General features: G+C 38.1%; 3 protein-coding genes across 3 annotated transcripts; all 3 read right to left on the bottom strand.

Annotated features, from left to right (window-relative positions):
- Nucleotides 1–20,858: 20,858 nt before the first annotated feature.
- LOC124162870 (transient receptor potential protein-like) lies at nt 20,859–65,817 on the bottom strand. The gene is made up of 17 exons (XM_046539560.1): nt 65,265–65,817; nt 48,165–48,606; nt 47,211–47,355; nt 45,558–45,653; nt 44,036–44,178; nt 42,174–42,375; nt 40,056–40,226; nt 38,213–38,447; nt 35,603–35,755; nt 35,073–35,218; nt 33,893–33,999; nt 32,633–32,766; nt 32,317–32,440; nt 28,795–28,990; nt 26,310–26,462; nt 24,273–24,495; nt 20,859–22,065 (listed from the first exon to the last, which is right to left on the bottom strand). The coding sequence occupies exons 2-17, from the start codon at nt 48,350–48,352 to the stop codon at nt 20,939–20,941; spliced, it is 3,543 nt and encodes a 1,180-aa protein (XP_046395516.1). The 5' UTR covers nt 48,353–48,606; nt 65,265–65,817; the 3' UTR covers nt 20,859–20,938.
- On the bottom strand, nt 65,345–86,939 carry LOC124162556 (vegetative cell wall protein gp1-like). Its single transcript, XM_046539133.1, has 3 exons — nt 86,849–86,939; nt 69,312–70,159; nt 65,345–65,797 (listed from the first exon to the last, which is right to left on the bottom strand). The coding sequence occupies exons 1-3, from the start codon at nt 86,937–86,939 to the stop codon at nt 65,345–65,347; spliced, it is 1,392 nt and encodes a 463-aa protein (XP_046395089.1).
- Nucleotides 86,940–90,695: 3,756 nt separating this feature from the next.
- LOC124162554 (FMRF-amide neuropeptides-like) lies at nt 90,696–139,965 on the bottom strand. The gene is made up of 2 exons (XM_046539129.1): nt 139,766–139,965; nt 90,696–93,054 (listed from the first exon to the last, which is right to left on the bottom strand). Exon 2 carries the CDS (start codon nt 93,041–93,043, stop codon nt 91,232–91,234), a length of 1,812 nt encoding a protein of 603 aa, XP_046395085.1. The 5' UTR covers nt 93,044–93,054; nt 139,766–139,965; the 3' UTR covers nt 90,696–91,231.
- Between the last annotated feature and the right edge of the window lie 1,637 nt (nt 139,966–141,602).

Genomic DNA, 141,602 nt, shown 5'->3' with positions numbered 1-141,602 from the left:
TTAAATGAGCGGACAAAGATGCATATAATAAATGATCCCGCCATACGCGAGGACCTATGGATTGGGACCAGAAATTTGTTTCCTCCACGTCGCGTGTTCCACGTGTGGATATCGTTGAGCAGAGCCATACTGTTGTGGATGAAGGATGGAACACGGTGCTTCCAGATTTTCCACCCATTGTGAAATGTGGAGAAAAATTGTCACAAAATTTTGACCTTGTATCGCTGATGTGAGCCAAAACTGAAAGTAATAATGATGTTTAGATCGAAAACGCACCATTTTTAATCTACGGAAACTACGCCGATTGATCACTAGTTTTCCCTGCCGCCGGATGCCTTAGATACATAGCCATCTCAGGCAGGCAAAAAATTCGAAGTAATGAGCTGTCTAGAGTATCCGACAATGGAATAACTATCGGTCAATCGGAGCGCTTGGCTCAAAGTATTTAGAAACTCTTAGGAAATGCGATACGATTCGGAGGTTGCTCTGACTCTTATCTCCATGAAATTCTCCTTTCGGATAATAATTCACATTTGCATAATTCTCCTGTTTTACCGTCATCACATGCTCCATATATATCTTATTTTAAGCCGTTTTTTTCCTAAGCGCTTGTAAATGTCCATGGATATGAATCAGGTTTGACGACGAGACTTTGGATTATGACCGAAAATCCCATAGAAACATCTCCAAGCCGTCCTGAGATGAATGAAGTTGTAATGTCGTCATGATAATTCGTTCACCAGTGTTTGTGTACATTTCACGCTTAATGATTCTAGGTCACGATTGAGAACATTTATCTACCTCTCTCTTCGATGAGGACAACGAATGGAAGGAAATAACGATATACCCCAAAATTTGATTTTGCTTTCATTTGACACAACTTTTGGGGGTCAAAAGATCAAAATTGATAAAATTTGCTCACGCTCAAAAAAGCCTAAGATCTTTTCTTACGCCTGTGCGAAATTATATGAAAATCGAGTTAGATATAGCTTTTAAAATAATATTAATAATAATAATGATACGCGATTAATGGGACAATACGTGTGTAATTCTTAGTGAGAACATTCGCGAGTGTTCTTCATAATGCTTAAAAACTTTTGGGATGTATCTCATTGCAACTGTTGTGGTGGCCTCATAATTTCCCAACTGATGTTAATCGCTTTATGGAAGGAATTATTTGAAAAATGTGTTTTAAAAGTCCCTTGTCATCTTCCTTTCCACCTGTCCATCTACGATTGTTTTCAAGAGGCCATCATGTCTCATAGTGTGGCTAACTAAGTTGTCCCGTCTTCTCCTTAAGGTTTTTAGAAGATTTCTCTTTTATCTCACTCATCTTAGCACTTCTTCATCACTTGCTCGGTCAATTCATTTTATCTTAATCATTCTTCGGTAGCGCCACATTTTCAATAGCACCACGCTTGACTTCTCTGTTGATCCCAACGTGCAAGTCTCGCTCCCACGAGGAAACATGCTCCATGTGTAGAAGCTGATGAATTGTTTCCTTACTTATATGCTTGTGTTCTCCGATGCATGCAGATCCGATAAATAGATTATTCTTATAATTTTGGAATGCCCTCTTCGCCTGTGGTATTCTAATTACTTACTGTCCTATTAATAGTTTTCCATTTCTATCTATAATTTTCAGCACTTAAATTCGCACGTTTTTGATGAAATATGGCAGAAAGTTAATGAAATTTGGAGCGATTTAAATTTTCTAACGAATTTTTGTTGACCCTAAACGTTATATTGCGGAGATCGGGTTGCATTGGTGGATAAAGTGCCGGATTCCCACCTTGACGACCCGGGTTCAAATCCCGACGATGGCGGAAAATAATCATAGGCTGTCCATGCTTGAGTGAACCTTGTGGAGGGCATTTGGAGTGCAGTACTCTGTCCGTCGGATGGGACGTTAAACCTTGTTCCCTTGGGCGTCTTTCGGTGAGAAATGGCCAATGTCGGTGCCGGGTTTCTCTCCTCCCTTTCTTCCCCAACCTTCCTTCATGGTGTCATGGCGCGAATGGTCTCGGCTGTCGGTAGCCTCCTCCAAATGCTATACCGTACGTAATTTTACAATGGCCGTTTTCCAATCCACGTAGTATTCACTCATTCCCTCGTTCCCTTTCTTCCTTGCACCCTGCTCCCTTACTAATGCTCAGCTGGCGCCATAAAGTGTAAACGGAAATAATGCGAACTATTGACAGTAACGAAATATGAAGCGCAGAGTAGTGTTAGGACATCTGGTAGTTGATTTAAGAATCAATTTCACCCTGCTTCTCGGTTTGTTTATTTGTAATTTAGACTGCTTAGTATTTTTTGACTTTTCTGGCACCGATTGGACGCTCTCTCTGCGTATGATAAACAAAAAATTACTTGCAACTCCAGTTCAAGATTTCTGAGTTTTCCATTGCCGCCATTTTCACGTCCACTTCCTACGAGGGCACGTTAACGAGGGACCATCCGCGCGTTCCCTTGTCCACTTACCCTTCGTTCCCTTGCGCCCTCGCCGATTGGATCCACCCTTGCTGTCGTCACATCCGTAAGTTGACGATTGAAAAGTGCACGAATGGTGAATAATTGCGAATTGGAAAACGGCCAATGTTGACCTTTTGACCCCTTAATGTGGGTCGAGCAGCAAAATCAAAAATTTCCATATGGGGTATATTTTTGAGTAGGTTTTCTCGTTGATGCTCATAATGAATGAATATAAGATTACGGGTTCTCCTGCTGCGTTCGTTGTTAGCAAGAGACAACAGTTTCAGAAGTCATCCTACTTTCGTAACTGCCGTCACTTATAAATAACAAACGCGACCGGAAAACCCGGAATCTTATATTAATCACGGGCATATCTACAATATAATTCTGATATGGCTTATTTTTTATCGCTTGCCGCATTTTCGATTTCAACCGCTTAAAGAAACTTCAAAGAACAAATGGAATTAAAAAACGGGAAAGGGTGGCTTATAAGATAAATGGAGATGATGTAGGGTGGAAAACAGAAGAATCATTTGCGTGATAAAAGATTAGCCAGCCGGAGGATTCAAAGAAGAGTTGCGTCAAACCAATCTTCGGATTTCTGGCTATTGATTATTATAATCGGGGATAACAGTTGTTATTCTAAAAGAAGAATCAATTTAATGGTTTCATATTTCGCAGTATGAACTTGGGGTTACTCGCATCTTGTTCTTAAAATAAAGTAGAGATTTTCTCTCTCTTGCTAGATAAAAAGTATTTGCAGTCACTCTTGGTTGAAGGACCATCAGATTTTTCGTCTTGAAAGCCTGAAAAGCCGTGTAAAAATATGGCGAATAGCACCAAACACCATGATACTAATCTTCAAGTCGCCTCAATAAGAAATGGGGGAAATTCCGTATTTGAGGTTGTTTTCGAATATAATTATGTATTTATATCTATCTCATTAGTGCTGTAAATTTTTGAAGTATAATGCTTTGAAATAATACTGGCCTAACTTCTGCGCAGTGAGTTTGCATGTGTCTCATCGTTATCAAATGGAGGCGGGGAACCATTAAAATACTTCATCTTGCGAAAAAATAAGATGAATTGAAAATCCTAACAGTGTGTCAACGAGTTTTCAGTGGGTATATGAATTGATTGACTATTAATAAAATTTAATGTATGTTGGAGAGCAGCTCATCCTCTGCGCACTACTAGTATGTTTTTCGATATTACGACATCAGGTCGTATTGAGCCAGTATCATTTTAAACTTATATTTGAAAAATGGGAGCTTCATTTGAAGAGCTTCGGGGGTGGGGAGGGAGAATTGGGTTGGTAGGGGTACGTTTAAGGCCATATCGTACAAATATTTGGCCACGGTTGAATCCCCAGCACCCCACCCACATTTGTTACGGCCTTAATCTCCGGATCCTTTGCAAGTTTGAGCTGATATGAACAAATATAGCACAAAATTGTCAATGTCAGATATGGAAAATAGAACATACTACTCTTCTTACCATGCTCTTCACTTTATATTACATTATATAGCAATCACTGTTCCAAAAATCAAGGGACTGTTAAAATAAACAAAACAATATCGATTAGTATATACGTACTTTACACGATTGTGGACCGCGCGACGTCACAAAAAAGGCTCTCCACTCTTCTCTTCCTCTGCCCACTTCCTTCATCTCGGACTTCCATTCGTCTCAAATCTTCTTTTAGTATTTTATCCATCCATCTTTTCTTCAGTCTTCCTCTTGGCCATATTCTCAACGTGACTATATAATTTGCTTATTTAGTGTATCTTTCGTTTTTCATCCGTTCCACGTATCCTATCCAATCCTATATCTTGCTCCCATTTAGTCGTTCGATAAGCATTTATTGCTTATTAATTTTATTCTTAGTGTTTAAAACTTGGAGTGAGCGAGTAAGTTAATAAGTTAGATCTTGTCACGTATGATATGAAATTTTTCTTCAATGTTTTGACTATCTAAAAAAACCTCAGAGACACTAGAATTCGATGCTAAATCAACCTATGGCTGGAAAAATCTTTCAAAATTAGAAAGCCGCTTGTCTTTACTATTTTATTTTCACTAGGTTATAATTTTTGCATGGCATAGCTTCAGGATATGCGGTGTAGAGGGGAGGGTTCGGCTTTGCATGAGAAAAGATGTCCAATAGCCATCATTACAGAGCGCATAACGTATGCTCGACCGGTCGTATTTTGTCTTTTTTCGTGTCGTATCACTTGCACCATCATCTACAAATTTTATGGTCCATAGGGTAGAACTTATTCAACATTTTCCTCTGTAACGAATACAGTACATTCAGGTTAATATACAGTATCTTCCTCCTCAACATCTTGATTTATATATCCATTAAAATATCGAGTCTAGGCCCTCAGTTTGGGCGACTAAAATTTCATAATACTTTGCCAACGCCTCGAAATTCAATGAATACCAACTTCAGGGCTATTTAGGAATGCTCATATGAGGGCCGATACAATCGTTACTGTTTTAAGAGGGATAATTACCTTTAAATAGTTATTACCTTTACTTATCTATATTACAATTTATGAGATAATTAATACTCTTAAAATTGTATCGGCTTCGTTAAATTAGCTATGAGATGTAGGTGCTGTGCCCTCATATGATTCTTTCTAGGTAACCCTGAAGATGGAATACATATAAAATTGCAAAACGTTGACAAGGAATGATTTTTAATATTCCAAAATGACGATGTATATTCGATATATTTTAGGCACACGCACTGGTTAATCAGGACCAATTGGATGGGCGCATTTCGCTCGAACTGACCGGGTAACCCATTAGTCCGGAACATTCCTTTGCATGCCTGGGCATTGAAACGTAAGAAATAAGCCAATTTTGTACTTTTTCAGCCCCAAATATTATTCATAATATTTCTCAAGTTCTAGCGATCATATAGGACCTCAAAGAAATTAAGTATTTAGACGATATGTCATGCCTTCGTTGAAGTAGGTTCCGTAAGAAAAAGTGATCAGCAACGTCCGCGAAACTAACCGAAAAAAAATATAACCAACAGATAGGCTATGCCGGATATAAAATAATCAGACACTTTTTTAAAGCAGTATATTTATCTCTGCTCACTCCTCTGGGCGGATTTTCCATCGCACTTAACTGAATATAAAGGAGGGGATACGTTAAGAAGAAGAGGCCATTCTTGTAAGAAGATGCTAATGATAAGGATGAGGGACAAGACCCGGTGCCCATGAGCCTGGTGCGGTATTATCGTTAATTTTGCCCAAGATCTATCTAATGATAATGTTCAAACCTTAAATAAGTCCAGTTTTTAATCGATTGGTGATACTGGATATAAAATAATTTACCGGATTTTTAAACAGGTGTAGTGAGGATAGGACAGTAACTCATTTCTCATAGGAGGCTTCAGTTAAGTTTCCGGAGAAGCTGAGTGTCATGCGCAAATTTGAAATGGACGCTCTTGTAGGGCGGTTAACCGCCACGTTTTTCATCAAAGTCCTCAATATCATCAAATTTATCGCAGTAAAACGTTTCAAAGACGTAGTTGACCGTACTATTTTTGGGAATACGATGCATGCATTCGTTTTTTGTTGCATTCCGTGGTAGCAAAATTTAAAATTGCAGTCAGAGCGGTAGGTTCTCGAGATGGAGCCCCCGGGGGGCTCTGAAGCATGCGAACATGGCGGGCGACCGTGGGTGAGGGGGAGGGGATGGCAGGGGGACGGCCTCAGCCGTTTGTTGCGCCGCGTCACGCGAGCCGCATCGGTTAGCGCCACTCTTGGCGCCAGGCTGCGCGGACCGCAAGCCTAAATGGTGAAAGATATGCAAAAACCGATGAAAATTTCATCCTACGGGTCATAACTTACCCTGATGAACCTCATTTTGTTAGTTTTCGCGAAATCGTATGACAAATTAAGGGTGTTGGCATTTAGGCGCCTCTCGCTAAATAATTATTTGAAAACTTTCGAAAATTGTTTTTGCCTATCCTTGTATACCCGAGGGTCACGCCGCTACAAGGGCCATTTTGGCATTTTAGGGTAGTGGTTACATTACTAGGAAATGAATGCTTGGAAGTGCTTGGAGGTGAGCCATTGACAAAGCTACACTTTTGCTTATTTTGAATAAGCATAAATATACTAATAACACTGTAAATGTATTTCAAACGTGACATTGACGAAGACAAACTCATGCTGATTTTAAACACGCATAAACGGTTATAAGCTATTAAAATCTATTTAGCATTTAATCATTTAGACAGTCTAAAACTTGGATAAAATATGATGGGGATCAGAAACTGATTAATTCCACGATTAATCAAATTTTTAAACTACCAGAGGCGTGAACACAGACAATATGCACCTTTTATTTGCTATTTGCGTAACATTCCTTATTTCATTTTGTAACTGTGCGCTTTCTTCGCTGTGCGGTGTTTTGGCTGTGCATCTTTTTTGCGACACCGAGACAAGCGAGGGTAAGCGACTCCAGCAAAGAGTTTAGCGATTAGCAAAGATTAGTGATCCTTCCGAGGGTGGGTTACACCCAGATCGGGACTACCTGAGACATTGTCCCAAATATTGCATCTTGCACCAGAAAAAATATCACTCCTCGCTGTTAATCTACAATTGCACTTAACCGAAAGCAAAGGAGGAGAGTAATTTAAGAAGAAGATGAAGCTGTTCTTGTGAGGAGATGGTGATGATAAGGTTGAGAACCGCTCGCTTACTACTTGTCCTTTTTTCTTTTACCTATGAACCTTATCCTCCGAGAAAACGGACAAATTCAATTTCAGGACTTTAAGAGGTGGGGGAGGAATTGAGTGGAGAGATGTGTTTTATGTGTGGGCTTAGAGGCGCGTGTCGGGTGGAGAAAACTGCCTCGAAAGAAGAAAGCGACAGTTCGTAATGCATCTGAGCTTCAAGTGACGCGGGAGGGAGGGAGTAAAGGGCATCTAATTGAGTTTTCTCTAACGAAAGAAAATACTCTGACGTGTCCTCGGGATGAGGGAAAACGTGACGATGTTTGCAGCCTCTTCCCGCGATAGCTACAAGGGCAGTACAGGTCGTAAGTTTACAGTGAGAATTTTCGTGTCATTAGCGCATAGTTATCGTTGAAGCACATCTCTTTTTGTTACACATATATTAAGAATGAATGCAATGAGCCATATGAGTGAGAAATTTCTCCATTTCTGGAAAATTTTCTCCATAGCTGTGCCAGAAAATCAGGATTATTACATGTGCACGAAAATGTTTGAATGAATAAGTGAATAAATTATTGAAGAGGGAATTAAAGCCGAGGAAAATGGAGAAAGATTTACCAAACAAGGGATACAGCCATTATAAATGAAAGGCGTTTGTTATTTAAGTTGAATATTATTTTCAAAGAAATTGAGCTAATGAAATGTCACCGAGTTCGACTGCCGCTTTCACCGAACCACTTGCACCGTCTCTCTAATCCTCCGAAATAAATTTTTTTAACCCAATTTTTGGCCACCCCTAGGTCATTTCTAGATAAAAACAAAATGAGAGTTTTGGCCAGTTTATTTTTTTTTAATTGCGGAAATTAAATTTTAATACTAAAACTGAATAAAGAGAAATATTAAAAATCAAAAGAAATATTTGCTTCAGAACTCCTGGGCGTTTATAAATCCAATAAACGCGTACTGGTCGCCTTCTGAAAATTAACAGCTGAACCCGGCACACTTAATTGAGTTTTTCCTCATCTGCCTTGTCCAGAGCATATTTTTTTATAATACTTATCATCATCATTAATTAACAATCCTATGACTGGTTAGAAGCAGCTCTCCATTTCACTCTCCTATCCGCTAGCCTTTTCATAGCGACGTATTTATTCTCTTTTACATCCTTTATAACCTGTCCCATTTAACTCAATCGTTCCTTGCCCTCCTTCCCTTCCACTTGTCCTTCTACGATCGTTTTCAACAGACCATCATGTCTCAAAAAATGGCCAACTAAGTTTTCCCGTCTGCTCCTTAAAGATTTTAGAGTACATAGTTCTCTTTCCTCCCACTCTTCTTAGCACTTCCTTGTTACGTACACGGTCGATCCATTTCATCACCACCATTCTTCGGTAGCACCACGTGTCGAATGCTTCCACTCTTGACTTCTCTGCTGCTGTCGACGTCCAATAATATCAAATTTATTATTAATCTCTATGCCTTTTTCCATAATTCACGGTTTGAGTTTATAACTTTGTGAAGGAAGATACTGCACTTTATAAGCACCGAAATAAATTGATGAAAAATTAGCGTAAGATTTGACCTGTGCTTAATTAGCGTGGCATTTTAAATTGAAAAATTTCATGGAATTAATATGAAATCATTCAAACGTTATCTCATTTTCCGTCAATTTACTCGCATTAATGCTGGTTTTTCTGTGAACTCTACCTTCTATCCGTAATCACCCTGTATAGGCACGGCGCAGTAAACTAGAATTGTTGAAACACGTTAAAAAAACACTGAAAAAACATGTTAAGTGCTTTATTTTGTAATATTCTCGATATTTTTTCTGAAGCCCGGACGTGGTATATCTGGATTGGGGTATAAAAATTTGGTGTTCCTGATGTTTCTTCGAGAGTGTCTTTTCGAACACTGTCCCTGGAAGACATTCCGATAAAGATCGTGTCAAACTCTGCGTCGTGATCATGTTGATACCACCGCCGTAAACCTATTATTCCAAATCCCTGTCCTTCTGTTGATCAGATTTCTCTGGAATCTTGCGGCACATGATTGCCTTTTTTCCTATATTGATTCCAACGCCGGGAGGAATCCATTTCTGTGGCTTCCATGTGCTGCTGAGTTACTCTCGTAAACCAATCACATTCCTTTTGCCCATCACTCAGTATTTTGTTTCTTATTGCTAAGATCGTTGTTATTGAAGGTCAATATCGCTAGTAGTAATTCATGGAATTTCTAGTTTAAATTTTTAGGCTCCTTATCTCTTATTTACCTTCTCCATTACTTCAGACGACACATATGACTATATATTATCATAAATATGAGGAAAATAAACCTTTATTTTTTTATTTCGTAAGCGATTTCTGTATTCAGAAAGAGAGAAACACAAAAGGGAAGGCGAGCTACCGTAATATTGCTAACAATGTCCGCTGTATCAAGTCAATGGTAAGTTGTGGGCCTCATTTGGAATTCTTAAAAATGTTCTAATTTTTACTTGAGTATCTGCGAATGCTTATCTTGATTTACTTATTAAGATTAACATTATGTAAAAGTTGTTTTCTTTACATGGGGTAGAAGTTATTTCATTTACTGCCCGCTAAAATCAGAAAAAAAATTAAATCACCAAATTAAATGTTAAAACTTGCCAAAGACTGGCTTTTCTCACAAGAAATAATTGCAGATTTCCTTTGATGTTATTTCTTTAAAACACTTATGTATTATTTACTGCTTTATTATTTTGTTTTATTGGCAAACATTTTTGTTACTTGATGGTGGCTCTATTCTAGTGTTATGACCTTGGAGACACCTTAAGCTTCTTCTCTTTATTATCTTGTATTAAGCAGTAAAATCAAAACTTAGGAGTAAATAAATTATTATTTTCATAATTATTATTAATTATCCCGAAAGTACGAATAATGTATGGTAATTATAAAATTGGAAAACATGTGATACGGCACATTGTAAGCTAAATGGTAAGAAAAATGGTATGCAGCGTTTACCTACATCTTTGTATGTCAGATATGCTTGTGAAAGTCTCCTGTACCTACCTTGAATAGTATCTCCTACCACCTAAATAAGAGGGTACTATTTCTCTTTTAGTTTAATTGTATGTACCTATTTTGCCATTATTACCAGTATTGGTTGGATATAGCCATTCACTTTCATATTTCTCCATTTTATTTATACCAGTGATGTTATTTCATGCGGTGTGTAATTTTGGAGCTAAGCTTGCTAATTCATTAACTATAAAATAATTTATTTTCATTGTGAATACAGGATTCATTCATGGAAAACTATTCTCTATATTACTTCATTGATTTCAACTTAATGTAATTGAAAAATTTATTGGTATTTTCAGTTGTTGACTACAATTCACAAAGTGACAAATCTTCTTCCAAAAACATGTGAACGACATATAGCATTTCAATGCAGAATGGCGGGTAAAAATGCCTGTAAATCTTCTCTAGGGAAAGAACTAGAATATTACTTCCAACTATTTTCTTCTTCATTGAGTTTGACAGGAGTTACTGTGTCTACAGATTAAATGGAAGAGAAATTTACTTTCTTTATATCACATTAAATACTACCAGAAAGTTAAAAGGACTCTGAGTAAACTTTAAATCAATTCGTCCAATGACTGAATCCTGAATAGCACCATCATTTTCCTTATTCAAGTTCAGGATTGGAGGTATTGACAGCTCAAATGATGACTCTCGGACGTCATCTTTTTCAGGGATGGCAGCAACGATAGAAATTACCGCCCCGTCGCATTTTCCATAGCTGAACACGTACGTTAAATACGGCAGTATCCAACAGGACCAAACGAAACGCATATTGGGGCGACGCCAGTGTGATAAAGAGCTCAGTAAACGTCAAAGAGTCCTCAAATTAGCGTAGGACATAGAAAATGATGACTTTCACTGTCATCGAGATGCATAGCAGAAAGGATCACTGGCTTTCCTCTGTGGATTTTGGAAATTCAATGCCATTTCGGATGACTCTGTATCTGTATGCCGATGGATGGTCTACGATTACGTTCGTGAATAATGAATTAATGTTGTATCGACATGAACCCTTAATTGGTCGCACCCCGAAACTTACGCAACTGGTTGCGTCGTTTCATTGAGACCCGAGTTGAGTTTATTGCGATTTACAAACATTTTCATCAACATATTGGTGTCATTTTATTGCTACTCTATACGTAAGTTGTTCGAGTAAGGTTTCTACATTTTTATTGTTAAACTTGCAATAAAATACACGATAAACATTGCATAAACTATGGAAGATACATATAAACGGTATTAATAATTATGCAGGGAACATATATATTGTAGAAACATGAATTTAATAAAAAGAGGGAAATATATTGAGCTTTACGAAATTTGAAGAAATCAGTCTGGTATATAAAACAAGTTAATATAAGACTAAAACAGATTAAATCGCCTGGTCAAAGGCGGAAAAAATCTGATAAGCTCACGGTCGCGTCGGGTCAAAACATAGGCTGCAGCGAAACAAAGAAATATTTTGAAAATCTAACTCCACTAAGCGCGAGAATTACAAGAAATAATACACAAGAAAAAAATTCCAATTTCGAGAAACGTTATTTTAAAAATCACAAAAGAAAATCCAGTCGTGTCAATATGACCCGACGCGACCAATTAAGGATTAAAGTAGCATCATTGACGACATATCGCAACAAAGATCGTAACATAACAGTTCAAGATATTTGCCTAGGTTTTTATGGTAGATACGATAAATAAGAGAGATATTTTACTGAACGGATGGGTATGGGAATTCGTTTTTCCCCCTAACCATAAATGACTTGAATGAATGTTGGGCGGAGCTTCGTAAATGCATATCCTTTTTTTAACGACTGATGTCCTAACACCGTCCGCAACACGCCTATTGAGACAGCTTGCGGGGTATTTGGATGTATAATTGTACATGAAAAATGAGCGTATGATTCAGGATTTGCACCCGATTGCGAGGAAGTGGAGTTTTTTTCATTCCAATATCGCTGATCACCAATCAATGGAGTGGTTAACTTTCTTTCAAGTAACCAAACCTAATATTACCTATTTAAATACATAAAAGATCGAAGCACTTTTCCGCATGAATTTTTAATGCGTACAACGCGTTTCGGCTCACTGAGCCATCATCTGGTACAAGACACTTCAAAACATTTGAAAATCCCTTTTATACCCTTGAGAAAGGAGGGGGATAGGGAAGGATTTGACATCTTTGAGGAAGGGGGTGGGAACGGATGTACAGAGTAGAGAGATTGCGAAAAGATAAAACTACGGGATGTGGAGAACCCACGTTGCTACGATCTTTTATTTATTTAAATATGTCTAACTTCCACCAATTGAAGCCTGAATCTGTTGAACTAATATTACCTCATGTGATTCGATTCTTCTTTTATTGGTAACATTTTCTCTAGAAATGTTACGTCTAACCTTAGCGTGAGAGCAAATAGAAAACACATGGCCCTGGGCTTTCATACTTGCAGCATTATTTTGTATTAGGGCTCGTTGGAGCAAAATGTAGTTAGTGTATACAGTGAAACCCCGCTTTGCCGCAGTTGGATGAAACGGAAACCGGTTTAATCGGAACGTACGAAGGGATATTAAAAATTAATAGTTTTACAAAATACACCGTCGGACGTTTTACCAACGACGCACCTAGTTCAACACGGACGGCCGGCCGTCAAGGAATGATGTTATTCTGACATGATGGGACAACGCTTCCCACAACCGTGGTGAAGGAAAAGTATTAATTGAAGGAATATTTTTCTGTTTTCTCAGTGGGTGTGGCTTTGGGTAATTGCTCCCAATGTTTCGACGGCTATGAGTTTGCCATCGTCTTCATAAATATACGAGTATCTGAAGCCAAATTCTTCACAAAGTATAAATGTAGTATCGTCGAAAAATATATTACCGATGGTGTTGAATATTGGCTTATAGTCTCAGCTAGAATTATTCAAAGCTTATTATTGAGCTCTAATAAGGTACTTATGTACATTAAGGCATTAAATCGTTTATTTTTAAGGCATGGTTTTTCCCATATCTAAACATCTGCCTCAAGCAGTGTCTTCATTATTTGAAGCGGAATTCATTTTACTTTTCGTAAATAAAACTCACTTTGAAAATATGACGCTTAAGCCAATTCATCAACTAGTCTGTCTCGGTTTCATCGAGGTAGTTCACTAATTCTGAAAATTTCTCATACTATGTAAATGTTGAAGATTGTACGAGGACAGGAAAATAGGAATGCCAATCGAAGTTTGAATATTGTATCTCCGATTTCGATTTTTTGATCAAAGCTTTCGTCTTATGCGGGGAGGAAAATTGGTGTAACGTACCAAGGTCTAGGCTAGTATTGCATTAGGGCCGCTTAATCAGCCACTCATAGCAGCTTAATGTCTCCTCCTTTCGTTGGTCATTATTTCTCTCTCCGTTGATAGTTGCCAAGGCAATCGAAAAATCTGTTTCCGACACATTTTTTACCTATTTTAATTAGCATTCAGATTTTCCTATATTCCTATATATTCTCTAAAGCCAGTTAGTAGTTCAATTTAATGCTTCTAAAATTGGAGAAGTTGCTACAGTACAGTATTCTGATTTTATTCCCACAAGTTATCAATTTTTTTATACCAGGAGTAAATTATTTATCAAAAAGTAAAAGTAAAAATTCAAATATATGAGTTTTGTATGAGCTATAGAGTTGTAGTAAAGTTTTTTTAGTCAGATAAAGATTCCTCGCGCGGTTATCACGGTGCGCTATTGTTAATTATTTTTCTAGTACACCGCGGAAATACTAGGATCTTGTTTTACGGTAGTATCTAGCGGCAACTTTTGGATGAAGAAAACTGACACAGCAGTGACAGAAATGTTCGAAAGCTTGAGCCAGGGTTAAAAAATGATGTTAATTTCTCGTTACTTGGAGCGAATCACCGAGAGAAACATATTTTATTGCATATTAACGCTTTAATAGCTGTTGGTTAGTAAAGAGAAAATGATTCGTTAACTCTTATGGCCTTAATGAGGGGTTCGTTGATCTTTGCATAGGTAATTGTCTTCACGAGGCATTTTTCTCCGCTAATGAGTCCGCCCCTCCGTGATAACCACCCTCTGTGTTGATCCCTCCTTAATCCTCAAACGATTATATCGCCTCTCATTTAATCCTTACCATTCACACCGTGGATCCACCGTGGAAGTTTCTTTCCCATCCAACGAACGACCTCTTTCCATCCCTATCGCTGTACAGGCCTTTATCTTTCGGGAAAATGCGCTTCTGATTTATCTTTTGAAGTGAGTATGGCGAGCTATAATTATTATCTGTCATTATAACCTGCCCTCGGGCGCTGGACTTGGTTTTACCTGTTGAGTCGCTACCATAATTCCGCAATCTCCCTTTGGCCAGTCAACGGCGCGATCTTTCCTTTATAATATTAAGTCCTGTCATTCCATTCAATCCTTTGATCTGTTCCCTTGCTTTATGCCGAGGTCTCCTTCAACGTGTGCGTGGCGTTTATCTGGTAGCGCGCCTCTATCATTTTGGACTCATATGCTTTCCTAAAATTCAAGTTACCGTGTAATATTAACGATCATATTTATTGGAAGAGCAACGGCCAGCGATTTGAAAATTACAGGCGAGAAGAGAGCGTGACAAAATGTTTATATTAATTTGGCTGTATACCTTTACAGACTTAGCCATCGTGCTTGGCTTGGATTGCTTAAAATTTAGAGCGATACAGATTTTTACAGAAGTACCTTCGTTGTGGTTCCAGGTCTCACAGAAATGATAAATGGGAGAGATATTTTTCCGAACTGATAGATGTAGAAAGTTGTATGTCTCCGAAAAAATGTAAGACCAAAGTGAATGCGAGGTTAACCTTATTGTCAAGCAGACTAATTAGTTAAATGCGTACCTTTTTTCTTTTCCTTTTCATTGACAACGGCTGGTATCCACACCCCACCAGTACAGGGGAGTGTATTCATTTAGATACAGTTCGGCTAGATTCTCATCCCCAGTTAATTTTAATCATAGGGAAAAAAGCATGCCTTGAATGAGGTACATACCTACCCGGATTAAAATAATATAACAAAAACTTTAAAATTTCCACTATTTCACTAGACCTAGACTGGTTTTTACAGCTTAGCGTCATTATAAAGTCACACGTCTTTCCGCTTTAGATTGACCTGTAAGGCAATTAATGTAGAAATTTCGCTTACAGCTGTAAGCAGTTTTTCTGAGGGGTGATAAAACTTGGTACGTAGTCCTCTTTCATTTTTCGGGAAAAAATCCCATCCTAATTATTAAACGAATGTGACATTGTAAAAAACTCAGTGCTCATAGCGTGTGTGAAAGGAGGTAGGGAAAAGACCCTAAGTGCACGATGAAATATGAAATGTACTTGAAAAATACTAACGTAATTCACTTGATAAATTTCGAGAATGGATATCTAGGATTGATATGTCTTTCGAAATGTGAGTGTATTGGACGGCCGAGCTAAGTTGTGCTAAAAAATGAAAATTATTTAACCCGTCCCTATATAAAAATTATTCAATCAGCCGCAACATTATCTAGCCCACTCCAAAATAATTCTCCCCTTTCCAGCTTTTTGTTCCAAAATGAGTCAAGCTACTCAATTATAATCTAACCCGAGACAAGACAGAGGATCAACTCGACCCTATATTTGAAATACATGACTGAAGTATGAGGTGATATGAAAGTTTATCCCTAAAGCGAACGGGAATTATATTTCTATCTATACCCGTAGAATTTGAGTCGGTGACTATCAAAAGTAGTTAATAATCGGGCTGCCTATTTTCAATGCTCCTCGAATGATTTTAAACATGGACTAGTTTCGCGGTCTATTCAATCAATGTTGTTTCGGCAGATAATCGTTTCCACGTTTCTCGCCAGGTGTCTCCGTTGCACTGCTCCCTTTTCGGACGTCTTTGAAGTCTTCGAGGAAAGGTTTATTCATAGTAATTAATATTTTAGGTTCGTAAAATAGGCACATTTCTGGATCCCTCACTTCCTCTGTATTTTCCATGCACAGTGAGGCCCAAAAGACAGTTTTTTGTTCGTCACGTGGAAAAATTGTTCGTCAAAGTTGACGATAGGAATTCGTTTTTGTTTTATTTTATTTTTTATGATTTCTTCATGGTCAGTGTTTTGTTCTTGAAATGAAAAGCGTCCAAGGATAGGTAAAAATTACGGGTTTGAGACCATCAAAAGAAATTCATCGGTGGAATTTTAATCAATGTAGATAGTGTTATAATACAGTTTGGAAAGAGTGCAAAAAAAATCATCGGGTTATATTAATGCGGATAACTTTAGACAAGATTTGAGATAAATATAAATATTAATAACCCAAGCAATGCATTTTTGCATGTAAAATACAACTGTATAAGTTTATAAGGGGCTCTGGAATCGTAAATTAATTTCACCTTAGATCAATAATAATTATTTTTCTCCGCTATCATCTCATGGGTTTAAATGTAATACAAATTCAAAATGCATATTACACGGCCTTATTAATGACTTGCGAAAATAGTCTTTAGCAGAAGAGGAATTTATTTGCCGGAAGTTTGCTAATATTGTTAGACCTTTTATCTTTAGAAAGCCGTGAAGGCAGGGAATTAGCTTTATTTATAATGCTCATACTTAAATAAAAACTAATATATTAATCTTATGTCAACGAATAAGTATAATAACAAAGTTTTATACCCCCATTTATGTTAGAACTGTTCGCAAATAGAGTATTATCCTCATTGATAGCAAAGAATATCGATTTTGGCGCCTGCATAAGGCGTTGTTGCCTGTTGGCCATATAGATTTCACTTTATTTTAATTTGCGTGAAGCCTTTTTCCTCTGGATCATTCATTTGTAATGTTGAGTGGCCCTAATATTGTTCTATTAATGCTAGCTTTATAAACTAGTATTTTAGCGTATTAAATCATGAGTCAACTGCTAGAAGTACATTTCATCACGAATTTGAACCCCAAGTTTTTATATGACACACTTTTTTTCTTGATCTCGATCAGTTTCAATGCTAAGCAGGAAAGACGTGCCACTTCAAAATGGTGCGAAGCTTATAAAATCGTTTCAGGCTTGATTTTGTGGAATAATGCTATATCCATGATTAAAGCACAAATGGTAATATCCACACTATTTTATTTATCACTTAACGGACCACGGTTTCGACACTTGGTGTAATTTTCTTGGTGTCCTTGAAAATGACACCAAGTGTCGAAACCATGGTCGGTTTAGTGATAAATAAAATAGTGTGGATACTACCATTTGTGCTTTAATCATGGTGCAAAGCTGTAAACTTCTGTCTAGGTTAGGTGAAAAAAGTGAAAAATTCAAAGTTTTTGTTGTATTAATAGGTATTGTATACAAATATTCCATAAATATTTTATGTATTATTTTTATGTAGCATGGTGTTTTTTCATGCATACTATAAAAATTCCACATTTTTTGCTTGTGGAATTCTTAAATGATATGTGCAATTGCGGGTGGCACCAGTAAGGAACGCGGTTGGTCGGTTTGTGGTTAATTGTATTGAATAATAGCATTAAAGTGGCTATGCAATAGTGTTAGTCCATACAATATGTGTGGATTAAGTAGTTAGCTTTTGATATCGCCGTCTTTTTCAACGATTCGAAGTTCCAACACCATGGAAAATTCACTTGGTAATCTTACTTCAGTGTTATTGCTTAATTTCCTTATCTCTCCTACACTCTGGCGTTTATACCTTAAACAGTTGCGTACCGGGGTTTTTACTGCCTTTTTAACCAACTGTTCCGGCGGCTTTTTAATCATCCGTCATCGAACAAACCTTTCATCAGAATAAAATGCCATAACTGTGTGTATGTGTGCCAAAATGTCCCAGTTTAGGCGAAATACCTTTGATTTGAACATAGTTAAAAAGGTAATGTTTGCAATATAGCATTATCTTATCAGACATTACGATACGTCCATGGATTATATGTTACTAACAACAAATAAAAACGTAGGTACTACCAAATACCTACTGTATGATTTAAAATTGCTTAATTTGTCGCACCTAAATGACGAGTAGGTACATCCAGAAAGAAATTACAGGAATCTCGCCATAACCCTCATAGCGATTGGTCATTTGTGGTCACTGATAAATCGCTTAAAAGTTATACTGTCATCTTGAAATTTTCAGAGCTTATGAAGTGGACTGTTGGCAACAAATTTCCGTATCTAGAATGTGAATATTTTACCTTTTACGTTGAAATTATGTTCTCAGGTATAATTTTTTAATATTTGAAATGCAGAAAAATATTGGCGGCCTACTCCGCTTGCCCAAGATATTTTAGGATTGAATCTTACTTGAGTTATCCTTCACCAAATAAGTCCGATCCAGGGGCAGTTTACCTCTCTCGTAAAGTAACGCTTGGTCTCCATTTAGCTCCCTGAAAAGTCTATCCATTGAAATGTTCAATCTGAAAATGTGTAGTATGGAAATGTTTAATTATTATACCATTTTCAATTAGGAATATGAAAAATTACGTCTGAGATTTCACAATTTCTTATTACCTTGAATAATGAATGCTAATGGAGAATGAATGCACGAGTGGCCCTAATTTAAATTTGGGCTACCTAAATGTTTTATTCATCTCTGGCTCTTAATAGCCTCTTATCAAGGTGTTTAATGTGAGCTAGACCAGAGACTCTATGTTTACATTAAGCGGGAGATAATGCCGACTGCAAATGTTCCGCGGGAACTACTTAGCCGCGTAAAGGAAAGATTTATATGTCGTTTGTCGTTAGTAACGGAATGAAAATGAAATGAACTCTGTAAAAAAGATTAACCTCTAAAAAAAGAAAGTATTTAGTACGAGAATGATCTATCTTCATTAAGGGGTTACAAAACTCGTACCTTCGCCAGAATTTTCGTCAGAAGCATCGCATAGAATTGAAGGGCGCCTATTTTATCATATTGAACACTATTTAAGGGTGTATCGTTTCCTCATATCCTACGTGTTTATGAATGAACGTTCCGAAGAATTATAAGAGCAGCAACATTACACTATTTATTTTAAAAAATAAGTTACAATAAAAATTGAAGTGAAATCTTTCCATAATTAAAGTGGCTGATACGTAGGAAGTCAGCATTGATTTTTCCGCTGTAAGGCTTCACGTTGTCATATCATTTACCTGCCTCAGGACGTCTGAAACAGACACCGGAAAGAAGGATGAATGGAAAATTTCAGTTTTACTTTATTTTTAGAATAATTTTCTTTATTTTTATCTTTCAGGAACAGATATTTTTACAGATTTTTACAAAAGTATGGATAAAACTTTGACCTTCAATAAATGTCGTGGCCGTGGGCACGTTGTGTGGACCAATTACGTCCGATGATAACAGTTGTAATTTATAGAAATTCTGAAAATTATTAATTCCATTTTCTTGCACCCTTTTACTTGAAAATGAGGTTCGTAATGAATTCAATTTTACTCACAGTGAATTGTAATTAACATTTTATCTGGAAATAAGTCAACTTTAGGTGTTAGATAGAAGTGAAAAATTATATATACAAACAAGAATTAATAGCGAATAGCAATGATATAATTTCTTGTGGGCTGTTTTTTTAATTTCTCTTGAGAAAGGTATTTTTAATCTTAGGCATATGAGATAGGCTGATTAAATCTGTTTATTCTCCATATCCAGTATCTTTTTTAGCTTTTGGTCTTAGCCCGACGAAAATGTGCTCTTGGGGGAAAATATTTTATCACCACCTCTGGGATATTTTTTACACCTACACCATCATGGTACTAGCTTCTTTTTTGATCCCCTGATCAAAAGAATACAGATTATAAGTCATTTCACTCTCTTTAAACGTGTGTACGTGGACACATAAACGATGGCGATTCTTATTCACACCCGTATGTTCACGCGTGCAACTAAGCACTTCGAAGTACGGTTGAATATGCAGAACTTCGGATTTATCTATGCATGAGTTATCCAGACTGCGGTCTCACAGTAAATTTCCAAGATATTCTGTGCACTTAGTTTATGGATGGATTGGAAGGTGGCCATATCAAACTTTTATGCTCAAGGACAAGGATTTCAGCTTGTTTTCAAGTACCTCTCAGAGCAAGGGTTACAAACCTGTCGACCATATTTTATAGGTTCCTATGATGGTCTTTATCATTGTGGTCGATGATTTGTTAGTAGATCGTTGTACTTTCTTTCAAGTGGTATGCGAGGTAGGATTATGTACTCCAAATGAGCATTTATTCAGTAGATTATTTTGTACCTTCATTATCATTGTGTAACTTGTAGAGTAAGGGATTTCCCTTAATTTTACGTCTTATTCGTCCACTAGATACTATGAGTAAAGGTTCACAGCAATTAAGAAAGATGTTCACAACAGTAATTCTACAATGGGTGGCCTTTACCCTATTATTCCATAGGTTTTAGTTTGTTTAGTTATTTTTAGTTTGGTTTGGTTAGTCAATGGGTTTAGTTTCTTTGAATGGATTGCTGATTTCACTTTGAACCTTTTCGGTGGCACACCGTGGGGAAACAAAGAGAGAAAGGCTTGGAGCCTGTTAGATGACCTGCGGGTTGTGATTTTGACAGTGCACCTCTCAATAGTTATTAGCTCTTATGAATCAGGAGTTTACTGTATCGAATTTTGGCCTGTTCCGCATTTGTTAAACATGGTATCCAGCGGGCGACAGTTTGCCGCAATTGAGACGGTCTTCCTGCAGGTTCGAGTTTACAGCCAGCCTGACAGTACTTCTCCCGTGACCTTGGACTTCCCTGGTTTTATGGGCTCGGATTTCTTGACCGGTTCCGCGGTGTCACTGGCGGGTATTGTTGAACTCGCGCTCTGGCCCGATGAAGAACTCTTTGGGGTCCTATCGCCGGATGAGCCGGGACTCGCGTCTTTGGAGGCCTCCTTCTTCGCTGGCGGCTTGTCCTCCTTCTTTGGTGGCGGTGCCTTTTCATCCTTCTTGGGTGCTAGTGCTTTGTCTTCCTTCTTCGGTGCAGGTCCCTTCTCCTCCTTCGCCGGGGTCTGTGGTGGCTCCTCTGGTATCGGCGTCGGCGACCTCTTGACCTCTGGACCCTTGCCCTTTCCGCCTGGTTCCACTTCCAACCTCGCCCCTGCATCCTTCCTCTCCACTTTAGGTTCCTCCTTGGCCGGAGGGGGCGCTGGTCTCGGAGGCGGGGGTGGCGGCGCTCCCTTGCCTGGCTTCGGTTCAATGTCCACGACGACCGAGTCCGGCTTCTTGGCGGGGGCCTTCGAGGTCCCCGCGTCGGCTGGCTTCTGGCCCTCGTCAGGGACCCTTTTGCTCTGTGGCCTCGGTCTCGCTATGGCGCTGGCCACGGACGTTATGGATGCGTTGGCCGAGGTTCTGGGTTTGGGTGTACCCGCCTTTTCAGCGCCCTCCTTGAATACCTGGTCGTCTCCCACTTCGTCCTCTCCGGTGGCCTGGTACTCGTGTTTGATCACTGGCATCTTGAACTTGGCGTAGGCCACCCTGGCCGCGGGCGGCAGGACGTTCACCTTCGGGTTGTACTGTACCAGTTTGTCCTGGTCCATGGTCGAGAGGGCGGTGTTCTCGTTCTGGATGATGTGTCTCCTGAGGGACTGCTGGGATCTCCTCATGGTCATCTCGTTGGTGCTTCCGATCGGGTCCCTCCTGGACGTCCTCCTTCGCACCTCGGCGTTCCAGTCCTTACCGCTTCCCTTCTTCTTGGCGATCGCCTTGGCTATCCTGCTGAACACGTCCTTGGCCTCCTTGCCTGAGGTAATGGCCTCGCTGACCGCTCCTTCCACGAAGCCGATTTGGAAGTCCTTGAGTAGTCGCCGCTCCATGGTCCTTCCCTTCTTGCCGGCCACTGTGTTCGGAAGGAAAAGATGGAACGTTATACAAGTGGAAATGAGAATGTACGAGGTGTGTTCAGAAAAAATTAAATGTGTGTTTGGGAATTTTTACAGTTCATCTTACGGAATTAAATTAAAATTATCTCTTGAATAATTTTATTGAAGCGGCATATGGTTCTCTAGGAAATATTATGAGCTTAGCTGTTTTTTTTGCTGGTGAAAAACGGTGACGTTTACATGTGACGAAATATGTTAGCGGTATCGTTTACGTGGATTTAACGGAGCAATAACCTTCCTTAAGAAGCCAAAAATAGTTATTAACAAGTGTTCATTGCATAAAAATTAAAAATATGATCATTGATGAGTTTTTTGTACCAAAATGTTACAAGTATGAGTACCTAATGGATAACCATTCATTAGTTTTAACATGTGTATAATAAGGTGATGAAATACAAAATGCAAAATTTCGGTATAAGTTTTGAAATATGATCGTTTCATTTCATATTTATGTTTTTAGGCTGTAACACGATTCATTTTTTTGTAATCAAAACAGGAATGCGTCATAAGCATATTCGAATCTAATTGAGTTATTTTCCGTTTTATCGAGTGCCGTATTAGAGTAAAAATATATCTGTTTTAATAGTTGTTATGGAAAATTGAGGAAAGAGAGGAATGTGTGCCTAATATTCTATTTGATATAGCATTTTCACATATTTCCCGATGCATAATTATAACTGCTTTTTCAGTGTAATCCATTGAACCTCGTTAATCCTGTTAATGCAATTTTATTATATCGTCCACTACCAAATAGTATTAATTCCTAATAAACTTAATTTTCGTATCCATTAGGTAATAAAATGGGGCACTAAAAATAACCAGTTTCGCCTTTTTCTTCTAGGCTCCTACTCTATGGCTAGTTTGAATAGGCGAGGGATCATCTCACCCATGACTGACCCATAAGTGTATGACTTGTCAATGTAACTATTTCAATTTTATTTCAATACTAAAAAGTAGCTATTTCGATTTTTAGTCACCGTCGGGTATCAATGACCTTAACTACCAATGTGGCATATGGCATAATAGCCTTAAAACGATATCAGGAATTAAATCAATACAATACACAGTATTTATTTCATACTCTCTCTTCACTGAGTTTAAGACTCAATTTGGCATTTGAATATTTGAGAATTTCCTCGAGATAACCTACAATATTGAGAGTTAATAAGAGTGTTCGCTATTGTGATGTAAAATTTCGATAGTTTTGGACATCAAATATCTAGTTAATTATAGTATGTATAGATTTCAGTTGTGGATACAACTGTGTAGGAATAGTCTCCCCAGATTTTACTGGAGGGATGATTTACCCTGTAGGTTTAAATACCCTGGCATTCGTTAAAATACACTGGGGTTTACTTTATTGTAAAAACAACTATATTTATTTTAATCGCATAGACACTAAACCTTGGGGAATGAACAATTTTATTATTTTTTTCCTTTAATAGGCCTCTTAATCTATAAATTCATTGTGAATAGGGAGTATGGATCAATTTAGGTGATCAAAATGTCTTTCGCCTATGTTTCGGAATGAAATGTGATTCCATCATCTAGTCTACGAAAGGAGAAATACGTGATGTTGCAACAAACACTGTCAGAACTCATGGATAAATTTACTTATGTTCATCAACAAATGAATATTTGATGTTGATGCGTTGAATTAAATATACTAAGGTATTTGAAGGAGGCGACCGACAGTTGAGGTCATTTGCGCCATGAGGGAAGGGTAGGCAAGAAAGGGTGGAGAGAAACCCGGCGTCGGCATTAGCCTGCTCTTAACGAAAGTCGGCAAGGGTACAACGGCTTGACGTCCCATCCGACGGAAGGAGTGGTGTGCTTCAAATGACCTCCACAATTTATTTCAGCTGGTTTCGGAAAGTCTCTGAAAATTCTCCGCAATCGCCGGGATTCGAATCAGAGCTCATGGGGTGGTAAGCCAACACTCTAATCACAGCAACAACCCGATCCCCACTTAGCTATAAAAAGTGATTGTGTTTGTTTAGCCTCTCATATTTCTCCTATTTTGGACTTGATGGAATTTATAGTTTTATTCCGTTACGTTGGCAAATGATAATATTTTCAGTGAATTTAGCTATTATTATCTCTATGATTATTTGCGATTGTATTGTAAGATTGTAAATAAAAATGGAATTTTCGTTTGCATTACGTGTGGTTTCTTTGCCTCCCACGTCCGGCGTCTTCATTCCGTTCGACTTCAAGATGTCGATCAGTTCGTATCGGAGTGTGGAGATGTCCTGTCGGATCTCCATGACGTCATCCTCCGTGATTCCGAACTCGTCTCTCTTCCTCTGCTCGGCCGTGACGTAGCGCCTCACCAGCAACGTCATCACTCCGTCGTGGCGCTCGAGGGCGGCGTCACGTGACTTCCGCTAGAGAGGAACAGGGGCGGAAAATGAGTAATTATTTCATTTCGTTGCTAATCGCGCTTTTAAAATAGTATGGAAGATATTTTTGCTTTCCTTCGGGGAATGTTGTTGATGGACCGGCACGTTACCAGGGACGTTGCCATGAGGACTGGAGCACCCTTAGAAATTTCTTAAGTTTTCTCAAAATAATGAATGTAACATACTAAAAACAATGTTGGTTGGTGCACTATTTGTTTAAAAAATTATAAACTTTGTTCATTAATGAATTTATTTGCAATATTGCGTGAATGTCACCAGAAATAGTGTATTCACCAACGGATTTTCTCCGCTTTTGGCGTTCAAAAGGGACGGTCAATAGACAATTTTTTTATTTCACCCTTGTAAAATACATTTTTGTCATTTTTTAGGAATTTTAAAATGAATAAATAGTTCAAACGTTTGGCAGTATATGGAAGCACAGTTGTTATCTTCGTTGTGTGTTAACGCGTTTTATTTGTACGATCGTAATGACGATAATAGTGGGAACGTGGCATAACTCATTCTTCTCGGTCCACTCTAAGGAAGGACTTATCGTACAAGTTTTGGCACCAGGCCTAAAACACCGGTGGTTTGAGTATTTTATGAAGAAAATACGTGCGATAATGCACATGCGGCAATACAAAATTCCTTCCAAATCGTCACAACCCCTCCCCCATTTGCGGAGCTTACCGACAATGTCCGAGTACGTTCGAAGGGCATCCTCCCTTCCTTTCACAAGCCCCGCCCCCTTATCCACATTGATATCTGGAACCGAGTACAAGGTTCGCATGCGAAGAAGCTGAAAATATCTTTTGTTTACGTTTGCTCCAAGGAAAAAAACGTTGATTATTATTTTGTTACATAAAATTAAAATAATAAAATATATATATAAGAACCCTTTTTCAAAAAGGATAGCATTCACAAAAAAGTAAAAAAAATAAGCTTTTAATCTCTCGGAGAAAAAAACGTGGATGCTGATTAGGTTTATTAAATGTGAGTTTGGAAAAGCCTGCCGGGAAAGTAAGGTTTGGCACGCATTATTAATATTAATTTGCTTAGATAATGTATGGAATGAGATAGATCAGTGCAATTTTAAAGTCCTAGTTCAGTTCTTTCATTTATTATATTATTATGACAATTCAAATTTGTTTGCTCTACACGTGGATTTCTCTTGTAACCGCCAACAATTATACTCTAATATGTAGCTACACATCCAAAAATATCTATTGTAAAACGAGTTGGAAACCCCATAATGAAGTATTGAATCCATGGGAGTACCTATGTTCGTTCTATGTGTAATACTAAATAACGTAATCATATGAGGAATAAACATTATTTTTATTATACCTAAAACTAATCAGAACCCACGTTATTCTCCGAGTGATGAAAAGCTTATTTTTTTACTTTAATGCATTGTATACTCTTTCTGAGAATAGATTTTAAAAACTATATGTACTTTATTTTCGTACTTTTTAGTGGCTTATCATAAACCAGAGCTGGTAGAAAAATTTATGCCAAAAAATTATGACTAACAAGATCTATTGAGAAAATTTAAAACTATTTTTTCAAGTGGAAGTTTGAGTAATTTATTCGATCACATTGGAACAAAATTTCAAATGTCTTATTAATGAATATTATATTGTCATCAGAAGGGGAGCAAGTTTTCAAAATTTCAATCCGATCCACGATCGGAAGTGGCTTAAAATCAATTACAGGATTCAATCGATGAAATAGACTGACGAAGCAAGTAAGAGAAAGTGTGTGATAAGCAGGCAACATTATCGGTGTCTATTTCTTACCATGATGGATCCTCTGGGCTTCTTGGGTGCCCGGCATCCGAAGGTAGCAGGCCCTGGCATCAGGTTGAACGGGGGCGGCAGCTTGTCTCCTTCCTCGAAGTAGCTCATCCACAGCTTGCTGCGGGCGAACTTCCACTCGGTGTCGGATCGCTCCTGCGGAGGTTTGAAATGGTACATTGTGGACAGGGAGGCCGGTATTATCATCGTGTTGTCCCCACCCCGCGGCAGTTTCTCGTAGCCTTTCGTCGAGTCGTCGTCTTTCAAGCACGACGCCAACGTCTTGCCCTTTTGCTTAGAATCCGATGCCCCCATTTTGTCTTTTTTGTTGATTCAAATGCTTTCGATTGGCAAAGAAAGCTTTTTTTAACGAAAAGTAATTAATTATCATCCAGTAAGTAACTAAATCTCTGTAATATCCTCGATTACTGTTGATGACGTGAAATTTAAGTACATAAATGATGAGGCGTAGATTCTGTGAAGCTTGGTTGTCTTTTTTAGTTGGCAAGGAAAGCTTTTCTTTCACGAAAATGAATTTATTTACATCCAGCGTGTAAAGAAATCGATCGGATATTCTTGACGTTTAGGGAAAATTTGAAAGTGAAGTACCCAAACAATGAGACGTAATTTCTTGGAGGCTCGCAACCTCACTATTCTCTTTTATTTTGTTTTCCAACATTTCGAAGAACATATCCGCCATAAGCACCTTTGCTAGCCCAGATTTAACGCTCCTTGATCCTGAAACTAATGTGATTTTATTGTGAAAGTAAAGATCCTACGTATCCTTGGTTATCTAAAGTAGAAGTTTGCCTATGTGTTATACTAAATGTATTGGCTGACAAATCCACCAAGTTTTTTTGTAATTTTGTAATGTGGCTAAAAGCTACTGTTGTCAGTTATCTAATAGGGGAGCTCTTTATTCTCAATATTTATTAACTCTTGTGAACCAGTGGAGAAAAGATAGCATATGAAAACAGGAGACGAAGCTAAGACAGATTTATAACTTGAATTTTGTTTTTGCAAAAATGCTTTGAATTCGCTTGAGACCGGAAGAAAAGTCTTCCTCCACGTGATGGTCGAGGCTAGTGGTCGTTTTTCGCCTCCGCTGTTGGACTTTGGTTTAAGGAGGTGATTGCGTTAGGGAAAAGCTTTAGAAGACCTAAGAGTGAAGTGTATGGCTTGGGACCCGAGGGAGGAATGAAGGCAAGATGGCGGCCGAGTGGAATTATAAGGCTAGGGTGAAGGGACAGAGGGGAGGGGAGAATGAGGAGTGGGGGGTGAGATAAGCGTAAGGAAGGGGAATGGGGTGGGGAGTGGTCATCCAGAAATTAAGAGGATCGATTGCATTCCCTCGCGGATAAAGGTCTCTTTTTGCGCCGAATTAAGTTTACAGTTGCAATTCCTCACATGAGTTGTGAAAGGGATGTCATCGCTGCTTTTTGAAATGTCGCCAAAAAACTTGCTTTGAGGTGAAAAGAACCCCTCCAAAAAGGACACCAATTCTGCTAATTAGATCTTCAATGGCGTGCTCTTTGTCATATTCTTATGCGTATGAATAATAAATTTAATCAGTGGTTTGCGTGTTCACTTTGTGGAATGGTAACATGATAGCTTAATAAGTTAACTTTGATGTGTTGCCTAATTATTTATTAAAACACTGAGCTGGCACACCTTTTTATGGACTTAAATAAATACTGTGAGGAATAAAACAGCGTTTACTTTTTTATCGAGAACTTAAATGCTTTCACGTAGATGTTTCATGTAGAATTAGTCAAACATACTTTCCAAACATCTGGAACGGAACCGCATAAGCTCTTGGACGAAATAAGACTTTATTTTTTTGTTCTGATTTATCTTAATCACGTCCGTGACAAGATTTTCAGCTTAAGGTTAATTCCACCGTACATAAAAATAAGGCAACAGACTGAGTATTCGCCTTGACTACCTTGTATATAGTGACTGAGCTTCACGCTGTTTAAGGTTCAGAGATTAAAGATTATTTCTTACATCGCAAAGGACCATCATATTGTACTCACCTATCATAAAATCAGTCTCATAAGATATTCATAAACTTCATTTCATAATATTGTGCACCCAATATGTTCAATTTTAACTTAGGATAGTTAATGCAACACCGCCATTTATGCCAATATTAAAGTATCATGAGCGAATTAAATTATCCTTCTTATTGAATTTTACAATAAATTATTTGGAAGAAAACATCGGATATTGATAAAACCATAAGTAGGCAGTTAGAAATAAATATCCTAAACGATTTATTTTTTCAAAATTAGACTGTATTAAATCAATATATTGAGATTGGATCATGATATTTAAAAATTATTAATTGACTTGATTCTACTTAGTAGGTACGTAGGAAAAAATTTACCCCATACCAATTTTATGGCGATTGGAGATTCAGTTTCGAATCTATACGTGAATGCCATATTAAGTTTTGAAATGTATCCGTTTTTTTAATATTACTTACCGAAATGATCTGGTAGGAGTTGGACATCATAGCAATGAGCATGTTGAGGAGCACGATCACGTTAATCACAGAGTACGATCCGAACATGAGCAGAGCCCAGAATCGCGTGAAGCTCTTCACGCCCGTGAGCTCGAAGGCCGTCAGTTCAACAAGACCGAAACTAGCCCAGAAGAGGGACTGGGAGGTTTCAAACATACTGTAAAGAGGAAATTAATGATCAGTACCAACAGCAAAAATAATAGAAACCAAGACTTTTTTTTGAAACTACAGTAATTGAATTTTACCCTCCATATAAATGAAATTTCACTCATACGCGTGACGACGCACAGAATCTTATGCGGTACTTCGGAAACAATGTGTCGCTGAATAGCTGATTCTTCTCCAACACATCAGCTTATTTAGCACGACCGCCGTCTCCTGTGTTACAGGTTGGACTTGAGCACTGGTATAAATTCGCCTTTTTGAAATACAGTGTGTCCCAAAAGGAATGACCCGATTTTAAATATGATTATTTATTAGGAAGAAGGGCTTAAAATCAACATATTGTATACTAAATTACTCACAAAAGGCAAATGTTTATAAAAAAGCATCATAAATGTTCAATATGTCCTCTATTGGCTGCGCGGACAACAACTAGCCGATAGCTGAATTCATCCCAAACTGAGTGTAAGATGTCTTCTGCCACTGAAGCTACAGCAGCTGATATTCATGTTTTTTGTTCATCAATGTCACGAGGCTAGGGAGGAACGTAAACACGCTGTATAACATTTCCCAAAAGGAAAAAATCGCATGGTGCTATCAGGGGACCTAGGAGGTCAAGAGTGTAAAGCCTGGTCTCGCGGTCCTGTACGTCATCTTTAGCGAGACTGGCTGCACCTTATTGTTAGACATAATTGTTAGACCAATGGTCTAAGGGTTGCACGCTCCACATCAGCGCTCGTAGTGACATTCAGCGGATTTTTCTAAAACTCAAAACAATGCCGATCACATCTGGCGCTGTTTCGCTTGCCTAGTGACATTTGTTTCAATATTATTACGAGTTAAAATCGGGTCATTCTTTTTGGGACACACTGTATGTCTTGATAGTGTAACCAGTAGCATTCCTGTCCTGAAATTGGAGATTCAGGTTCGAATCCCGGCTAACACAAAGATTTTTTCTCGATGATTTTCACCCTATGTATAAATAAAGATAATTAAGCCTGAACGACATGACACTTAGTCTTGTGCAACTCCAAGGATTTTGGCGAGTGCAAGATTTTTTGGTCCAAATCTAAAATTCTCGATAACTTCCTGGCCTGAATCACATGATGATGGGACTTAGGCAAGGTTTGTTTGGGTCATTTTACCACGAAAAGTTTATTTTTCGTGGATTATAATGAAAATTTTCATCTAAAAAGATAATAAAAAAAAAGTAACGCAGTTGGTCCTGGAAACATTGTTATATTCCTATGATATTATAAGTTGACGATAGCAATGCAAACTTTGCGAGAGCCTGAATTACATGACACTTAACCTTCTAAAAGAACAAGTAATCTAGCTGGCACAGTATATTTGCGTCCATATATGCAATTCTAGATAACTTTTCTGCCTAAATCACACGATGATTGGATTTAGGCAAGCTATGTTTTGGTATATGAATGATGAAAATCAAATGGATCGACCGAGTTAGTAACGAAGAAGTCCTAAGAAGGGTAGGAGAGAAGAGAAGCCTCATGAAAACCTTAATAAGAAGACGGAACAACCTTATAGGCCACATCTTGAGACATGATGGCCTGATGAAGACAATCGTCGAAGGACAAGTGGAAGGCAAGAATGGAAAAGGAAGACCTCGAACAAAATATATGGAACAAGTAAAGAGAGATGTGAAAGAGAAGAAATACGTTGGTGTGAAAAGATTAGCTGATAGGAGAACTGAGTGGAGAGCTGCGTCAAACCAATCCTAGGATTGTTGTTGACCAGTGATGATGATGATGATGTTTTGGTATGTTATACCTAGGAGAAAACTTGATTGATGGATGGACGGCTTCTTAATCGTACACAAACCAAGAATTAAATGTGAATTACACGATACTTAGCCTTGAGCAGGTTCGAGAAAAATAATTAGTGAGTCATGAGACAATAATGAGTCAGCATGCTTGAAGTGCTTCATCGCTGGCATTGTAGCTAGGTAGTGTCATTTTTATCCTTGATGCATGTATAGTTACATTTTTTTAGGAGAACCTCGTAGTCATGGACCAATGAAGTTAGTTTTTTGTGACGTTTATTGTGGATCGTCGATAATTTATATAAAATTTTACATTCTCTTCTGCCGAAGGGGAAACTTCCCATTGTGGCAAAGAAACAATCCCCGGCAAGCCCTGAATGAAATCAAGTATTCTACGTTCGATGTTGAAAATTCTATCCTTCTCCTTATCCGCTAACTTTTGCCAGGTCAAGTATCATATGATATCATGGCTATGCAACTATCTTTGTATTAACTCCTGTCCATTTCTATGGGTACTAATTTATCGCTCTATTATCTACCAAATGCCATGTATCTTTTCTTTTACACTGTCGTACTGCCCTAATAGTTTAACTGTCCCGCTTGATCAATTTTAGCCACTTTTCTTTTGCATTAAGTCACAAGAACATGTTGAACATATAATCAATCACTTGGTTCTGAAACTGAAGAGAAGCACTCGGAACTTATTGCCGTTTGCAAACGAGATAATAAAGAAATAGAAATGTTATTTATGTTGCAGCATAGAGAAAACTTGATTGATCCATGACTTTTAATCCCGTTTTAGAATAAATTATGTTTTAAAAATAAATGGTGTTTTGTCATCCAAATTCTCTTTTAGTTTTAAATGAATTTCTACCGCAGACATTTATAATTTTGAACGAAATGATTTCACGGGTAATTAATTATTTTTAGTCTGTAAAATATTATAAATATTTCGAATTCTATTCTCTGTTTTATCTTTATTTCTCTTGCCTGTTTTTCTGCAATGGGTGATCTATTACAGAGTCGTTAACTTCATCAGTCCACGGTATTGATTTTTATTTTGACTTCAGGAAGTTTCTGTGTGATCAAATGACTGGAATTTTCTGAAAGCCATAGTCTAAAACTGTATTCTCCTCGGAATGTAAGAGCCAGAGACCGTGGATTTATATATTGTGAGTTTATTACTAGAAGTTATAGCATTGATATAATTATGTGGTATTCATATTATGATTGCAATTAATTGTACGTAGGTAATATTGTAGGTGTCATCTATGGCCCCTACCAGTGAAAAGCCTCTCCTCCGTAGCATAAGGTTTAATTATTGTCACAATCAACAATACACCCCATTGTTATGAGAACTAACACATTATTCACAGAAATTAATTTTAAATAAAATAAAATATATGTTGAAAATATAATGTCAATTAACTAACAGATCCAAGCATATTTGTCACTGCAGTATTTATTTAGCGGAGTTATGGTAACCAGATTGAAATATAGGTAGGGAAATCGCATATATTTAAAATTTTCTTACTCACTTGGCAAATCGTCTCCAAATGGCGCAAGCCAGTTCCTCATTGTCAAAGTCAGCCAGTCCGCTGGGTAAATGGTAGCAACGTTTTTTCTCCAGGTCGGCGTAGTACCAAAGAAGCTGGTTCATACCTAAATTAATAGGTTTGAGGTTAATGTAAATTGTTGAGATAAGGAAACATGTTTTAGAATTATAGCGGAGAGTATATTGACAATGTAAAAAATTCATTATTGTCTAAAGGCTATTTAAGTACGCAATTTTTCTTGGAACTTCCGTTCGGATAAAAGAATATGTGTTCTTATTGTACTACAACTGAGGCTCACCGCATCCGAAGGCAAACAGCACCAGCGTGTAGATGAAGAAGAACTTGAGGATGTCGATCACCATTCGTCCGAGGGATATCTGCAGCGGACCAAGATGTGGATTTACGCTGAATATGTGGACCAGTTTCAGGAAGCTGAAAATATCCACAAGAATTAGTCTTGAAACTACTTAATTTCACTAGAGTACTCATAGAAATAGCTCGTTTAGTATATTTTAAGGTACAAACATGTAAATATAAGTTTAAATATTAGCGCAGTGGTAATTCAATGGAATTTTGCCATTATAGCCCGGAGATGCGTTAGGGAAGGTAGCCAAATTCTGTTTTTCTGAAAGAAATGAACCGGGGTTTAGCGAGCGTCGTTAAAATACGGGTTGGCCTCCAAGAGCATGCAATGTGCGAACATTTCACGTGGTTTAAATCCCGGGGGATACCGTTCAAGGCAAATGATATATCTTCTGGGCCAAATACCGTATACGGCACAAATCGTTTACAATACTCTTCAGGGTGCGTAGAAAATGTGATATTCGGACTTACTCGACACTCAAATATGTTCCCCGGTTCATTAGTTTTAAAAGAATTTAAAATATTTACGCAAATATGTTTTTATGGCGATGTTAAAAGTTGTTTATGGGGTCGCTTTTTCTCTTAATTTTCCAGACATATAATAAGTGAGAATTTTTTTATAGGTAACTATAATAACTAATTGGTGGATACTACAGTTAACTCAAAGAACAAACATGCTAAAGAAAGTTGTATATTTTGGTTATCAAGTGCAATTGATTGATTGACAATATCAAACGTCACATTACGACAATTAACGAATCCTTGTGTTTTCATTTTTTAAATTTATGACCGACTTAAAAATATGTTAAGGTGTTTTATTTTTACTACTCGTGGGGTAGTGCTGTGTAGAACTGCTACAGCATATGGCAAACACATAGTTGAAAAATTAGTCGATAAAAATTTGACAAATAAAAAAACTCATCTTGATGGATTATAATTGCATCAAACAAGCAGTTACGATAGATAGGGTTCAATGAGGTTTATTGAAACTAGGCTAAAATAAAGTGACTCCATTGTAATAATTGTTTAATTGAATTCCCTTTTATTACCAAAATTGTGTGTGGCGGACTACGCTTCCACAAAATAATCAATAGCTATCGCAAAAAATGAGGTGAAGTTAGAATTGTAGTGAAAGAGGAGACTTAATACTGTATTTAGAGAACCCATCCAATCAAAAACATGTCTAGTGTCTCACCTGAAGATCATGCCAGCTGCAAAGGCACCCTCTGAAAGTAACATTGGATCAAACGGATCCCATTCTTCTCTGGGATACCAAGGGTTAGTTCCACTCCAATATTCCCGCTACAAAGCAAAAAAAATGTAGCATATTATGCAAAAATGTGAACACTAATTCATTATTAAAAAAACAGGCCTTCATTGTCAAAAAACGAACTACGCGGAGATAATGATTTTATTGTGTTTTAAATATTCTCATACATGTTTTGAAAATTGGGGAGTAAAAAAAAAAACTTGATGCTGAATAAGTTCTGGACTCAAAAAGTATACTATAACTGATCAGTGGCCCAGCGAGGGGGGGTTTTGGGGAATAAATCCCCCCCCCAGAGCCCAAAGAAATTTTTAAGTTTAATCCATTTTACTTAATGGACTAGTAATACTTATAGAATAGTGTTAGGATTAATCAAATATCTCTCATAAAGCGGAAAAACTAGTCATTTTGAACGATTAATCTTAAAATTTTCTGGAGGAGGCCCCCCGCAACTCCTGCTTACCCTAGTGGGTATGCAATACCCCCACACCCCAAAGTATTAGTTGCGCCTAAAACCCCCCCTAGCCTTAATTCTTGGCTGCGCCCCTGTAACTGGTCATTATGCACCTATTTATCCATTGTGTTTCAACAAAATGTATAATTGTATTTTGAATGAATCGCAGCTTGTACGTGATCGAAAACAATCATGATAAAAACACGAATCACACTGAGATGATGAATTGGACTATTCAAAGCTCGGCATGTTTGTTTTGAACATCTTTGCGGAGAAGTTCCAAAATGGTGTTTAGTAAACGAACTGGATTCGAAAAAAAACCTAGACATCATACTACTAATATTCTAGTGTGTTGAATTCCTCTCATTTATGTTGCCGGGATATCTGTTATTTATCTTTAATTAAACAATTTCTTTTACAAATGAAGTTTTCTTCTGCAATACCTATATTCAAGTTAACCGATAAATGTTATGTTTTTGAAAATGCATTCCTCTGTTTTTTTAGGCTCTTCTAATCTAGATAGTTTATAATCAGATGCATACTTTACAGTTATTCATAGTTTACTTTTGTTACACTAAATAGCGCCGTTTACCAGTAATCATATCATACCCTTGCAATGAAAAGGACTTTTTATTTTATAGTCAATGTACTTACCAATGCTATAAACCAAGATACTGCCCGTAGCATGATCCATATAGTGTAAAATATATTCGTTATCCAATCGACTATATTCCAAAGGTCCGCTATATATTCCAGTAGTCCGTCTTCCCATAATGTGACCACTTCACTCCATATTAAACCTAAATATTAGAATAAATTGTAATTTATTATTAAAATTAAATGTTATATATATATTAGTATGCAATGCATTTGGCTGCTCATTAGCATCAATTTGATAAAACAAATCGTGTATGAATATCTTGACCGTAGGTTTTTATCATCCTATTTTTCATTTTAATTTTCGGTCTTCTTCATAATCATCTTGATGGATTATATTAGCATAAAATTATTTGAAATTAGATTAAATGAACTTAAATTTTAACCGATGGCGTTCACTCAGGTTATCAAAACTTTGAAAGCGAGGATGAATTCATTGTCACTATTATTTGATTTAATTCACTCTTATTGCCGAAGGTATGTGTTGCAGTTGGGTGCTGAAGGTGTGCTTGCACGCTTGAACTCACTGAAGACGTATGACATGACGGCCCATTCCACCAATCCGGGTAGAGATCCTCGCTCCCTGCGTTTCCAGTCCTCCAAAACAGTCTGCATCCAAGCCGTTCCAAACCATTCGATGACCAAATATTCAGCCCGTTGAGAAGCAAGACCTAGGAGCACTGAAATGGATCGATGGAAAAAAATAAGCTTTCTTCACGTGATGATAAAGGCAACGATAGCAGGTTAATCGCATAAGCTTCTTATTTTAATGTTAGTTCATGCTGATTCGAATCGATTCTATAGCTCTTAGGTTATATAGTTGTACCGTATGAGTACTGAGTCATTTTTTACCAATCGGTTTTTAACCCTTAAAAGACCGAACTAATTTACACGGAAAAAAAAGATTTGATTAAAACTATCGAACTGGTGTGATAGGGAGTATTTTTGTTAAATATACTTAAACTTTGATGCAAATTATTAAGCACTTGATTTATTTTACCAAACGCTAGCGTGAGCTCTTGATATATTTCATCAAACATTTTGGTATTGCATAATTTGGTCAATTGTACGGAAGAGTTTCGTAAAAATAACCGAATTAATTCAATACGATTCTGAGTTTGATAACTTTTATCGAAGTTATGAATAATTTTACGAAGGTGATTGCTTGTTTGGTAAAAATTATCAAACTCTACATTGCTATGCAAATTTGGTTTGATAGAATTGACCAAGTGTTTCGTAATCTATCGAACGGTCTATCGTTCCTCTTATGTTTATACCAATACACATTTGCAGTTGAAAGATTCTTAAACAGGCCTTACATAAAAGATAAGTTGGTAGAAATGATTTTGTTTTCATTATTTGTGATGGCGATAACGTTTTAATTTTGTTTACGTTCATTTTTCTGTTTTATTCCTGCTTTAAATTGCAATACTACCCGTTAGCTGGTGCATCAAAGACATTGATTGAATCGCATATTATCATAGATATTAAAGCTGTAAGATGTTTGTGTATTTCAACACATTAAAACTTTAATTAGAGGTATTCCTGAGGTATAATCATTCGCGATCATGTTTAATAACATGTGATAAAAGCCGTGATACTAGACCCAATCCATGCTAAGGACATCACCCAGCACGTTAAAGCCATCTCTATATCGATGTAATAAGCCTGCAAATAAAGTTTTCTTGCGCATCTGCACTAGATATTCATATGGAGTAACTACGTAATGCAATTGTGTGCATCAAGTATTCCTCTTAAGCATACAAAGAGAAACTGTAGTCACACCTTATTCACTTTTCTAAACAAAGGTTAAGTACTTATAATAATAATATATTACAGCGTTTAAGTTAGCAATTATTATGACAACCGATTTAGATTAGTTGTTAGAGTCCGTTACTAACATGCGGAGGGCTCACGTTCAATGCTTCATGCAGACTTGTTATTTTTCCACTTTTTTTTGTATTTTTTTGCAGAAACTTACGCCAAACTCCTAATTTTATTATTTTCAATCATAATAGTGTTTTCTGGGTTGAAAATCTTTCACATGAGCACGCTTCGTCGATTTTATTACCCTTTCGATTTTGATAGTTTTTATCGAACTGCTGTAGCCATTTCGGTAACAATTACCAAATCAGTTTGATAGAATTTATCGAACTGGTTTGGTAATAATTACTGAATTTTTCAATGTGCCATATGAACCCAAAAGTTTGATAAATTTCATCAGAATTTGATAGTTCTAACTAAACTTTTTTTCCGTGTACCATCTGATTTTTTATTTTTTTTTTGCATACCCTATTTATTTTACAACTAATTAAGAGGTATCATGAAAGAAAACCCGGACAAAAATTTTTCAATGCGTTTTCAAGCATGTTCCCAGATGGAAACACGCCAAAAAATTTGCTATTGCTCGAAAAATGAATGTAAGCTTGACCAAAAAACTAAGTTTAACTAAATATTGATATTTTTGAATGTATGAGCATTTGGTACTGGAGAGCGAGTGTAGAGAAAAATATCGAATTAAACGATAATCACTTCAGAGGTGATGAAAAGGACCAATTTTGAAAATGCATAATTCACATGCATTGTATACAGAAGTCATGCGATTTACTTAAAAAAATACTTCTATACTTTATTTACATATCAAAAGCTATAAAAGTAATCACAGATTCGAAATATAATTTTCATAAATTTTTATAAATATGCTCTCAAATAGATATTGGACTGTAAACAGTGTGAAAAGCTGAGAGCTATCGGCTATATTTGATTCAAAGTTAAGATTTAAGACTTATTTCAATTGCTACTCCCTGCTCTCATACCATATGCACTTGTGTAACATGTACAATTTCGCCTAAATAGTATTTTTTATTTCATCTGTGTATTATTATTAAACTAATTTTAATTTAAACACATCCACTTTAACAATAGTTTCCATGAAAAATAGTTTCTATTCGTACCATTAGCGGAAAATAGCATTAAAATAGTCATGGGGGTTCAAAAAAGTAAAATAATTTGGCTAAACCAGCTGTATTTTGAAATCAGTTGAACATTTACTTTTCACTATAGAAATTATGTAATATTGTGTTTAGGAAACTCAGGAGGACCTTACTGAACTATTTATTCATTAATCAGCTGCTCACTTAGAAAGAAGGCGTATGATGAAGAGTGTGAGATGAATTTGACGAAAGGCTTCTGCATGAACTTGGCTTTTTCTCCGTCTGGCGCCATCAGGGAGCACATACTGTTGACTGGAAAACTGGCTCCTAGCTTCCCAACCTCCACTAACTGTGCAAACATGCTCTTTCGCCGAAACCCAGGTAGACCATCGTACCAGATCTTTGCCAGTAGCTGTTGAACGTTTGGATGAGCGACGAACTGAAATGCGAAACAATTAAATATGATTATGGCGTACCAGAATGCTTATATGTATAGTATGACACATACGACTGTTGATGACGGCATTCCTTCATAGATTTTGCCATCATGAAGTACTTTTTACTCCACTAATAGAGTTGTTTGCTAAGTTTACTCTTTTTGTATACAAACGGCTACCCAAATCTCAGATAATTTAACAATTTTCAATGATACCGATAGTATTTCTGTATATAAGCCCAGAACTTCCACGGTTTAGCATTTTGGCTACATAAAAACACTGCAAACACTTACAAATGACGAAAGACAACAATTAGGTAGCTGTTTTTAAAAGTGACCTTCCCAGATACCCCTGGGTAAGCCAGCGTATTCACCTCACTTTTGAACATCAAAATTGGTGTTTTTTTGCCGTGACTGCAACGTTTATTGCAATGAATTGATTAACTAACCATTAAAATTAAATATATTTTCATAATTTTAAGTGAAAAATTTAACTGTAGATGGAATTTTACCATCACGTTCTTGAACATGCATTTTGTTTTCCAATTTACGCCTTCACATGTTTACATGCGGCCTATTAATTCCTCCATGCCAGGTGATTTTAAATTGATATAGCAATAAAAAATTCCTCATTGCAATGATTTTCCAATACATTTTCCAAGAGCTAAGACCTTTCTTTTTACCGCTACTCTTGGTTTGATTTATTTCTCGAGTGTTACCAAAGTCTCCTTGAATGGACTAGAGAAACGTTGAATTCAAACACCTAGTGTTTTGTAATTCTTATTTTCAAAGGATGCAATTGGTTAAAAAATTATCCTTCGTGCTTTTGTTTTATCACACATGCAACGAGCATTTGTGACGGGAAAATTTAATGGAACTCGGGGATTAACATTTTCATGCCCATGCATGTTATATTAGCACTCAATATATTTGTTTACTTTAAAATTTTTTAGTACCTTCTTAGGCATGAATTGAGTTAAATAATCCACCGATTAATCCAGAGATAAAATATAATTTTCAATTTTTAACTTTATGTATAAGCGAATCTGCTCATGAGTGAGAAAATCCGGATATAAGAAGGGTTTATTTATCTCCAATTCCCGCCACGTTTATTGGCTTTAGTAAACAACATTGGCGGCCTACCCAGAAGCAGCCTTCAAGTGGAAGTAACTACTCTAGCATAACCTGTTGCTCATTGTAGTCAACAAACTTTGCAGCAGTTTGAAATAAATTAATGATTTTCACCCCTCTATCACGTCACGAAGGCCTTTGTAGTAAGAAATTTGAAATAATCTTGCGAAACTACCGGCAATTAATGCAATAATCATATAAAAATTATGGCAATTAAAATAATTATTGGTGCTATACTTTACAAATCGCTCAACGCATTTGAGATGAAGCTTAAATGTAATTTCCTTAGCTGTTTGTCTAATTAGCATTAATTATATCCAAATCTGACGTATTGTGACATTTCCAGGAAAAATTTTGGCCTTTGAACTTCTCAAGTTCATGCATCTCAAGTTTTATCGTGTACTGTGTTGAGCTATAATTTGATATTACCATCACTATTAGGAGCAGTTTGGTTCTCTATTATATAATAGATAAACTCACTTGTTTCTGCTTATACTTGATGGCCATCTTTAGTCGTTCCAAGGTCTGTCTTTCTCCTGGTTCCCATGCATCACCGGTTGGGTTGTGGTTCAACATCGTTTCCAATTCAAAAGATGTTCTTGCGTGGTCCAAAAGTGAGGTTGCAAAGGTCTGAGTGGAAGTTCGCATCTCCTGTCAAGATAAAATGGTACAAAGGTTGCAAATTGGACGATCTAATTCGGGATGATGTGCATTAGTTACATTTTCTATAACAAACATTCAGGTAATGCGCATTTAGTGGATTTGAACTGAAAACACAGGTAGTTTTTAAGTACATATATTTTATCAGTGACTATAACGTGCGTAGATTTAATTTTATATTGATAATATGTCATTCGCAAAAGTATTCATCAAACATTTTCTATATTTCAAGGAAAGGAATGTATTTATTTTGATTTATAAAAACTGATGGACAAAATGAAACCTATAACCTCCAGGGCAGCCTAGTATGATTAAGCTCAAACAACTTCAAGTTAAAGACTTCAATAAATGACTGCGTTGCATAAGTAATTTATACTCGGGAACAAATTCTACTCAAGAGTCAACATTATTAAGTAGTATGAGCTATACCATTACATATTACCATTTTTAGTGCAATTTTGTCTTTAAAACATTCAGTTGCAAACTTTAATCGAAACCCAAGTGGTGGTACTTGTTTTCAAGTAGATTGATTTGAAGTAAAATACATTCCAAGTGTAAAAATAGTACAGCGGTACTTATGAATTTCAAGAAGTTTTTTGTCGGTTTCCAAAGTGGAATGGCTACCTTTGCAACGCTGAGATTTTACCAGCATTCTCTTCTCCCTCACATAACAATTGGTTCTCGCTGAAATATGATTTTGTGCTAGTAATATAATTGTAGGAACAAAGACTATGTTTTACTGGCATGGTTTAACGGGTAACGCGAGGTTTCAGGTACATTTTCGTAGTAATGACTTGCTGAATCCCTCATTTTTATAAGACAAATTACCATTTCCTTTCACCCGATTAGGCCACCAGGGTCTCAGACAGTTCGTGGTAATGCTACATAATTGCGTTACAATATAATACCTTTGTATTTAGGACAAAATAATGTTTTATCATTAATTCGTTACTACGGTTTTACCATCTAGCTGGAGGTATAATTTGCTTTATATTTGAGCTAAATTAAAGTAAATTTTACCCATTTTTTTGTCTCTAAACCTTTTCCTTTTCCAGCCAACGTTGATTTGTTTCTACAATAATCCGATAAAAATCATTGGCCTTTCTGGAATTCATGATAACCTTTAGTCTTTCCTCTTCCATTTTTGGAATCTATCACCTTTCACTTCAGTTTCCAAAGCTAGGTGTCACGGAATTTTTACAGTAAGCTTCTCCAAGCGAAAGATTGACGGAAGAATTGACGGAAATGGAACAAATTTGTCAAAAATATATTTTTACTTTTACCGTTATTTTCAATATACGTTTTTCAAGCCCCGACTCGTGAAATAATTCTTTCTACTGATAATTGTGATGGAATTCTCAGTTCCCAGTTCAGTTATTAATTAAGAAAGTTACATCAATAGCTTCATCGGCTAATTTTTCCGAAAACTAAACACGTCGTATCATTAATGGATGCTGTTATATTTAATTATGAAATGAAATAGCTACGGTGTTTCTTTGGGATTCCTCATTTTGAAAACTAGGTGCCGAGTGACTTTAGAAATTGCTAACCAGTTAAATATCTGTTTTTTTTACATGTACATTTATATTCATGCAGTGGTTAATTGTTTCCAGTGCTTGAAAAAGCAACGCAATAGGGATCTATTCAAAGTTTCAAGTTTGCGGTATTAATTTCCTTAAGATCAATCCAAGTGGAAGCCCAAATTTACTGATTGTGAATGGAGAAATTGCCATTATGAGAGAACATGATTGGGTTTTCGTGAAAACAATGTATGATTCATACTACATTATTGTGTATGTATAACATATTGACAGCAATAAAGGAATATTGATACCACATTAGTCTATGCAGCGGCCTGGAATGCCAAAAGGTCCGTGATTCGATTACCGGACCATGGGAGGTGTGATGTTTTAGGTGTCATCTGGTTGTTATACTTACGTTGTACTCGAGTCGAAATTCCGTTTCCATGCGGCTGAGTCTCCGGAGTTCCCAGGAGAGTTCGAATGCGGTGAGGAGCGGGTCCCTGGAGGAGAGGGAGATGAGCGAGGGGCTGGTGAGGGCGCGGTACGCGTTGATCCTCGACTGGGAGTGACGAAGGGAGTCCGTCTCGCTCGAAGACACGCACTCGTCACAGCCACACCTACAAGCGGAGACAAATGTGAGATTGTGTTCATACTTTCAAACATATTAGCTCTTACCTTGTGTGAAGTATCCTAATATACTGATGCATAGCATGCCACAGCAGAGCAACAGTCTGCCAGCCCTTAGGTTGCGGGTTCGAATCCCGCTTCGGTATGATTTTTACCATTTCGGGTATCCGTGTATTTTGTCCAACAAGTAAAATGTATGAAAAGGATAGTTCGAACCCAGTGTCGCAATTAAATAAATTCGAAATTATTATTATTATGAATATTATAATTTTCAATTAATTTTCTCCAGTTTTCACCGTTTCTCACCAAATTAATTATTCAATCTCGAGTTGAAGTGGGAAATATCATGGCTAACGGCTATGACCGGCAAGCAACAAGTTTAGTGGCTTGATGATGAACACTTATTAGGAAATCAGTCGGGTCAGGATGGGCATTGTTGCCAACGTTTCGATCGGGGCGTCAACGACATCAGGGTATTCGCCCTGACGAGAATGGCATAGATGGCCATCGAAACGTTGACAGCGATGTCCATCCTGACCCGGCTGATTACCCGAGAAGAGTTCATCAGCAAGATTGACTGGGGAAGCACCTAATGCTTCAAGTTTAGTAGCTATCCGCATCCTGGAGGTTATGCAATAAAACAATACGTATGTACGTTGCTTGTAACATGTATATCAGGATTTTAAAAAATGTTAGTAGAGCTTACTGAGAGCTAACCATGTTGAGTTTGATGGTGCACGTTTGTGTATGTATGGTACTAGCTGACCCGACGAACTACTTACCGCCTGATAATCAATGAACAGTTTAGTTTAACCAATTACAAATAAATAGCAGCTATACTGATTTACATAATTTTTGACTTATTATAATAAAATAAGAAAAATTTACTAAAACTGCAAAAAATAAGTATTCCACTGGTATAGAAAGACATTTCCTTTATTCAATACACAGAGAGTAGGCCGGGGCACGAATACGCGGATTTTTAAAATGAATTTCCTAATTTTTGTTTTACCTTAGGTAATGTTAGACATTGTAGTCTTATAAAGTAGTTGATAAAGTCCATATTTTTGCATTCAGTTGTTGGCCTATTTGTGATTTTAACCGACAAAAAAATGTTTTTAGGTCCAACTTTGTTGCGTAAACCAGCCCCACGATTGGGCAAGTTTAATGCATTTATATTAGGGATGGTCGGATCGAATACCTCGGATTCAAATATCCGCGGAAGACATCGGATCTAGATCCGAAATTTTAAATAATATCTTCAGTGAATGCAACACCCCATAAGGGTGAAAGAGTTCCGATTCTGTCTTCAAATGCGCCATCGCATGCGATTCTTGTCCTACTCATGAACTGTTTTATTTGAAAGCTCTCGCAGAGGTTATGTAGGAGAATTTCAGCCGTGGAAAATAAAAAAGGCAAAATACGACTGGTATATAGTGACTCTTCCCAAGAGATTGAACAATCATCGGGGGAATCTCAGCGTCAGGAATTGCAAGAGGAAAATGCATCTGGATCCGAAAATATCCGACCCGAAAGATCCGGCTCCGAAAATTAAGGATCCGATCCGAATCCGGATCCGAAAAAATCCTGGATCCGTCTATCCCTAATTTATATTATTGTGGAGTACCACATGCAGCTATAAAGCATTACCTGACGTCATGGGGGACGGGCAGCGTTGCTCCTCTGTCGAGGAGGATCTTGAGGATCTCGTAGTTGTTCATGTGTGCCGCCAGGATGAGCGGTGTTATGTCGGGAGTGAAGTTGGACGCGGAGCGATCCACCGCCTCCCAGCTCTGGAATTGTCCGCACCATTCAAATTGAAATTTGAAATAAATGTATGAAATAAGGAGTTAGAAAAAGTTATTTTAATCATTTATTATTATTATTGGCACACAAATTGCCCCTTTAATGTTTTATGTCGTCACTTGATCGAAAAAAATAATTATATTAGTTTGTTTGTGGGTGCTGAGCCTTATCAATATTATTGAGTTGAAAAACCATTATTTATCAGTTACTACGGCGGTGCATGTGAATAGAGATTTATTTTAAATGGTATAAAGGGAGATCACGAAAAAAGTAGACAAATTTTAGCAATGGGAGGATCATAAGGCCGAGCTAGAGCCTATTGCTAGTCATGAATAAAATTGCGGGGATAAGTTTGATTTACTTTTAGCGAGTTATCAAGTAGCATGCCCGTAATTACTTTTAAAACTGCATTTATCAGTCCTTGAAGAAAATATAAATCTATTCATACAGGCCATATGAAGAATATATCATCACACAGTTGTATTCCAAATAAATTATATGCTGCAACTGAGGTTTAGGTAATGTGACAGCTATTCCAAAGGTAGAAATGTCAATTTGAAGCAATAGAAACGGTGTTTTATCAATAGTAATTCAATGAAACATCACCATCTAAGGTCAATTCATTCTTGAGTGCTTTAATGAAAACCTACCGGAATTGTGCCCCTAAATTTTGCATTTAATATTTTTATGTACCCTTTTATCTGTTTTTTATCGTATCTTTTATCTCGTACATCTTTGAATTTTGCTTGTACTCTTTTTTGACTTTGAATGAGCGGGTCCTAACTCTTATTACTATTTAGCATAGAGTCTATAATAAAGATTTAAATATAGACATAATATAGATTCTATAACGTACAACAACCCTTATTTCTTTTTCAACATTGATTCTATATAATAAATTCTAAATGCATTCCCTCTTCAAAGTTTATTGACAGCCCGAGACCAATTATAAAATCGTTTCAGGCTTAATTTTGTGGAATATTGCTATATCTATGAATAAAACACAAATGGTAATTTCCACACTATTTAATGTAACACCCAACGACCGACCATGGTTTCGACACTTTGTGTCATTTTGCTTCGATTGATCCGCAATCATAATATATACACATTATATAATTTTGCATTTACAGGTGACATTGAAAGTGATATAAAGCGTCAAAACCATGGTCGGACGTTAAGTGTTAAAGTTAATAGTGTGGAAATTAGCAATTGGGTTTTAATCATGGATCGAGACCAATTACTTACAAGACTTCTAAAGGATATAAAATGAATCTTTGATCTTTTTTTTGAGTGGACAGCTGACATTAGGAATTCTTCATTTGTGCATTGATTTTCATGAAAATCTATCCAAAGAACAACTTACGTAAGGTGTTCCTGGCTGATGATTCTTCTCTTCCCATTCCAGCAGTATCTCCACGGCTTCCACGTACTCTTCTTTGATGGCATGGAGGAGAGCATCCTGAAATGAAGATTTCAATCAATTCCCTCTCCAAGGGCTACCACCTTATCGTGGTGGAGAGATTTGAGTGCCCCAATGACCCGGAGAGCTATGCTGACGGGAGCGTATGCTCCTGGTAGGGCCACCCAAGCCAGAGAGGTCGAAGGGGTAGGGGACTGACTAAGTGTATCCCTCTGGTCCTCCAGGTTGGGGGTTGTGCGACAGGCCCGTAACCTGCCCATGTAAAACCTTCTTTAACTCATAAGCTTCACATAGAGCCTCGGAATAGGTTAAGATTCAATAGACGACGACTAGGCAAAAGTAAGGACATGCATACTGGTATAACGGATATATTAAACATAGCCACATGGAATGTACAAGGCTAGGGTAATCACGAGTTATTCAATTTACAATTTAGCATTTCAGTGATGAACTCAAATGTTTGTCATGATTGCTTAATTTTCTGTTTTCGAGCTAAAAAAATATTTTTCATATTTTGAATGACGTTGTTTAGGCATGGGTATCGAAGATGGCAAAATTGACTTTTGGGTTGGTAGATTTTGTAGAAAACAAGAGCTTATTGAGGAAATTGCAAATATTCTTGCGATGGAAACTAAGACCTCCTTTAAAGCATTTGATTTTTATTTATATGAGTCAAATTATAGTTGTCTTTAGCTAGAATATTCGGTTCAATATTGGATTCCCCTCAAGATATATAAAGAGATGTGTATTAAATTTTTTTTTCCAAATTTGAAAATTTTCAGCATGTTTCATCTTGTAATGGTGTCTATTATTTCTGTATATTTACAAATATCTACTTTTAGTATGGCAATTCATGGTAATAGCATTACCATACTTATACACTATCTTAAATGACAAATTACTGTGTCATCTGATTAAGTGTAGAAAATTTCTCATCGTGGAATGCAGCCAAATAATTATAATGTTTATATCGTGGGTGAAGGAGCAAAGGTATTCATTATCATCATTTACGAGATGAGTTCATAAAATAACAGAAATTTTAGTTTTCTTTATTATTAATTAATTCATCTGAATCAATTTTGTTGCTTTCATAATAGTCCCCATAAGATATTCATTACATAAGATGTTTTTAACAATTTCTTAAACTTTCTCCACGTTTTCAATGTTGTTGTTGTTGATGTGCCGATTTGTAACCTTTTACGTCTTCACGACCATCTTAGAAGCCCTTACACCACTCGTAAATTCTTGTTTTACTCATATCAAACTCACCATAGGCCCTTTCTTTAACATTTCACACACTTTGTCTGCTGATAATTATTTGCTTTGTAATACTGTTTTGTACCATTTCGTTTAACAAACGAAAATCAGCAAGCTCATAAAAACATGTCCAACTTTAGCGGCTGCCACAGACAAAGTAAACAATGAACAATTTATCATACTTGAGGGGCATGTTTATCCTAATTTAATAATATTTTTTGGTAATCGGAGCCGCCAAACCCGCGAAATTAAAAAAATTTCCTTTTTTTATTTTGTGAACACACCTTTCAAGAAGTTTTTCAAATTCATCTGGAAGTAATGAGACAGGGTTATCCATACCTTAACTTTGATGCCGTAATCCAAGAGGATGTGAATGAGTTCTATATTTTCATTCTCAATGGCTGCGATCAGTGCAGAGCGGTTGAGAGGGTCCACGCAGTTGATGTCCAGCATTTCAGGGTTCTCTTTGGCTTCATCCAAAAGCCTGAGAATGTTAGAACATTAGAGTGTTTTAATAAATTTGTAATTCAATATATGGGTTCGACGTTGAATCGCGTTAGCAAACCACTAAAAAGCAAAACCCCATTACTAAGTTTACGTGACGAATATCAAGTCCAGCAGAAATTATGTTCCAATCTTTGCTAATTTCTGTGAAAAATTTGAGCATTAATGGAAGATTGGTATCAATTTAAGGATCAATTAACTAGGCGTTATATGAGTTAAAATATATAGAATTTGTTAAATACCGTCTTCACATTTAAAAATTTTTTGTCTAATGGGATTGCTTCATATGATAAAGAGAATATTAGAAAGAGAAAATAACCAATCCCATGTATCCATAAAGGTGCAAAGTAATTTCATCTCTATTTGCTTCCTTTTGCTTGTACTATCCTCCTTTTTGTGATGAATTTAATTACTTATTGAATTGACTTCTGCAAAGCGCATTAATTATTAACTTCATGTAATCAATCCCCTGACAATACTAAAAGTATGCCTGAGGATATAAAAACCTATACATATATACTTTTTATACTAAGGCGCCTGTGTACTTTAATTTTCAAAATCGCGAAAATTCCACAGGCCTTGACTGGATGCGAACCCGGATCCTCCATTTCCCCGTCGAGTGCTTTAGCCAGTTAAGCTATTCCCCTTTGTAGAAAATCTATCACCATTGCTAGTCCTAGTACGCTTAAATTCCTTTATTTGCCCTTGACTGTGGGTGTTGCCAGGGACTCTTTAAAGCGACTCTTTCGGGCCGCGAACTATTTAGTTCGGACAGTGGCCACCGCTCACCTGCGGACGGTGGCGCAGTCTCCCCTCTCGGCGAACAGCAGGAACCTCTTCTCCCGCTGCCTGGTAGCCATGTCCTTGGCATACTCCTCTTGGGTCATCTTGGGTGCCCCGGGCGCCCCCCCGGCGCCCCCCACGCTCCCACCCCCTCCCCCGATCAGGTTCTCCCTCGACTGACTCATGCCCGCCATCTTAGTCGCTCGTCAGTCTTGGTCCTCCGCTCTTCTATTCCTGCCTTCTAGTGTGTGTTGGGAGTGGTGGACCAAGGTGACGGTGGCCGCGAGGAAGATGCAGATGGCGGAGAGGGCGACCAGGATGATGGGCAGGGGGTGGGCGAAGAGGAGCAGGTATGCGAGCCTCCGGCGATAGAGCCCCAGGCGGCGCGCCGAGTGGCCCCAGCTGCTGATCGGCTGGCAGAACAGAACCACACGCGAAGCAATGGTACCTGCAACACGAGAGGAAAATTATTAAATACCAGAAGACATTGGTCTACGTGGCGAATAAACGGGATCCACTTTTTGGATTTAAAATAAAACACATTTAAAGAAGTTTTGGGAAAATCGTTAGCACTGTTATCGACAGTTAATTTGTCGTATCGATTCTTTAATAATATATGTGCAGTGCTAGATTAAAAAATGTATTATTTTATTAATACCCCAAAAGCATTGGCAGTTGTAGCCGAATTATAATTGTAAATGCCTCTTGTGTTATTTTCCAATTTTTTTTGGCTGCGTACACTGGAAGACAAAATAAAAGGAGAATGATGGGCATTACAATAGCCTATAATCTTGATTTATGACTGCTTGACCTAGAAATAGTATTGCATATTGTAAGAATTCGGCAAAAATCATTCGCAACTACGGCGCCACTGATTCTTTTTTTTTATTTTCGCAAAAAATATTCTTTCCGAGCTTTTTGGAGCCATTTGGAGCCGGACCCTTTTGGAGCCTTAAAAGTGGCATTGTAATTCATATATTTTTCTATAAAATAGGAAGTTCGTATATCTGTTCGTTCAATATCGATGGAGAAAGTTATAAATTTCAGAATAGGACTTCGTGATGAGGGTGGTGACCAGCTTTTAAGAAATTAGGATAGAAAAGAAGAAATCTGTATACATCGGAGTTCATAATAGGGAACTAAGATCTGCTGCTGAGAGCTCCCGGAACTCGATGAAGAACCGCGTATATCGTGAAAGCACTTGTTTGTGTTGGATTTGTATGGATACGCAAAATGGGGCTATATCCCATGGGGCTAAGGAAATATGATATGTTGATCTTGCATAAAAAAGAATACCGGAAACGTAAAAAAAATATGGGTTATAAGGTCTTATAAGTCTAAGTGCAGAGTTAAATGAAATAATGATGCTAAACAAAAATTATTTACAAATTACACTAAATTTATCTAATTTTCTTCAATTTTATTATAGAAATAAAGCGTGGCAGCTGGGCGTAAAAAATCATTCAAAAGCATTTTAAAAGTAATTTTATAAATTTAAACGATGTACGCCTGTAGTGTTTTATTTCATTAATTGAGGTTCGTAATATTTAATACCATTAATTAATCATGTGCCATTCTCTTATTAGGAATAAGTGCTTGAACCTTATACAGCAAATTGAACTTAGCAAATTAAATATAATCCTTGTACTATTGGCTGCAATACGATTTTTCTGTCTCGAGTATAGGAAAATTTGAATTTTTTTATGAGCTGGATGAAGAGCAAAACGACCAGCCAAGCGTGTTACCATCGAATAATTGGAAAAGTGCATCAGAATACATTTGACTTCTTGTTGGGGGACTGTGGCCCTTTTTTGGAGTTAAAACCTTGGACTAAGACATTTTTATAGCATTTCGGGTACGTTCAATTCAATGTGCGATGATTTATATCCCGAGCACTGTATTTTTTAATGTCTTTTGGTTTTATCGGAGGCTGGTCGCATTTATTACATCAATAATCAACAATCACATCTTATGCCAAAGTTCCGTTTTCATTGTCAACATATTTAATTTTTTTCCGATCTCATAATTCAAACTACTGGACCATCTTCTTAGATAACTAGAAATATGGGTGTCATATTTTTTATTAAATTAATTTGATTTTAAGTTCACAGGGATCACTCACGGTGTGAAATGAAGTAAATTCAGCGTTGTGATGAATAGGTGGAGAGACAAAGGGCATTTTGAAGTCATGGAAATGGTAACGTTAGAAGCCGAAAATTTGGGAAAATAAATAATTGCTAATTTGCGATTTTTGAAAAATATTAGTTTCCAAGGAAACCAGTGGACATTAAAGTTAACATTTGAGAAGAGGCTGTATTTTTGTAACACTTACTTTCTAAGTAACTTTGTTGCCGAGTATCGTAATAAATTTTTTACATTATTGAATGTTTAAGATCAATTTGAGTTCCAATATTAACTCGCATCTCTTACAGTGCTTTTTTGGTGCCCTTACTTTTTTTTAGCCTATCATCTTTTTCTATCGTCAGGACTTTTATGTACTACCCATGTAAAAATTTTTTACTCTTTTTAAGTTTTTAAATCTATCTTTGGCCTCTTTAATTGACTGAACAATTTAGATGCCCTTCCTGGCTAATTGGACATAATGGTCATAATTGACAAAGAGAAAATTTGCAACGAACAAAATTCACTAGTTTCTCGGATAATTTGTTAAAATCTCAGTGCGTCTGCGTGCAGGAATATGGGATAGAGAAACAAAACAGGTAAGGCTTTAGACATAAAATCTCTAATTAAGAGCTTTTTGGACGCTTTTCATGGCGGATGTTACCCGTGTTCGGTTATGTAGGTCAGGGCGCACCTAATTTTACCCGAAACCTTGCAACTTGTAATGTGATATATAAGTGTCAAGGAAGGGAATCTCTTTTTTTCCCATGTGCAGGATATAAAACAGCCGGAGATAAAACAGTCACATGGCGTATAATTCGGGTTTTATTTGGTCATCGCGAGTGTTTGTAACCTTGAAACTATGCGCACACGCGTATACCAAACCTCCGATGTCTACCAAGAATTTTGTTTAAAGGGACATTGCTGCCCCATAAATTCTGCAAGGGACGACTTTATATTCTTTTATAAGCATTTATATCACAGAACTTAAAATTTTCCATCATTTACCAGGCAAAACTGTTTATGTTTATCTCAGGCATGTGTAAACCGTCAACGAAAGTTGTCTGTAGCACACTTAAATGAGGTTTCTACCTGCAGTAATTAGTGGGAGTGTAAAATTATATACAAAGTCCGAAAAATAATATTAATTAGCAAATACTAGCAATACATCTCAAATATAGGTACAGTGAAATACTGGCTTTATACCACGTGAAATTTCCGAAAATAATCCGTCTCGTATTTTTTTCTTTTGCCATTATTGATTGTGATGAATAGATGAAGTGATGATACATAAAAGTTCATGATTAAGTAACATACAAAAACTTTACCCTAATAATAAGCGGGAACTAATAAAAAATTAGAATACCATTTACTTAATGTTTAAAAAATACAGAAATGTAGATTTTGTCCCTGAATTTCTCGTATTATATATAAGCACAGTGTAATACTTTGTCCCTCAGCAGTATGAATTTGACGATCCGTTAGATTCAAATTGGTATACTTTTGAAATATTTATTATATAGAGAAAAGAAAAATGTTCTTAGTTTGAAAAAAAGTGTGTACATTATGTCCCAAATGGGAGCCGTAAGAAGAGCAATATGTTATAAACGTATCGGTGAAAAAGGTAAATCAAGAGTAACTCAAACAGAGGCGTAATGATCTAGTACGGATATTTATGTGAAGAAAACCGTGAGAAATAGTGTAATAAATCGTCAAAAGTACTTTATATTAAAGATTCGTATAATTTTCAATGATTATTTGCTATTTAATGCCATGCTATGGCTAAAATTGTATGCTAATACATCACCCGCTGATAATTTAAAGCGAATTAGCCTTTACCAACAGTTTCAAGGTTAGTCCTCCTCAAATTAAGTGAGTGTTACGTCACCTGGTTGGGCTGAGTGATGCTAACCATATTGCATTGGAGTAATACGCTTTGTTCTGTTCCGTAGGCTTAGTGCTCATTTTAAGCTATCACCTCGTGTTGACGTGTTTATCGATGAAATTGATTGGGAGGAGCAATTAAGATAGCCGATCGATGCAAAGTGTGTCATTGCCATGAATAGTGGTGCTCAAAAGTTTTTTTAAATACCCATCACCCTTATTTTGCATCATCAGACTTATCTTAGGTTTCATAGGATGAAGCAGCGAATGTCGCCGGTCAATCGTCTGTTTTTCATTTGCTCACTTGTTTGGATATTTGGAATTGAAATACATGTCATTTTACTTTTCGCTTCCTAAGTTTACTTTGAGAGACTGCAGTACACTTAGGGTGTTTTAATTCCGTTGGTAAGAAAATTATAATCTACGAAAGTGCAATTTTATCTGTCTATTCGTAAAATGTAAAATTATAAGGCTGTGGGAGTTATTTTTGCCGGAAAATACCATAAATGACGCGATACTACGTACCTATCATGTTTTTACACATATTTGGGTTTGAATCAAGCTAAAATTTTATCGCGAAGAAGTGACACAGCACTCAAAAACGATAAAATGTAGATAAATATTGCAAAAAAAAAACGGACGGTACCAATGGAAAAAGGGAAAATGTGCAATAAGTCGTCTTAGCGAGAGGCGCGATCAGTTTTATGAATCGATAAACGTTATCTATGCCTGATAGTACGTGGTATTAAGGTACCTAATCTAAAATTTCACCGATCTGAGATCTAATACCTTTATTTTATTCTTGTGATCCCTTTCACCACAGTGGGACGGTAAACGAAAGATAAATTATCGTGAATGAAAAGAAAAACTTCGTTATATACTACTAGTTTTTTCAGGTACAACAAGTTTGACTCAGCAGCGTGATCTTCATTATATTACCTAGGTGCGTCATAGTATCATATTAATCTAGCTGCGTCATCTTCAGTACCTGAAATAAATTGGTGGAATATATCGAAGTTTTCTTTTCATTTACGGTAAAATGAACTTCCACGATAAGAAAATAATTAATTTTCTCATCGTCCGAGAAAAAACTCCTCTCTGAATTCACTTTGTAAATTTATCATGTATTGTCCTCTACACTCCAATAATTAAGATTTACTCCGGTTGTTCCGCTGTTATCCTAAAACCTCCCACCAAAATTGATGTTGATGTGGCATGCGGAGTTGTTTGCAAGTGTAGATGCTCTTGAAACTTTAAAAACACAGCATGAAAATAACCTTCTTACCATGAATCAATTTAAATGTGTTAATGTTGACGTCAAAAGGAAAGAAGAGGCCGTTATTAGATGGATTTACACGTGGGCAATACACATCGTACAATAATTTACACATCGGTGATATTTAGGGGAGTGCTTAGTAAAAAATTAGATTTATCCGTGGAAGAAAACACAGGTATGAATATTCCTCAGGCGGCTTTTCAAAGCCAGACAAAAACTTGATATTTTTTCTACGTTAGGTACGCGAACCTCGTTGCATGCGATACATTTTGAGTGGCACCAGCGAGGGTGGTTCTCCAACATGGATTTCCGGGCTTAACCCCTCTACACATTCCCTTATGGCTTCAATGCAGGCTTTGAACAAGTAGGTCATTGCTAACAATCTTGAAAGAGTTGAAAGCGCACTGTGTGCGCAATTGTCGCTCTCGTCTGGATCTTGTTTTCAATTTCAGCTACCGAAACCTTTTATAGTCTCATCCGATGTTTCTTTCACAGATTCGCCTAAAGAAACATTCAAAAATGTTTTTCCAAAAATCGCGTTTATTGATGCATTTCGGTGTTTAATAGCCTTTGAATTAACTTTTTTTGGAAGCTTGCATGCAGGAAAAAGCAAATTGTACTCTGTATGGCCGGCAAAAAATGTTTTTGCCTTACGTTTTCACGCAGGAAGTATAAAACTACATTTAGCAAGGCCCACTAATATGTTAATTTCTTTTTCATGTTTTTTTACAGTGAAAATTAATTTTACAGTAAAAAAATATGTAACAAAGCATTTCAGTAGATATATATTTTTAAAAAAAGTAGTAAGTAGAAACCACTTACAATATAGGCAAGATTGAAGATATTGACAGAAAATTCAAGAATCTCGTGCCACAAAACAGTATCATTGCTTTTTAAGTTTATAATAGTGTATTTTAGCATTAGAAATCTCATCGTAAGGACATGAATACGATAGTAGTAATTTATTTCTAGCCAACTAAATCTATTCAGAAATATATAGTTACTGTATTTCAACATATATTGAGCCTCTAGAAGAAAACTGGCTGGTAGATATTTCTCAGGATTTCAATGAAAATCCGGTTACCATGGAGAGAAACTGAAGTTCACGGTCATTTACGTGAAAATAATTTCTTTCTCGTGGCATGGGATCACTCCAGTGGCTCATGGTTTTGGATCGATAGATTGCTGCCGGTTATCGCGCGTCAACTGTCAGTTTGGAGGGCATATTGCGAGCACGTAGCGGTTTCAATGGGATTACCTTTTGCGCTTCCTCGAAAGATGAAGTTCATACTAGCCGAGAATAACCCTTGCCATGAAAGAGTACGTCAATTTTACGACTGCGGAAGGCTGAAGAGTCTACTACGAAATGTGCAAAAAGAAATTACTCATCCTATTTCAAGGCCATGCTTATAAGGCAAATGTAGCTAAGGCTAATCCAGCGCAGCCCTCAATTTGAACATTTACGTTTTATTCTTCCTAGAATTTTGAAATTTTCACTGATTCAATTACTTTGGAAACGAATGTGTGTAAAAATTTAAGGATGAAAAAGGTGTAGCTCTTTGAGTGGAAACTTCACCTTTGCCGTCAAGAAATGTGATCATTTATTACACTATTGTTAACGGTGAATTTAGTGTTGCTCAAAGATTTCTATCGAAAGTACCTCTCAATTCTTGTAGAAAGTACTATGGTGTGTTGAATTCGGTTGGAGTGAAGGTAAAATGCAATGCAGTTGTATTTGAATGGGAGCATTCCACTCGGTATGAAAGAAGCATTGGGGTCGTTCACAGTATCGAACAGGTGGTCGACCAAAAAAGAGAAAAATATAATTTACGAACTGTCTGAGAAGTCTGTCAATTTTAAATTTTATAATAGGGTAGTATCCTTCATCAAAGAAAACGAAGGGCATTGATTGCGATTCGTTACCCACCATAAGCATATTCATAATATACAAATTATTTTGTTTTAGAAATCCCAGTTCAGACGAATGTTTATGTTCAATTTTAACCTCATTTGAAAAAGGCCAGATTGGCGCCCATGCGATGCCACTCCACGTGACGTCACAGGGACCTAGATGCTATACGAGTAGATGGGAGTTTTACATCGTCTGAGATTACCAATGCATGCATGAGGCACAGAGTTCAGGGAAACATCTCTTAATAACCACCCATTTAAATTGCCTAAGTTCGGGAAGTTTCCTTCGTTTGATAGGGTAATAATAATCCTTATTTAATCCAGGCGCTACCTGCTAGCAGCCTGCGTCGTATCAGCACTCAAGCCTCGCCCCAAGGTCACCTCACTTAGCGGCAGCGGGTACCAGAAATACGTCACACGGGATTTTCCCATCATTCCTACTTAGCCGTCGCGTTTTCGCGTGCTTGAAAATTTTCACTTTTCGTTTAATCGCGAAAAATAGATATCGTCATTTCAAAATCTAAGAGCGTGAAATGCGTACACCAGGAGTAATAATCTTTTGATTTAGGCAATAAAAAAATAAAAGGAAACCACCCTATTACCTTATTTACGTAGTGCCTAAACATGTATCTTTCTTATGCCTCTCCAGTCGTTGAGAAAGATGGGCTGCGTCTCATCGGAAGTCAGAGTAGACTTTCCCCCGTAAGTGCCTTCTTTTCATTTTTTTGCCTTATGCTGCTTAAATATGATATCAACCTGTATTTTGCAGATGTCTATGAAGGTTAATTATTTTGACCAAAATAGTGAAATGAACAAAAGCAATCACGGATTATATGTTTGCTCGTACAATTGCTCAGCTAATTGCTTAGATATACTGGAAAAGCTAGGCTATCAGTCTCAATTAAAGCTCTTAGATGTATGCTTCCCTTTCCTTTCCATGGCGCGATCTTTTTATTCAGAGTTTATGAAATATTCAGAGTTTATGAAAAAAACAAAATTACCGACTACTTTTAGTTTAAACAATTAGTCTGACATGTTGTTTGCTGTAGTCTTGACGGTAAACCTGATAGCTCAACCAGACTTGGAGCAGTTCAATTGTTTGTCATTAATTGGCCATTCTTTAATGCTTAAAATAAGGGGTCTTTACGTGGGATAACTTTATTTTCGAGTTGTTGGTGTACATTTGCACCCTGAAGCTTTAATAAAGGTGTAAAATGCGAACAATAGTGGTAAATGATTTTTAAACATTGATTTGCTCGGTACTAGGTTGAGTTAATATAAATTCTACCCATTTATTTTATTATTATATTACAAATACTTTCATGTGACTAGGTGGTTATACAGTCTGGGCACACATATTTTCATTCCCGTGAAAAGAAATTTGCTTCCTGAATATTTTCATGGGATCCATATATCAAGCGATTACTTTGCAAGTGACGCTAGCCCTAATATTTTTAGGTGCGGCCCGGTGCGCTGCTCAACTCAGTTCAGTCACATTCATACAAGTGCATCAACGAAACAGGAAATTGATTTTTTCCAAGTATATTTATCTATAAGGAGTTACCATTGATACCAAATGTACACAAAATTTATCAGACTTTGGCGATATAGTGCGTGGATGTAATGTCTGCTTTTTTCCAGGCGAGCAATGGCAATGAAGAGTGCTCGGGTTTCACACCGGGTAAGGTCCTTCATAACTATATCATCATAGTTTGATATAGGTATTCTTCCAACGTTACGATGTGCAATTCGCACATCAACCTCAGGGGTTCAGGAATCCAATGATCCAGGAATTGGATTCCTGAATACCTGAGGGCGAATCGCATATAAAAATGTTGGAAGGATATATTAAGGATCTTACCTGGTGTGATACCCGAAAAATCCTATAAGACACGGTCTCAGGCGTTACTTTGTGGAACTGCTTCATCATAGAATAAAATAAAATTGCTTTGTTCTATTCCACACTTTATTTTAAATAGCACGACCCGGGTTTCAGCATCTCATGCTATTATCACCTGGGTCGTGCTATTTAAAATAAATTGTGGAATAGAACAAAGTAATTTTAATATATTCCATCCGAAAAATCCTCACTGTTAGTGTCAATAGTGTTGTCAATAATTAGAAATGGTAAGAGTCCTGCAAAAATTCTATTAATTAATACATTTTACAAGCATGATTTTTTGATGAAAAGAGTATGATAGTGGTATTTTAGTGTATGAAGAGTGGTTGGTATTGTGCGTAAATTCCACGGAGAACATCATTCGCCTTGACCGGTATTCGAACCCGGATCCCTCGATTTGCGGTCGAGTGCTTTAGCCAGTTAAGCTATCGATGCGTCGTTCCTCCTTGTGGAACTTTGTGGACTATACCGAATATTACAGCATGGGATGATGAGGCCTGCTGTGCATATTACACGATATGCTCAGCAGCCCACTCCATCTTGTCCGGTATAGTTCACAAATCATCCCAGAGGGGGGAATGACGCCTCGATAGCTTAACTGGTTAAAGCACTCGACCGGAATTAGAAAGATCGTGGATCGAACCCCGGTGTAGGCGAGTGTTATTTTCCCTGTGGAATCATCGTACAGTTTGTGGATTGTGAGTGACTCCATTGAGTTTTCACCGCGGCTAGTCCCGGTATACCTAAAAAAAGGTTGGAATGTAATTTTAACCAATTTCTGATTCCGATATTTTTTTCGTGAATTTAATTTGAACGTGAACAAAAATTTAAGCCTCAAACTTGAAGCAAGTGTCGTGCACATTCCAAAATAATAGTCCGAAAAAGAAATGGGCAAAATATCCTTGGAGGTCGCAGTGGAGTCTTCCTCGCCCGCTCTTGAGGTGGCGTGTCAGCATTTCTGAGTGGCTTGTTTTTTCTAAATGTCCGATCGGAGGAAACACGCGCTCCCCGACACACTCCATAGGGCCCTCAAAATCGTCCGATAGGGTTTCCCCGCAAAGGGGGGGGTCTAACGCGATTTGCATTCTCGCCAGCCGCCCTCTCCCCTCCCACTCCAGCGCCGCCCCCCGTGTAGACGGCCGAAAACGGAACGAATCGAGAGAGGCATGCCGCCAAATGTGCTGATACACGTGCCTTCTTGTCCGGAGTTAGGAAACGAATCAGGAATATATACGTTCATTCCAGGTGACATCGCCATATTTAGATGGATTTGGTAGGATTCAAAAGGGGAATACCATGCCGGTTGTAATTTAATTTGACATAACATCTATCAGCCTTGTAACTTACTTGTCCGTTAGCTGATAAATAAATGTTTACCAATGATTATCAAAATATTGCCGTCTTCATATTAGGATACAATATAAGTACGTCCGCTATAAACAAATGTTGCAGACAATCCATCTTAATATGGCGATAACTTAACTTATTATATTGTATCTCTTGTAATCTATGTAACATCTATCAATCGTTGTTGCACTATTTTTTTAAATATCCAATTTTGATCACCTGCATGGTTCAAAACCGATTAAATCTTAATATTTCATGGCTAGAAGGACTTACTGGTCCTTCACAAGACCACAGCGTATTATAAGAATGACAATTTGTAAGAGTATCGATAATTATAATCATTCGATAACTAACAGCGGTACAAGAATATGCAGAAAAAGCATTTGATAGAAACATCAGGTCCATTGTTTAACATTTAGAGGTTGCTCAAGAGCGCTGATTACAATTACAATTTATTACCTGCCAAAAGCATCTCTTGTAGGGGTAATATAAATTTCACAATGATATGGGCCAAAATTCGCTCCGTTAATGTCTAAGCAGCCGTTTACTAAGAACAAAATATTTAAGCGACGAATGCGGTCGCGTGCTCTGGGTGCTAGGAGGTATTTAGTCTCGGTCAGCTGATTGGTCCTGCGCCCTTCATTACCCTACGACTTCCCAGCAAGAGCCGAGTTAGTAATAATTCGTTGGCCTCCTAGGCTGAATGTGAAGTGTTAACACAATCTTACTGACGGAACAGCACGAATTAAGCCATATTGAATTCACGTTCTTTTATAAAGTTTCCACTTATGGGAAGCCTAAAAATTAGATAATTTTAACAGAAACAAAACAAAAAAATTATGGCTAAGTCATTAAAAAATTTCAACTCGGGAATAAAGATGTTTTTACATATGGCTACTATTATTTAGGAGTAAGTAAGTGAAGATTAAGTTGGTCTCCTACCAAATCGCCAATACTGTTTTCTCCTCCAAAAGAAGACGCCAACTAAAACCACTGAAATGCAGGAATGACACTGATTTTCACGATATTCACGATAGCTCTCAATATCAGTGCGCAGTTATCGAAAGATGAGCCCAAAATTGCGGATCTAATTTATGCATATCTATGGATAAGTTGAGACATTGAGATATACATTAGTGATTCATGTAATCCTGATCCTTTTTCCTCCCCTTTAGCACTTAATTTTATTGAAATGATATTGCCAAAAAAATAAGCCAAGAAAAACATTGATTTCAGGTTTTATCTCGTGGAATTATTCAATCATGATGATGAAAGAAAAAAAATAAGGTGTGGAAAATTAAAAAAAAAATTCTTTGCACTGCATGAAACAAGCAACTTTGTACGCCCTCTCGCGCACGGGTGCAAAGTATTACATGCCAATGGCGTTATTCACCATGAAAAAATATTTGGCCCAGTTGGGATTGGAACCTGGATCTCCCGATTGCCAGTCAGGTATACTACCAACTGGAAGAATTCATGCTCCGATTGTTGCTTAGTAAGCACGACTTTCATCTCCTGTGCCACAGTGCTGACTTGAGACGTCAGCACCTTTTTCGATAAAACTCAGGCTGAGATTCGCTTTGGAGGAAGATCGCTTGGTGGTTTAATTGGTAATATGCCTGACCGATAATTGGTAGATAAGGCTTCGAATCCGGGATAAGCCAAATATATTTTCATGGCAAATTTCATCCTTGGTCTATTTACTAAAGAATTTCCTCCAAAATGCACAACGTGAGAAGAGACGTTTTCCTCCTTGTCAACCAATCAGACCATTTATATCCGTCACGTGATGTCAGATGTTGCCATTTCAATCTTGATCTCACTCTATATCTACTTTGAGGACCAAATTGAGAATTTATTATTATCTTCCTGTGCGCTCCTACAATGGTGTTAAACTCATTTTTGCGAATTGCTTAGATCTGGTGTCATACCTTAACAGAAATGTTTGTTTATTTCAAACTTTTTTAACTTTGACGCGGTCATTTTTAGTCAGAAATGGTTGAAAATGGCTAAAACAAAATCGGAAATGGTACCATTGCAAGGAATATTTGTGATCTCTCGAATTCTACCAAATAATATTTAATGCAAGAAGTGTTTCCAAAGGTTGGTGACCTCCTCTGTATTTTGATCAATCCGAGAAGAGGAGCACAGTGGAATAAGATGTAATTTAAGAGCCAGCATTTTCTTCAAGTATTATTTCAACCAATGAAAAAAATTGTGCCAAATTTTCTATGTGACTCAACGCATTGGTGCGACGAAACTTGGGAACTTCGTAGGGCTACTACACTTTTGAAGCCGGGTCTGCAAAGTCGAGAATTTTTTTACGCTGCACTTCCACGGGGTGGTTGGACAGTGGAAGGAAAAGGAAAGAGGCTCCGATTGATTAATCAATTATTCGAAGTCACAACTTCCGAAAATCAGCATGAGCAACTTATGAAAGGAGTGTAGTACATATTTCATGCTATATTTGTTGATTGCGAACGTACATACATTGTTTTCTGATATGAAAGGGACAATATTTTGTTAAAAATTGGCAAACATTTATTTCCCTTCTAACCGTAGCTTTTTTCCGAAAGAAATATTTCTGCCAGTTTCAGTAAATAACTGGAGAAAAATTCGGTGGATACACTTTCGGTACAGATAATGTAATAAATGTAGTTTGTAGATTGATATTACTGCTGAATCTGAATGCTCCAGCCTACACCAGCCGTCCCTGAGAGCAGCAGTGATATCAACCGTAGTACATCGTGTAAAGGCCATAGCAGACACCGAGAGTCTTCCTAGTGAGTGGAGGTATTTGAAAAAAACATTCTGGGAAAACCTGATGGCATCTCTACGGACCCTAGCAACAATAGGGGCCACAAGATGAAATGGGATGGCGCGAAATTAAGCAGCCGTTCCTACAACTTATGGGGCACGCTTAGTTTGGAGGCAATTGATATCAGACTTAATAAAATGATTTAAATCGAAGCACGGGCTATAACCTTAGCAATACCTCAAATATTATTTTGAAGATATTTTTGCAAAAATGATGGAATTCCTTCTTTTTATCCTAATTACCGACATATTTCCGGCCGATCAGAAGAAGCCAGATTTTTGTAACTGTTTATAGTCATATCTCAACGTTTTTAGTCCAGTCAAACTTATTCATTCATCCTGATGACGATGGACGAGTCGTCCGCTGAAGCGTTGGTGATATGCAAGGAATTGAACCGGCGGAAATCCCGAGAAGAATTAATTAATCGCTGTTATTTATTCTATTATTCGCAATCAAGACCTTTTAAGGAGACATTTTTTATTACAAAAATATCATGTTCCATTCAACAGCAAAAAAGCTACGCGTAGTAACTCATGGATGGAAAAAATAATTTATCTCAGTCGCTTTCAGAGCCCCTGCATCAAAAGATATCATATGACTGATCGAAAAAGTAATTTTGAATAATATATATCTAATATTTTAACGGCAGATTTGGGATTTAGGTGGCGGATGGTATCCATAACAGGAATACTAATGCAATTTTCCTCCAAATGTATTTACTCCGTATTACGCTTTAACTCATAGAACCATTATTAAAATTTTTGGAAGAAAGCAGCGATTCTTCTGTGGCTTATATTTTTACATAAATTAACAAATCTTTGCAGAAGCTTCATTATATGTGTTCAAACTAATTGAGTGTATTATAATGGTTCAAATTTTTGCCATGAATCACATTAAATCATTTGTTGATTATAATGGTCATGCTGTAATGGGGTGGTTTTATTTTTTATTGCCTAAATCGAAAGATTATTATTCATGGAGTACGTATTTCACACTTTTAGATTTTTAAATGACGATATCTATCTTTGCGATTAAATGAAAAGCGAAAAATTTCAAGCGCGCGAAAACGCGACGGCTAAGTATGAATGCTGAGAAAATCCCGTTTGACCTCCTTCTATTTCCAGCTGCCGCCGTGTGAGGCCACCTTGGTGCGAGGCTATGAGCGCCGCTACGATGCAGGCTGCGAGCAGGTAGCGCTTGGATTAAATAAGGATTCTTAATACCCTATCAATCGAAGGAACTTTCCGACTAAAAGTAAATTTTAATAGGTGATTATTAAGAAATGTTTCCCTGAGCTCTGTGCCTCATGCATGCATTGGTAATCTCAGACGATGTAAAACTCCTGACTTCTCGTATAGCATCAGGGCTCCTGTGATGCCATGTGGAGTGGTAGCGCATCGCCGCCAATGTGGCCTTTTTCAAATTCGGTTAAATTTGACCATTAACATTCGTCTAAACTGGGATTTCTAAAAACAAATAATTTGTATATTATGTATACACTAATGGTGGTTAACGAATCGCAATCAATGCCTTTCGTTTTCTTCGAAACTACCCTATAATCGCTTTTAATGAGGTCAGTATGAATCGTCCTATTGACTATTCACGTTTTTTTTTTTTAAATTGAAAAGAAAAAAACCTTCTTGTCAGTTTTACTGTAATGACTCCAAGTCAGTGCGTGTCACGTGATCTTGTTAAGGGTGTAAGTAACTTCTCATTAATCACCGGGCTTCCACCGCTCGTCGATTTCGTAATCGCTTCACACCTGTAGCTGAGCGTGAAATGGCAGTTACAGAGCGAACCTTGGTCATCCTTCTCCAAGTGCTTGACGGCCTATCCTTCAGAGGATGTATCAATTTCTTTCGAACGTTCGCATTTTGTCTCCATTCGACACGTGTCACTCCAACATAACCAGCAAAGTTACGAAGAGAAAGTAATCGAATTATTGCTTACGATCACATCTTTGGTAATTTTTACTTGCAATGGATACATTTTGGAAAAAAGCGTTTTATAATCTCCTCCAAAACTCGTGCTGCTCAACGTTACATTTGAATTATCGTTACATTTTAGTGATTAAAATTGAAAATTTGAATTCATCGCGCGGTTTAAAGAAGGCAGTCCCAGCTCATTAATCCCGTCCTGTAAAACTGAAAACTTTTTATAGAGCACATTTATTTGTATAAGCCTGAGGTGTCCAATTCCTACATTTAAAATTTAAATTTCTGCAATGACATTAAATAATAATTCGAATACTGGTTTGAATGTTAGTACTCCGTGTTTGAGAAAGTATTGTATTGACAGCAATCGGAACATGCTCAGGAACAAAATTAAAAGCAATTGAAATCTTTTATGAACTCCAACTGATTCAATGAAATCCAGCTGAAAGATTTTTAGAGAGTAATTATTAACAAATTTGAGTCTGCTAGGTAATTCTAATTGGGCCCGATTACATTATTTAGATACTTTTTTATTTAATCAATGCGATTAATTGAAAGAGATTGTATCTCGAACAAATAAAACCTGTGGAGTAGATCTATTAGCCGGAAAGAACGGATTTGGAGCATTCCGTCGAGTTGAGATGACATTTGTCATTATTTGCCGTTTATACTTAAAAACGAAGCAAGTTCTGTGATAATTATGTCACTAAATTTTTATTCTCATAATGTTTTTCATGGTAGAGCTCATCTCATGCTTTTTCAAAATAAAAATCCTCACTTATACCGTAATGATGATGAAGAACTGAATTTTACTTCTCATAATTTTCGATACCTTCATGCTATATACCTGGTAAATTTTTGGGAGGTAACCAATTAATGATGAATTCAGCTTTTACTAATCCATATGCTTTGACTTCGGGATAAGTAATTATGAAGCCCGAGAGTCTTTTGCAAAGAAATACATGGAACGGCATGTAAAAATATTTTAAACCAGGATTTACGTAGTTGTGAACTAAAAAGTATAAAATAATATTAACATGACTCAGAAGATCACAGCGTGGGAGTTTAGCTTACTCAAAACCTTGTCAGCTACATATCTTCTGCAAGCGCATGCCTTTTAGGGGGAGCACAGTGAATTAATTTATAAGTTTGTTTTCTCTTGAATTTAATCGCTGTTTGTGGCAAGAATATTTGTTCATTTTGTCATCTTTTTCATTTATGAATGACACATTTTTATATACGTGGTGTGTTCAGAAAATTATGGGAATTTTTAAATTCCGCTATTTTGCAGAGCACGATCGTCAATTTTTATTATGAAAGTACACATGCCCCTGAAATATGATTACATTTTCAGTTGTATTCATTTATTACTTCGTCTTTGGCGGCCGCAAAGGTTAGACGTGTTTTTATGAGGTGGACGCTTTTCTTTTGTTAAAAGAAACGGATGAAAGAACAATCGCAAAGCTAACAATAATCAGCAAATACTGTCACTAAGTGTGTTAAATGTTAAAAAAAAGGCCTATTGTGTGCTGCTATGAGTAAAAAAAAGAGTTTTCGAACATTAAAATGGTTTCCTAGATGGCCATGAAGACGTGAAAGATAACGAACAAAATGAATTAGTTAAAATATACTTAAACTATACTTAACAAATATATTTGTGCATATTGCATCATATATTTTGTTTGTAAAAAACTGTAAAAGTTACGCCTCAGCACATCAACAAGCGATGAAAATATGGAAAAAGTGAAAGAAATAGTTCTGAAAAGCTAAGGTATTGAATATGTAATGGGAACGGTTTTGAAGGTGACAAAATTGATGTAGACGAATGAGTAAATATATTACTTTTTTAGATAAAAAACTCCCGTCATTTTCTGAACACAACTCATACTGCTAATAGAGAAACCAAACCACTCACCTCGAATATTCCTTCAACGTAACGGGACCAACTCTTCCTCCGCTCCTGGACTAGATCCCTGCCGCTCCCTTTTCTTCTTCCTATAGACTTCCCTCGCGGCCCTCGTCCACCAGGCAGCGGGGCGCCAACGCTTCACTCGAGCCCGCACCCGGGCTGGAGACACCCGTCGACGGATTGCCGCTGCACCACGGGGCACCCGCACCACGCCTCCCGACCTTCACAATCGCCGTCACCCTGTCGAGCCTTTCCCAACGCATTCCCCGCGCACGGACACCGTCCTCTCTGCCGCCGCGCTCAAGCGGGGACGTCCCACAAGGAAGCCGTCCGGGACACGTCCCCTTCCCGATCACTCGCTCCACTTGCCAAAGTCCACTCAAGACTGTTCGAGTGCTTGCAGTGTTCGCTATCAGGTCATGAGCATAGTTTTCCGGGTGGTTTGCTTGGTTTTGTAGGTGGGGAGGTGGTGGGGATGGATATGTTTTTAAGTTTTGAGGTGGGTGCGTGTTAGCTTGTGAGTGAGCCTTTGGAGAGTCCTGTGGTGGAAGTGGTTGAGGAATAGCCCAGTTGGGATACCTTATTGGCCTTCCGGGGGGATGAGGAGGGGGCTTGTAAGGGGCGGGGTGGTACGAGAAAGAGTTAGCGGGTGTAGGGGGACAAAGGGGGTGATGTGGCTGACGGTCGAGAAGGGAGTGGGGGGTTGTTGTGGCCCTCCTCTCTGCCTACGCTAAACCGCCCTGGAACTCACACAAATCCGCGCTGCTCGCCTCAAATCCTATTGTTTTCGCGGCGACTGCTGAGGCCTCCCTCCACTTCGCTTTCGACACTCCAATCTGGTGTCCCTCGGCAGGAATAACTCGTCCCGAAAAAAAAGATAATAAATGCCTGGCTTCGTCCGAAATCTCTCCTCTGTATTGTGTATCGACGACTTGGAAGCAGGTCATCTGTTGAGCGCAAGGTGATCACTGCTGTAGGTATAAGCATTCCAAGAGGAACAAATGACAGTGAAATTGGAAATGGGCGTTCTTTCATCTTTGAGAATTTTCATAAGAATAAGATTGAGCAATACATTAGTTGTTCATGAATCTAAAAGGGTCTAGATGTCCTGAAAGTTTACTCGAAAAAAATAGACTTTTTGGAATATTACAGAGACTACGAATTTCTCTGCATAGTTCTGAAAGTTATTTCGGGCTGAATCACGGATGTTATTGCTCGCTTGAAACAAAATAAATTACTAGTCTAAAACCTCTCTTTAATATTTTTGGCGAGGGAAATGGGTTATATGTTCAACGCGAGATGATTCTTTCCTTTAGTACAACAAAAAAATTCCTTCACTGACTGAGTCGTGAAAAAGAGATTCTTCCATCGTAAGTCATTGAAAGGTTTGAACAGAGGTCTCATTATTCTCTTTTTGTTATCATTCCGGTAAGTCCTAAAAAATCATCCAAGTTAGAGTCTTTGACCCAAAAAAGGCTGCGTGGCTATTTGCTTGTTTGCGGAGATCACACGACCTATTGGCATTCGAATTTTGAATTATTTTTTTTTACAAATTATCACTTATCAATTGATGTAAAAATAATGTGGAACGCTTCTATAAAAATTGGATCAAAGTAATTCTGAAATTTTCACGAAAAGAGAGGTATATACAATTTACGCATTGCCGTAGGGCATCTTTTTCCTTCTCAGAGATTCTTACAGCTCGAACTACCTGTGATAAAATGCGTGGATTACAGTTAATTTATTCCGCGTAGCAGTTCTTTTTATTTTCGTTTCCGCTGTGGAATTCCTCTCTCAGTAAAAATAAAGGCTGTGACGATAAAACTCTGAAGACAATAGGTTAGGATTTATTTACCTTCAGCTTCAGCTTCTTGAAGACATTTGAATTTCCTCTCATTAAAAAAATCAATCAACGTAATTAACACTATCAGCTCGGTAACTTTAACTTTTCTTGGAAAAGGTATATGATACAGATCAGCAAAAATATTTTGAAAATATTCATGATGACTGATTTCCTTTATCCACAAAAATTTGAATTAATCTGTGAAATTTGTTTTTTATAAAGTGGATTAAACTATTGGATAACCTAACATTTATATTTAAACGCAATATCGATCGAAATTGGATTGTAAAATATATGTGCTCATGTTTTTGTTGCTTGGCGAATAGTTTTTCATATTGATACGGAATATCTCAATAACGAAACAAGCAGTTTTGATCCCAAGAGAGTAGTAAAAAATTGTATAGTTAAGGCACTGCAGCTATAAAATTATTGTAATTGAATAATACTAAATATCATCGTAGGTTATAGTCATTAACTTCTCCTAACTAATGAAAATCTCACGAGTTAAGAACTACCAAAAAACTTAACCGTTAATATGATAAATAATGGAAATAGTTAAATCTAAATTATGCTGGCCTGATTGCTAAATTACTCAGCAGAATTCAATGCGAAGAAATATAAGATTTAAAAATTTATCAAATGAACATGGTAGTTACATAGCACTAATAAAATAACTTAGAAACTGCTTTAACTTGATAACCTTAAAAAATACCCATATTTGGATAATATTAGATATTTGCTAAAAACGTTTTAGTTAAAAATGCTACCACATTGCAACAGAATTTATTTTCAATATACATGCAGAAGAGTTTAATTACCATCTATTGTAAGGAAATAATCAGAAATGGCATATAAAAACAACTAAATCCTTCTTTTAATACAGTTGTGACGCCATGTAGTGGAAGACGTGTTGTATAATGAACTCTGAAAGTGACAAATATGGCCAGACCACGAAGGAACTCATCCTATCGCGGACCTGAGAAAAAAGGAAAGAATATGCAGGTAACCAGAGGAATCCCGGGATGATTGTTTACTCCGGTCAGAAACTGCGAATTGCGCATTTCTAGTCGGAAGGGAGAAGTGAAGAAGGAATTGAGCCAGCTCCCGAAAAGGCTAGAGGTAAAAGGCGGAGAGCTCAGAAGAAAAGGGAGGCGGAAAAAATATGAGATATAGGGAGGAAAAGAAGTTCTCAAACAAATAGGATTTTGAAAAGTGTCACGCATTAGGACGGCTGTGAAATATCTTTCGAGGCGAAGCAGAGGGAAAGGTTAGACGCGGTGAAGTGAGGGAAAAGGGTGGCGGGGGTGGGTGGTCTTTGGGAATCAGGTATTTGGGGGAGAGGAGGGATTGTTTCCTGGACGTGACCCTGGTTACCTCCACTAAAAAGCAGCAGAAGGATAAGGATATTTGCCGCGGGTGGGCACTGCGGCGTATATTGCTCGGCAGTTCGAGACAGTCTGTGGTAAATATATGCGCAAGAAAGTGGTTGGTTGAATGAGGGTGTGTGGTTGGGGTGAAAGGCTCGGAGCAGAACAGCTTGGTCAGTTTTATTGAGAGAAAGGCATGGGGAACAGTTGCACAAAGCCCACCAAGGATGTGAAATGGTCTCCACCTTGTCAGGAACGGAAAGTTCTTTACACAGTGCTCAATCTTTGAAGCAGAATCGACCTCCGCTGACAAGCGGCAGGGTGAGCTAAAAGATTAGGAAACATGAAATAGATGTGTCCGAGGGACGTGTAGACATCCGTGGGTGGAGACCGACGGAAAGTCTGTCGTCACTATACATGCAGAAACGTAGTTATTGAAGGAGCGAGTTCTCTTGGGGTGAAAGACCCTCTCCGAGGTAGCCGTTTGCAAAAATGGCGACACCCTGGTCAGGAAAGGAAATTTTCGCTCACAGGTCGCGGTCTTTCAAGCGGTATAAGTATACCTGCGCTAAAAAGTGGCAGAGTGTACGGGAGGGTAAGGACACGGATGAGTACCGCGTGGAAATTTCAGGGTAAAGGGTTTGGTGCCGGAAAATTAGGTGGCCAATAGCTTTCAGGGTAACGTATACCTTTCGTCAGTTGTGTGGAAAGGATGGTTATGGGTAAAATAGCTCAAGACCCTCAAAGGTAACTGTTAGCGATAATTGTAATTTCCTGAGCTGTAATTTCTACACAAAATCTTTTCAACAGGATCTACCTTCGCTGAAAAGCGGCAGGGTGTACGGAAGGATAAGGACACTTTATGCGGATGGGCACGGCGTGGGAAGTTGAGGGTAAGGGGTTCGGTGCCGGAAACTCCGGTGGCGGCGATCGGCTGACGGGGATCTTGGATCGAGCCAATGGGACGGCTGGAAGGCTTCCGGTTCGGATGTGGTGTGCTGGCCTCAGAGCTCTCGGCGGCACGTGGGACAAGTGCTTCATGGCGGGGTAAGTGGAGGAGGAGGGGGATACGGGGGGTAAGGGAGCTGGAATGCTGGGCGGGGGCGGTATGGGGCTGGAGGCGGAGAGGCGCGGGATTTGCGACGGTTTCTTGGGGACCGGAGGCGGCACAGGGCTCTTGCCCGGCCTGCTGGGTGTCACGGGCCTCAGCTGCGGGGTGGGGAACCTGGGGTTGATGGCCGGGAAGGTGGGGTTGAAGGGGGGAGGAGTCGGAGGCCTCGGGGGCGGTGTCGGGGGCCTGAAGGCCTGCTCGGCGGAGGAGGACGAGGCCCCCTTCGCGGCGCCTTCGGCTTTCTTGGACTCGGCCCGAGACTTTTTGCCCAATTTGAACTTACCCATTCGACGGCCCCTTTTGACCGGGCGACGGTGCTGTCCCCTCTCGCATTCCAAAACGGCGGCCTCACCTTGAAGGACGGCTCTCTCACTCAAGTGGATTTCCGTATCGATTCGTCGTCGTTCGCTCCTTTCGCCACATAAATACACACGCTCTCTGTCTGTCTGTATGGGCCTGCGTCCACGTGTCGGGCCGCAGGAGGAGAGTGTGAGATTCCCGCCGTTTGGAGACTGGCTTGCACGCCGGTATACGCCGCGAGGGTCGCATATGCGCCCTGCGGGAGACGCGTGGCACTTGGCTGGAAGAGAGCGCAGACTGGTCGTGTGGGTGAGATGGGGGACCGCCCGTCGACGTCCCCCCGCACACGAAGACAGAGGGAGACAGAGAGAAATACTAAAAGGGGAGAGAAGGTTTCAACCAGTCGGCGCAGCGGTGGAAAATGTGGCTGTTTCGAAAGGGCCATATCGTTCAACGGCCGAAGAGCAAATGCCAATCAAAGTTGACCATCCAAATGCATATTTTAGTTAAGAAAGGTAAATGATACATGAAAATGGATTTTCGGTTGACTTAGGCAATCATGAACAAGGATGAGAAGACGTGTTTTCCCCCGCTGAGGGCTCGGCTAAGAATCTTTTTTAGCTTTTTTCTGTTCTACTGTGCACTTATCGGATGAAAGAATTTGGGCCTAGGCCTAGTTGGGATAGCAAATCTTTTCTTCCCCTGTGACGATTGATTAAGTCAATCAAAAAACTGGTTTCTGAGATACTATTTTCAACCTTTAATTGGCATTTGGAATTCCTGTCTTCGGAAGTATTCACTGAAAGCAATTATTTCCTCAACTTAATTATTTCATATCGCTCCACTAATATATCAGGGTCGTCCCATGAAATTGTCTCTAGGCTGATAATAGCTGTGTAGCCCTTATCTTTGTGGTCTATAAATATTTGTTATTGGTTTCTCCGCAAAATTGACATTATTTTAACGACACTACGAAAATGTCGTACAGTACCATTCAAAATGATATATTCTTTTCCGAAAACTCGTAAAAGAACTTTCTGAATACCAATCAATGGAATTTTTGCTTTTATGTCGTCAAACAAATGTAAAATCCGTTTTGCGAATATTGAAAACGATTCCGAAGTATACTAATCAGCATGTACTAATCAAAATTTTTTTGAAAGCGTGTTTTGAATGATTGAATTCATTGAATGAACTGAACAGTTCGTCCATTTTGAGGATATTCGCTCAAAACAAATTTTCATGGCATCTAAGGACACTATTATATACGCAGAATTATCGGGATCTTTTTCAATTAGTATATTCCACGAAGAACATACCATACACCCTAATATTTTGGTGAAAATCAGCCAATGCCCCGCCAATATTTCTTCCACACTCAGGGGTAACTGTACATGGTAGAGGTATGTCTTGGTAGCGTCGATGAGTTACATAATCGAGTGCAGACATTACTCGATGCATGTTTATTGGGATGACGGTAGAAATTTTCGAGTGATATAAATGGAGGATTAAGATCGGGTGTGACAAAACATTTTTTATAAATTTGATGAAACGGAATGAACTCGAAAAATGGTGGATTTTATTTTATTTTTTTAATTACTTGAATTGTTCCTAGCATATAATGGAAATAAATTTACCGATGCACAAATTCAAATAAAACTTATCACTATCTAATGCGTCTCAGATCGTGTTACGTACTCTAAAAATCTCTTTTTTCTGTTTGAAATTTTATTTGCATATTGGATGTGTAGCATATTTTTTTTGAATAGTCGAAACGGGATTATAAATTAGCTCTACGCAATAAAATTGGTCAGAGACATTTATTTAAAAAATATTATTTAATTAGGTGTTCAAATTAAATATTATACCGAGTTTTACCGACAATATAAAACAAATACTTTTTCTAAATTCATTAATTTCCTTCTAATACCGCATTCAAACTCTAATTACTTAATTTGTTGGTTGCTTTATACCATATCATTCTCACAATTCGAAGAGAAAAGTCGCATGTACCGATGCAACGATTAATCGATATCACCTATAGCCGATATGATTTTTGTAATTTGCGAAACTAAGAATCAGCGCTGACTACCCTTCTCAGCTTACTCGAGAGGGGAGCACAAACGAAGCTTTTGGCACTTTCTAGGTTTCAGGCATTAGCAAGAATCAGTGTACACCGGATTTAATGTTGATTTAACTCTCCACCCGTTTAAACAATTAGGATATTCTCTTTTTCATATTTTATTCATTGTTGCATTTGGCTAGGTTATTGTTAACTTTGAAAATAGTATCGACATACGAGGCGTGTTTTTAAAGTAAGTACCGTTTTCACATAAAAAAAACAACAAGTAAATTTTTTTCAAAAATAATTTATTCACTTGAAAGGCCATACTTTACTTTTCTACATAATTCCCATTACTATTGAGGCATTTATCTTATCTTGGGACCAGCTTTTGTATGCCATCGTCAAAGAAGCTTGCCGCCTGATTAGACAACCACTGCTTCACGGTCGTTTTCACTTCGTCATCATCAGAATTGTCTAAAACGATTAATTTCAAAATAGGTGAGATTGGGCTGTCTTATTGTAGATACTAGCTCAAATATCTCGTTTAATTGGACTCAAAGATTGAGTCGGATAGAAAAAGAAAAAACGTTTTCATAGGAACTGCAGAGTGCATCCAAAAAAAGTTTGCGTTGCCAAGGCTCAGTAACTAAGGAGTTGCGACCACATATTTATGGACAAAAAAGCCTAAAATCGTCTCCCCTAGCGCCTCCTGCAGTATTGCATATTCCTACATATACACCCTGTATCGTGCGGTTCTAAGATAATGATTACCGTATCACTTTGTGAAATTATATGCTCTATTGCTCTAGTAGCGTTAGCCTAGCATGTAGCCTCCGAGTCTATACTTGATCCTGGCCTGAACCCCTGGAAATGCTGTGTTTCGCTCGCTTCCCACTCATGTCAGTTTTTGGCTGATCAAGCAGCTTTACCTACATATTTTATGTACTCTACATATTTATCTGTGTCTAAATCACGATCCATTTTCGGCTCTGAACTATTTACTCCGCTAATCTGCCAAATATTTTCCGCTAACCTTATACTCATTTGATTATACTATTTCCCGACGACAATTTTATTTGAGCACTGTATAAGGTATCCGGATTAACTTGCAGAACCACGATTACGGCAATAAAATTCACTGAGTGCCTGCCTCGAATAATCATCATTTTGTCAACAAAAAAAGGACAACTTTTATATTAAAAGGGCCCTTTAACAAGAGTAAGACGCATTTAAAATCGTTACAAGTTCATGAGAGCGAATATCTAGCCGATAAAATATCATTCACCTTGTTAATTTTAAAATTTTTACGGGCTTTAATTGTTTCCTAATGTTCTCGGACATCTCGGACAACTGTTTATTTTTTGTGCGTAGAATTTCACCTCGAAATAACGAATCGGCTTGCATTCCAGTAGGTGCATAGGGAACAGCCAGTTCGCCAGTTTGATCGTTTTGTTGCTAAGCACTATGAATATCCGATAGAAAACGTCCGTCCCGTTTGGAAAGTCTTAAATTATTGCGTTGGTGGCCCCAATGATTATTATATGGCGTTAATTAAATAAGAATGAGTATTTTCGTAGGTTTTCTGAGTTTATTGCTATGAGCCATCAAACGGGACGTCATTGAATTTCTTGAGATAAATTCAAATACAGAATAATTCCTAACGCTCCTTACTTTGGGTGAACTCTTCTCTTTGTTACGTACCGATATAAACCTTCAACTTTTCAACCACTCAGCATCTTTTAAAATGTAGGTATAAAAATTTGACCATCGGAAGAAAAATAATGAAAATTTTACCATAATGAAAAAAACGAAGGCGGAGGATTACGTAAGCGTGACACCCTAATATGGTTCAAAAAGCACAAGGCACAATTCTATCTGATACAGAGGGGAAATCCCAAATGTCGAGGAGAAAAATAGAAAGAAAGGGTCTAATTTGGATGAAGCGGTAAAAGTCATGAAGAATGTGGTAAGAGATTAAGTAACGAAACAGTTTAGAGAATACTGAGAGGTAAATATTTCGCCATCCGTATGGGAACTCAATCAAGTGAACTCTTTCAAGCACCGTAGAAAACAATAATCTCAAATCAGCAGTTGCAGAGCGTGCATAAAGGTCGCTATACACGGTGAATGATCATGCTTAATGATCACGTGATCATTCACAGCATCATGCGAGCAAAATAAACCTGTTCTAATTTTCACTGACTGATCATGCGCATGATGGTTCATTCGCGAATTTTTCCGTCATATACGGTGATTGATCATGCGCATGTTCATGCTGAATGATCATGCGAATGAAATCATTCGCCGTGTATAGCGGCCTTAACCATTTATAACCCAATGTTGCTTCTGAGCAAAACCAAAAATGTTTAAATTTTCTGCTCTATTTAGAAAATACCTAAACTGTGCATTATTTTGTGGTGCAAATTGTAATGACGATATATTTGGCTACCACGATAATAATGATTAGGTGCAAAATTTTCAAGTTTTCGAAATGAAAAATCATGAAATTTGATTCCTCCTAGAATCAGCTCTGGGTTACAAAGGGTTAAGAGATCAGTTGTAGGAATTAACAAGAAAAATAGGTATATTTTAAATACAAATATTCTGTGACTTTTCCCGCGCCTTTGCTTCGAGGATGTGCTCTTTAAAGTAATTAGCCGGCAATGCCTGCCCATGACCATTTGTGGCTCGTACCGGAAGTGTTTAAAGCAATGGTTTCCTCGTTCCCTCTCCTTCAACCACTTATTTTAACTCTTGCCCACTCACATCGGGTACAAGATCCTACGGGTGAGGCAGGGTTTGGACTTTGGAGGTCGTCTGGGAAACGCAAAATAGCTTGAAAGGGGAGGGTTTACCTCCGTTGGGGGGGAAACGGTATGGGATTATTGAAGGGGAGAGGAGTGGGTAGGTTAGAGGAGGTTAGGGGGGAGGGGAGGATATTTTTGTGGGGTGGGGACTGGTGGATCCCCCAAGGAAAGGCCCCCGTTATGAAGGGGAAAAAACTAGAGGTCGGTATTACGTAATTTGCCTTATTTTTGTTCGCCAAGGGAAAGGTCACGTCAAGGTCCAACTCGCCTTAATGGAAATTGGTATGGGTTAAGTTCGCTTTACTGCAAAGCATGTGGACTACCCCCTGTCGAGTTGGATCGATACTTATGTCTGCATTTTAGGAGCAAACTTTTTATGGAAATATTTCGCTTGCAAAAGGCATTTTAGTTAATGAATGAAAACGCACCCATCACTGTGCCCGCTAATATGCTGATTAAGACGATTTATATTGGAAAGGTAAAACCTCGTTTATGGCAGGAATAATTAGTAGAGCTACTAATTGGTTTAAAGGAGAATGCCTAAGCACGGATGTTACATTAGAGGATTCTCAACTCTGCCACTGGAACTGTTGTTCTCCGCGCGCATAAAAATCATATTTCGAAATCGCCACTCGCGGCGCTACCTGTTATCTATATCCACTTTGCACGTAAAAATACACGGCAGTAATTTTTAGCTGAACAAATAAATGATATTAATCACACATTTAACTCATGCGAGACGATTTTCAACTAAAAGAAACCACTTCCACTACGGTTAATGGCGAAGGGCACTCTGGACAAAATACCACTGCCAAGTGGCGCCGCTGAATTTAATACGCGAAACGGTAAAAGATGTAACGCTTAACCGCCATGTTCCTGGGCCTCGTTTAAGCCGTATCCCAACTCGTTAGCCATTAGGCAACATGTATTTAGGCAGTCAGATTCTAAGCAGCCAACCACAAGGGAGCATGAATTGGGACATCCTTACGTAGGTGCCATCTTCTGAGCACTAGGCCATGGGAAAACATGAGAAATTCAGAATTATTTGAACAAATGATGAACAATACCCACATTGTTAACATGTGGAAATGATTTTGAGTTTTAGATGTCGGAGAAGAGCATTTTATCATAATTTTAGTATCTTACACAACCGTTTTGTTTTAGTAACAGTCAAGTAGGGGTATACTTTAAAATTCGTAGATTTAGTTCAACATTGTTTCTTTAATGGGTAAGTTGTTTCAAAAGTTTAGCGTATATTCCTTTTCTTTGGTTCATAATATCTCAATCGTTCTCTCAACCAAGTAGGTACTTTTTAAATTTTCTTACATTTTAGCAATTTAATTTCTAGTTTTGTATTTTTAAGGTCGGGTTTATTTGATCTATTCAAACGGTCAGCGTCTGGCTTCGGAATTACTTTCTAAATCGTTTCATAATTTTCCATTTAGTTTTTCAGCCAATTTATATCAGCATATTATATTTTACGTACATTAATCGGGTTTCGGCACTTTAAAGATCCATTCTTATTGTCACTGTAGATTCTAATTTTTCTTACTTTTTCTAATTCCAATTTCGGCCTCTGCTCAATAACGCCGCCATCTCTTTTCTAGTTTTAAATAATATCTCCGTAATTCCTACACTTCTTTTCGCGCTATTTCATTATTATAAGCAAAACAAAAATAACCAAGTATTCGAATAAGTCTCGAAATATCATCACTGCTAACAAAAAAAAAATACTTCCCCTTGTTGACAGCCATGTTGCCCTTCCTCTTATTTCCTCCTGAAAACGCTTTCCACGCTTTGAATCATGGGAGAAGTGGGGAGAAGGATGCACTCGTTGATGCCTAAATCTGGCATTCGAGTTAGCTGCCCAAATTACCTTCCTTATGCTGGCTAAAGAGTTGGACATCCTTCCAAGATGGCGTTATGCCCAAATCCTGGAATTGGCATGGCCAAATGGTCAATTAGGACACGGCTTTAATGGAGTCCCCTTGGTCCAAAGAGAGGAAAACCAAATGTCTGTTAAATTTGGAAGGAAAATATCTTCTAAACCGACAACAATCAACGGCTGATAAGATTCGGAGATATTTTACTTCCAACTCTATTTAAATTTGGATTTTTTATCTTCAGACATGCACTCTTGAGGCAATTAGTAACTCAGATTAATGAGTTTAACAGGGGCGGAGTCAGGATTTCTTTCTGGGTGGCACAAGCAAGGCCATATCCAGGATTTTGTCCCGGGGGGCACAAGGATACCTCGTAATACAAAACGAGCGCAATGATAATGGGATCGTATTAAAAATCTTGCACATTTCTTAAGGGTTTGGGGGGGCACGTGCCCCAGTGCTTCCCCCCACCCCCTATATCCGCCTATGGAGTCTAACGATGATAATCCAGCCAAACACGCTTAGTGGGTACAGAGACTTGAATTAAAAGGCACAAACCCTTACAGCAGACCTACAATGTTTGATTATTTGCAAGCAACGTACCACCGACTCCGAGTTCATTCGTTTCAAATTCAATCGCTCTTACAAGGGAAGTGTTACAAAGCCTGGTCTCAGATTTCAATCAAACTTTGTAAAGTTGCAGTCAATCGAGAGCTGTTTACAAATCACAGCCAATATGCGGTTATATAACCAATAGTTTAAGCAAGAAACGCAGTTAAACATATACAGGTCTTTTATATTCCCTTAGAAATTAGCCCTTAATAAGTAGGAGCGGTAGCCTGGTGGTTATGATATTCTACTCCCATCTGTAGGCCTGAGGTTCCGTTCTTGGAGGCGGCACTTTTTTTCATAATTTTTCTACCTTTCATTTCACAAAAGCCTGCTCTTCATCATTATTTCCATGATTTTCAATGAAAATTTTATTTTTTGCGTGGAAATCTTTTTCCGTAATGCGGCAGCGTCAGCTGTTGTAAACACTGCAAAGTTAAATTGAAATCTGAGACCCACATTTGAGACATTTTTGACCCCTTGTTAGCGGCCGTGCGGTCTGATCGGCTTGAAGGCGGTGCCGGCGATGGCTTCAGCGGAGGAAAAAGGGAAGTGCCCAGTGATGGGAAAAGGGATGTGATTTCCATCCCTGAAGCATATGCGTAAAATGATTGCGTAAAACGGTTATTCTTGTCTTTCTTGTCCTTATCTTGCCGAGAGATTTGTCTGGAAGAAAAATATGCATACGATTTCAACCCGAAATCACCTCCTTGATATCCATATTCCCCGGGAAATTAAATAAAATGTCATTAAATCTTCCACGGTAGCTTGAATATGGAACTCCTCACCATCCCACATTAGGAAATTAAGAAAAAGGTTATAAAAGTGTTTACTTTGTTTTAGTAGCAAAATGTTTCATTCCATGCCATGATGAATGCTTTAAATAAACTAAAAAGTTGGTGAAATTGCATTTTTATTTTGGAATTTCCACCGGTATAAAATTTATTGCAACTTAGGTATCAAATTTACTACATCAAATTTCGATTTGGATCTGACGTTCCCGCGGCGTTTTTCCACATTAGTAACGGCTTTCGGGAGTTTCTCCGTGTACTGTTGTCTGAAGACGAGGTTCCCTTGCTGTAGGAAAAGAGGGGACCATCTGCCTAAGTCGAAATACAAGATCTATCGTTTACTACACGTGGGAATTTACAAACTCCAATTCTCCCGTGGAAAATCTTAGAAAGGGCCGACCGAGCGGTCAATTAAAACCAGGATAAGCGAACATGAACTCGCCAGGTAAAAGAAGTAGTTCCGCCTTTCCGCTTTGTCGGAACACCCGTGCTAAGGTCATCCGCAAAGTAAACCACTACTACCCTTGGGTCATCCGAGAGGCAACAGAAATAACAAACAGCCAGAAAACTACAGCATAGAAAACGGCTACACGTTCGTTAAAACTTGGAAAAGTATCTTCAGAATCTAGGGCCAATCAGAGCCCACCTGGGATTTAACCGACCAATCAGAGTCAACCTTTGACAGTGGGAACGAAACCCTTAGGACGGGCTCGCTGGATACACTCCTGGAGCAGGGACTATAAGCGATCAGCTTTTCTCCTCTGCCACCAGAAGGGGAAGGACGGGAAGGAACAGGAAAGGAGGCGCCGCCGCGATGGGAGCCCGACGACGCACAGTGGGCTGAAATCGAAAAAAGCTGGACAAAAGTCCAAAATGACGTTTTTTGAGATAGAGACTTCAAGCTTGGCGTAAATACTTATAAATGATTACCAACTATAGATGTATGTGCCATTTTACATCAATACGATCCGTTACTGAGATACAGTGGCCCAAACATGACCAACTTTTTAAAAACACGCGCGGTCTCGTTTTTCTTCAGAAACCTTTGAGTTTAAGCAGGTGGTGTTGCGTTGGCATGATTTTTATGGAATAAAAAACGCAATATTCCTTTGACTTGATGCTTTGCCTATACTTTCCATGAATTTTGAAGATTTTGGTTCCCGTTTGACTGGTTTTACAACGCAAAATGGCGGACCCGCTTTTCACGTGAAATTTGACATAAAGAAGACATCTTAGTGAATAACTCCGCAGTTCTCTGGCAGTAGTCCGAGAAATCTGTATAATTTAGAGTTATTCCACTTGATATTGCTCTCAGAATGATGGAAAAATGTTTGATTAGGTCAACATTGATGCCTGTACTTATGAAAAATTAATTTTCTTCCGATGGTACATTACACTTTCCTGTGAAAACATATAATTTAGATGAAGTATTTAACCATTTCATTTGCAAACATGCGTGAATGTTACACTTGCTTTACAGTACATGGGTTACAAACGCTATTGCAGTCTACATTTACTCAATTGCCCGTTAAATCAGCGGCCAAGTCTGGGGAATCGAAGAGACGTCTTGCGGTATTACCGTCATTCAAGTTCCCTGATACAGGCCTTGGAACATCAACAATAAACCCCATCCTTCCTCTAAAAGCATTCTGAAATCTAAATTTTCTCTCTATAAGGAGTGTTTTCAGGTATCCTCGGGCCTGTAAAGAATGTTAGCCGTAATTAGTAGGCATTTTCACCATTGAACTCGATTCCAGCTTTGTTGTATTCTTCCTTACCTACATTTTTTTAAATTCTATCCAGTACGATATGTGTAGCACACATTCAAAAAATCGGATGTAGCAATGTGAGGTTGATAATCCAAAACAATATTTGGTCACACCTACAAGTCGATTCTATATTGCCCTCAAATCATTCATCTCCATAGTTGTTGATCCGAATATGTAGCACTAAAATCTTTTATTGCTCCAGTAATATTGTCTCCACATTTTTTCGTAATTAGACCAGAATCTCAACTTAAGTAATTCACGGAGACCATCTAGAGCAGCCTCGTAGCTCTCAACATTTAATCTCAGCTACAAAAAATCCAACTAGTGTATTTTTTATCTTGATGCAATTCCCTTCGTTTCTAATAATTCATTATGAAACTCAAAACGAGTTTCATAATGGTTTGAATACATTTGTACGTCAAAAAGCACTCGAAACCCTGCGAGGTGAATCGAAAATTATAAATATATGTTAGAGAACACGTATCATAATTGCCATGGTTACTGAGAGGCAAAAATAGTCAAAATTCATAAGTAATTAAAAGATTTCATTGAAATTGTACTGAAACAAACGCATCTTTGAAATGAAAAGAATAAAAAAACTCACCTTACGAAATTCAAGCTGGTAAATCAATGCGCCGTCAAAACGAACTTGACAATCACACTACTGAACGACACGAAACTAGGAGAACTAGAACGGCACTTCTTCACCGATTTCAAAATAATACTGCAAGTTGAAACGTATTTTTGTAGAGAAAAGGGAAAAACCCTTGAAGCAGAATCTGTTAAATACCTTCAAAGGCTGTACGTCGTCATAAAACGCCTTTTTCCACGCGACCCACCTCGGCGAGGGTGGAAATGGAAAATGTTAACGGTAGTTGCAATTCGCGAAAACTTGACTCGCGATCGAAAAATCGCTCTCATTTCCTTCGTCGCAGACTTTTTTTCAAGATTTCTGCTTAGCATTCTTAAGAAATCTCTCCTTTACACCGTGATGTGAGTTTCCTGAGATATATATTTCGTAAACGAAAGATAATGTCTACTTTATGTCAAATTTCACGTGAAAAGCGGGTCCGCCATTTTGCGTTGTAAAACCAGTCAAACGGGAACCAAAATCTTCAAAATTCATGGAAAGTATAGGCAAAGCATCAAGTCAAAGGAATATTGCGTTTTTTATTCCATAAAAATCATGCCAACGCAACACCACCTGCTTAAACTCAAAGGTTTCTGAAGAAAAACGAGACCGCGCGTGTTTTTAAAAAGTTGGTCATGTTTGGGCCACTGTATCTCAGTAACGGATCGTATTGATGTAAAATGGCACATACATCTATAGTTGGTAATCATTTATAAGTATTTACGCCAAGTTTGAAGTCTCTATCTCAAAAAACGTCATTTTGGACTTTTGTCCAGCTTTTTTCGATTTCAACCCACTGTGCGACGCCTCCAGGGGAAGGACGGGGAAGAAAGGGAGGGGACGAGGAATCCTGCACCGTCACAAGGCGGGCAGGTCCTACCATCAGCGAAACCAAGCATACGCAATTAATATGCTACCAATTTTAGTAGATTTTCCTATGAGGAAGAAAAATCTATCAATCAAATCGGTAGATTGTCAACCTTTGACACACAATATCCTCTACAAGGTGGAAAATTAGATGCATCGATATTTCTAACCTGAAGACGTCAGCAGGATGGCTGGAGAAACAGTCGCCGTCTTTGGACAAATTCACGTGGAGACACGCCCGAAAGCCGTTATTAATGATACTACGTCATATTCAAGGTGAAGGCCTTTGAAGACCAATGGCCATGTGGATGATATAGTAACATTTTAACCTATGTCGTAAAATTCTATAATCGTGGAAAATTGCAAATAATTATTTCAATATGGAAAAATTCCTTTATATCATGCTTGAAGCTACGGATTTTAAGCTCTTCCATTTATTCAATACCCACAATCCAAGGTAATAATTTGATATTAATTACAAGAGTCAAGATGAAAACTCATTTTATGATACTTAAAATAAAATATTTACTAATTTTAAGTAACTTTTTCCTGAGGCCTTTCTTTTTTTCTTCTCCGCTGAAAATGTTTGTATGTTCACCAATAATGCTCGTATTGTTTATTTCCCTTATTGTTTCTTCGACAGAACTTACTTCTGTGTTAACTTATGACTGTATTTTTTTTAATTCTTAACTTTTTGATCATTTTAATTTAGAATGTTATATTTATAATTCCTCAAGGTTATAAAGGGAATCAAATTGTATTTTAAGAGTTCTGGAAAAGGCGTTTCGCGCATGGTTTAACGTGCGTAAGGATCGTACTTGCTTGCTTGTATCTATCCTCTATTTCGTTGCCATATCGAACCCCTTGAGGTAATGAGCTTAGGGAGAGCGATACATGAGCTCTTGGTATTCAGTCTCTGGCATATCTTTTTCGCTCACAAAAAAAGGCGGAAGTTGGGGTAAGTCATGTGATTATGGGAGGGGCAGTGCTTGGGAACGAATATATTGGACTAGAGAGGTATAGGGAGACTATAAGTTAGTTGAATTATGAGAATGGACGATGTGTTTCTTTTCTCGAGGGAAGTTTCAGCTGTACTTGAAAGATTCATAAGATGCAAAATTTTATGTATTTAAAAAAGTATGCAAAAGTTTCATCTACATCTACATACTACCCCACTAGCCGTCTCAATAGGCGAATGGCGAGGGGTGTTAGGACTCTAGCCGTTATTGAATAGAAAGAAAAGGCTCAAACGAGGTTTGGCCAAGCATTTATTAAAAGTCTTAAACGAAAAGTATTGTTTTGGATAAGAGGAAACTAAATGAGGCGCGGAAGGTTGGAGGTTGGTTTGTGTTGGAAGTTCCAGTCTGTGGCATTTTTAAGCATTTTTTTAATATGAGTCGCTTTGGCGGGGGTTAGGTGTTGGTGTGATGGTATAGCACCGGGACCGTTCTTGCACGAGGGCGTGGAGTGAGGGTAGTTTTAAGGGGAAAAGGGTGGGGTTGGTTCGGCGTGAAGACGAGCGGGGTGTGAAGCCATAGAAGGATCTTTGGGCGTCGTTGTCGACATCGGAGTTTTCGGTTGCGCTGCTCGCAACAAAGCTTCCCAGGAGTGCCAACCGTAAATCTCAAGAACTATCCCACGCGGCACGTAATATTTCCAAGATGTTCGTACTTTCGCGATCTTATGGTGAATGGAGATAATTGGTATTTTTCCCGAAATATTTAAACTGTCAACCGGTATTTGATGCATTTCTCATCATATTCATCTGCCCATGCATATACACACTGTGTGGCAATCCCAAGATTGATATATATACTGCAGACCCCCATTTCTCCCTATCTCTCGGATGCTAGATCTTTACATCCTGAGGCTCTTCTTCCCCATATCCCTCTTGATATGTTCTGCATCTACATCTACATAATATCCTAAGAGCCACATCTAGGGCGTTTGGCAGGGGGTGATCAGTCATCAGCATGCAGCAGGCAATTGGACTCCCACATGGACACCACACGGTCCAAAAACCGTTATACATACTAAAAAATTATACTACCACATGTTGTTTGAAATAATAATAAAATTCAGAAACATGAATTAAGGTATACATAAGTTAGTAGGCTACACTACGACCCATCTAATCTATTTGTGAGTTATAACGCTGCCTTTATAATCTCTTATCGATCGTGGAGAAAAAGTCATTCTGAATCTCTCTGTTCTACAGTCTATCTCTCTTATATTATTATATGATCTGATCTTCCGTAGTATGTTGGCGTCCGTAAGATATGACTAAGTTCGTTTCAAAAGACACTGCTCTTGAACTTATCTAAAAGATTTAGTCTAATTTTCAACCTACGATCTGACAGAGATTCACATCCTAGTGTTTCTTAAAGGTCAGTTATACTAACAATACTGTCGTAACGACTTTTCACGTACCTGACAGCTCTTCTTTGCACGCGTTCTAACTGTGTTATTAAGTCTTTTTTATGAGGGTTCCAAACACTGCCAGCGTATTCTATATGAGGCTTAACGAGGGAGAAGTAGATAATTTCTCTCACTTTGTCGTCGCACTTTCCCAATATTCTTTCAACAAAACCCATTTTACGATTAGTTGACCTGTTATTTCCCGAATATGTTTATTCCACGATCGATAATAATTGAGTCTAACTCCTAGATATATCATAGTTTCAAACTATCTTTAATTTGGTGCCCTGAATTATATACCTATGTTGTGGGGAGTTATTTTTTCCAGAATTTCATTACTACGCATTTTTTTCAAATTTAATTCTAACTGCCATTTGTCTCACCAGCTTGAATAGCAGCAAGGTCGTTGGTTAGTTCATCCCTATCTTTACTATAACGGATTTGCCCGTAAACTACAGCATCGTGTTCAAATAATCGTAGCTTACTGTGCACTATTTCACCAATGTCGTTTACATAAAGAAGGAATAGTAGTGGGCCTATGACACTACCCCGAGGGACTCCAGAAGTGACTCTAACCTCGTTGGAGACTGCACCGTCTAATACTACTGTTTGCACGCGGTCGCTCAAAAGATCTCTCATCCAGGAAATGACGTCTTCATCTAGGCCGTAAGGTTCTTGGCGCCTGTCCCTTGGTTTACAATTCTTGGGATATATCCATCAATTTTACTGCCATTATGCATCCCACGTAACTGCTATTTCTCATGGAGTGGTCAGTCCGCACCGTTGTGATTCATAGTGTCCTTTCTTCTCTTTTTCCTCTGCATACTTCGTTTCTCACCCCAGCCATCCATTTTTTGTCCAGCGTCTTCCTCGTGGACCACAGTTGAAAGGAATACAATCTTTTTGATCACTTTTTTCGCTAATCAAAGCATCTACACCTGTGTACCTCATTAATGGATAAATTAATTTGTGGAAAATGCCATTATTTTTCTGTAAAGAGTCTTTACTTAACCATATTTAGCCCCTAACACCTTAAAATTCTAGTCATATCATATCGTATTTAACTGACGTTTTGTCGGTCTTAATGACTATCTTCTTTCGTCCTCCAGACGTCGAACCAGGCACATAAGTCATATACGCCTAATGTAAGCAATAGATATAATTGAAAGCATATCTATTCACCTCAGTTTCTTGGAAGTTTATGTCATTCGTAATTAACGTTACTCAGTTCCAGGCCTCGCTAATTTACCGTAAGTGCGTCTAATACAAAGAGAATATCTCTGAATCTCCGTTCTAGTTCGGTCATTCATGCCCATCTTTTCCGTTTCTTTAGCCTTTTTCTTGATGTTCGAGTAATCGGCGGTGAAGAATCAAGGTTCTCAACGCATTCACAGGAATAGACATGTAAAGTTACTGACGTCAGTGGCCACTCGCGTGCAATGATCACGATGCACATATCTTCCCACTTTGTTAAGCGGTTAAATTGGAAGCAAAGCATACGATTTGACAACATCGCCACCTTTTAAGAGGATGGCTAAATCCGTACTTTTTTCAGTAAAAAATGTACATCCCAGCCATATCCCTGATTTGTGAATTGCTTCTGCTTTCCCAGTTTTGAAGAGTTCAAGTAAGTAAGACATGCTATCATTCATAGGTACCTTTCCCCTGGAGATTCGAGTGGATGACACTTCGGTTGAATTTCCCGAGAGAGCATATCTCCAATGGCTTCCGCTAGTTGGTGCGTATCTGTATGATCTATGTTGCAGTGACTTATCATGCCCTTCTGCTCTCTATTTCGTCGGCTTTTCCAAATCGCTCATCCACATATAGGATCGATTAATCTCATACAAATCAAGAGAATGCTTATTAATTCTCTTTAAGGAGGTCTCCATTCATCTGTTCGTAGTGGAGCAATTTTAAGATTGCTTTATTAAGAAAGCTGTTAGCAGGTCTCTCTTTCGGTGGAATACTGTCTTTGCTTGAGCTATTCTGCTGATAACTTCTTTCTTTCTTGCTTCTTCCGTAGCTAGTTATCCTGCTTCCCATATTACAAAATTCAACAACCTCTTCCAGTTATTTTTTCACTGTTTTCATTCACATTCTAGTATTGAGTCTCTATTCTGTTCAATACTAATATATTTATTTTATTTTACTTATATTCAGCTGCTTTCTACTCATTGCCCTACCAGTATCCACCATTAGCAACATTAACCAGAGCCTTCATTTATCCTTTCCTCCACTCTTCCATGTAAGATATTTTGCCTGCCTGAGACTCATCTTCCCCGTATCCTTCTTCATCTGTCCTACCCACATGTCTCTTAGTTCTTTTTAATTGTTGTTCCTCATTACGTGGCCAATGCAACATACTCTTCTTTGACGTTAATAGATCCGTAGTTTCCTTTCTCATGCTCATCACTGTTCAACAATCATCAGATTGGTTCTCTCCACTCAATTCTCCTATCAGCTAATCTTTTCACACCTTCGTATTTCTTTTCTTTCACATACTTCTCTACCTGTTTCATACCCCGTTCACATTACGACTGTCCGAGCGATCGCCCTAACGATAGTTGGCCAAACTAGCTGTGGGAATGCATGTCCTGGCAATAGTTCATGTAGTTCCGAACGTTGCCACTTTACGATGGTTAGGCGCTACGAGACCGGAAGAGGAAGCAACAAGAGAAAGACGAAAAGCTCGTGAAGCTCTCTTCACTCTATTTTTTTTCTTGGATTTGTCCAAGCAAGGAAGAATATGGGCGGAATAAAAATTATTTTGTAAATACACGTTGAACACAGTAATATTTTGTCCCTGCATACCCCAACAGCTTTGCTAACCGTCAATTTCTCGTTCACTTTAGATGTCAGCACTGGAGGGCAGCACAGGTTTTAACCATCGCCGTGTGAATGCACGATAGTTCCAACGATTGCTGGAACAATCATAATCTGAACGAGGGAATATTTTGTTCGAGGTCTTTCTTTTCCGTTCTTGGCTTCCACTTGTCTCTCGACGATTTTCTTCATCAGACCATCATGTCTGAAGATGTGGCCTTTAATGTTGTACCGTCTTCTTGTTAAGGTTTTCACGAGGCTCTTCTTCTCTCCAATTCTTCTTAGAATTTCTTCATTGCTTACTCGATCGATCAATTTGATCCTCATCATTCAGCTGTGCCACTTCCTCCCGAGACTCTCCTCCCTTGATTTTTCCGCTGCAGTCATTTACCATGTTTCATTTCCATATGGGAGCAATGCAAGCTCTGATAAATTGTTTCCTTACTTCGAATGTTTTCTTACTTGTGTTTAAATATCCCAATTTACGTAGATCTTTCTTTTGGCAGAATGCTCTCTTCGCTCGGGTTATGCTGCTTATGATTTCTTTCTTGCTTCTCCCATCGCTAGTCATCCTGATTCCCATGTCACAGAATTCAACCACCTCTACCAGTTATTGTTTCACTATTTTCATTCTAGTCTTGTCTCAGTCTTGATTCCTTCTCTTCTATTTAATACTTTTATCTTGATTTTATTTGTGCATATTTTTAGCTGATTTCTACTCATTGTCCTACCATTAACTCCATTAACCTGAGTCTTTATCAAATCCTTATCTATCTCTACTCTGGCAACTATGTCATCGACAAAGCACTGCATAATTACTTTTTCTCCATGTATATTCACTCCCGAGGCCTTTCATCTTGTTTAATAAATGAATTCCTCTTTGAAACTTTGAGACTTTGAAAATTACGGGTGGCAAAGCACAATCTTGTCTTATATGATTTTTTTTCTCTGTGGATTTGTCGTACATGCAATTTGTGCGTTGCGGATGACTCCGTATAAATATCACCGTGGCTAGTCCCGATATTCTTAAATTAGTCAAGAGCAACCGCCTGTTCTAAGTCCGGGCTTTGCTCGCCGACTTAGGCGCTGTGCCCACGATTTGAACTGCTTGTGGCATCATTTTATTTGAATGGATATCATAGATTCAATTCATTCGGTTCATGCCCTTGAATCGTTCATTTTGAACGATTCATTCATGGACTACACAGCTCTAATGGCAAAGCTCAACTCAGAGTTAGCCATGGACAATGTCCATGGCTAACTCTGAGTCTGGCTCTGGCTAACTCACATGTCCATTGGACATGCGAGTCTTACACGTTGTGGGTATGGAGGACAGTTCTTTTCCTGAAGTCACCTTTCTTTTCGAGGGTGTACTTGTTTTTTTATGAGTGTCCTTACTATTAGTTCTTAGGCTTAGTTTGGTATGTGTGTTTATTTGGTCCTTCGGAATTTTACCATCTTTCCTAATTAGTTGTTAAATACTTGCCACTAGAAAATTGGCCTACTAGCAATTTAAGCATTAAATGAAAATATAAAAAGTGTTCAGCGATGGGATTCGCCATGAAAAAAATCATTTTGCTAAGCGGAGAGTGAATAAATCGTGACTAAGCTGAGTGATTTCCAATGGCAAATTTCATCCTTCGTGTTAATTTTCACCTGTGTGCTTGACTGCGCACGAAGTTACTTGTTTCATGCAGTGCTTTGTAAAAATTCCTTCGCGAAATAGCGCCAAAGTGGGGTTTACTTTTTCGACAGAGGCTTAGTTAGCATGAAATTCGCCCCTGTGCAACAGCGTGGACAACAGATCTAAACATCTTGCTCGGTATACCCTTTTGGACTTTCACCTTGGAGAAGGATGGATGAAGGAAGGATGGGTATATTTTTGGGATGGGTAACTTTGCATCGAGCGCATGAATTTTTACAAAGTTATTTCTTTCATGCTGTGCTCTGTACAACATGCGAGGTCATTCTGAGGCACAACTCAAGAAAATTCTCACAAATTGTGCACGTATATTCTGAGAATCTTCTTGAATTCCACCTAAGAATAGCCTTTTAAGTATGAAACCGGTCGCGAATAAGTTTTATGTGAAATTATAAAGTTTTCACTTTCATTTATTTAAAATTCTTGGATAGTTGCTTCGATTTAAGGCTTATAGCAGAAGCCTGTGGTACTAGCATTTAATTTTCACATGAAAACCAAATGTGCTGACTTCAGTCATTGGTAACTGATATCCTTCAATATTAATTCTTTTAATAGCCGTAATAGGGTATTTCACCATCGAGATATTAGGTGAATACATTTTTTCAACTATAATAAAATTTAACTGATAACTTCAGGATTTACTTGGTGAAACCTCTCCATAATGGTAATAAAGTCACCTGACGATGTAACCAAGTTAGGAAACCTGGATCGTGCCCATAATGAAATAATAGTGAACCTTAAAAAGTTTATTTCTTTATTTCCATAATCAAATTTGCATAGGTGGCCATTTTTTCCGCGTTTTTGTTTCATAATTTAACTGAATGTATTTAATTTTTGTGTTCATTGCAGAATTCATACTTTCGGTGAAAATTATTGTGAAGTTAACATAATCGACAGTCCTGAGGGAAAAGTCGAGTAAAAACCAAGAAGACTTACCGCAAATTAATTACCCACCCTCACTCCTGAGTCAATAGGGCTTTCAACATGGACCAATATTACTATTTATTTCAAAGAAAGCCAATAAGTTAAATAACTAATATTTACACAGCTGAGTATGCGAATGAATTTTTAATTCAATTTATTCGTATGCTTCCATTAAAATTGCTTATATAGCGCCATAATGATGTGATTAAGACTATATGAAATGCTTAAAATTTCATTTATCTAGAGATAAATCAACTTTTATTTGGCGAGAATTGAGGGAAGAGCTTGTTTATCCATAATATTTATGTTTATAATGCCACTTACCTGAAAGGAACAGCCTTCAGCATTGCTTCATGCTTCGAAGAAATATCAGTGCATTTTTTTTATTATACCTAAAAGCTCCTACTCTAATTATAATTGAAAATATTGCTCCAAAAAATTCAAAACACTTGTGATGCTATTCAACCAATTGTTATATCCCTTTAGGAATACTTGTATTCCAGGCATGCCCTGAAAAGTAAATACTTTTTTAAAGTAATGGCTTTTAAGTTTTTATTCCATGAAATCAAAAGTTTGCTGCGTCACCAGCCGAAATTTCTTCTTTTGAAATTAAATAAATTATAAATTTCACATGCATGCAATATTGGGCAACGGATTTCGTCGTGTTAAAACTTTCTATACCATCAACCTTTACCTATTGTTGGTCAAATATTGATGAGACTAGATTTGAAGAAGCTCTATCTAATCAAATCTCTGTTAGGAATTGCTTTCCTGACCCGTAGCTCCAGTTTCAGTGTACCCATGTAAGGCACTATTTTTTTTAATATTGGAGAAGTCGGGATTTATATCAGTCATCCGCCATGCTATTGCGTTTGGTATTATTGCGGTTATTTTCCAAGGTGGAATTTCTCGGTTTATGTTCCTTCTATCGTAAGAATTTATTTGACCTCCTTGTTTTCCTCCAGATCTATTATCAACTAATATATGTTTGAAAGATTCTGACATAGTCGAGTTCAATTTTAATTAAATAACATGTTAGCGAAGAAATTTAAAAAATTGAATAATGATTGTAACACTTTTGATACGTTCAATCTGTGTGCAATGCTATTTATACTCTATGAATGCAAGTGAAATTCCCAATTTACTGTTTACCTTGTAGTTATAATCAATCATGATTTTTTTGGTCTCGCTCAAGTAACCGAAATAATTAATGCTTGTAGTATATTGATTATTATAACTTAAAATCGGTATACATCTTCGACGAAGAACTTCCTCTACAGAGAGATTTGTAAGCTGGAAAAATATCCATTCTTATCAATAGCTAATATTTTGGTTGTTTTATTAGCCGCTTTATGAAACTGCTTAATTACTTGAGGAAATGTGAATGCAACCCACAAATCCATGTAATGCCTTTAGTCCTTTTGAGTTGGCAGGTTTTTGCACCAATTCAGTAAGCACCATTCATCTTTATTTTATGCGATGGTGACGTTTGACGTGAAAGTAAAAGTTGAGTAAATCCTCAAGTGAGTTGAATTGGTTTTTATTCGTTGTTTATAAGAAAATTATCTTAAACATGAGAACAACAATTTCCATGATATTTTCATTTTCAATAACTTTTTCCAAATTGAAATTAAGTACAGATGATAAAATAGTAAGTGCTGCCAATTTCATAAATATATTAACAGACGACTGCGTATACAAACAGCTGCTCAAAATATTGCACTGGAGTTAAATTTTTTGGGATAGGTTATTACAATGTTGATTTTCTGAACATTTTTCTAATTGGTTTTATTACACACTGCTTCATATTAGTTTACAAGGAAACAATTTTGAATCAACCGCTCTTTCCTTTGATATCAATCAGAATTCAGTTATTCAGGGGAAAAACCTTCTGTCTTCAAAGCCATTTCCTGTTCATGAGGAAGACACCTTTTTTTCTCGGAAAATAATCCACGTCTCGACACTAGAAATATCTATACTCATGTGACGGCTTCCAATCAGGCTACTGTTTATTGGCTTCTCCTCGTTAACGGGGGTGTGCGAAAAACCATCCTCAAAACTTAACCGAATCGGATAAAGTTGCTGTTCCTACTCCTCCTGTACCTTCCATCTCCAGTCTCTTCTGAATCTGAAGAAGGAAGCAATAGCAGCTCGGGGGAGAACAGGTATGCTGATAAAGGCGATGTCCCGACCAACGATGGTGATCCGTAAGGATTCTTCAAAGTCTCCTCCGCTGTGGAAACTGGGAAAAGAGATCCAGTAGCTTCCTCGGCTCCTTCGTGTACGGATCGCTTCGACCTCGTTGAGACCTCAGGTGCATCTTCTGCGGCCTTTCCCGTCGGCTTGTCGGAAAAGAGTTCCGACAAGCTCCCCGATTCCGGGGCATCCTTAATTTTCTCCTCGTCCATATCAAGAATGTCCTTCTTTTCACTCATGCCATTGTCGTCTTCTTCCTCAACTTCTAGTCCCCGACCGAACCTCATGAAGTTGTTTGCTGGCCCTCGCCCGAGTCTGATGAAGTTCTTGTTGTTCGACCGGCCGAACCGCATGAAGTTCTTATCCAATGCCGCGCGGTACGCCCTGGACATCAAGCTGTCGTCGCTATCTTCTCCGTCCGATCCTCCCCTGCCGAACCTGAGGAAGTTCTTGTTAAGGTCCGACGCAGGACTCCGACCGAACCGCATGAAGTTGTTGTCCGCGCCGCGTCCGAATCTCATGAAGTTATTGCTCGGCCCGCGACCGAATCTCATGAAGTTGTTGTTCGGGCTGCGACCGAATCTCATGAAATTATTACCCGCCCCGCGACCGAACCTCATGAAGTTGTTCCCAGCCCCGCGACCGAATCTCATGAAGTTGTTGTTCGGCCCGCGACCGAATCTCATGAAGTTGTTCCCCGCCCCGCGACCAAATCTCATGAAGTTGTTGTTCGGGCTGCGACCGAATCTCATGAAGTTGGTGGCGGAACCACGCCCGAACCTTAAGAAGTTCCTGTCCAGTTGATCCCTCTCTGTTCTGGAGAAGTCATTGTTTGGTCTTCTATCTGGTCCAGTGGACGCCCGGTCTGTGCTGAGAGAGGCCCCAGCCGAGTTCTGGTCGCCCTGGGATCTGCCCAATCTTATGAAGTTCTTGCTGGCAGAATTCCTGCCGAATCGCATGAAGTTGTTCAGGCTTCCCCTCGACTCCCTCCTCCCTCCATCTTCTTCCCCTCCATCCCCGTTCTCATACCCCTGATCCACCCCCTCCTCCTCGTCTTCCCCTCCCTCCTCCATTTCCGGAGTTCCTTCCATGTCATACTTTGTTATCGGAGGAGACCTTCCCAGCCTTATGAAGTTGTTGCTGCCCGTACTGCGACCCAACCGTATGAAGTTCCTGTCTCTCTGGAACCTCATCAGGCTCGAGGGTCCGCTATCTTCTTCAGGGTCCTCCTCAGGGCTCAGGTCCCAACCACCGCCCCTGCCGAACCTCATGAAGTTCTTGTCCAAGGCGCTACGTCTGGTGAAGAGGTACGGAGTCCGGTAGCAATTCCGGACGGTCCTCCGCTTCGGCGCCTCGGGGTCTTCCACTTCGAGAGGATCAGCTTCTTCCTCCTCTTCGTCCTGTCCCCAGGCTCCAACGGCACCTCCTTCGCCCCCTGGGGCCTCCTGTTCGATCCCCGGCTGTCCCTCCGGGGGCGGGGCTGACCTCTCCCGTATGGCGTGGGGCGAATGGCGTTCAACCCGCGTCAGGTTGACCGCCGCAGGGACTGAGTTGATTGGGCTCGCTGTGGAAGTGGCGCCTCCGTGTTGCGCTGGCACCTCGTCGACGCCGGCCGTTGCTATGGCCGCTGTCGAGATGACGGCGACCAGCAAGAGGGTCAGTGTGACCCCCACCATTTTCGGGTTGTCTGAAAAAAGAGAAGGGAACAATTATAGTTCCGAAATTGCCTTCGTTGACGAAGATACGGATACAATCGAGCGTAGCATGACGAAACTATAGGAAAATCAGATGATTCGATCTTGACCGGGCAAGGTTGACAATTTATTTAATCCTAAAAATAAAATTAAAGATTTTTATTGAATTAGTTTTAAAAATCTGATCAATCATGTGAAATAAAAAGTGGGTATTTATTTAGAAAAAATTAGCACAATTCTTGGTTTTACTTGGTAGCTTTGTAGAAAACACTATTATGGATTTGCAAATTGTATTTTTCAAACTTCTGGATTAGATGTTTAGTTTCTGGATTAGCACCTTACTACCCAAAAGCTGGAATTTACCCGGGGACATTGTCAACAAATTTCCAGCCTTAGAGTAAATTACAATGGTAAAAACTACCTGACTTGTTGATTCTTATTTTATATTTTCTTAGCCAAAAAGATAGCATTAACTGTCATTTAGGAAGAATTTTCCTTCTTATTTATATTATTTTTGTTCGTGTTGGGTTATTGCATGACAATTAGTATTGTTCATTTTTGCATACCTTCCGCCAGGATATACAAGAACTATGCCTTATTCAAGTAGGTAATGCTACCTTTTTAGATGATGCGATGATAGTAGCTCGTAAAAGGTATCGGACCGTCCCTCCATTTGGGAATACTCGTTTTAACTTTTTTCAAAAATCCATGGAAATACAAGTACCTGCATTCTAAAAGAAACGCTCAACATATGCTCAAAGTCTGCCAGATCCTGATGCTGTATCGTTACGTTTATGTTTACTTTCAAATATTTGGTGTGAAGCAACAGCCCGGTGGGAAATTGTTTTCATAAGCGTATTGAAATTCCTATTTTGGACCTCATATCTTGTTTCGTTATTCGATATCCGTTATTGTTTTTTATCATATTTAATTTTTATGGCGTTCGGTAAGAACCAATCTTCCATTCAGTATTTCCACGGGTGATTTTCATGAATGAATCCTATCGAGGAATCTGCTTGATGTAATGCAGCCATTTTATTTGAGGAATCAAGTCAGGCTTGCGGAACAATTGATTCGCTGCGTCATCTCACCTGTTGAGGATTTTCACGGAGTGATTGCACAAAATGATCATGCTATATGGGCACATGTTGGAATTAGCGAGGCATGACTAAAGATTTAAAAATACACCCAACGATTCGAATCAGAAAGTAATATTTGCGAAGTTCTGTTGCCGATAAAAACGGATATTGGTAAGAATAACTTATGAAAATAGTTTTTGCATTTGATTTAAGAACTTTAAATCTATTATCTCTGCGTCTCTCTGTTATCTGCTACTTAATCCCATTCTTTATTTTTTTGTATTCACTACGTAATGTTATCTTAATAGCATACCCGGGTTTGCCTTGCACGTCGAGTATTTTCGTGAGAACCACGTGCGACCCTAGTAGCCAAGTAGCCAAGCTCTCTAGCCACCAGACCGCCACTTCTCCCTTCGAAAACCTTTTTATAAAGAGTGAAATGACCGGAAGAAATTTTAGGAGTAGTTACACCAATTGCCATACAGTAAACACCGTCTTGGTGTCCGTATATTTACTTTCTATTTTGTCATCGCAATTTCTTAGGGCCATACATATATTAATTTTTAATTTAAAGTCGAGTTTCAAAACTCTGTAGCGCTTAAATTTTGTGGCTACCGAATCACTAATAGTTAAAATCATGCCGAAAGCTGTTTGTTGTTAAGTTATAATGAGAGTTTCCAAGTGTAGATAAGTTACGGAGATTCGCTTGTTATTTTAAGAATGCTTTACTCTCCCCTGGATGTTAGCCAGTTGTAGTGTCGCGGAAATTAGTGTTTTTCCTACAGTGGTGGTCTTGTTCTCCATAGTTACTTTATCGATAATTCATGTGGTTATTACAAGTGCCGATGCATGTTTGATAAAGTGAACTTTATCTTTTATACAATTTAAAAGAGGAGACTTCTTACAGCTGAAAATTTAAGCGTTAAAGTTAGGCAGCAATTAATTAGGACCTAAGCAGCATTTGCTTTGGAGCATTCTTCTTTACGGTTGTGACGGCATCGGAGAAATAAAGTTTGGGAGCTTTGAAATATGGTTTCGTTAAAGATTTTTTGCAAAGGAGTAATGAAGATTAAATGGATGTATCTTTCGTGTAATGCGGAAGTTATTGGAAGAGTAGGAAATAAGTCTTTTTGAAAACCTTGGATCGAAGACGGGACAATTTTATCGGTCAAATCATGAGATACGATTAAATACTCCTACGTACTAATCCTCTGCAAATCTTGAATATGTAGTAAAGATAATTTTATGTATGATTTTTAAAAATTGTTACATCAACAAACAATTATATCTTATTTATGTTATATTATGCCAGAATTATTATATCAATATTGTCATGTAAATATTGAGAAAATTTCATGTAAATAAGATTGTTTTGTTAATGTGGCAATTAATAGTTCCAGTTTAATGAAGGAGTAGAACCTTTCCGCTATCCTTAAGTTTTTAATAAATTCTCAAGCCCTGAAAAATGAATATTTTCGAAATGTCAGTTAGAGGTTTGGGTGATTGATAGCAATTCAAAAAATTCTTTTAAATGTATAGAAAGTGATTTATTACAATTTTTAAAATATGTGTCGCTGCAAAATTATAATGAAATCACGCTTCGCTCTATTTTCATAACATGAATGAGTAATACGTCAGAGGGAGAGAAAGTTTTGCAGACGTTGTGAGTGTAGGATGGACGTCAGGAATTTCCTGTTTATGCCGATTTCTAAGTGAAGGGCCTTGAGATCAAGAGAGCTGGTCCGTGCTACGGCTTCATACTGTACTCCTCTTGGGTAAACCTGTCACATCGAACGGAGTTAGGCCGTAAAAATAGAATTGACGGAGCGGATTGGATGGGCGGGGATAATTTTGCCGCACAAAAAGCAGAATCATCCAAAATTGGATGGATAGACGGATGGCTGGACTTCTTACACTTACACTTTCGTCTCTTTGCAAGAATGGAAGTCGTCGGAGAGAAGACGCATTTTTCAACTATCGTGTGAAGTCTTCGGATACCATCAATCAAAATTGCCGAAGGGCGAGATAGCTCTAGGTAGTAATACTAATAATCACATGATTTATTGTTCTAGAATGAATCCAATAACAGGATAATGGAGTGATACAATTCAAAAGGTCTCATAATAGACCATAGAGGTATCTGGAGGGGGCATAAGCGCTCTGAGGTGAAGCCAGGCATAACCAGGCATAACGGTACTTTTGCGCATTTAGCCATCATGCTCTTCCCCGCTTCGTCGATTTGCCGTAAGCTTACATGTTAAGTAAATATTGTTTTTTTCTGAAACCAGTGGCTACAGAGGTCATATAAAGGTACGTAAATATTTATTAGTGTGTTTATTTTCATGGATATTATTATCTACATCCGGAAACATTCCGTTAGGCAGATATATGCTATTTAAACTTTGCATTCGCAGATGGTTTGCTGCTCGGCTTACGGGTGCAATAATAGCACGGAAAGGAAGAAAACAGGCCTTACTTTCCACCGGTGAGTAAAATATAGAATAAAATAATAAAAAAAAGGCAATATAGCGTCAGATGTTCGCTACACCTGATACATATTGAATTTGTTACCTACAACGTGCTCGTGTTTGGGGTACCTTTTAATGTGAATAGTTGATAATGTTATTAGTCAACGGTAGTAATTAAGTATTTTATTTGTATTTTAAGTGTCATGTTAACTATTTTGTTGCGAGTATAATATTTTAAGTGCCATGTTAACTATTTTGTTGCGAGTATAATAGTAACGATGGGAAATAATGCGACTGAAACACGTGTCACACACATCTTTTAGATGGCTTGTAAGGTATTATGCGGAGTTATGTGGTGTTCTGTAATTTTTCAGTTAAAATATTGAAGAAGACATAGCAGTTATGAGGCAATTAGGTAGAATACACTTCATTGTTACAAAGAATATGCGGGCAGTTAACAATGTCAATTTTCTCATAAGTCCAGCTTCTGCCCTTTGTAATTACCTTAATGCATCACAGAACACTGTTAATTACGTTATTTGATTGTTATTCTCAGCATATGTTAAACTTTACGGGGCAGGAAGTGGTAATTATTGCTATTACCTTAATTTAAATACATTATCTATAGTAATATTTTTTGGAATTGGTGTATTTATAAAAATAATGGTTATTGTACAGGAAATTTCTTTCCACCTATACATATTCACTTTCGCAGCCTTTCTACTTTTTTCAGGATATCCTTGGAAGTTTGCTGGTCCTTTTATTAAGCCATTTCCGAAAACCTTTCACCATTTACTTTCCTGTGATGAATCATGAAGAGTGGCAGTTGCTCACTGGAAAAATTATGAATTGCAATCGCCTTAGCTGTTTGCATTTCGGTTTTGCATTTTTGGCCTCACCCATGCATTGTGTATGTTTACATTTGCTGCTGATCTGCCAAAGTTGAATCTTGTACTTGAACAATGTGAAAATTTTTTGTGTCGTGAATTAATCTTTTTGTAATTTGCCCATTAAATGAATTTTTATGCTTGATTTTGTTTTTCTTTGAAAATCATAATAGTTCGACCTTTTCGTCAAGTTAAATTTAGAGGCACGCACTCAGACGAGTTCACTCGCGTGCAAAGGGGCATTACTTGATGTAGTATGGATATTTTCCAGGGGCTTGGGTAGTAAAAATAAAATAATTTGTATCGAAAACGTAGTGATTTCGCAATCTTTCGTCCGTCAATCTTACTTGAGCATGGTCAACTGCGGACGTACGCACTCGTAGTGCATTAACTTGCATTACGAGAGGTAGCACCGTTCTTTTTCGGGGGCTTTGACAGTGAAAATGGAATTATATGAAACAAAGTCGTGAGTTATTTCTGCGTAATGTCGTAAAACTTATTTTAACTTCGGGTTTGGTCAATATTTCTATCGTACAGGAGCAGTTCATGACGAGTTCAATGGTGATTACTATGTTCGTAGAAGTAACGACGGTGCATAGCAACATATTCAATCGATCTTTAATTTCCGGATTAAGATTCATTAAGTTGAAATTAATGCAATTTTCGAATTGCCAGCCATTGTTTAGCTAGTAATATTGAGTCAATTATGCTTGACTAAACACCTCATTGTCCGTTGATTATTGTCTTCCTGCAGGTCACAACGGCTCTGATCCAGCATAAATTTATTCTTTGGGCATGTATTACTATTTATTTTCATCGTACCTTTCGCGAAAAATGCCTTAAGGTATTATTTAATGAGTTAAAAGCAAAAATTTGTCGTTGCCCCGTAAGACTCTGTGTTATAGCAGGGCAGCGCATCATGGCTAAATGCGCAATTTGGCCTCGCCCCCCTGGCTTCACTTCCCGCTATTGGAAAGGATAGGGCGCGCCCCCTCCAGTAACCTCTATGTAATAGACAAATAAAAAACAATTGAACGGAATGGGGAAAATATAGTGATGGATGGATACAATTTAGTGAAAATAACATGAGAATATAAAAGGGAAGATGTAATAACAGAAGTTATACAATTTCGAGGGTATGTATTCAGCGGTAAATCTGTGCTATAACAACAGACGAAGAGAAAGAATCCTTAATATCCTTTGCAGCACTATTCTACAGTCGTGCTCCGGCAACAGAGAAAGATCTTTCATAAGTGGTCGTTCTGTGTTGGGGAGTGATGAGAAAATAAGGATCTTCTTAAAATAAGGTTTCTGATCAAAATGTTTCTGGCAGAAAAAATTATTTCAGGTAACAACTTTGTTCATTTTTGAAAGGACAGTAGAGGTACGTACCAAGCAAGTGCTTTCTCTTTGTTTTTGCCTTCGACCATGCAAGATAGGGGAAATATGGTCACCCTTATTTATGTGTAAAATAAATCTAACGCAAATATTTGATAGGCATCGAAGCTAGGATTGCGCTCTTCTGCAAATACCAGTTGGACTAGATAGCAGTAGTCGATGTGAGGGGAGGTTGGGTAAGTCGTGAGCGACCGACATACGCGATCCAAATATTCTGTCCGTTTGTTCAATAAACTGGATCACTCCGAAGCATGACAAAATCGTTTTGGCCGTTCACGACCGATGTCAGGTTATTTGTCGATCATTCACGATTGTGTTGAATGTCGGCTTTTCCGACTAATTAGCGTACAAGTTAACATTATTAAAGCCGTCAAATGTACGATGAAGATAGTGGCTATTTATTTTAATAAAAAAATAATTTAGCTGGCCCCGCGTAATTTGGTTCTCTGCATAGCATCGGTTGTGATAGAAAAACCGTCGTAATTGGCATTGTTGTGTCCGAAAAACGGAGTCATCTAAGATCGACCAACCGCAATTGACTCACTCAAGTGAATGGTGAACGGTGATCGACATCACTGATACGATCGAATCGGCCCGTCACTAGTGCTAGGGAAGAAATTGGCCCCCGTGCCTAACAATGTGCTAGATTTACTCGCATGTGGCTTAGTATGGGGTAAGCTCTATTATAGTCTATTCAAACCAACCTTGGGGATGGAATTCTATTAATTTAAAACACTGATTAAGGTACGGCGTTGTAAGTACTAGGTTGTGTCTCCGACGTTTAGGTGATGTCTTGTATTGTATTTAATTTTGGTGGTCAATTTGGGATTATAATGCAGTAAATTTAAAGAAAGCTGATGAATATCTTCAATTTTCAACGAGACACCATAATTTACAAATGATAAGAACCAATTTAAATATATATTTCATATTTATTAGAGCTATTTTAAAGGAAATTAGATTTTGTTATTATATCATAGAATGTTCATTCCTAAAACAGCATTCAGTTGAAGATCATTTTTCAAAGTTGAAGCGTAGACGTAGATTAACAAGCCATTAAAATATAATAAGTTGCTGAGGTTGCAATGTTTATAACTATAACTATCTTGAAGAATTAAAATTTCCCAGCTGAAAGGTGACCTTCTGTGTGATTATTTATATGGTAGAATTTGGCTACGTTATTCACTGTCGGTAACCTCGGGAGAAGTTCTTAAAGTATTTGACCTTTAGAAGAAAATAAAATAAAATTTTCTTTTGTCTCTTAGTATTGCATTTCTCCGCACCACCGTCGGAGATAAAAAGAAGGTGGCAGCTGACCACTTGGGAACTTGTTCCTTGAATAAGCGATCAGTCTGGAGTCGGAGAGCAGAGATCAAGGCAAACGGACTCAGCGCTCGCTGGAGTGCCCCAGTGGACGAGAAGAGTTGCTTGCGACTTTCATGAAGGACGGACGGTGAGGATAAACAAGTCGTGGAATGACAATGGACCCTTCCCACCCCTGTGCTCATCTGTTTGTTGCCTCGCAACCCCGTATTATTAATAGCAACAATGTCACAGAAGGATTGCGTGGAGCTTTCTCCCCACTACTTAAGCCTTCGATCATTGTGAGGGAGTCTTGTGGAATGCTCTGTTGCCCCCTGCCTTCAGAAAGTAACGCGAACTAAAATTTTAAATTTCACGGGTTCGTGGAGTCCGATTGTCATTTTTTTCACTATGTTATACGTACCCTGAAAGAATCGTAAAATTCAGCTATATTCATTGCTTACGTTTTCTGTGACTGCCGCTAAGGTTTGACTTGTTTTAATGAGCTCGGCGATTTTGTACACTTCACTGCTCGTGTTTTTTGGGTAAAAACAATTCTGTAACAATGCTTCAGACTCCATATTCGTTATAAATGGCTCCATTTTTCCTTAAATAAAGAGAAAATTTAAGGGCCGTGGTTTTAAAAGCATAGATGGCATTAAAAGAAATCACTGACTGAGCTGAAGGTTATCCCAAAGTTCGAGTTTTAGAAGAATTTCGAGGGTTGGAAGAAGCGCTGGATCCAGTGTATAATATGTGATAGAGACTATTTTGAAGGCGACAGCATTGATGTAGACGAAAAAATCAATATTTTTTCAAAAAACTAAATTTCCCGTTATTTTCTGAACATACCTCATGCATTTGCATATTTTTTTCCTGGGAAGACGTCAAGGGATGAGTTGAAGGGAAAGATTTTGAGGAAGGTGGAAGGATTATTTGGGCAATTCATTGTGAGGGAGTCTTGTTACGCATTACGCATTCTATTCCAGAGCCACCAAGATGGGCGTTTGGGGGAAGATATTAGATTCACCATGATTGCAGATCTAAGTAAAGTTGCAGCTGAACGCCTCTAAACTTCTCTATTCTGAGTCAAAATTTTCATCTCTCGGTAACTTAGCATTCCACTTGGTCCAAACTTAGATCCACCTTTGATCAGTCTTCGTCGACACCACATTTCGAAAGCTTAGATTAACGTTAAAAGACGGTTTTAAATTGGTATTTTGTTTTTTTAGTATCGACCAACGTCATAGTTTTATTTTGTTGATAGAACATTAGTTATTATTCATAATAATGAACCTTGATTTCTACGTTCCTATCATCGTCCACACCTCACTTCCATAAAGAAGCTTGCTCCAAATATACGTCCCATAAATTACTTCCCTGCTAAGTTTTAGCCGTAATAGCCACGAGTTAATTCTATTGTGTGAATTATTTGTGAATGTGATTTATTTCAGTTGCTTATCACGTTAACTCTGAGTCAAAAGCATTAACTGTATGAAAGCGTGACAGAAGGATTAAGAAGAGGTATTTCTCACTCCACGCCTCTGCTGAATGTGCGGCAGCGTTTTGGAATGGTTTGCGTTCTTAAATATTTTCCCGAGAAGGCATCATGGGAAGAGGTGGAGGAGAGGAATGTGGGACAGCGGAAGGGAGGGAAAGAGATGGGAGGGGTTATACTTTAAGAATGGACCGAAAGCGAACGTGAAAATTCTTGAGTGTCTTCTTATTATTAGAAAAAGTATGAAAAGATCGCGCGGCTGAATGTCTGGTGAAAGATAAGGATAACACGAGATAACTCCGGAATAATTCCGATATTATTTTGGCAACTGAACCAATCTAATTGCAGTTACTTTCTAAGATGCTATAAATGCATAGCCGGCATTCTCGAAGTTAACTGAATGAGTTACGGAACTTTGATCGCTTGGTAAATTCAGAGGTCAGTTTACACTTATATACAATCTTGATCTTTCTGTCACTACCCTAGTTATTCTCGCAGAAAGTAAATTTATCGTGGATTTTCGTTACCAATTCAGATCGTCTCAATTCCATGCAATGGACATTTTTTTTTATTTATACGGCATTGAAGAACTCTAGAAAAAATGTTTCCTTGGAGGTAAAGAGCTATTTACCCCTTTTTTGTGGACTTTGTTAACTGATTAACATGTTGGAAGTGATTGTAATTTATTTGTCGGACTAAGAAATCGATTAGATCTAGCCTTCCGAGTTCACGAAAGATTTTTATGAAGTGAAGGATGATATTATGATAATGATCTTGGTAATTGGAGACACAGAAATTTAAATAATATAGTTCTCACCACTTTGGCTACTATCTTAGAGTATTAATAACTCATTTTTGGGAGAGAATATCTTCCTTTTTCCCTCAAAATGATACCGAAGTATCATTAGAAGCATCAATCAGAACTGCGTCATATCTGCGGCTTAACCCGTATGCTATGGTACGTTGTACGGTACTTTTAACCTTGGTTTGATTTTTCCGGTCAGTGCTCAACACTTCTGTTTTATCGAATCTACAGGATGAAAAAGGTATAGATGGGAATGCTCAATATCCTAAAGCCTTACGAATCCTGTTTACAGGATTTCTCACTTGAAACTGCGTATACATGTTCTGAACATTTTTTTGTGGAGGAAAAATTTAACCGTTCAGTATCTACCGGTGCAGGTAGACTGAATTATGGTGATTTTTACTTTACAAATTTCGTAGACAAAGTCCTCAATAAGTGATAATTAAGAAATCTCCCATGTTATCAGTTAGATTCAAAAGTAAAAAGCATCTGTCTCATTGTCAGTAAAATCCCTCAATGGCGCTTTCAAATTTGATTGCGAGACAGTAAACTTTTTAGTTGTACTCAACAAGTCTTGGCTGGATCATTAACATTTTGCGATTTATTAATTTTTGAGAAATTTTATTGCAATGAATTTTTTATACAACTTTGAGTATTAATTGCAGTATAAAAAACTCTTGATGACCCCTGAAGCAATTACCTGTTGATGGGTTCACCTTAAGGATTTTTCAGAAATAAAAACTAGTATATAAAAAAAAATTATCTAAAGTTGGAAATGCAGAGTATATTTCAACAAAAATGTTTCTTTTCTAATAATATTTACTGCATTATTTTGGTGAATACTTTCGTTATTTGATGGTGGCTCAATTTCCTGTCTTTTGGAGACCACCTAAAGCTCCCTCTCATTTATTATTATCGGCTCAAATCTATATGTTGGGAGTAAATAAATCATTATTATTATTTTAAAGTAAATACAAAGGATAAATTTAGCAACAAATCATTAAAGGTAATCGCTAATTATATACCATTTAGAAAATATCCAGAGCCTCATCTGTTTTAGGCAAGATTTTATGCTCATGTTGACTTGACTCCTCAGTTGCAATCAATTGGAGTTTTGGGGCCTCAAGAAAATATTTTAAAAACAACTGTGTTTGGTTTTTTATTGGCCTCATACTTTCTTTAATGAAAAATTGAATGTTTTTCTTGCATATTTAATGCATATCGACGGCTAAGTTCTAACAACACGTATCTCAAATCCGGTCAGTTTGAGACAGGTGTCTTAAACAAGGTGTAATAACATTAAAAAAATAAAATAAAGAAAAACAACTCTTTGTTTGCAAATGAATGCTTCTTTTTCAGTTTTATGAACTTTTGGTTTTTAATATTAGTGCAGAATTTAAAAAAAAATTAATAGTTTTTTTTTGCTCTCCTGAAAAGTTGCTATTTTTGAGATACGTGTTGATAGAACTTAGCCATCGGTATGTTGCCTAACTGACGTATCTTATAAAAGTTCATGGCGAAGGTAATGAATAGTCTATGTTACTGAGAGATGTGTTAAATACTTGGACAAATCATGAAGAACCAGAATCGTTGGCGCGGGGCTTTGTCCCTTTAAGGAGTTCGAGAACCAATTCCCGACAACAATGTAAATGCGGGAGTTCCGTGGTGGAAATCCTTGGAATGTATGCAGAGAGACCTCTAGCGTGGACTCTCTCGGTGCCTCAACGAATAATCTCAGCCTGTTCAGCGCGCCCGGCCACCCTTTGGGCAGTAACCGCTGCGTTAATTGGAGCAAATGAGACGAAGGGAAAGGTAACGCGAATGGAATTCATTTGCGAAGGCCAGTTTTTGGAAGGAGGGTAAGGGGGAACGACTCTTTTCGGGAAAGAGTCGAATGTGTAAGGGAGTGCCATGCCATGTCAGTCATAGGGCGGAATAGCTTGAAGTTGTTGGAATTTTTCTTCCCTCTGCTCCCTTGGTAGTAAATTGTGATGCTTTAAAAAACTCATCCAATCGTGCAGAAAATGCTTTGACATTAATGTGTCGCACTATAGCCAGGGTAGATCAATTTTAACCCTATTGGCTAATATTCTTGAGCTAAAATTGGGAAAGGTTTTTGTAGGCAACGAAGTACTTAGGTTATTCTACCTTCACATTAGAAATAAGCCAGAAAAATATTTTTTTAAATCCTTTAAGCTACGTTCTTAAAATCTGCGGAAAAATGATCCTTATGTTCTGCTCAAACCAAGTGCACATTCTTTTAAAAAATGCTTCATTCACTCAAGGCCCAAAAATTTCAATTGCTTGCTACCGAGAAGTCAACATGAACATAATCTTTCCTAAAGCAGGTTAGGCTCTGGATATTTACTCATTGTAATATTATTAGGAAAAACCTCTAGGAAAGGTTATTTCAACCCAAGTCCTTTGTATCTTCCTTCACAATAAAATGCTTTGCCGAAATGTGTTCAGCTTTTCCAACTGGATAAACTTTTTGCTCTATATAGTGGCTTGTATTCCTTATGGTGAAACCACCAACAAGCAATTGCTTTAAGTATCGCCTAAAGTTTTATACTGTAAATGCTACTCAATGTTGTGTTAAACATTTGTAGCAATAATATAGTGTAGTATATTTTATCAAGGAAAACCAAAAGCTTTTGCGTAGAAAACGTATTTTCTAATCTTGTGAAATCGATTAATCATCTCACGCAATTGTCGTTACGAAATAGCCATATTTATGCATTATATTTTAGACACTTGACTCAGTATTATTTAGCCACTATACTAATTACTTTCTCTTTGATGAATGTTTGCATGAGTTTAGACTTATTTTTTCTGCCTTCAAATTTTTTGAAAAATAATGGTGCTAGTTAATAAATCTTTACCTGCCAGTACTTTTAGCCCGTGGGTGGATACCGTCGCAACGGTAGATTACATCCCGGGTCAAGCCACAGGCGAGTGAAATTGTACACTCCCAGGGTTAGGGGGAATTCCCGCCCCCGCCGCTGCCACCTTCCTCCGCGAAAGTTTCCGCGTGAGGTTCTCCCGTCGGTCAGCAGCCCAACGATTTAGAATACTGGGACATCGAACCCACTTTATAAATATATTTGGATTTACTTTTAAGTAAACCTAGCATTTGAGCTGGTTAAAAAAATTGTCAGGAAGTTATACGAATCTTTATAATAGAAGAGTTACGTATCAAATAACTTTTTTCACAATCTGCAATTTTGTAATCCCTTAATATGCTTGGATGAGGTTTAAAGGAATTTATAATGAAAATTGGTAAATAATAGACAGTGGTCTTGAAAACGTTGATGTAATGTGCAATGGTTTACTGAACTCTTATCATAGATTAAAATAGGTTACGGATATATGACATTTATCATGGATATCTATATTTTTTATTCACAGTCTAATTATTTATTTTTAATTCGAATTTTGAATGAAACCGAGCTATCTGTTTTACCCTTTCAATAATTACTATTTATAGTCCCTTATGGGTATTCTTTATATTTATATAGAAATTTTAAATAATTTATCAAATGCGTTACCTATCTCTTTTGAGCCCTATTAATACACTGACTTATTCTGCACCGTAAAGTCACAACTAAGTAATTTATTCAGTGATTGTGCCTTTTATTAAACTGAAAACCTCAGGTGGATCTCTTTATAGTAACCGCCGTAGAATTTAGCTACGAATTCCATTTCAACTAAATTCCTCTTCGAACAACTTTTTCAATTACCTCTCTAGGGGTACAATTTTTATATCACAATAATTTTACCCATTTCTTTAACCCATAGTAACCTATTTTTTTCTTCAAAACTCTTGAAAAAACGGATAAGTACCAGCATCTTGTGCTAGGAAATTTCTGCCCTTAATTTCTCGTGAGACTGCGAAAGAAACGTAGTGCATTAGGAATAGTTCTGTATCTTGAAAGTCATTCTTTTTAACGAGATATGAGTCTCGTCAGACGTAATGTTTTTATGCTAGCCAGCGTTCACATTTTCTATCCAACAAAATTGATCATTACAGCTTATCATCCGTTTCCAGCAGCGTGTTATATTACAGTTACCTAACTGGAGACCTTTTTCATGCATTTCCTGCTTAACATCTTGTTTTGTAGTGACGTTTATTGATTACCTCACGGTTCATTAAATTTATATATCGCGGACAAGGTTATCCCTGGGCTCTCCTCCTGTTCCCACGTCTAAATCTCTTCTGCGCTGTAATATCCGCATGAAAGTCGAATAACCCGGAAACATTTCAAATCCTTTAGCACACGCGAAGGGTCGAGGATGGGCTAAGATCGTTTTAACCGGTTATTTAATACTGAATCGGTTGCTTTTTTTTTTACAGACACTGTGTCTTATTTTAATCCGATTTATTTACTTAGAAGTTTTCTTTCAATTTTATTCCTGTGCTCCGGTTTTTTTCTCCTTCAAGTTTTTATCTAAACTTCTATTTAACCGACTTTTTGCAGTCGTATTTTTTTTTACTTCCTTTAACAATCTTGTATTGAGTTTTCATTTTATTTTGGAATAAAATCAAGATAATGACCTTATCCCTTTCAATAATTCCTATCTATTTTCCGCTTTTTCATTATTTATGTGATGATACTTCAAATAATTTATTCCAATGCACAACCTGAAGCAATGTTTTGCACTGAACCTGTTAATAAGTGTCGTTTTCTTTCAATTAATTTTTTAACCCCTCCGCTGTTTTGTTTTCTTCTACCTTCCGAGTATCTTGTTAAATTACTATTTAACTTACTTTTTGCTTCTTGAAGATAGTGCATTTAAACCTCTGTAAAATTATGGAAACTTTACAATAAATGGTATTTCCAATAGTAAATGGGATATTTCAGGTCTAATGGCGCAGTATAACCGGCTTCTCTTAAATATCAAACAATATATTTTACCTCAAACTTATTGTTAGTTTAGCCTATTAAAGTGATAGTTGCAATAGTTGCAATTCACATTGCTGATTAATTTTTCAACGACTCCACACGTTATTTGTAGCTATATTAATAACTACAATTTTAACTGTTTTTTGAGCTTTAGTGAAATTCATCGATATGGCTTTGTGATCCTCGGAGATTTCCAAACACAATCCTTCGGATGAGTATATGCAACAAGATGGTAAACAAAAATCTTTCGCCAGCCCCCGAAGAAGAGCACAGTATCTCTATAACTTTGGCTCATTTCAGTATAACTTATGGCAATATTTAATTATTTATAATTTTAATTATTTTTGGCCTTTTTGGCAAACATTTTCTGACATGGCTTTGTGATCCTCGGAGATTCCTCAGCAGAAAACTTCGGAAGGTTATATACAACAAGATGGTGAACAAAGTTCTTTCGCCAGCCCCTGAAGAAGAGCACAGTATTTCTATAACTTTGGCTCATTTCAGTATAACTTCTAACAATATTTCATCACTTATATTTTTAACTATTTTTGGCCTTTTTTTATAAAAATGTTTCGATATGGCTTTGTGATCCTCAGAGGTTTCCTGAGCGGAATCCTTCGGAAAAGTATGCGCAACAAGGTGGAGGACAAAAATCTTTCGCCAAGCAGAGCGGCAGTGGTTGGGGGCGCGTGCGAGGCTCGTCCCCCGGCGACGTCTCTCTCTCCGCGTGGGTCTCGGATGTCTCCGAAGTGATCGTTAGCGTCGCGGTCGTCCCTCCATTAATAATGATCGCATTTCGGGGTCACAAAGAGAGAGAGAGAGTACGTGCCTCCTCCCTTCGGGACGCCCAGGCTCACGCTAATCATCTGGTTAAGCTCCGCGGCCGAGCTTCCGTGCCGGACGATGTGCCTCTCGGCAGAATGCGCTAATCAGGCCAGTTACCCCTTCTGCTTGCTGGTCCGACGTATGCCGACATGAGGTATTTCAGCCGGAACACCCCTAAGATGTAAGTATGAGAACTTCCCCTCAAATCTTAGATAAATTTTCTTTGTTGTCAAGGTTTTGGTTTGCAGTTTAACACCTTTATGATGAGGATAAAAAACGAAATCAAAACTATAGAAGACTATCATATAAACGGAAGAACTCTACGGTCTGAAAATTTCACATTAACAAAGAATCAAGAGAAGAAAATTATAGTCTTTGAATACAAAATATTAAGAAACCATCCACGGTCCCATTAATGAAAAATGGTATATGGAGGATAAGGACAAACACTTACCTTAGTGAACTGTATAAAGACTCATATGTTATAAACGCCCAAATGAAAAGTGGGAGGCTGAGATGGGCTGGCCATGTAAATAGTGGAGAAAGGGACTCAATGCTAATAATGGTGTCAGAAAGTCTACCTTGAGGAAAGCGACCGCTTGGACGACTTTTGCTAAGGTGGCAGGGCCAAGTGCGGAAGGGCACAGCAAAATTGAGAACAGATACGGCACGGGTGGAAGAAAGAGGAAGATGGCGACGTATTGTTGATGAGGTAAGAAACCTGCTTAGGTTTCGGTGGTCACATAGGTTAGGTAGGGTATATCTCAATTTATCATGAGCGGAGTTAACTGATGATGCGAGGGCCGTTTTTTCAACCTCCGATGGCTCATGAACGGAAGACGAAGTGATTGATTGTAAATTATTTCATAGCTAAATACTGAGCACATTTGTGGTGTTATTTCGATATGATCTCATTCATGATCGAGGAATCGGTCGTGCCTGTGGACAAGCTTTACTATATGTACCTTCTTCATAGGATGTTGCCGCCAATGACTTCCAATGAATTTTGTCTTTGTCCTGAAGCTCATTGCCCGTTTGGAAATGTTTCCCTACTAGCCAAATCTTCATTTAAATTTTAGGATGGAGGTAATACGGCACTATGTCGACATTGCACGGAGGGTGATCGGAAATGTCCCATTGAAATTGCTCAAGGAGCAGTTGGGCCGCATCAGCGCTGAAATGACGAGCGTTGTCATGGATCAGAACACTTCCAGAAGTCTCTTCTTTTGTTTTGAATGGGAATGGTCGTAATGTTTCACACTGAGCAGCTGCATTAACGCAAAAATTCTCTTTTATTGGCATAAAGGTGAAGACATGTCAATGCTGAAGCCATTCGGCGAGTTTTCTGACTGTCTCTCCACAGTGCTCTCTTGGCGGGAGAATCAATTGAGGCAGTGCAGTAAATGAGATTGCTACCAACCTTAATCTAACAACTTACGGTCAGAAACGACTTGAGCGTGTTGTACGGATGAAGCGTAGTTACCTTATCCTTGCAGTATCCGCTTGTCGCTTGTATGGTGTTTTTGCCGAGCGATCGGAGGTTGAAATAAAAACCGCCCTCGTATAAACCATTACCTTCATTCTCACTTAGGCTTATGGCTTGATATCCAACTCATCCTTACTCCGCACATTTTACCAGCCTCGTTAGGCAAGAAGGTCCGTTATCCGCACTGTGCCCAAAGCTGCCTTGACGGCGACGGCCCGTATTCCCCACATTGCCCCTAAACCAACTTTCTACTATTCTTTCCCTTTTGGTACTCTTTGAATTTCTTCGAAATCTATCCTCTTTTTCGGCCGATGAGCCATTTTCTATCAAGCCCTGATGACGATGGACGACACGGCCATCGGAACGTCGGCAGAGATGGAGAACCTCATCCGGTGGGAAACCCGAAACAACTTCAACAAATCTATCCTCCTTCTGTGTTACAGAAGGCATGCCTCATACAAACGTCCATTAATTCATGCGTTGGAGACTGAAAAATATGATCACTCTCCAACGTTCTTGTACTCTCTAATTCATGCCCTCGAAACAGAAAAAATTCCCTGCTAGTCATTTGCGTAATATAGACGTATGAACTAGTGGACCTTTTTGACTTTCAGAAAAATGTGCGGAATGAGGATCTGAGCCTAACATCTAGTACTTTGAGCTTCAATATTATTGTCCTTGGAAATGAGGAATCTGGATAGCGCAGTGATCTACGCAGTGTCCCGGAATGCCAAAGGTCTATTGTTCAATTACCAGTACAGGGTAATTTTTTCTCATGAAATTTAAGGTAGAGTGCTACTATTATACTGATATTTCTCCCTTCCCTCCACCGAATTCGTTGAATAAGATGCAATTTCGGGTGTATTTGACCCTATTTCATTTGCTCTCAGTTAAAATTGTTCATTAAATTATGAATATGAACTTAATGATGACATGTGATTTTGCCTCCCAATTGCTGGCAATGAAAACTTATATTACATTTTCATCGAGTTAATTGGGCCCGCGTATCATCATTTATCAATTCTTTGAGTCCGTTGCTGATAAATTGGAATATGAAGCCCCGTAAAAATTTACCGTAAAGAAAAATGCGGGTTCACTATAGCGATATGAAGACATAGTATTGAATTAAAATAGTTTGGCTCTGCGTTGCCCTAGAAGGTATGAATATTAATTCGCAGTTTTACAATTGGCAGCTGTATAGGATTATTAATGAGCTTTTTCAAATTTTGAACAGGTTTAAAAAGGACCTTTAATTTTTATTTCAGCAGAAACTCCTTAGGTGGTAAATTTTTGATTTCATCATTTCACTAAGTTTAAAAAAATTACCTCATTACACTTAAACTGTAGTTTGTGCATTATGAATTAATGACATTTGAAGCTTGAATGAGGGAGAGGACTAATTTTTTTCTTGACGTTGTATATACAGCGGACTATATTTATTTATGTTTACCAAATTTAAAAAAATCATCGGGCATTTAAGGCAAAATTAGGTTGTGACGTTAATTAGATTATATTTAATGGAATTACTTTGTAAATCTAATAATAATATTGGCAATTTTAAACCTTACCATTTCCTTGAACACGCAAGTATGTATATACTACTTTAATTTTACGGCTTTAATTCATAGGCATTTCGTTTGTTCCGCAATATTTCTTTATTATTGCTGTTTGAAATCATTAATTCTATGGGCCTGATTAAGGACTTTTTTCTACGTTTCATAGCATACTTTTTAATTAGATCGCGAAAATGTTTTCTCGATAAGTTAAATGTGGATACAACTTGATACAGGGGAATATTTGGCGTCTAAAATTCTCATTTCAATTTAAAAATTCAATAATTATTGCTAAAATTTATTGCTGCGATTTTAAAGATATAATTTTACTAGCCAATATCAGAATGAATCTGGCCGAAAATTCGCTCAAATTGCTGGCCAATGCGATAATTAATAGCAGTAAATTTGTAATATCCATATATGGACCCATTGAGAGTACTAATTTTTCTTTAAAAAGCTAATTGTTTTCAGCGAGAAAACAGTAGTTAAAATATATTTACGAAAACTTTAAATCACGTATTTGTATTGAGCTCCATGGTAACGATGTAAACTCCTTAAGCAAATTCGGTCTGAAATGCGTCATGTCCCATTGATTTAACATGAACATAGCGACAACCGTCACTGGAGGAATTATTTACGACCCCAAATAGTATTTTCAGGTTCCTTGTTTTAACGGCTGCCACCTGTTATGCTCATACGTTGTTTGATCAGCCGATTGATTGGCTGCTGATTGAAAGACTGGAGAGAATCATTGTGAAACCCTTATTTAAATTTTAGATCGGGAAAATTGACCTCCACTGTGTGGGAACAATGAGATTTGTTCTCAAAGCTAAGTTCATGTGATTAGACTCATATATGCAGTTAATATGTTTCATCGGGTCGTACAAGCTATTATTGCTATTCTATCGGACATCCAATTGGTGCTTTGGAGAAAAGGCTGGAAAAATGAAGCCTTGATTTCCTGAACGGCAAAGAATTCTGAAAGACAAAAAGAACGCCAGAAATTTAGAGGTGAAAGTTATTTCTATACATCTGAGTCAAACAAGGTCTCTCATTCGATTTCGTGTGTGGATAATATTGCAGAATTTAATCCTTTGACAACCAATTTATTTTGGTATTGATGTTTTAAAAAAACCTATTAGTTCCTTAAGTTAGATTTTTCTTTTACTTTTTAATCATATTACATATCAGATCAAATATGACATTTTTAATGATAGTAAACTTTCATATTCGTGTGATGTAGAGCTAAGCTGCGTAAATAAACTCCTGCGTATCTGTTATTATTGTATTTTTTATGCTTGCAAAGTTTTTATTACATGTAAACCAATAGTTTCACCAAATAAAAATACTTCATGATTTTTTATCACCTTTCCCGTTCAATGGAAAGGAATTTCCGCCGGGCGGAATGCTTCGCATGGGGTATTGCCTAAATTTAAATCGTGTGCGTAATTTTTCTCGTTCGTCCGTGGTACTCATTCATGTTTCGCTGATTTCTACGCTCTGCGCATCACCACACCTTTTTTATTCGTGGTCGATGTAGCTCGATGTCATCCGGTGTCAATAAACAACCGTAGTATGGGTGAACTCCAAAAAGATATCACCTGAGAAGATCAAAAAAAAAAAGAAAAAATAATAATGAAAAATTACTTAACCCTGTTTTGAGTCAGAATCACTTTTTTGGCCTCGGGGATGGGAACAACGGGAACCAATAAGTGGCTGAAATCCGAGACTCCATTAGGTCCTGACAGGTGAAAGGAAGATTTTGAAGGATAGAAAATTGGAAGACCATGAATTACCGATAAATTTTGCGGATACTGCGGAAGATCTTACTTTGCTAAACTTTGAATCCCATATCTTAATGGACAGATACATTCATAGGCGTATGTAGACGAGTATTTATTGTATTGAAATTGTATTAAATTGTTGAATAGAGAAAATGATCCAGCATTATGTTTCCAATCGGAAAAATGCTTATCGATAGAAGGTTTTTGGAAGGGGTGGAAGATGGAAGGGATTTTCTCACAAAGATCATTACAACGTCACTTTTTGAGTGGCCGTAGGCAAAAAGCCGTTCGTAACAGAATTCACTCTGATGGAGCTTACAGCAAGTGCCCCACAAGGTAGCGTAAACGGCCCCTTTTTGTTCATTGTATGCATAAATTACCGCTGACCCCAAATCTGCTGTAAAATACTTATATTTGCTGACGTCGCTACGCTGTCATATATCACGAAACTAACGAGCACTCTGATTTTGATATCCTATCATCGGATTTAAACAACGTTCATACATGGAGAGAGTAGGAACTAGAACTTAATGTGAGTAAATGCACCGCATTACATTTCTAGCGTGCGATATTCAACTATCCTCAGGTATTTGTTGCGGATGGTGTAAAAATAAACGCGTCCGATGATGTCAAATAGCTGGTCTGAATTAATATTAAGATATATCATATCACTCCATAGCAAAATCGTGGGGAATATGTAAGAAATGTTTGTGGCTCACCCCAGATGAAGTTAGGATTCTTCAAGCGTGGCGCGGAAAGGTTTTCAGATGAAATTGTGAAAGTGAGGTGATACTCTAGCACTACATCAGGCCGCACCTTGGCTACGCGGGATATGTAGCATACAGTATCTGGCGCGAAGTACTTAATCTACAAACTTCTTGAATAACAAAATAGCACCAAATAGTCTAAAGGTACCGATTTTACAGACATATTTTTGTTTGAAATAGTTCTCGCTGTTCTAACGGGAACTGCTCCGGGAACGTAACTGGCAACTACTTCCTTGAATGTGTGAAAATTCACGCGCCTGTGCCTTAGTTCGGGATGAGCTCTACCCTTACCTGCCCCGAAGAACCTAAAAGTAGAGTTAAGCAGTGAGCGGTGTGATTATCATACAGTTAATAATAGCAAATCGATGATTTATATGGGTTTTTGAATTTCCCAAGGAGGTTTAGGTAACATTTTATGCTCATTTAGAGTCACGCATTATGAATTTCAGCTGTTAATTAGCTTACAAAACGGCAACGGCATCGGAGAACAAGTGAGAATTAATGAAATTAACATTGACATGCCTTATGGAGAATGCACTGTTTGTTCGCCATAAATTCATATCGAATGGAAATGTAATTAAAAGCGAACAGAGGACTGAGCTCGTGGAAACGGATTTTTAAAGAGACTCATTGTGCGATTCCATGAGAATAGAATATGATAGATATCGCACGGCAGTGGTAGTTACGGTCCTCAATGGTGAAATAACCCTACTCTAAAATATCGATCTATTTATTTTCTCAATAAACCTTGGCTGTGAAAAAGCACGCTAAATTTTATAGGCATTTTTTTTATGAAAAAAAATATCAAATTATATATATCAAGAATATATCAAAACAAAAAAGTTTTTTCCTCGTCTTCTCCTACTTCTTCTTGCGTAAAATTTTCAAATTGCAAGGTGCCTCTGGAAACCGAACCGGCCCCTCATTCCCTTAACTGTCCCAAATTTGTAAATTTTTAGCTTGAATAGCAATAAACCATTGCTACACTATTTTAAACATAGCGTCCAAGTTCAAGGTAACAGTTCATGCTCATTGAAATCCACGCATTATGAATTTCAGCTCGTAATTAGCTTACAATAACTTACTTCGATAAACCAAGCGAACTGCCTACAAGACTACCTGATCCCCATTTTATCTTTATTATATGCTTTTTACAAATATTCTTCGTAATGTAGAGATATATGCAACATAATTCCCTGCACATTCTCGTGCAATTCTCCGTCAGTTGCGCAGAAAATTAATATATGCTCTTTTTAAGTAACAGCGGTGAATTGAGTGATGAGAATAATTATTTATCTATTATCATTCCCATTTGAGCATATTCAACTTTTACTAAATCTTTGACTCTACCCTCTTCGACTCCTTTCTAATTGAATTTATTTTATGACCCTCGAAAGAAGTGAAAAAATACCAATTTTCACAACTAATTAAATTGGAAAACAGGATGGCAAAGTAAGGTAATATTTTGTTCAATTTTAGCTTGCCCATGAATAAACGTTTTTCTTCCCTATTTAAAAATAGCATCCAAGTATGGTGTATTTTTGCGAGCGAACAAAGAGAAATTTAAACTGATACTCAATAGGACCTGCGCGCATGAATTGCCTTACCAAAGGCCATATGTTTTAGATTTAGTTGGAGGATAAACGCGGCGTTTGCATCAGCCTACTCTTAAAGGATGGAGCCAAGTCGACCACTGCTAAACGCCCTATCCAACGGACGGATGCTGAGTTAGAACTGCCATTCACCAAGTATCTAACGATTTGATCGTTGGATTATTCTTCCTCATAGAATAATCCTCCAAGGTCGTTAGTATATTAATTGCATATGCTTGGTTTCGCTTATAGTAGGGCCCGCCCGCCTTGTGACGGTGCAGGAGTCCTCGTCCCTTCCCTTCCTTCCCTATCCCCCCCGGAGGCGTCGTCGGGCTCTCATCGCGGCGGCGCCTCCTTCCTTGTTCCTTCCCGTCCTTCCCCTTCTGGGTGCAGAGGAGAAAAGCTCACGCTTACAGTCCCTGCCCCAGGAGTGTATCCCCGCGAGCCCGCCCTAGGGTTTCGTTCCCACTGCCATTCACCAAGTGCTACAGCATGGATCAGGAAGTCTCTGAAAAGTCTTAACCACCGAGATTAGAATTCGGATCCAGGTGCGGACTAAAAAAATTCAAGGGACATTTTAGGGTGAGCATGTTTTTTTGCAACCTTAGCGCTCGCAACGTTTCCTTCGAGTTTTGCGAGTGCTTTTCAAGGGTTTCCGGTTGAGAGGCTGGGGTTGGTCACTGCTGCTGATTCACTAGTTCAAAGAAACCAAAAATCACAGTCATTTTTCTCGTACCTGTGACGTGATCCCTAACTTTACGTCCATTGGACTACTACTATTGTTTTTTTTACTAAATGAATAACCTACTACTTTTCAGTTTCAAGTTAAAATGTTAAATCTACACTGAAAAAGAGTGAGATGGGACCTATACACAGTGCGACTTGACATTTAAGATGTTAGAGTGTTTACAAGTGCGATATGAAAGATAGTCTGTTGGGGCAAAAAGAACCAAGCGGGCAGCATGATTGGAGGGGGAGGGGGGCGTGGAAATGCGAAGACAAAACATAATTGGCTATTATACTTCCAAGCATTGAAATTTTCATGTCACATTATTGCTTGAGTGAAAAATCTAAATCTAAACTTCAAAAAGAAAAAGGTTTCTTAAAATTATTTCTTTTGATAATTTATTTTTATGTAACAAATGCATTCTCACCTTTTACCTTGCATTGAGTCTTTTGAATGTATGCGTTATGCTGACTACATATCTATTGGATTACAAATAAAATTTGATTAGCATTTGTTTTTAATTTCATTACTACAACACCCAATTTGGCTGATTAGACTATGATTGTGATTGTTAATTTGAAGTTTCTGATTTGGGGGGCGTCTGTTCCTTATCCTATAGGTTTATGGATTCAAGAGGGCGTTGGCTCAAAAATGTTTGGGAAACACTGGTCTACAATTTGATCGACCATGCTACGCGTTGAGAATCTGGCCGTGTGTTTGAGCATTAGCATTCCCCCAGTGACCTGCAATCCTTTGGACTTCCTTAGTTTGAAACATTATACGCCTAAGGGACGCCTAGCCAAAAAGAAAGGGAACAAGGAGAAGGATTTGGAAGATTCACACGGGGTCCACGTGTAGGGTATTTTTTACAGGATTAACAGCTAGGGTACAGCGCAGACTGCTTTTATAGCGGCGCTAAACATGTCAAGTCTCCCAGAGCCGTAGCTGCAGAGGGCAGTATTGTCGTCCGTCATGCACTTTAGGTTCGGTGAGAAGATACTTGGCGAGGTAGGTAATTCCATTGTTCACCTTTAGCGGTGCTTCCCGGCGTTGGTGATGGCGGATTCCGTTCGTAGAATAAAATTACTAATAAAACTATTATTGCAGGCCAGAACTATTTTGAATCCGAATTTTATTATTTATTTCGTGGTTTTGTCAAATCGTTGAAAACATTTCTGAAAATTTTCAGAAAGAAGTATGATAAAAATGAGTGGTCAGTGAAAATAAAACATTGAAAATTGAAGGCAGAAGTTGATTTATTCATCCAAAAGTGTTATTTATTTAAGTTTGATTATTAATGTGCTTAATTAAAGTCTATTTGTTGAAATTATCTTACTTTTCGATGAATGTAAACATTTTAATTAAGAAATAACGAATTTTACGAATTTGTTTGCTACTGATTTAAATTTAGCAACTGCTGGGAATGCATTGAAATTCCGATTCCTAGTTCATAAAAAATAGAAATTTTTAAGAAAAATTCTATTTGCAGCTTAGTGTTTTCCTCTTTGCAGAAAATGTTATCTCTTTAATTTAATAGTATTTCCTGAGGACTTACTTTTTGGTCTCGAGGGGCAGAAAATGCTCGAGCAAGAATATATTATTATTCTATAGGCACCATATTTGAAAAATTTATTTATTGCATTTTAAATTTAAGAATAGAAACAGGTTCCGAAATGAGATTATGATCTCTTTTTCTTTGAATGGCTCCTTTGTCTGAAGTCATGCATAACTTTTTGCGTGCATAGCTAATCATAACTTGAAATGAAGACTCAGTTTTCTGTGAAATACCTTGCCATGCTGAGTTTCAAACAAATGGAGAAGATTGAATGCCGTTTGCTCCTATTGAATAGTTTATCAATATTAGTACGAAAGCTGTCGGGAACGCTCGATAATTGATTTTCATTGAATGCCTTAATTTTGAGACTGATAGTGAAAACATTTTTTTCTTAAGCAATAGTTAAATTCACAGAAAAATATTTTGCTGTTCAGTTTTGTGTAAATAAAATTGATATCTATCTAACCGGTGATATGCAACGGGCTTCGTTGGAACAGTTCTTTAGTATCTTTTTTTAAGGTTTAATTTCAGTACATGCTCACTGGATTCCTGTGGTTTCGATCTAAATGAGGTCGGGGAAAGAGAAATATGTCGTTGGAAATGCTCCGTTTTTTGGTCGAAGTTCCCATCTTTTTTTTTGCGGAACTCCAACGCGAATTGGTCGCTCTTCGGTAGATGCCTTTGCGACACCTGGTGAGAAGAGGCGAGGCCGGATATTGTTAATTTTCCTCGGCGTCAATACTCCGTCGTGGCAGGCGGCGGAAGCTGTTGCGTTCGAGTCATTCGTCGGAAAGAGATTCGTGTTAAGGCAGAAGAAGAGAAAGAGCAAGAAGCCTGTCGTCACTTGTTGCGTCTCCATGTGAAAAATATGCTCGTGAAGCAGGGTGTTATGGTATTGAAAATCTGTGAAACAAGAGGTAGTTCCCTGATAACGTCCACACACTGTATATTACGCAATGCCTGAACTCATCAAAGTTCGAGGCTGCTAGCTAGTAAAGGATTTATATGTTGCTTTATCTCCGCCACCCTTAAAATAGGGTATTTAATAACTGGGGAATCTAGCGGACAACAAAGTACGACGATCAGAAACACGGTTATACACTTGATAGGGTTAGGGGGCCGCAACCCGTGACCTTCAGCATGGCAGGCGAGGAGTTCACCCCTCCTGCACTGAGGCACAGGTGCAAACCTAGAATGCGTGTAACCGGCCTTTGATGAAGTACTCGATACTTTGAATAAATTAGGAGTTGAAGGCAATTTTGCACAAATGCTTAAATTTCAAATTTAAGTCGACCGGGGCAACCGGGCCACGTTGATAACTTTACGGAGAGGGATTTGGTGTGGTGGCTTCCCACCCGGCGGGCTCGGGTTCAAATCCCGGCAGTGGCAGAGAATTTTCTGAGACTGCCCGATCCCTGCTTAGTGTTGTGTGGAGGATATTTCAAGCGCAACACTCCGTCCGTCGGATGAATTTACGTGGTCCCCTTGGCGCCTTTCGTTAAGAGCAGGCTGATGCCGACGCCGGGTTTCTCTCCACCCGTCCTTACCTATCATTCCCTCATGGCGCAAATGACCTCAGCTGTCGGTCGCCTCCTCCAAATACCATACCAACTTTACGGAGTCACCCGCAAGACAGGAATGTCGATTTCCACAGACATTTCCACATAGCTGACTAAAGCACTCGATCGGAAATTGGGGGATCTGGGTTCGAATCCTGGTCAAGGCGAGTAATTTTTCAGTATATATGGGCGGAAAATCACCACTTACGACGCTCACATCCGTTTTTCTTCAGTAAGCTAGAATTAGGTCGCCGAAATTTATATTTGCGATGATATAATCTATGGAGTTAATAACTTGTCAATAGTATTCCTTACAAATGCATCCTATTACATCATTAGAAATAAATGGACCACTCTTCGAGCATCGGCGCGTTTGCGGACATTTTTAAAAACTTTAAAAAAAGATTTAAAGGCGACCGACGTGACAGCAATCCTAACCGATATTAATGGTGCACAAACCATATTATCCCATTCGTGTTCGAAAAACAATAACAAATTATTAGAAACCTTTTGGACTGTAATATTCTTGAAAAACCAATACATAGAACTCCTAAATTCTCTATCCTGTTCCCATATTACCAACCTCAATTAACCCCAACCTAAAATGAAATGCCATGACCACAATTATCCATAAAAAGCTAATGTAAAACGAAATGTAATGAATCATCTACATCCAGAAACACCCAGGGGACAGTCACATTGTTGGGAACTTTAAATAAAGAATTCCAACAAGTGATATTACGTCTTGATTACAAAGCAATTTTCTCCTGAATGACTTCAATAAAAAACTTTTCGTCCTACGTACTTTTATTATTGCAAAAATTATTTGCGCATTTCAATTTTATTTCAAAAATCAGTAACAAATTATTAGAAAATTTAGGGCTGCGATATTCTTGAAAAAAAAAACTAAATATAAAACTTCTAAATGTGCCATGAACCCTTCCCATACGCCCAACCTCAATTAACAACCTGAAATGCAGTGCCATGACAACCATTATCTATAAAAAATGAATGTAAAATGTAATAAATTAATCAAATATCTCCAGAAACACCCAGGAGATAGCCATGTCGTTGGGAACTATGGATAAAGAACTGAAATAAATATATCCTCTTGGTCACGAATCAAGTTTCTAAGGAATGAATTCAATCAAACTTTTTCGTACTTCGTCCTTTTTTATTGCAAATCTGCACATTTCAATTCCATTTTAAAAACCATTAGCAAATTATTAGAAATCTTTGAGACTGCGATATTCTTGAAAATCTAAAACATAGAACTCCTAAAAATGCCCTATCCTGTTCCCAAATCACCAATCCCAATTAACCTCAACCTAAAATGTAATGCCATGACTGCAACTATCCATAAAAAGTTTATGTAAAACGTAATTTAATGAATTAACTATATCCAGAAACACCCAGGTGACAGTCACATTCTTGGGAACTGTGGATAAAGAACTCCAATAAGTGATATTACATCTTGTCACGAAGCAATTTTCTGCTTAATGAATTCAGTAAAAACTTTTCGTCCTTCGTCCACTTTTTTGATTTGAAAAAAAGGTATCCGCGCGTTTCGATCACGATCAAACCGATTAAATATCCCTTCCTTTCCGGTGTCTAGTGTCTTAATACACGGAATATTCTCGTTGTATCTTAAAGTTAATACCTGAGCAATAAAGAAGAACCGTAATGTACCCGTACATTGTCTTGCGGCTTGCAGTATCCGTCGTTCTTCCTTCTGCCGTAATCGCCGCTGGCTTTCTCCTCAACCTCCTCTCTTCTTCACACGATTAAATCCTGCATCATAAATTTACATGGAAATTTGACTCCACTTCGCAATCTTCCGCTATATCACTGCTCCAAGATGGGCCACTCCTGCGTGTCATGTGTGTTCATTACTGGAAAACTCAATCCCACATCTCGCGCCTACTTATTCATGGGTCTCTCTCTTAATTTCACCACGGGCGTGTCCTAAGCACGCGTCAAACCCACGCACCCAGTCTTCTATCACGCTCGCGCCGCTAACTCGATCAAGTTTCCGTTCCCAGAACTAAGATTAGTTGTAGAGAGCGAGATTATGCTGGTGCAGTTACATTCCAGTTAATTGGGACACATTGGGACCCTTTGCTCCAATTTAGCGTCTACTTCATTATTCAGGATCATCCCCTTGCTTCACTATGATTGTGAGGCGTGGATGATGACAGCAGCGGAGAAATTAAGGCCGGAAGATTTAAAAATGTGGTATTATAAAAGAATGATGAAGATGAAATGGATTGATCGTGTGAGTTATGGAGAAGTTCTAAGAAATGTAGGAGAGAAGAAAAGTCTTTTCAAAACCTCGGGGTTGAAGATGAGACAGTAAATTCGCCCACGTAATGAGACAGGATGGTCTAATGAAAGTTATGACTGAATAGCTGGTGGAAGGGAAGATTACAGAAGTAGGCCACGCGTGAGATACATTTAGCAGGAGAAGATGTAAAGCTGAAGGATTTTGTATGTGTTAACAGATTAGCTGATAGGCGAACTGAGTGGAGAGCTGCGTCAAATCAATCTTCGGATTGAATGCTGCTGATGAAGACGAGGTCATCATTATCAACATTTGTCATCACCATCAACGCATCGTCATCAGGTCGGCATCTAGTCAGTGGACAAAATGAAAAGTTTTATTCATTCAGAATGAGTTCATCAGTGGTCTTTACTGTCCTGTAAAGGCTAGAGTAGAATGAGTTGAAAACATTTCTTTTTCACTCTTAGGTGCACGCGAAGATCCCCAAGAATGCTAGGGGAGAATTCTTGTACATATTTTATTATATTTGCATTGGTTGTATTTCATATACGAATCGCTAACTACAGAATGTCATCATTTCCAAATTGGACGATGTTTCTTTTTTCTTCTTTAAGTTTTTGCTAGGTACAAGACTCAACGTTTCCTAATAAAAGGAAACATGTTATGGAAACCAGTGGCGCAGCGAAGGGGGTTTTGGGGGATAAATCCCCTCCCCAGAGTTCAGAGAAATTTTTAAGTTTAATCTGTTGTACTTAATTTGATTAATATTACTTATAGAATAGTGTAAGTATTAATAAAATATCTCTCAGAATGCCGTAAAACTCACCATTTTGAACAATTTGTCTTTATTTTTTATGGTGGAGGGCCCCCGCATCTCCCGCTTACCCTGGCGGGTATGCCACACCCCCATGCCCCCATAATTAATTGCGTCTTAAACCCCCCTAGCCTTTATTCCTAGCTGCGCCCCTGATGGAAACATATGCTCGGTGTTATTAGCATGACATGTTTTCTTTTTAGGTGGAAACGTTGAGTCTTGCACTTAGCAACGACTTAAATAAACAAAAGATAAATCGTCCAACTTGGGCATGATGCCTTTCCGCATATAGCGATTCATATGTGGACATTTTGTGCGGCTAGACTGCCAGGCCGCATTAGGGATACAAGTGTAAGTGTTTGCGTAGGTATATAAAATTTTTATTTGATTTTTTCCGTTTTTCTTTGCATTTGCACTTGTTGAGCCTCGTTATCGTGGCTTTTTGTACCTCTATCAATTGATTTTCCTGAAAGTTAGAGTTATTGTAAAATATGTCATGGGCCATAAAGGCCCACGATAATAAGTGAATTGATTTGAATTATTGTCCGATTTTTTCTGTGTGAAAGCGTTAAGCGAAAGAGAGAATTTATCAGAACCTTAATCCAAACCATTTTTCTCTTTAGTGGCGATAATTGGATCGTTAATTAAGCCTTTCGAAATTGCCTCAAACGTGATTCCAAAAACTCCTCGTTTGACGTGTGCGTCAAACGTTCTATCGACTATGCGCCGCTCTGCGGAGGAAGATGGAACAGCGGCTGTAAACATCTTACCATTACATGCCTCTGTTGTGATCGGGAGGACTCCATTTGCAACAATGTTTACATTGTAATTCCGCCTCATTCCGCAGGGTTGCGTGCCCATCATCCACTGTTGGTTCGCGGTGGAATAATAATCGGTCTCTCAGTCTAATGACTCGATGATATCCTCTGCCTTCGTTCATGGCAGTGATGCATGGACCTTAACAGTGGCTGCGAAGTCAATATTGGATGTATTGGAAATGCAGAGCTTGTGTAAAATGATGAAGATTGAATAGATCGACCGCGTTAGTTTGGACTTAGTTCTAAGAAGAGTGGGTGTCGGAAGCCTTATGTAGCACAAGAAGAATGGGGCTAATTTATCGAAAAATTCTTGGGTCGTGATGGTCTTGCTAAGTCAAATGTATAAGGATGAGTGGATGGCAAAATTAGTATACAGAGACTTCAAATCAGTGGTAGGATAACTTATCAAGGATGTAAATGAAAATGCATTCGAGACTTGCTACCAGGGAAATATTTGTCATGCACGCACTGATGACACTTTTATTGAACTCCAAGACAAACACGTTGAAACTTCCTTCTACTCACTCTTACCTAATGCTGAGGATATGTATGGATAGTCTCTTCCCGGGACCTAATCTACGAATGTAAAATCTATGTACTAATCCGCAATAGTGGCGGGGGTTGCTAGGACACTAGTCGCTGCAAAAAAAACAAAAGGAGGTGCAAGTTTATTTCTAAATATCTTGTATGATATGTGGCACGATATGGTTAAAGTGATGAATAGTAAGATATTTCATTAAATAATGCATTGCAATATTACCGCTGTGCGAGTTGGAGTGATTGGCTTCTGAGCCCAAACTAGCATTTATTGAAGTCTTTAATTGTTCAAGGAAAAAACGAAATCTTACATCTATCGATTCGGCTGAATATTTTTCTTTTATTATCGCTGCTGCCGGACTTTAAAACATAAAAAGAGTCTAAAACAGTGCCCTCCATGTGTCGTTCTGAAAGATACCTGTACGAATGAGTAAGATAAATCCACCACTGAGCCTGGAACCAAGAGTATCCTTGGCTCACCAGAAGTACATAGAAACGGGGCCTTAAAATAATTTATCCCTATAAAGGTATTATTTTTTTTCAAAATGTCTCTAAAAACATTATCCACTAGCCCCCTTGGGCTCCTATTACACTTCAATCACGAACATGGAGAATAGTTTCCACTATTATTATAAAAATCATTAAAAATATGAGTGCATATTGTCGGGTAGCACAGTACGGTTGCATTGTAAGAAATGGAATACATCATAAAACATAAACATGGAATATAAGCATATTAAAAGATGTTAAACCCTCTGTTAAATTTTAATGAATCATAATCAGTGACTATGGATGCATTTATCATATTTATTTTTAAATGCTGGTATGTTACAAGGTTAGGGTTTGAACGACTAGCTTGGTTATAGAACTGTTGAGGATAGGGAACCTTTTCATATTAGTTTTTGTATTCGTGTTTCACTTTGTATAATGATCGCTTTTGACGAAGAAAGATGGCTCTTCGAGCTCTTTTTTTCCTCGCCCCATGTTCTGTCGTTCTTTATTACTCTATATATGGCCCTCAATTTCAACTACTTGTCGTCTGCCTGGTTGACTCATTATAATCTCAAGGCCATCATTTCCGTCACGATTAAAGTCCTCTTATGCCTGTTCATTACATGCCTAGATGCTTTTCTGTGAAATATCTGTTTTTTAATCCATCTCCACTCAGAAACATATATCCTTGCGATTATGAAGATATTTTGGTGTTTCGCTCCTCCTGGTGACGCATTCATCAAACACTTTTCTTAAAATTTTCCGTGGCCTCATGGCTATACTGGGCGGTGACGATGTCAAAATCTAATGTGAACCATTTATTTCTTGCATTAATAAGGATTATACTTTCAGAAAAAGCATTATTTCGGTTGAAGGAAAGTAAAAATTATCTTGTATATGTCCTTCTATTTTTATTTCTAATGTACATTGCACATTGTTTACAGAGAGCAGGCGTCCATATTGAAAATCCGATTTGCACCCGTCTTTACATTTGCATCCGCCTAAAAAATGAACTAATAGATGAATTAGGTTGACAAAATAATACGCAGTTTTTCTTGAAGAGCCTCATCTTCTCAGCACGATAGGTCGTAACAACATGGCTACGATGGGCGGAAATGGCAGAAACGTGGCCATCCTTAAATGAGTACCCAAACCATCGCCGCGTACTCAAGTATTGACTAAACAAATGCTCTAAACGCCATTTACGTTTTGGCAATCCTTCTGCCCTTTGGATTCCTCCAAAAATTCGAAAGCTTTTCATGTTACGTGCTCGACTTGTACCACCATCCTAGATCGTTTAAAGTATACCGGGAACCAGCCACGGGGACAACTTATACGGGAGTCACCCGAAATGCACAATCGTGTGAAAGGTCCACAAAGAAAAAAATCATCCGCCTTGACCGGGATTCGAACCCGGATCCCCAGATTGCCGTTCGAGTGCTTCAGCCATTTAAGGTATCGAGGGGTCATTCTTCTCTATGGATATTTTGGACACTACCGGACAAGGTGTTGCTGGATCCATCAAAGATCCACAAATATCCTCGGTAGCTTAACTGGCTAAAGCACTCGACCGGAAATCGAGGAATCCGGGTTCGAATCGCGATCAAGGCGGATGATTTTTTTTCTCTGTGGTTCTTTCCCACCATCCTAGATCGTTCGTTAAGTTAATTCCCAGGTATTTGCATGAGTTGCTGTTTACTATTTTATACATCTCAATGAGAACTTTCCAGCACCGAACACAGTCGATTTCGAAAAAAATAAAAAAAGCAAGCCATGGTCTTCCCGATTACTTATCGTCGCGTTAAGTCGTAAGAGGGAGCCAACGCTACGCTGGATTGATCTGCAACCTTCCTTCCTCAAATACGTTGATGACCTCGCCAACTGGTTATCCCCTTTACGAAGCCAAGTCATCAGATGTTTTTCTCTGTCAACTATCGGACTAAGGCAAGATGAGGGATTATTTCAACTTTAAATCCTCATTCAAAAGGATAAATTTCAATTGAAATTTCTGGAAATCGATTCGAACGTTGCTCATTACCACGGAACTTCATCATCGAGACCCAAAAGGGATAATATATTTCACTGATCATAGCTGACAACGTGAAATATAATAATAATTGTGAATTTTTTTGAGAACTTACGATAGCTCGTCTCTCTCTCGATAGACAAAACTATTTTCCTCGCTGCTGACTACTTTTGAAGTAAATTTGTGCTAGTTCCAGGGAATAAATATTCCTCATTAAGTTACGTCGCTTACAATTGTTTTGAACCAGTAGATTACCTCGTATAGTTTTTAACTCTATCGTTACACCAAATCGAATCAAGTTCTTATAAACGACACCTAAGGTAACGCTGAAATGTAGAGAATCACGCCGGATAAACCTAGCCTGGCATCGTAGTGAATACGGCTGTGATTTGGTTTTCCTTTTTCATTGGTCGATTTTTCTTTCTCTTTCTTTTGGTTGGTTTTGTGTGATTTGATTCCTTCTTCTTATAACGAAATAACAAGCGAGCAAAATAAGGATTTCCTCTTTAATTCATTTGTTCCATTTCTTAGACATTTCATTTATCGGTAACATACAATCCATTCAATTTAGACCTTTAATTCATCTTTTTCAATTTAATCACCTTTCAAAATCTAACATACATTTTCGAATCCGAAAGAAACAATGCTATCCTTGCCGTTATTTTCTTATTATGTAAGTGTTGAGTATCGTGCGAATATATTTGCGCTAGGTATCTCATTTATACCACGTTTTTTCTTTAGTGTATTGACTTCCCAAATTTCCCATTATTTTGCTGCCGTTCCCAAGGTAATAACTTTTGGCATACCTTTTTATTGCGATATTTAAAGATATCCCTCTTGAGATGAACTATTTGTTTCTTCGAAGATCAAAAATCTATGGCTATAATTTGCTTGTGATTTCTCATTGTAAAACGAAAAAATTAGTAACTAGGGTGAAAAGTATCAACGCGCTGCGTTTGTAACTTCTCCCAAAGAAAATTGTACCCTGCTGAAACATATTTTGAGCTTATAGAGCGAAACTAATTAAAGTGAAAACCTTGCTTATTTACCTCCAGTGAATTCCAAGCGAAGGTTGGATGTTATAGAAAGGGGCAAAGGTCATCTCAGTCTAAGCCACGGGCGTGCGAATTTTCGCATTTTTCTGGTTTTAGAGTAGGGGATCAATTCCTTTTCCTAGTGCATTTTGTAGCAAGATGGTTTACGTCATTGGTGGGACTTTCCATGGAAAATCATTTCGTTTATACGGGATTGGAACCCGGATCTCTAAATAACTGGTTATAAAAGCCTAGCATTTACGCAACCAATTCATCTTCATCAAAGACTAACTTCAGTCTGGGTTCACCTAACAGACTGGTTGTTCAAATCTGAACTCTGCCTTGGATGGAGATGGTTTTCTTGTGTAAATGGTAGTAGGCATAGGCGGATCCAGGGGGGGGGGCACGGGGGCACGTGCCCCCCCAGACCCTTAAAAATATGCTAGATTTTTAATACGGTCCCATTATCATTTCGTTCGTTTTGTATAACAAGGTATCCTTGTGCCCCCCCCTGAACAAAATTCTGGATACGGCCTTGCTTGTGCCCCACCCAGAAAGAAATCCTGGATCCACCCCTGGTAGTAGGATATAACTTACTGACAATCGGGAGACCTGGGTTTGAATCTCAGTGTGGCCGAAAAGTTTTTTCATGGAAACCTGCTCGGACGAAAATCGAACCATCGACCTTCAGACTGGCAGGCAAGAGTGAAGTTGCTAAAACTTTCGTCGTCCATATGTTGTCAATTGATAAAAATTTTGAGTTTACCTACATCTGGTGGATTAAATGTCAACGTTTCTTCCCCTCTACCGGGGACCTCATCAGGACTCATGTCAACGACACTACCCTCACACCTTCGAGGTCGGCAACCTTTATAAGCAAGACTTGTGTCACGCAAGCATTTTTGAATAGAAATATGCCAAGGCGTAGCCGGGATTGGCACTCCGGATACTCCGCTCAGAAGGCAAGCTCTCTATGCTCTGGGATACTATCCTCCCCCGCTAAGTTTACAAGACAGCTTCTCTCACCCGCGATAAAATGATAATGGGTTCTCAAGAAGTGGTCAGATCACTGCCTTCGCGGTATAGTGTTGACATTTTCTCAGTTCGTGGGATCCTATATCGGGAAACCAAGGGGATATTACGCAGGGGTCGTTTTTCAAATGCTTCTTGATTAATAGGAGCAGTCTTTCCGCCCCACGCGTCCATTAAGTGTCGTCAGTGCCACCTTTATCTGCACAACAGCGTTCGTTGCCGGTGGGCATTGAGGCACACTTTATTACCGCACGAGGATGTTGAGGTCGATATTATGTTTCGCGCTTTGGAAGGCGGTGTGAATTATGAATGAAACCACTTCGCTAGAATTTTAGCCCGTTAGATTCTTGTCCACGAGGCAGATATCAAGCGATGGTATTTTCATTACTTCCAATATTTTACCGCGTTTCTATGGAGTCACTTTCTTGCCAATTTGTTTGTTTATCCTTCCGGGAAAACTCGAGCAACTCAAATTAATCCACTCCCCGGTTAGGTGCCGACTTAAAATTTTCAGTACATATCAAATCCAGGTAACAATACCATATAACGTTTTTTGTAGTTTTTTTTTAAGGCTGTATAAGCCACCTTATCGATATTTAACATTCGTACTAATCGCTCAGCTGCAGGGCGAGTTTAAAAATTTCATTCTTAACTATTAAATATAATATAACAATAAATTTTTAGGAATATTCTAAAAAGTTATGTTTTCTCTTGAACTTAAAATGAAAAGATATTGCAATAATTTTTAATAAGTAGTGTAAACACACACGTTTTTATTAGAACTTTAATGAAGAAAATAAACCACCCTGATCAAGTTCCCAAATTTAAATTTTATGGGTTTATGGGTAAGTTTACATGTTTAAAATCAAACATATGCTGCCAATTGTTCAGACTACCACCGCCCTTCCGGATTACAGCGTTGCCAAATCTACGCTGATTCATGTCACATCTCCAATCAGAGTAATTCTTTGAATATTAATTACAATGTTGCCACTAAAATCTCAAATTTTTGATGATGAATTTTTTATCACTCAAAAGTCAAACGCAAATCTATTGCGCTCCATGCACAACGCGTGGTCATAAAATTAAAGCATATTAAAAATTATGGTTTAAACCAGGTACTCAAGAAAAGTAGTGAAAGGAGGAGAGAGAGTGAGAGATTAAGAAAATGGGATGAATCAGCATAGATTTGGCAACGCTGTTATCCGGAAGGGCGACGGTAGCCTGAAAAATTTGAACGGATTGCTAGTTGAGCTCTCTGCGTTTGAGATCTGATTGGCCCAAAATTAACCACCATAACTCATGTGCTTCTCTAAAGCTATTAACTGATATCAAAACATGCATCATGCGCCGGTATGGTGTCAATTCATGGCTTCAAAACGCTTTCCTAGGAAAACCTTAGAACCCTACCGTAGCCCTCCTACCGCTGCTTACTGCATCTATTTACTGCCGTGCAAGTCGCCTCAAAAGGCGCGAGTCTGGAGGTGCTTGCCCATCGGCAGTTGATCTCGAGACTCAAATCACCGATGGCGGCGCTGAAAGCAGTGACGTAATATGCCAATATGGCTGACGCACCGAGGATATTGTTGTGATGTTAACATTGGTGCAATAGGATGAGTTGTCGAGCCACTGCGATAATTAAAGTAGTAAATATCTAAGAAGATTTTCTTGGCTTTGAGGAGGTATTTCAATTCCCACGGCCAACGATAAATAGCAGTTAAGATTAAGGAATTAATCAATTTTAGCTGGAATATCCTCTACTATCTCACGGACATTACTCAAAGGGTTCCTAATGACCATAGTTGAGTGACTGCGTTAAAAATAACTTTATTTTCAGCCGGCTAGAAAAGAAAAATTGCAATACGTCGGTAACCCCAAGTGCATTAAACAAAACAAAACCACCGTCGCAGTTAATGATGACTTGTAGCTGAAAATGACAACTGAATAGGCATTTTAAATGAATATAATTGCTTAAAATATATTACTTGCGACGTTGTGATGGCTTAATAACAAAAATATAATTAGAAAAATCAGTAAATTCCCAGAAATACCAATGATTTGTCAACGTGGTTTCCTTAGGTATCCTCGGAGCTCTACTTCCGAATTCGGTCAATAGTTGGCGCATTGCTTGTCTGGATTCTCGAATAAGCATTAAGCAAATTGGAGGTTTCCGAGGCGTTCCTCCACATTAGCCTAAAGGCGGCTTTAAACAACACTCCTCGGGGAAACGCCCGAAAGCCGTTAATTATGTGAAGAAATAGGTAAATTAAAAATAATACTAAAATAATATTAATGGTGTGATTTGTGAGAGATTTGGCAGCCGGAGTTATACCCACCGTTTTTTAAGTTCTTAAATATTGGAGGGAAAGGAGATTTCCCATACTTATGCGTTCAAAAAAAAACCTCTTATTTTATCGTTTCTGTCCGATTTGGAGATGTACTTTCGTTCTCAGATGATGTTCTAAAAGCCACATTTAAAGAAACCTGTTCTTAATAGTAATCTAAGCCTTTCAAGAAGCTTTTGAGTCTCCAGCGGCTCACATACTTAGAAATTCAATAGCTGTGTAGCGCTGCGTGCTCGCTCATAGCAGTTTTTAAAGAATGAATGCACTTCCTATAATATGTTATGTAGTTTAAATATTAAATACTGGTGCACAATATACTACCCGAATTGCCTTATATTCGAGCTACAATCTGATTTGAACTCTTGAGTACACCTCACTTTCGTTTTTCGGTCCAAGAAAAACTTCCTTCAGCACGCTTAGCGAATCTTCGTTTCCTCAGGGCTCAACGAAAAATATTTGTTATCCTAGTGGATTCTAATTTGAAAAGGTCAATATGATGCGCCGTTGAACTACGTAATTTTTCTGATTGTAAAAGTATTTTTTCTTTGAATTTTTGTGGAAGAATCCGTTATTACTGCAAATGTAGTTTTATGCTTCGAATACGACAAAAAAAGTTTCACTAATACGCTGCGCACATCCGTATTTCTGATTTGAGTTTTATTCTTCAGATCGGCATTCTAAGTATCCAGTGATAAAATAGTTTTGGGCGATGGAAAATCCTTGAAAGTACGTACGTTAATTTTTTTTTTGCCGCCAAAAGTTGGGATATTTTTTTTTTTTCGATTATATGCGTTTGAAGTAGGCTAGTAATGAATGGTATCCTTTACAGCTTTGCATTTAAATTCACCCGTTGTCAATATAGCAATACCCAAAACTAACAAAGGTTATTAATTATTTATTTTCTCTCAAAAATATTCATTGATCCGGAAGACGGCTTGAAATAAGATTTCTCCCTTTGTGAGTAGACACCCCCGCGTTAAATCCCTTACAGCATGGATATTGGATCGCATTGGAGATATTATTGCTTGCACGCTCTCTTCATGTTGAGATCAGTTTCCAATACATTGAAATGCTTTTATTTTAAGATGGCGTGATGTTTTAAAGGAATTGCCCGAAGCAAAACATATTATTGGAAAAATGATTTTGATTGAGCTGTCATAGACAAAAATATGCCTTTAAATTATAACTATTTTCAAAGCAAAGAATTGAATTATTATAAATTCTCGCAGATAAAAACGTTTCTTCTGCACAAAGAGGAGATTATGGAATTTAATAATGAATTTTATTTACATAATTCGGCCCATTCCAATTAAAAAATAATCACATAACGTAAAAAATATAATTGTTTTGGATAATTGGCGCAGGGGTTAATGACGCAATGTCGTGCAATTTTCTGCATAAAAACATTATATTCAATACATTATGTAGAAATTATTCACGTGATATGATTGAAATTAACAAGTAGAATTAGTCTGCAAAAAATCAATTTTGCTCGTCGCCGCTGTGAGTGGAATATATCTTTTATCGACTTCTTAGCCAACGTTTCGAAGGTGGCATATTAATTTCATTGTGACTAAATGGAATTAAAGCAGCATGTGATGACACAACTTAGCTCGCGCCTGGATTTTGGCGTATCAAGGTTCTAAGGATGGAAGTAATGAAAACGTAGAAGCGATAAGGATTTTATGTTGAAATGTAGACATATTATTACTTTCAAGGGTGCATTTACAAACTACCCCGAAAGCCGCCTCAATATGCGTGTAGCGGGAGGGAGGTTAGGGGACCAGCCGTTTGCAAATAATAATGAAATCCTTTAACGAAATTATGTCTAGTATTTATTAAAGTCCTTTTTCGTTCGGGGAAAAACAAACTCCCATTCCTAATTATTCGACATAATATTTCTCTTTATTTATCGTTGTCGGACCTTGAAATATGTATAGTGGGGTTATAATATGATCCTCTTAATGATATCTATTCTCAATTGCTCAAGCAACCTAACCCTCGCTCGTAGTCTGAAAGTCACCAGCGGCTCCCAGTCTAATTCATTTAACGCCTGTGTAGCGCTTTCGTAACGTTTTTTTTTTATTAAAGTTACGGATTGAGTCTTTTTGCGCCGGATTCCATATGCTCATTGATTATTCAAGGCGTGGCCGAACAAAAGCGAAGTAGCACATCTCTTTTACTTTTTCAACTGGAAACTCTCCCGCAACACGATTGATGACTCTTAGTTTCTTCAGGGATCTCCCATAAATATTTCTTATAAGTGGTCCCACCATAAGTGCGAAGTTATCGTAACGATTGCTTTCTATTGATATCAAATGGTTTCTATTCCATCAGCCAAATGTCATGTGAAGCTTTGCATTCTACCTGTCTGCCTTTGCGATAAGTTTGACCCTGCAGAGATATGCATTGAGGTTCGCGGCCATTCAAAAAAGTCCTAGAATGTCAAGATCTAGGTATTATTCAATAGCAGTCAATTGAAGGTAAACTATTCTTGTAAAGCATTCTTTAGTCCATATCCGAGAATAAAAATGCATTTTGAATTATTTTCAAACTCGATAATTGAAGATTCACCCAACCACCTAGTATTATGAAATTTTTCGTCCAATGGATCTGATGAACTCTCACACTATTATTTAAGACCTTAGTCAATTTTAACCTTGGGTATAATATTTTTTACCGGGCTGTTAAATTTAAAATATTTTAGCTCCTAAAAACTAGCCATTTTTCTCCAAAAAAGATGATTATAGTCAGTCTGAAAACGATCCGTTTCTTATGATCCTTTCCACTTTTTCTTCAACTCTCGTTTCTCTCATTGAGGTATCGGTGAATTCTTTTGAATCCTCGACGTTTTTACGAAATAAGTGAAAATAATGGACTTTCATTTTAATTGCCCTGTCCTTACAGCAAAGGAAAAAAATCATGTGACCTTGCTGAAAGCTAACCTAATATCCATACGTTACTTCTTATTGTTAGTGTGTAGGACACCACGTGTTCATTTTATTTCCTACTTCATATGTTAACCACAGTTATTTTAATGCAATATTTTAGTGAGAGCTCTTAGCTATTAACTTTAGAAATGATACCATGTCAAATTCCTATGAGACAATCAGGCCAAGTCTATTGAAGTAGTGATACTTTTATCCAAATTTTTGTACATATTCCCTTGTTCAATTACGAAAGTGAACGCATGAATATTAATCAAATGACGGTATTCTGAATGCAGTTCCTATTTCTTTGCGACATTGGAAAGATTTATGTAAGAAGAAACTTTTTAGAAAATGATCAATTTTTTCTTATGTGCTGCCCCGGTCATTATCAAATGTGACTGAGAAATATGAAAAAAATCCTGCTTCTGTAACCGTCTGGAAGCATTTCAACTCAATTGATCATTTAGTTTTTACTTCAAGATAGAGGAAATTTTTAGGTTTCCAAGCCTCAGTGCCTTCAGAAATGATAAAAAAAAGACATTCCTAATGACTTGGATTCATAAATTTGGTGGTTTTTATTCAATAAGATAGCTTCAGGTCGATGTCCGAAACATGCTTAAGTTATCGCTAGACTAATTCGAACCGAAGTCAAGGATAAATATTAAGGAGACTGGTGCAAGAAACGAAGTGTAAATATCATTTTCTATGCACTGCATGAGAAATATATCTTTGCACGCAGTGACGCCAATGGGTCTTCGGTTTTTGCCGCAAATGTTGAAATATTCCGTGGAAAAACTCATTTGGGCTTGCAGGAATTTGTGCCCGCATCTCCCAATGGCCGGTCAGGTTTGCTACCAGTTACATAGGTAGTGTAGATACAAGAGGGATACCCTTGCTCAAATCCCGGCTAACGTAAATGATTTTTAAACGGTGAATTTCATCCTTATATTGTCTTTTAACTGCACTTCACTGGCTGGCTACGACGGAGAATGGGCGTAAATTAAAATTTTAATTTCTATATGGTTGACAAGTAATGTCATAAGACCGTTGTAAAAATGCGGAATGTTTTTAAATTTATCCTCATTCCCCGGAAAACAGCGCATTTAAGGCGTTTACAGTGGGGGAATCTGACGAATGTCTGCGTAGGTCGATCATAAATACCCATGTAGAGAATCTATCCATGCGGGAATCGGCAGGCGAAGACTTTACCCCACCGCTAATGAAATGCTGGACATGTGTGAAATCTATAGCTAGAATAAACTAACTATGGAACGATCAAATATGTTATATTATTTTAGAATATAGCAAAATTTGCACTCTATGTATTAATTCCGGCCTCGACGGTGGCGGGGTAAAGTTCTTCGCCTGCAAAACCAAAGGTCGTGGGTTCGAGTCCCACCTTGCTAAATTGCCTTTATGGGTTTGCGTGATCGTCCTACGTAGGTATTTGGTTGATTCCCTCGCAGTGGCTTCGAATGCGCTGTTTTCGAGGCGCTGTAGATAAATTGTAAAAATACGCTTTTTTTACATTGCGGTACATCCACTGAAAAAACGCTCAAAAATCGCCCACCGCTCATCCGCTCATCTAGTAGCCCAACAACACGAATCCATTCAGCTGGCAGTTTCTGGAGAATAAACGCTCACCTCCAAGCTTGCAGAATATGAGATGAGCGTTTAAATGCTCTGGACACTGCCAGCTTAGAGGATTCGTATTGTTGGGCTACAGGATGAGCGGATTTGATTAGGTATGCGATTGTTGAGCGTTTTTTCAGTGGAGGTATCGATTGTTCTTATGACAATTTTTGTCAAATCGTATGAAAAATATTGATAAATACTAGAACATATGCGTCATTACCACAGTGAGTTTGGCAAGGAGGAATGATCAAGTGCTCCGGTGTGATATGCTGGGCGAGGAGAGGAAACTTCTGAACCAGTTACGCAGGAGATAGGAGCCTTGGATGGAGGGAGAACTGAGCGGTGCGGGGATGATAAAATTCATGTTCGAGGGGAGAACAGAGTGTTTGCTGAGCGAGGGAGGGGGGATGAGAACAGGATTTACAGCCAGAATGTGTGGGAAGCAAGGGAGGAGCTTCTCACTCACTGCCTTCAGAAATGAATGGTTAAAAAAAGACTCTCATGCCTCCAATTTGCATTCATAAATTGTCTTTCTTTTATTATATTTCTTTAGGTTCGATTCCTGGAACATATAGGCGGATTGGGAATTAAGAGGGAAATTTAATTTGGGATGGCTGGATACGAAGGAAGAGGCAGGGGTGCCAAGTTATAAAAAATATTGGGGGGCCCCTAGAGGGGGTCTTGCCCTGGGAAATTTTATAAATATGAAGCGAGTTTTAAAGTTTTTTAAAGCGTTATAGAAGAGTCATATGATCAACATTAGAAGCCTGAAAACTCGACTCTCAATTACTGGACACTACGGGGAAAATTGACGAGCCTGACACATCTTTTCCTCACCCCGATAAAGGATTTTTTGAGGGGGCTCGGGCGTGGAGTCCGCACCACTGGGAAGAAGTGTTTAGCAGAATGGAGAAATTTTGCGAAAATCCAACAGAGGAAATAATCATTCGACCGTGATACGAACCCGGATCCTCCGATTTCCGGTCGAGTGCTTTAGCCAGTTAAGCTACCGAAGTGTGATTCCCCTTTGTGCAAGTTTCGCTCAATTTGTGCATCATTGCGCGGGACTCCGTAAAGATACCACCGTGCCTGGTGTCATCATACTTATCACAGAATAGAGGAGGCGAAAATGATGTGAAGGAAGAAGAACGATAAAGTGTTAGGCATGGTCAATGAGGAGAAGAAAGTGCTAAATGCTCATTCAATGCTGAAGTTAATGTCCCTTTCTCCGTTATGTACAGTGCAATTTTAATGACAGAGTTAACCCTTCTCACTTATTACGACGAAAGTGTCGCCTAAGTAATACTTGTAATGACAATATGTGTCTTTGGTACTAGGCATTCGTCATGACTAATTGCGCAGAAGTTCGACATCACTTGTTGATAAGCGAGCCCCAACCACTAATCGGAAGAATCAGCGTTAAAAATCAATACCTGCGATAATTGGGATGCCATAAGATCTCCTTGCAAATGCGAATTATTTTTAGGTTCGCATTGATGCGAGATATGACACGTCGCCGTATCATTCTGATATTTGAATTAGCCTTCACCTGAAAAGGTGTAGAAGACAAGAAATACGACCTTGCTGCTTAAAATTGACTTGGACTGATAGTCATACCTCACGAAAACGTATGATTCGCAAAATTTTTAAAACTTCTGCTGGCTTTGAAATACTAAACTTGCAGTAAATACGATAGTGAGTAGAAACGCCGGCAATGTAACCAATATTCACGCCCTGTTTCAATACTATCAACCTTCTATAGTACGTTAGCAATGACGAAGCATGTGTTCTAACCTCTTAGTTGAAATAATAATATTAAAATGTTGGAATTAAATGAATTAATCACACGATGTATTTCGAGTACAAAACAATCGAGCGATTTTATATTGTATGGATTTTGTGAAACCATGTGATTTTGCGAGTTAATCCTTAAACTTTTTTTGATGAATTCACTATGTTTTATCCGCAACCAGTCATATATATGAATTTGATTCAATTCATACAGTTCTGGCTATGATAATTCATATTTCACAATAGCAAATAGTAATACAAATGTATTCTTCTCTATCCTAATTTTCGTTCACGTCTTGTACGGTTAAAAAAATGCCCTTAATGCTTATTATGAACGATCCTCAAATAAGTAGCTCATCCATTGTAGCAGATGGATGGTCACCCGAAAGGACACATTAATATTGATCCGTCATACCTGTCAATTAGCAGAATACTCTTTTATCTTAGCTGTCGTATAGAGACAAAATAAACTGGTATTCTGTCTCGAAAAACACATTCTTACTTAACTTAAAATGGCGATAATCAATTTGTGGAAGGATCAACGATTAAATTCCAAGGAAAGTTGTATGCTTGAGTAAAGCGGAGAAATAGTGATGACAGTGTAAATAAATCTGCATGTGAATCACTAAATTATTCACATGCTTTGTTTGTAAGTAATGCAACGTAATTTTATATCACTCTAGCAATATCTATGTTTTATGAATACCAAAATTTACTCTTACGCCAATAAAGATCTGATAAAATAGTAACGGTAGTAGGCTAGGGATGCTGATGGATTCCTCATAATATTCTTATATGCGCTCTGAGGTATTTGTACTTTGGGGAGCGTATAGTGTAGTGGGAAGATCACTTTTGCTCTGACTGAGGGGGCTATAGGTTCAATTTCCAGTTGAGGCCTTCGGACACTCGAAAAAAAATGCTCAATGTGCGGCGGAACTCTGGTAAATTGCATCATACATTCACATGTGGTTAAGTCCGGGTTGAGCTTTACCATCACCTGACAAAGCAAACTATTTTACGGAAACACCGAATCAGTTAATTTGTACTTTTGCGAAGAAAATAATGAATATGGCCGAACAGTTGGCTTATTTTGCGACGAAATGTGGTAAAAATCGCCACATGCAATTTATCTTGACAGCGTCGGGCGGCTGACCGTATGGTCCCGGGTTCAAACTCCAGTTTCGAACACGGATCATCGGAAACTTTTAAGTAATAAACCTCGATGGCCCAGAAATAGGAACAGTCCTCCTTACCCTGACTTTGTTAAATGAACGCACCTGCGGGGATCTTAGTGTTGAATGCGGTTTTCCTTCAGTTATTTCCTTCAGTCAGGGATTTTGTCTCCTATTCGGGTCACGGAAATGTGAGTTGAAGTTTAGTGCATTTTAAAAATAAAACGATTAAAATAGACACCGCGGTGCACATTCTTGTTAGAGTCCGTTTCAAATGCAACATCTCGCTTAAGACCAATCCAATGAAGAAAATAATAAAGGCTAGGATAGATTAAAAAATTCTTTTCGTTACTTTCCCCATCATTATACGTTCTCCTTATTTTTATGGTGCCGGCCCAAGTGAATGAAACGGAATTTATGACTCATATCTCCAAATTATAAAATAACTCGCCCGTTTACGAGGGTGATACATTTTCATCCTCTAAATTAACCCTAATAATCAAGAGCTCCCTCTATCCAGTTTCCAGTTGTTTATCTTCGATATTTTCTCCGTTAGTATATAAAATCTGAGAAAGTAGTACTGTAGAGAGTATGGCGTTGGACTTGCATGTTTGAGGTTCAATTTCTGCAAAAGCCATAGCACACCTAAAGAAATCTTGATGATTGAGATGATTTATGAAAAGGATTCGGCCCCGTCACTCAGAATTTGAGAAATTAACACGCCTTGTTCGGGGCTTAGGTAATGGTATACTATTCACACACTCCGTGATTCAACCCAAAGGTTAGTTTGTGTGGGTTAGGGTAGAACTCTCTTCGGACTGAGCTACATTGAGTAAATTATTCCACGAAATTGAGGTAAGGAGGAGAGTCTCTTTCCCTTGACCACTTCTTACATATTTTTATGGAGGTTCCCAAAGGCTTTACCCGAGATTCGAACACGAACTCCTTTGATGTACATCCAAGCGGTGTACCTTTGAAACTCCCACGCTTCCCTGAAACCTCTAAATGCGAGCCACCCTGGATGCGTGCTATTCACACTTTACAGTCAAGTTTTGAGTGACCTCTGGCTATCTAAACCTGATTTCGTCCTGGAGCACTATGTGGCCAGAAAACTTCGTTAATTTTGAAGCTGTGGTAAAAAAGTGACAAGGCATTGAAAACGTGGAAATATTTTCTAAAAATATAATTTATTGCTATATCCCTCTGCGCGCTGGATAGGTGGTAGCTATCGGAAGTGACTCCACGGAAATCCGACCAGAGAAAAATATATGCTCGGAGCTGTGTTATAAGTTATGCAGAACGATGCTGTAATCTATTTTTTTACTTTGCAAGACGTATATTTCTCTAGAAATTTACCAAAACTATGAACTCCTCCACAAAATTCGGTTTTCGGTGCTGAATATATCGGAACCACAGCAGTAATAATCATAAATTCGCAGGTATTAATTATCAACAAAATATATTGCCGGTTTAATCCAATTATCAACAAAATATATTGCCGGAGATCCGAGATTAGAACGATATTCGGCCGAATTCCTTACCCTCTCGGGGACGCGGAATTTTTACAATTTTTTTGAGTAAAATTTAAAAAATAAATATTTTACTAACCTTGTCACCAAAGAGAAACCAGAAGAGAGATTTCCTCGAAGAAGAATCCTCCCAAATGGACAGCGAATCCTTTATCTCTTCCTTCCTCGATTCCGACGGACAACTGCAACTTGGTTGTGTGTATTTTAATGCGAGGAGAAAGAAAACAAAACAATAACGGGTACAACTTGCGGCGCGTGTTGCTTGTCCCGCCGGAGGAAATCCAGTCCTCCATGACAGGGGAGCTGGAGCCTTTTATAGCGGCCCTCTCCCGACTGGAAGGGTGATGTTCCGAGGGGTGGGGGATGAGGGGGGAGCGGGGGCGGAGGGGGGAATAATCACCTACCAACAGGAATCTCCCTCGCCCCCTCCCCTACCCCTATTTTTCTCCCCCCCCCTCTCCCCTATTCTCTCACATCTCCCTTCCCACAATCCCCCACTCATGAAAATCTGCCTCCCCTCCTGGACCACACAGCATCCGCGTTGTCTTCCTTCGTTCTCTCCCCCACCCACAAGAACACATCTCCCGTGCCTCTCCTCCTCCACATCCAGCACCACGCGTCATCACCCTCAACAATATAAAAGTCTCGTTCGCAACGTATTCGAGGATTTGTTTTTTTATAGATCATCGCTAGTTTTAAGAGGATCCTGGTTTTCGGGTTGATGTGGTGACTAGAGTAATTGCCAATGTTTCGGAATTCGTTCAACCGATTCAGTCGCGATATGTATAGTGGAAATTCGACATATTGGAACAAAAGGTAGTTTCAATTTTCCACCGTAATTTATTATATACGACGCTTTTCGGCCCACGGAACCGTCATATCGAACAAGACACCGTAGCTCATAACAACATCGCATTTATATTTAAGTACCTTTGAGGCTGGGATGGCGGAGTAGTTGACAAGTTTGAGGAAGGGGTAGGAAACAAGACGATATTGTACGCCTGTTTCCTACCCCTTCCTCAAACTTATCAATTACTTCCCAATCCGAACCTCAAAGGTAATTACATTTAAATGCGATGTTATCATGTACTATAGTTTCTTTTACCATATTATGGCTCTGTTAGCCGAAACGCGTCGTACGAATTAAATTATTGCGGAAAATAGTAATCACATTTATTTTCAAAGTTTCGGAATTCATTAAATTCATAAACGATGGATAAAAATGATTAGTTAATCATCCACACTGACGACCTGCATTCTATGTCTTTGAAAGATTATTATGAATATGAGGTCGAGAAAGAATAAACTGTGCTTCTTTATAAATACTCTTAAAGATTCTGGATGAAAAAGCATTTGCGTGAAATTCACCTGTTGGCTTCACGCCACGCATGCCCGGCGGTGAATCAAAGTTAAACGGTTAAGTCTTTTAAAATAAAGCTACATAAATATTTAAAGACAGAGCAGGACGCACGGAAAGGGGCATTGATAAGGATGGCGACAAAGTAATTATTTATTTAAAATAGATAGCAAAAGTATAAGAAAAATATTATTAAACTAATTTTTATGAAAACTGGAATAAAAATTTAGGAAAATAAGAATTTTTCTATGCATTTATACAGGTGTATTGTTGAAAACCAAAATTATATTTAATATATTCGTATACATAGGTTTAAATATGTACGGATGCCAACGATTATTCCGGCGATGGCAACGCGGGACAAACAATTTTCAAAAACTTACCGATCCCTGATCGGCATTTGGGTAGGTACACTTCAAGTGCAGGACTCCGTCCGTTGAGCCGCGGTCGCTTTCGCTTCCTTCATTGAGCAGAAAATTATGAATAGAAGAGGATTGGGTGTGGAAGGATCAGGAGGCATGAAATTTGGAAACGGGAGACTTTGAACATCATAAACCAA

This window comes from Ischnura elegans, chromosome 7 (genome assembly GCF_921293095.1).
Source record: "Ischnura elegans chromosome 7, ioIscEleg1.1, whole genome shotgun sequence".
Classification (NCBI taxonomy): Eukaryota; Metazoa; Arthropoda; class Insecta; order Odonata; family Coenagrionidae; genus Ischnura; species Ischnura elegans.
The sequence above is the reverse complement of the archived record's forward strand: the minus strand, read 5'-3'. Positions and strand labels throughout refer to the sequence as shown.

Coding starts and splice junctions, on each gene's coding strand:
- LOC124162556 (XM_046539133.1), bottom strand. CDS start 86,939: ATGGTAAATGACTGCAGCGGAAAAATCAAGGGAGGAGAGTCTCGGGAG. Junction 70,160..86,848: donor GGATCAAATTGATCGATCGA/GTAAGCAATGAA, acceptor GCTCTCTTCCAG/CCAAGTGCCACGCGTCTCCC. Junction 65,798..69,311: donor TAAAGTGTCCTTATCCTTCC/GTACACCCTGCC, acceptor CTTCCACCACAG/GACTCTCCAAAGGCTCACTC.
- LOC124162554 (XM_046539129.1), bottom strand. CDS start 93,043: ATGGTGGGGGTCACACTGACCCTCTTGCTGGTCGCCGTCATCTCGACA.
- LOC124162870 (XM_046539560.1), bottom strand. CDS start 48,352: ATGGCGGGCATGAGTCAGTCGAGGGAGAACCTGATCGGGGGAGGGGGT. Junction 47,356..48,164: donor GACTGCGCCACCGTCCGCAG/GTGAGCGGTGGC, acceptor TAACATTCTCAG/GCTTTTGGATGAAGCCAAAG. Junction 45,654..47,210: donor ATTACGGCATCAAAGTTAAG/GTATGGATAACC, acceptor TCTTCATTTCAG/GATGCTCTCCTCCATGCCAT.